General features: G+C 41.1%; 2 protein-coding genes across 2 annotated transcripts; one reads left to right on the top strand and one right to left on the bottom strand.

The window, feature by feature from the left end:
• The first annotated feature begins 1,251 nt into the window (after window positions 1-1,251).
• On the top strand, window positions 1,252-75,607 carry PICALM (phosphatidylinositol binding clathrin assembly protein). The gene is made up of 23 exons (XM_063305904.1): window positions 1,252-1,594; window positions 22,045-22,187; window positions 24,494-24,569; window positions 25,529-25,631; window positions 27,538-27,631; window positions 29,208-29,319; window positions 32,098-32,204; window positions 34,632-34,673; window positions 35,831-35,916; window positions 37,393-37,516; window positions 39,204-39,340; window positions 41,827-41,927; window positions 47,656-47,802; window positions 48,662-48,742; window positions 55,279-55,386; window positions 55,887-56,018; window positions 56,101-56,131; window positions 57,335-57,434; window positions 59,742-59,765; window positions 62,638-62,697; window positions 67,232-67,336; window positions 72,934-73,036; window positions 74,116-75,607. The coding sequence occupies exons 1-22, from the start codon at window positions 1,465-1,467 to the stop codon at window positions 73,024-73,026; spliced, it is 2,136 nt and encodes a 711-aa protein (XP_063161974.1). The 5' UTR covers window positions 1,252-1,464; the 3' UTR covers window positions 73,027-73,036; window positions 74,116-75,607.
• A 3,234-nt stretch (window positions 75,608-78,841) lies between these two features.
• On the bottom strand, window positions 78,842-102,329 carry CCDC83 (coiled-coil domain containing 83). Its single transcript, XM_063305895.1, has 10 exons — window positions 102,210-102,329; window positions 99,402-99,486; window positions 96,013-96,181; window positions 92,580-92,747; window positions 90,703-90,794; window positions 89,036-89,104; window positions 84,784-84,905; window positions 84,344-84,408; window positions 81,623-81,807; window positions 78,842-79,244 (listed from the first exon to the last, which is right to left on the bottom strand). The coding sequence occupies exons 1-10, from the start codon at window positions 102,308-102,310 to the stop codon at window positions 79,071-79,073; spliced, it is 1,230 nt and encodes a 409-aa protein (XP_063161965.1). The 5' UTR covers window positions 102,311-102,329; the 3' UTR covers window positions 78,842-79,070.
• Window positions 102,330-121,896: the final 19,567 nt, after the last annotated feature.

The following is a 121,896-nucleotide window of genomic DNA, read 5'->3' as shown; positions in this document are numbered from 1 at the left end:
GGTAAGACTCTTGAGTCAGCTCAATTCCATATACAGGTAGTCCTCGCTTAACAACCATAATTGGACTTGAATTTCAGTTGCTAAGCAAAGCGGTCATTAAGCGAATCCAACCCAATTTTATGACCTTTTTTGGCAGTCATTAAGCAAATCACCACAGGCATTAAATGAACCACGTAGCTGTTAAATGAATCACGTGGTTCCCCATTGATTTTGTTTGCCAGAAGCTGGCCAGGAAGGTCAGAACTGGTGATCAAGTGACCACAGGTCACTGTAACAGTCATAAATGCAAACTGGTTGCCAAGCACCCAAATCATGATCACATGACCAGAGGGACACCGTAACTGTCTAAGCGTGAGGACCAGTCATAAGTCAATTTTTCAAGCACCGTTGTAAGCCTGAACTGTCACTAAACGAATGGTTGTTAAATGAGACTACCTGTACCTCCACAGACATGTTCCTGGGTTTTCCTAGCAAGGCTAGAGAAGTGGTTTGCCATTACCTACTCTGGAAATGTTCTTACAATTTTAGTCTGCCTCCCTGGGATTTCCCAGTGGTCTCTCATCTAAGTATAAAGCAGGTTAGATCCTTCTAGAGATCAGCCAGCTTTGCGCTGGATGCCACAGGGGATGATTAAAAATGAATGGTGATTCTCTGAAGGAATGTTGTAGCCTGAACATCAAACCTAAATTTATCTGAGTAAACTCCCTTTGAGACAAACTTCCAGAAATTGCAGCAATTTGTGCAAAAGAGTGATGGGGGCCACGTGGCTGGTTTGTACTATGTGAACGACGTGCTCGTGTTAACACGCTCTAAATTCAGCCCAATTTAAAATAGTGGAAAAGACACCAAAGCATCCCACCGACGGGAACGGCCCACGCGAGACTTCCCTCCCGCTGCCCCCGCCCCAGGAATGCCGATGACGTCTGGGGGAAGAGACGGCGGAGGAAAAAAAACCCAGCAGAGCCCCTCGACTGATTGCGTCACCGCATTCCTCCTTGTGACGCACAACCCCGGGGCGCGGGGAGGAAGGGGCGGAGGGAGAACGAAAGGATGACGGAATATCACGTGCAGGGGCGTCGGGGGTGTGGCCCTGCAACCCCCCCAAGTGGAGTGCGTCACGTGGCTCAGAAGAAGAGGGCCGGGCGGAGGGGAGCTCCGTTTAAAGGGATGGTGACGGTCACGTGATCCCGGCGGCCCGGAAAGACCTCGGAGGCGGCGTCCTCGGCCGCCATTTCCCCGCGGCGGCTCCGCGTGTGGGAAGGAGACGCCCACCCTGGCGGGCGGGAGCGGAGGCGGCCTTCTCCCGGGTGACAGGCCCGGCCCTTCCGGAGGGCGGAGCGCGCAGCCGGGCGTCCAGGGCTGGGTGGCGGGGCTGGTCGGGGTTGCCCGCCCTCCTCTCCTCCTTCTCTCCCGTCCCCGCTTCCCCGCCAGGAGCAGCCGCGGCCGCGCTGGGAGCTGGGCACCATGTCCGGGCAGAGCCTGACCGACCGCATCACGGCGGCGCAGCACAGCGTGACGGGCTCCGCCGTCTCCAAGACCGTCTGCAAGGCCACCACGCACGAGGTGATGGGCCCCAAGAAGAAGCACCTCGACTGTGAGTCTCCGCCGGTCCCTCTCGGGGCTGCCCTTTCCAGCCGCCTTTCCGTCGGGCCGCCGCCCGCCCTCCGAGCTTCACGGCCTCGGGCTTCCAGAGCAGGAGAGCTCCGGTCCGGGAGGTGCCCGCTCCGGGGAAGCGGCGCAGCCACTGCCACTCCTTGGCATCCCCGCGGCCCTTTCCGGACGGTCTAGCCTCGGTCCCTCTTTTCCTCGGGCTCCTCCCGCGCCCTTGTCGTGGAGGGAGGCAAACTTTCTTGGACCCGTTGGCTGCTGTCCCCCTGTGGCCAGGCTCTGTCAAGCCCTTGCTTTCCTCCCTTTTTAAACTCTTGAGAGGTTTGACTAGGAAAATCACAGCATTCCTGTTAGGTTGACTCGCCGAAAGAAGAGAGGCCCGACGGTTTCGTCCTTCATTAGCCGTTATTTCAGAAAATCCTTAAAACAATCCATCATTAGTCTGATTAGTCCCTCTGATACCATACCGTTCACTGTGCTTTCTGCGTTTTTTGTTCGCTGTTTGACAGGCTGCATTTGCCCCCCACCCCCTCGTATTTTTGGCTTCTAAATGAATTTTTCGTATGTTTTTCCCCCCTAATGTCTTAAATCTGCATTTTCGTGGCAGCTTCTACAAGAACGTTTGTAACCTAAGCCTGTCACCATCTCTGTTTTACCTGATTAAGAAGTTTCTCCTCTTTCAACCTATCTGTTCTTTGATGATTTGTACATATTTGTGACAAGTTTAATTGTTCTTAGCCTCCCCAATTTTAGTTTGGTCTTGGCTGTTCATGAAAGTTGAGTAGATGAAACCACTCTTCTGGTTTTATTTTATTTATTTAGCAAATATATATGGCTGCCCATCTCACATGAAGTGACTCTGGGCAGCATACAACCATTAAAATAAAACAAATATATAAAAACAAATATTAAAAAACAGACACTATTAAAAACATACTTCAGCACAGTACGGATAACTTGGAATTGGGTGTCTCTTGCGTTACACCCATGTCATTGCAAAAGCAGTGTAAGTGATAAAGTTGAAATAAAAGTTTTTTAAATTAAGAGATTGAGCAGCTCTTTAGGAAGCCAACACTAGCAAGTCTTCACCTAGGAGCAAAGCTTTTGCTTTCCTCTGAGTTTAGGAATTGGGCATGTATATTTCACTGAAATATGAAGTAATGTTTTAATAAAGTCATGTGGAGGGATCGTATGATCTGCATATTGGGGATCCATTAATGTGCGGGCAGGGATTTTTTACTTTTGGCCTATCTTAATTTGATGATCCTTGCTGTTACCTGTATTGTCTCTAAAGATTTTTTTATGCAAAATGGTCTTTGTTTTCCTTTCCATGTCATTTCATAACATAAGCTTCATTGCAACATTAGGATACTTTCGTTTGCTACATTCTCAAATTAATGAGTGAAGCTAGTTAGCTTTAAGGGCTTCTGCCTGTTAATATGTGGGATCAGTATTCAACTAAATGGGCTACATATGACAGGGAAAGCTAGCATTCAGTAAAACCACATTTTATCAAGGGACTTTAAGCAGCACAGTGGACAGAGTGGCTTTTCTGGCTTAAAATCAGGACAATGTGTGTCACAAATTTGTATGAAATTGCCTCACGGTGTTATATAAAGTAGATTTTTGCATTCTGAGAACTTAGTTTTCATTCAGAACCCATCTCTCCAGCATGTTTTGCTCAACTTATAGTCCAGATCAAAACTTGGAGAAGGATTTCATGTGCTTAATTTTCCATGAATTCCATGTTTATAAAGCCTCCATTCTGCATTTATAGATCGTTGACACCAAACAATGTTATTAACTTCCACTTTCTTTTGATTCCTTATTCAGTGTCTGAAAATTGAGGGGAAGTAGTGCTTTTGGCAAATAAAATATTTTGATCTGTGCTTCAGTTTTTTTAATATTTATGTAGATGAGATTATAATTGCCAGTAAATGCTCCTAGGTTAGCTTAGAGAGTTCTTGAAAAGTCTTTTACTAATGTGTACTTTTGTGTTGGACTTAAGGATCTCTGTTTCATGCGCACCTGAACACTAAGGATGGGGGATGTGCTCTAACATTTTCTGTAGATAACTTCCCTTTCCATATAGGAAAAGTAAATACTGTTTTCGATACCTACATTGAACACTGTTCTTGAGTTCTAGTGAAAAAGAGACAGAGTTGTTTTTTTTTAACCTTCATTACTTTGAACCATAGTTTAGACCTTTTTGCATTGAGGAGAATCAATTGATTGCTCTCTTCAGGATTCATTGCTAGGGAACTGTATTGTTTTGTGTTTGACTAATCCACTAAGGTAGCAAAGAAGTAAATTTGTACCTCTAGGTAGGAATAATGAAAGCAATCACTTTAGCTATTATAAGCCATAATATTTACGGGGAGGGCTAGATTGTGTTAATGCATAGGGTCTTACAACCCTATCCAATGCCAGAAAGGAACTTGTAGCTAAGTCAGATTGGCAAGCAAATTAGTAGAACAGAGTTGTGCCTTTAGCATATGACGTGGCCTACTGAAGCATTGGAAGCTCTTTGTACTATTGACTCATGAATATGATGTAGTTGCATTTTTCTTCTGAATGTCGATTTGGATTGCTTGCCATAATCTGCCACGTGGTTCTGTTCTCCAGAAAGAGTTCAGAATACTTAGTCTCTTAATCCCCATTCAAACTGCCCCTCCCCTCACATCATCCATAACTATCAGGGATAATAAGGTTGTCTTGGTTACTTTATGTATTATATGAATGAAGGCCTAGATTCAAAATTTTCCCTGCTAATATCTTATTTAGGTTTATTTTTCAGGTTTATGTCTTACCACTTCCCAAGCTAATATGGTAGTTGAGGGATCATAGAGAAAGGTTGAGTTGTTCCTCAGTGAATCAGAAGTTTGCCTAATAGTTGTATTCTTCCATTAATTACAATGGGGAAAAACTTCAATTTTTTATCATTAGTCAAATTCCTACTGCATCTATGAGATTCAGGGAGAAACACCTGGAGTTTTTAACGTTGCAGCCTTTAAAAGCTTGATTGTATAGTCTCCTTCCTGTGATTTGTCTACTTGTTTTCTGTGAGCAGCATCTGTATACTAAATCCCTTAACTGACATTTATTTGATGCTAGGAATACTGCAGCTTTCCAGTAATGCCTTTACCATACGCTCTGCTATCTTTGGAATTCCAGGACAGAAAAATCCCGTTTATATTTTATAATTCCCAACACTCATTCTTGTTATGTAACTCAACCCATTATCATTAACAGAATAAAAATACTCTGTACGTGCTCAGTATACATTTACATTGTTGTAATCTCAGTTATAATTGCCTAGTGGATTGGAGTGGAATAAAATCTCAGTCTGGATAGGAGAATCCCTTATTAAGACAGGGCTCTGGCAAAGACAATTGCTTTGGCAGGATCATACTGTTTCTTTCACAGGGCTTTTTTTACAATTAGGACCAGATTTGAACGGTGTAATTTGGATGCAGCTGCTGAAGTCTAGCTGGATTGTATAACATGAGACCTCGCATACCTTGTAGTTTAAATTAGGGCATGCGGAGTGATTCTGAGGTTCTTAACATCTTCCTTTTAGTGGTTTTGATGCTTTCTAGAAGGCTTATAAAAACTGGTGTGCAGTTTTAAGTGGCTTTCAGAGTTTCATGATGGTTTTGTAGTTGAAGATACCAGCATGTACTTTGGTCAAAATGCAGTCTCATTGATGAGAGATGTCTTAATTATCCCTGCATCTATTAGAGATGCTGTCTGAAGTATGATTAATTTGTCCACAGTGCCAATATCATTTTTCAGGTCAAGAATAATCTAGGGATGTCCCAGTTGGTGTATCTTTCGCATGAAACTTGGTGCCTTGGATATCCTCAAAATTTCCATCTTCATCAGTTGCTTAAGGCACATCACCCAGTCCTTTGGATTTTCCAGATGTTTTTCTGTATTGCTTTTATATTTGCATTATTTTATACCTTTGTCTTAATTTTGTAAACCACCCTGTTTATTGATGAAGGATGGCATATAAATCTAATTAATAATGATAATAAGTGAATTATTTTCTTCTCACACTAGGATTACAGTTAATCAGTTTCTAACCTGTATTGCACAACCCAGTGCTTAGGTGCTGTATTAACATTTCCGTAAATGAGGTCATGTAAAAACCATTTGCAAGCTTGATTTTTTTGTTGACAATACAAGTGCCTTTCAAATGAGCTTGCTTTGGGGTTGAGCTCATTTGGAACAAAGCTGCTGAAGTGGAATCTCTTGTTTTAAAGAATTGTTTACATATCTGGGCTGGAATTTGTTTTAGAAATTCTGAAACAATTGTCCATTGCCTAGGAAAATTGTGCTTCATTGCTTTAATCCATGTCATCAGAGAAACCAACTTATTTCATGGGGCCAGATTTCAAGAAATATTTGGGCTGTTTATTGATGCTGGGCAAATAGCTGTCAACACTAGTTTCTCATCTGAAGTAGGAATAAAGATAGCCACCTGGTGTTTTTATGTGTGCCCTTATGGCATTGTGGAAATCACTTTGTAGATTAAATGTTCTGACTAAATGTTAAGTTCTGGTAACCAGACTGTTGTACGAACAGCTGTCTGTTGTATAATCATCCCACCTCACCCATATACATTATGTGTGGTGCTTCTTGTTATTTCTGACCTTAACACTAAAATTTTGCCTTACTTAAAACCTGTCTTTTAAGTAAGAGCCTGAGTGCTTGAGCCTGAGGATTGCCCAGTTTTATTGCTGTCATGCAAAAATCTTGAACAGAGACATTAGGTTTGGTATTGTTTTTATTACAGTGTGCATACTGAATAAAGAAATGTAATGGTTTTATAAAAAACCTAATCCTTCTTTGAACTTTAGGATGATAAATTGGCTTTCACTAGAATGTATAGAAGGTCCAGTTTGACAGTTATGAGGGAGAATTTGCATGATGCCAGTAGGAAGGATGAATTAGCTATTTATGCAAAAATTAAGTTGCTTGGTATCTCAATAATTTGCCTTGAGTTCCTGTTGATCAGTTTTAGACTTCTTTTGATTTTAAATAAACTAATTTCTATTTAGTTTTGAGACAATTTCCATCACAGTAATTGGCAGATTCTGTAATAAATACTGAGATTTCCTTTGATCTTTGTTGAAGTAGTTCAAGCTGTATTGATCAGATAATTTTTTTTTAATCTGTTCAGTCCTGTCTGATTCTCGAAGACTGCCTGGACAAGTCCCTGCAGTTTTCTTGGCAAGGTTTTTCAGAAATGGTTTGCCATTGCCTCCTTGGGGCTGAGAGAAAGTGACTGGCCCAAGGCCACGCAGCTGGCTTTGTGCCTAAAGCAGGACTAGAACTCATGGTCTCCCGGATTCTAGCCTGATGCCTTAACCAGTACACCAAACTTTCTCTCGATCAGATAATATATACAGATGAATCCCATTTATCTCAGTGTAAAAAAAATTCTCATAGTTAGAATTATGTACTGTAATATAATTTAACTTAGAGTCATGCTCCACTGAGTTATGTGATCTTGTGTTAAAGTATTTAACATAATAGAGAGGTGTGAATATTTCTCCTCATCTTTCCAGGTACAGTAATTCCAGGTCTACTATTTAGAATTGTTGATTAATATTTTCTTCCAGAATTTATTCATTTGTAATGAGTTTATTTTGCTCTCCTTTCTCACAAACTCTTCATTGAATATTGATAGAAATTTGAAATATAAATAAATAAAAATATTGCTTTTTCCTTTACTTCTAATGTGACATAAGTACTGAAGCTACAGAGTAAACATTGTGATACTTTCACATGATTGCTTAGTGCGTAATGTGTCTTTTAGTATCCTGTGATAAAATTTGCACTGTTTTTGTTCCTGCTAGGGCTACTAATCTGTTTCAAATTGAATTAATGGGTGCCAACTGGAAATATTTTGATACTTAATTTATATCTGCCTTTCTTTCATGATTTCCATATTTCAACTGCAATCCTTTTTTTTTTCTTGTTCAAGTGAAAAAAAATCCCACTTCTACCACCCAAAATAATCTATAGGCTCAGAATCAGTTTTTGCTCTATCCAATAAAATTGTGCAGCCTCATGCCAGTGTAAAAGATTAAACTCTTAACTTATTTTTCTGTGCTGAGTGCTAATCAGTTGTTTTCCTGATAATATAAAGTAGCTTTATTCCATTAACATAGCAGAATTGTGAAGGCTGAAAGATCTCTTATTGTACTCTGTGTGTTCAAAAAGAACTATGATAGATTTCACTTGCACATTTAATGATCTTTTAGATGCCATTAACTGTATGAATCAAACATAAATATGCTGAGGTTTTTGCATTCTATAAAGGCACTAAAATTAATACTTTATAGATTGCTTCCTGTTGCTGCTCCACCAGCTGGCTAACTTCTCTCCGAGTTGCCTTCATCTTAGCCTCCAACCTCATTTTCCGGAGGTGGGGGGAGGTATGTACTGCTGTTCTTCTTGATCGTATAGCCAAGCATCTCCAGGATTACAGCATCTGTAGCATATACCAGTTCATTGGTCTGAGTTATGGTGGTAGTAGAGGTTGTCGTGAGGGTTCTTTTGGTATCTTCTGATGGTACTTCTCCACGGAGCCTTGGTAATCAATCTCAAGGGTTGACTGTAGCTAGTTTATCCATGATCTTATGCCTCATATCAGCTGCTGTGCTCTGTAATGGAGAGGGTAGCAGCGACATTCCAGCTTCAGGTATTGGCTGCACCTGCAGTTGTTCTTCCAGGTCTTCTTGAGTCTGGGGTGTAATGTGTAGTTGGTCTATTTCAAGTTGTGAGAGCAGCTTCTTCACAGTGTTGAAGCGTTGGGTAACTAGCTGTTTCTCCATTAGGGTGGATGCGGGTCTTCTGTCCATCCATAGTTCCCTCATATGTTTCATATATCCCCTCTCATTAGATCTACTGATGTAGTAGCATTCCATCAGTTCCGGGTTCTCTTATCTCGCCCATGTATGGTTTGTTCCAGTAGCCCACTTAACGTCAGATTGTCCTGGTTCCCCAACATCTGGTGTGGACCTTGTTAATCCGTGCGACATCCAAGCTGGCCTGAATCTCTTAGTTCATTTCACTCTAATATTCAAAGTAGGCAGGTGAAGCGTTGGGGGTCTGTGCCCAGGGACCCCTACCAATAAGGTACCAGCCGGGATTCGAATCCCAGTCTTGTGCATCAAAGGCGGTGCTTAAACCACTTCGCTATCCAGCAGCTCCTCTATAACAGCACCAAAATTAATACTTTCTAAATAGCTTCCTGTTGCTGTTGCATTAATATATGGATTGATATAAATTGCAGTTATTAAGAGTCTTCTCTCGTATGTTCCACAGGTTATGGTTCCTTTATTTTAGGTCAAATTTGCTAAAATTTTAACATTAGAATATATAATGTGTGTGTGTGCGCTTCTGTATCTAAAATGAAATCAGAATTTGGCTGAGTGCTTTTAGTACTATTAAATAACACCACTGAGATCAGTTCAAAGCTTTAGTTATATCAAAAAATAGTGCTGTTGGCACCAGTTACTCTAACATTGCTAGACAAAGTCATTTAGTAATGCCAGATTGTACTATCTATGATACTGTTGACCATCTGGGCTAGGATACCTTCCAGAATTTTATTATCCAAACTTCATCCATTTGCATGCAAAATATAATCTTGTTACTCCAGAAGCTCATTCTGGATAATAATAGTAAGGGTTTTTTTTTTTACCATTATGATAGTTTAATAATTCAAGTGAAAATGGTCAGTCAGCAGTTTTTCTCTTTAATATTGTGAATGGCAATTGCCTGCTATCAATAAATGAGATTTTCAGATTGCCTGGAAATATACTTTCACTTAGTAATATTCTGCTTGGTATGTATAGCTGTTTATAAATATAATACACTAAGTCTTCAATTCTTTTGCTACAACTTTGGTTTTTCACCAGAGGAACTTTTTTCTGGCAGGAGTTGAGTTTCAATTACTTCTCCAACACCACGTCTATGTCATCTGGACAGTGTTGTTTCAATGAGAGCTCTAGACTTTTAAAGATGACTGCCTCAAGCATCTTCAGGCAGTTTAAAAGTCTGACTGTCCCTCACACAAACCTTAACTTTATTAGTCCTGCTCCTGTATATGACACAGGCTGGTCTGTCTTGCTTTCTGACCTTGGCAGCCCCAACCCGCAAAGCATTATCCATCTCTGTTCTGGTGAGGGTTAGTCATTGATAGCACTGACCTTGGATCGGCCATACAGACTCATTTCGGCTCTGCCTATTTTAAAAGAAAAAAGTTTTGTATCTTAAAAATCAATTAAGTAATGTATTACTTACCCTATTTTAACAAGCTAACATAAATGTATCCAAAGAGATGGTGTAACGTTGTATGGTAAACTTATTTCATGATAGTGAAGCAAGATCATGTATAGTATGCTATGAATCCACATGCATCTTTTATTTTATTTTATTTATTTATTTATCAAATTTTGCCACCGCCCATCTCCCCCTGAAGGAGGGACTCTGGGCAGTTTACAGAAACAATAAAAACGTTAAATATCATAAACGAATACCTATCTAATGCAATGTAACAATATAATATAAAACATAAATACAATATAAAATCCAGATGACAATAGTTGATATAAAACAGCTCGTGTATATGTAAAGGGCCATCTTCGGGCAGCAGCCATCTCCAAGAGTGATTTCCTCCCTCCCCCCAGGCAAGATGGCAGAACCAGGTTTTTAGTTCTTTTCGGAAAACCACCAGGGATGGAATCTGCCTTATCTCTGGGGGAAGGATGTTCCAGAGGGTGGGAGCCACTGCTGAGGAGGCCTGCTTCCTGGACCCCGCCAGATGGAATTCTCTAACTGATGGGGTCCGTAACATGCCCTCTCTGCATGATTGGGTGGGGTGGGCAGATGTAATGGGAAGATTACAAAAGAATGGTTGTTTCAGGCTAAGCACTGTTATGATCGCCACTTTGATATAATTCAGAAGCTGTTACAGAGCAAAGCAGGGTGTTTTTTTTTTAATTTAATATTTAATTTTTACTTGTAATGATGGTTTGATTTCATCTATACTTACAGTTTGGAGTTTTATTTGTTGGGTATTGTTCCAGCTGGTTAGTATTTCAGTAGTCCTCAGGCAAAAAAATTCTGCTTCAAAACGATACCAGGGGGGGAAATACGTGGATTTAAGCTGATGTGCTTACATGGCAGCCAGTTAAAGAAAACCTGCTGGTCTCATAAAAAACACATAGGCTGTAAAAAAAAACTAGTCTGTGGTACTATGCTGGTTACCTATAATTAGCTTTGAAATATGTCCATACCAACTGCAACATAGCAGAGACCTAATTTGCAGTAAGCTTAGTTGATACCCATGAATGTCTCTAAGGAGGTAGTAGGTTGTTATTTCTCAGAAGCTATCAACCCTGTTTTTGGACAGAATGTTGAGATAAACAACTTTGTGGTTTGCTAGTTTTTCTTTATGAGTATGTTCAGTCTGTGATAAAAGTTTCAGAAAGCTCAGATGAGGCTCAGATGACACATATTTGAGTCTGTCTGGAAATTCATTCACTTACAGCAGATGCATGGGTGAATGGCTGCATACAGTGGGTTAGTATTTATGTCTGTAGTTTTTTTTTTGTTTAATGCAGGTTGAGATTACTGATGAGATGCTGATTATCACTTGAAAAAAAGTTCAAAGCATGTTATTCTATTGATTATTTGTGATATACTCTGATGCAGAGTATAATATAGATAATATCAGTATAATTGATGCTTTCCCTGCTTCTTGTCAAACAGATCTTCTGAAATAAAGTGAACTTGCCTCTAGCATAAAGAACAGTTGGGAGAAACAAGGGACAGAAATTGTAATGTTTTAAGTTTAATTGTGGCCCATTTTAAGATGGCTGTTAAAATCCTTTTTTTGCTTTGATTGGGTTTGAGTGAGAACAAAATACAAATGACTTTAGTAGAGTGCATTGTTTTTAAAAATATTTTTCAACAATAAATAGTTGAACATTTTCCCACTTATTTTTCCTCCTCCTCAGAGAAGGTTATCATTAAAAGTTCTTGCAATCTGACATTCATGGACTGCTGTGCTTTTACCCTCATAATGAAACTGACAGCTGTACCCACCTACTCCTATGCTACGCTAATAATTATCTTTATAAAGCTGCTTAACACCTGATACCTTGCTGTTGTTTAGAAAACATCAATTCTAAAGTATTTGTATTCTTGAAATTCAGCTATGAAATACATAATTAGGTGTGCATTTCTGCTTTAAAAATAAAACTTCATAGACATAATACAGTGTGTATGATGGAATTGGTGTTATTATAAAAAGTGAATGATGCAATGAGCTAATCTTCCAAACTTTAGCAAACTGTTATGAAACCAAAACCATTCTTTCAAAGAAACTAACTTTGAATGATCGTGCATTTTATAAGTAAGCTGCAACCTGGAGACGGCCTATCTGTGTAGATGCTAAGAGTTGACACTGACTTGAGGACATATCCTCAAGTAAGTTGGATGGAAAGATGGAACCATAGCAATTAAAATTGCCTAGTTGGGGAAGGTCTATTAACTTCAAGGTGGGTTCCTGACTTATTTTTCAGTTACACAGATGCATATCCTTAGTGCTCCTGATTAAATTACATGGTTTTGCATCCTCCATGTATTTAGGTAATGCTGTTGGGTTCTGATACTGTTTTACAAACCTGTAAAATGGTTCTCTGAAAGCAAGCTAAATTGAGGTTGCCTTCTTTAGATGTCATGTTCATTCATGGTGGGCTACCTCCAATTTGAAAAGCAGGGAAGTACCTTTTGATGCTGATATTTGCATATAAAATGAAGAAGGATAAAACTAGCAGCTTTTAGCCTTGCTATTTCAATGCTTATAGTAAACAATTCACAGTGTGAAAGATTCCATGAGAACTAACAGCAGGGAACTGAGACGATGTCTCATTCCCTTTCAAAATTGTATTTAGATTCTGTACTAGAGAAGATGATTGCATGAGTATGGCAATCAGGAGGAGTAGTCATTGCAGATGTTGTGTTTTCACAACTTTGCTTGCAAGATTGGTGATGGAGTAGCCAAAAGTGTCATTCACTAGGACTTTCTTGTACATAACTCTGCATAAGACTGTAGAAAACATGAAATGATGAGTTGGTTGTCTTGATATTTCAATGCTGATTTATTAAGCTGTTCTTGTAAAAATAACATTTGAACCTAATGCAGGATATTGCATCAGTAAGAGGTCATTTCTCACATTTTTTTTTAGTTGTATTAAGTTCTTCAATGAGAGCTTGGCTAACTTTCTCCTATCACTGACCGTTGGCTCTACAGGATATTTAAAGAACAAATGGAATTTAAAAAAACAAATGGGATTTGTTTTTTTTCCAGAAAAGGACATGAATGTGAAGAACAGCAGTGGTAACGTCAGGAGAACTGAAACAGTAGCCTACACAATATACTGTTGTTACAGCTTAATTTTCTCACAGTTGCAGAGCTTCATAGTTGGTCTCTAGAGCAGCAGTTCCCAACCTTTTTGGCACCAGGGACTGTTTTCGTGGAAGACAGTTTTTCCACGGACCCAGGGGGGTGGTGGGATGGTTTGGGATGATTCAAGTGCTTCCTCTTTTTCCCGACCTTTTATTCTTTTTTCTTCGTGCTGTTTGGAGATAGCAGCCAATGGGCTTGCTTTCTCTGACAGGAGGTGGAGCTCAGGCGGTGATGCGAGCAATGGGGAGCAGCTGTAAATACTCAGGCTGTAAATTCACTTGCTCGCCCACCACTCACCTGCTGTGTGGCCTGGTACCGGTCCATGGACTGGGGGTTTGGGACCCCTGCTCTAGAGTAGTTCATCCTAGGAAACGTTATAGCCTGTCTATAAAATTGCACACTTAATTTGTCATTTGTTTCTTTTATGATACTGGATGCTATTTGAAGACAGAAAACAGTTCTTAGAGACTTGTATGCCTTAAATTCAGTTTATAGAGCATTTAAGTTATTTCATTCATGAGATAGTATCTATGCCTTGACAAAAGCTTAATATTTATTTGAGTAGAAGACCTGGCCATTTAGAATGCATTAATGCAATATTAAACACTTAGAGTAATGCATACCTGTGCAATGCCATCTTATTTATTTATTTATTATCCCACCTTTATTATTTTTATGAATTCCTAATCCGCACGGCTCTTTAATCATGTTTGGTGGCTCCTCTGTGAGTGTGTGTGCTGCATTAACTTGGATTGGCTGCCATTTCCAATTAACAATAACTGCAGCCTGAATAATCCACTAAGAAGGATGCCAACGTTTGTTATCAAGTGCCATTTCTAGATAGCCCTATGAGCTTCATTGCCTATAGAGGAGCCCTCAGTCATGTTTTGCAACAGAGATGGAAGAGATGACAAAACTCATGCATTGATGATGCCCTTCCAAAGAAGCTGAGCATGACATATTTATTTATTTATAATTCACAAAGCATGCCAGACTCCAGAATGACTCTGGGTGGCTTGCCAATTAAAAAGGCAAGAAACTGACAGTATCAGAAAAATAAGGAATGATCAAAGCCTCTTCCCAATGCAGTGCCCAGCTAAAAAGGGCCCAGCACCATTCTAGGATTAAGGCCAGGTTTCCAAGGCTTTCAAGTTGCTGTTCTAGAGGCAGGTGGGATGACAGAGAAGGCATGCTTCCTGGGTCCTGTGATATGAAGGCGGGCCTTCTCTGCAATAGCACCTGCCCTTTGGAATATCTTTCCCCCGGAAGTGAGATTGGCTCCCTCTCTCCTGGACTTTAGGAAACAGCTAAAGACCTGGTTCTGCAATTATGCCTGGGGCAGGAGGGAGAGTAGCCATTCTTGGGGATGGTTAGTTCCTTAGAAGGACCCAGTTCTGCCTGCAAATTATAAAGAACTTTCAGCCATTGAGATTTTTATTATATTTATGGTATCTGTATTATAGTGTTTTATAGTTTTATATTTTTATCTATGTTTTATTGTAAACGGCCCAGAGTGATAAATTTGATGAATGAATGAATGAATGAATGAATGAATGAATGACACTTTAATCGGTGGGACTTAGAGCACGCCAATTCTGTCTGATTATATAGGATGGGGAGAAACTATGGGAGACAAACTGTTCCTTGGATAAGTGGGCCGCATGCTATGAGGGCTTTATAGACAATAACTAGTTCCTTGAATTGCATCAGGAAACCTACTGCTAACCATGCAGCTTGCGGACCAGAGGTGTTACATGGGCATAACGAGACTTGCCCATAACTGCTTGTGCTATGGTATGAAATAGTGTCGGTTATTGCCTGCTTTGGATAAACCTCTGTCTGAAACCTTGGAAAACGCTGTACAGTATATTACCATTGAAAAGGGAATGGGGTAGTTTTTAACAGAGGCATTTGAGCTACATCAGATTTAGGGGTAATGACTCTATCAGTGATTTAATTGCAGTAGCTAAATGCAATCTCCTACATTCAGACATGGTGTACCTGGGAACAGTAAGTACAGTAAACAAATTAAAGTTGGCAACTGGATAGTTTGCAAAGGAAAATGGGGGTGTGGTGCTTGCTTTAATGCATCCACAGCATTTATAGTAGAGATGGGCAACTTTTTGTCAGTTGGGACACACTTTTAAATAACATTTTTGGACAGCTGAAGACCATGAGATGGCCACCCACAGTAATAAACCAGAGACAACTGCTTTCTGAATGGCTGAAATCAACAAAGTAACAATTCTCTATACTGCCTGTATTTTATTTCCCTGTAAATTCAAAGTTCATAACTTAGTGTTCCGCTTCCCACCTACCCCTTTCAGCTAAGTGCATGTATTTAAGAAAGTTCATGCCATAATAATTGCATTATTTAAGTTGCTTCAACATTTTGTTGCACTGCACTAAAATGGCTGGCAAGTCCTCTGAGTAAGGTATACATTTAGTTCTTTTAAAGCCCATTCTTCCTCCAAGAGGCTCTGATAATATCCTCCTGTTGCCCTCAGAACAGCTGAGTTTCATTGCTGTGATGGAATCTGAATCCAGGCTTGGCAGATCCTGGTATGATACAGTAACCGCCGTGCACTTAAGAGGGCCATTGGATGCCCCGTCCATGAGTCTCTGTCTCTTGGGCATGTACATATTTAAAGCAGAAATCAAACTAGATAGTTAATAAATTTAAGGAGATCAGAGGAAGCATTATTTGTGGGAGCTCCCCTCCTAGAAGTCGGTTTGTTGCCATCAAGCAAGAGTGGCTTCCACTTTTAGCTTTACAGTAGTTACTAAAAACATAGTTGTTTTCGAAGGCCTTTGGGTCTTGATTGATGGAAATCATTGGTGCTAGAAGTGTAGGTCTGCTTTAATATTTGTGTAAACAACACTACTGTACTTTATTTCTGCTTTGGTCCAGTCCATTGACCTTATTTTTTGAGCCCCACCTACAGTCTGTTTAAGACTGAGGCAGTTCAGAAATTTTAGCAATAAGAAATAAAAGCAAACATCAGATTTTGTGCTTGATACAGTGAAGACAGCATAACATATCTGCTGAGACTGTGCACGATGACAATTACTAAAAAGGTTATAATTACAACTAAGCCCTTTGTTCCCCCCTTTTTAATAACAGGAAGAAATTGTACCTTTGATCAGTTGCATGCTTTATCATCTTAAGCTTCTAGTATTTGCTTTTAGACCTTTTGATTTCAGGCTTGTATTGCCTCTGATGCTTCACCTGTAAGAATGTTTGTTTTTCTCATCTATAAGATTTACCTGAGCGTAATATCCGGTGACAAGTCTCTTTATAGGGAATGTGTATTGTTGTATCCCTGCAACATGCTGCTGAAAAACCAAACTGCCAAAATTCCTTTGTTTTTCCCTACGTATTTTTGTTTCGGGATTATTTCTCCTACTACTGGTCCTACTGAAGTACTGTGTGAAGGGATTGGAGTACAGTGACACAGCTCATAAGTAACATAAAGTCACAACTTAGTAGTATATTAATAACAGATCCATATTTAAGGCTGATTCACTTGGCGTTTTGTTATAATTGTACTTTAAGTGATAATTCCTGCTTCCTATCTAACAACAAATAGGAATCTACTCAAGAATACATTTTGTACATTTTAATTTGGGGGTGGGGAGGTGGGAAGATCACATGGCCCATTGCCATGTTATTTCTAAACAAAAACTAATAGAATTCTTACATATAGCACAACAAATCCAATGACTTTGAATAGATCCCACAGTATCTTTTGTTGAGTTGCCTTTGAGTTGCACAGTACTAAAAAGGCAGGTAAACTAAAGCTTCCTTTGAGTTGAGCTTGTTCTGGATGACTTAATGGACACGTGAATATAATTATCTTGGCAACAATATAGAAATAGCTATTGCCTTTTGCAGGGGGTCATTTTTCAATTTCCCAATTTGGCTTCCAGACCTGATTATTTCTGGTGGCCTGCAATTTAAAGTCCAATCCTACTTGTATTTTTCTATTATTTCTACTCTGAAAGTGACTGCTGTTCTTTATGGAATTTCTATTCTTGGGCAGTGTGCACGCATTTGTACTACTTCATGTAACTGTAAATATTAGATTATATTTTTTTTATGAGAAGCCAGTTATAATTACATTTGATGCACAATGTGCTATGTTTCTCCTTGTTAAAGCATCCCAATTTAGGATTATATGACATCTAATTAAACATTAGAAAAAAATTTTAAAGGATGTCACCCTCCATTACTACTTCCCAACTTGCATTGGTTCTCTTGTGGATAGTGGAAATTGAAGACTGAAAATTTGTGACTTTCTGCAGAATGATAGTTAAAATTCAAAATTAATTTATTGCTTGATTAAAAAAGAAAGAATTAAAGGGTGCAATACAGGGATTCAGGTTGATAGGACAATGCTATTACCCACGTTGTATGAACTTTGTACATTTCATCTTGCCCCCAACTCATTCTCCTGGATATCTGGCTTATTTACTTGAGTAAAATGTAGTGAATGCCTGCTCAGATTAAACTTTTATTGCTATGTTCTTCCCAGATAGACCCAGACTATTAGAAAATCAGTACTATTTCCTATAGATTGAAAATTCCCTTAGTTTAGTCTTGGTGTTTATCGGTAAGAACGTAAGGAAAAACCCTGCTGAATCAGACCGACTTTCGTCCAAATTCACAATTCTGATTTCTAGTCCCCAGTCAGAGATGGTTCCAAGAAATAGACAAGCATCTTGTGGAAGCAGCAGTCCGTCTCCCGCCTCCTCATAACTAGTATTCAGTGGCATATGGCTCCACAATAAGGAATATTTCATTCAGCTGTTGTAATAATGTTGATGGCAACTATATGGATGGAAGGATCAGCTCAAAGTCTAGCAAACATGACCTCTTAGAAAATGTGCAGTAAGATAACTTCTGTACATGTGAAAAAAGTATAATAATAGTAAAACTTAGGCAGAAGTTGGAAATCTATACAGTTTTGACCACTCTTGCAGTAACTCTGCCCTTTGAACAATTGGAATGTAAACTTGCAGTGTGTTGCCTGGCTAATGATTGCCCTCAGATATGATAAAATGCCCAGATAAAAATTAAAGGGTAAGCAAATTGATAGGGGCCATAAAGTTCAAAGGGCCAAATAGAAAGGCAACGGTAGACGGAAACAGGTCATCTCAGTTTCCATGCCTTGTTCCATTGTCCCTCTTTTGGGTCAAGAAAAATGAGTAGAATATTCCTTTCATGCTGAATGTTTCTGTATTCGTCTAATATTACTTTAATTGACATTAGGGATATTCAGAACATTTTGAATTTGAACTGTTTCAAATTTGAAGAGCTCCATTTTGAATTTGAAGCAGTTGTATTGCATCTGGAAGGGTGTGCTTTGGTTAATTTGGAAATGTCTCGAGTTATCATTTAATCATTCCAGTATCCTTTTTCATACTTCCTATAATATAACTCCACACACCTTGATGGCACAATATAACATTCTTTCCACTGTATTCAAAGCAGGGTTCACATCCTCTATGTCCACTTGTCTTCTACTGTTTTTTCTTACAGAACTCATACTTTCTCTTCAGTAATTCTTTCATTCTAGTTTTTATTTCCTTTTCCTCCATGGTTATTTTCCCCATAGAGGGACGCGGTGGCGCTGCGGGTTAAACCGCTGAACTGCCGATCGGAAGGTCGGCGGTTCGAAACCGCGCGGCGGGGTGAGCTCCCGTGGCTAGTCCCAGCTCCTGCTCACCTAGCAGTTCGAAAACATGCAAATGTGAGTAGATCAATAGGTACCGCTTCGGCGGGAAGGTAACGGCGTTCTGTTCAGTCATGCCGGCCACATGACCACGGAGGAAGTGTCTACGGACAACGCCGGCTCTAAGGCTTAGAAACGGAGATGAGCACCACCCCCTAGAGTCGGACACGACTGGACTTTACGTCAAGGGAAACCTTTTTATTTTCCCCATAGATTCACTTCTCTTGCTACCAAGAAATGGTCTATCCCACATTCTCATTATCACTGTATCCTTCACTAATTCAGATGTTTATAACAAATATTCAGGTTCTTCATCATAAACTTTTTACATTTATATTTACTCTATTTCTGTGTGTACACATGAATAATCCTAAATCAGATCATTGTTTTCACAGACCTTTTTCTAGCAAATACCAGGGCCCATTCATCTGTGGGTTTCAGAATGATCCAAACACTTCCTCTGTACTTCTGTTCCCATCCATTCATCCCCTTGCAGCACAATTTTTTGCCTGTATTTCATTTGTTCATAATGTCACACAGTTTCCTTCCCCCCAAACTCATTTCTGATTCTTCCCTTATCACCGTTCACTGGAATGTAAGATAAAACTATCAGCAGCCAATGGATTCTTACTTTTTATGTATCCTCAGCAACCTAGATTACATCATCACAATTAAATCTACATTTCCTTGCATATATTCATCAACTTCACTCCATATTGTTCGACCATTCAGATCTATTACCTTTTCTCTTTCATGGACACATAACATCTATTTTTCCTTCATTTCATTTTTCATTCATGTTGTTTACTATTTACTCCTCTTACATTCCAAATGACAATCTTTCTTATACTACAGTCTTTATTAAATGGGTTTGCATATACAGTATTGACCTTTGCCATCTCACATGGTTGCTCATTATAGCTTTGGTCAAATGAGGCTTTCACATAGTGCTTTTAAGTAATACAGAAAAGGTAGAGGCCAGATTCAAGGGTTAGCCATGCCTGTGTCATGTGCAGTATTCCCAGCTACTGGTAAGGATAATATCCATCAGTTCTGACACATTTTGGGCATTTTGCAGCAAGCACAACCAAAGCTTGGTTTTACTACAAGCATGCTCATGCTTTTCTAGCAGGCTAACATCTCTAATCTAGAGACTACCTTTAGGAGCCAACAGACTGTTGCTTATGAACATCCCATGAATTGGAACGTCCATGCCATGTCCTGACACAGAGTCAGAATGCATGCTGGGTTTGTGATGTTTGTTTTAGCTGTGAATGATTGTAAGCACTGTTATTGCTAACTAATGGATTTGATGAACTTCAGTTTGATTTAATTGAAATTATAAATTAACTTCATAATTGCTTTTCTTCAACGGGCCTAAGCTAGAGAAGATGAGAAACTGAAAGGCCAGGTCTAAATACCCTTTGGAAATTAACTGCATATTAAAGCATTTTTACTTAGGCAAGTCTTTGTGGAAGCAGTCATGAAGGCTAAAGTTGTGAGACATATCAGATGTTGCTTTTTATTCATTGTGTTGTAATATGTTTGTGTTTAATTGTGTTTAATAATAGAGTTCTATTGTTTAGTTAGCCCTTGAGCATGTTTGGAAAAAAAAGGCAGGATATAAATGCCATAAATGAACAAAGCCAGCCTTTTCAGTGCATTTGTGCATAGAACTAGATTAGCTGCAAGTTGTTGCGGTTGACCAGGACCCAAAGCTAGCGTTTTGTCATGAGAGCTGGAGGTAGGAAATTACTTGGGCTTGTTCAGGAAGTGGTGAAAATGTATACTTCCAATACTTTATTTCCAGAAAAAAAAATCCCCCACATAGAGAAATTTCATTCCAAATAACATATTAAGGATTAAAGTTTTCCTGTAAATAGTTGCCTATACATACTTCCTCCTTTTCCTACTGACCCTTCCTCCTCCTCCCTGTCTCTTTGGCATTAAAACCATTAAACTAAGCTTGGCAGTGCAGCTGTCTTAGATGGCTGTAATGCTGCTTTAACATTTTTAACCTGCTCAATCACTTAAGTGGATCTCTGGCTGTAAGTCTAACCTTGTTACAGCCTAAAGTGATTCTTCCTAATGGTCTTGGTGTAAACCAGCTTAATTACTCTTAATTGTCAAGGTCCATAACTGCTTGCTCTGTACTCATCCACTTCATGGAGGCAGATTCTAACAGAGCCTGAATGCCATAGATTGTGCTGAGCAATTTTGCACATTAGCAGTTACTAACATTTAGAACATTATTATTAGGCCAGTACAGTTATTAGGGTCTGAAGCAGAGAAGCATTTTGGAGAGGGTGTGGATGTGATTTGCTGCATCTGGCAGCACTTCCTTACAGTAGCCTGGACTTGCATGGGAACTATATGGTACCAGAAGGATACGTGTTTAAATTAAGGAGGTGGTGACAGACAGCCGCAAACTTGCTTTTTTAACTATCAAGTTGCTAACAAGGCCTTAAAAGGTGATTGCCTCATTAGGCCTACAGTTAGCCACTTGAAGACAGGTCCATAGGTGATCAAATACTCTGATTCTTCTAACTTTTTGTAATTGTAATTCTCTGCTTTCAACCATGAACTCCTCTAAGCAGCTGCCTGAGCTTTTGGAAATAAAGATAATTCACTTTTACAAGTGGTATCATGATAGATGTTACCATAATAGATGTTAGATGTCTAATGCTGTCTTTTGTTGGTATACATTTAAAATACTCTTTTAGGAAGGTGTTAAGAAATTATGTGAACTTTTTATTGGTTTTAAACCTGTTTTCCTGTGAATTTCACCAGAAGTTTAATTTACCTATGAAAATTAGCAAGAGTAATAACAGTTCATGATTTTACTTAATTTTTTTCTTCCTACTATTACCACTTTTCTAAACACGGCAATAAATTATTTATTTCTCGAATGTCTTGGTTCATTATTTTGCAGACTCCTTAGTTTGGGAAAATACAAACCAACTGCTTCTTCAAGCAGTCTTTTTTAGAGGAATTGTAGAGGATTCCTTCTGTGGAGGAATTTGAGGATTGTAGAGGGATTCTTTTGCGTGGGATCTACAGGGTATTCCATAGAAGAGGCATAGTTAGTTCCAGTTGTACCCTTCTTAGCAGCTCGTGGGATTCTAGAGCCATAAGAAGCTTTTCTTCATTGAATGGAACCTGGTAGCGCTTGCTTGAAATATCAATATGCGTTTCCTTCTTTTTCAGATTTAATACTGTGTACAAATGACATGAACGTAAATATCCCACAGTTGGCAGACAGCCTATTCGAAAGGACAACAAACAGTAGCTGGGTGGTAGTATTCAAATCTCTCATCACAACTCACCATCTAATGGTGTATGGAAATGAGGTAACACCTGCTTCTCTCATACTTCTTCAGTTGGTGCCCATGTAACACGCTAGACCCCATTTCCAATAATTATCAGTAATTGTGGCCAGCAGCTAGGCTGGGGAGAACTGTTTTAGAAACACGTGTGTGGAAGAAACTACGTTTTCTTCCTTCTCCCTGGTGGCTTTCTTTTCCATCAGGGAGAAGGAAGGTAGCTCCAAAACAACTGAAGATATAAAGGAAGACCTAGAAGATACAGGTTTGAGAGCAAAATACCAAAGTGCATCTCTAATTCCAATTTATATATAAAACAAGATTGGTATACTTTGGTGTAGCATTGTATTTGCACATTAGTTTAAAGGTGCTAAGTCCGCTAGTTTCAAAACAAAAAGCATTCTGAACTACATTGTATTTTAAATGATACTTGTTAATTATTTATTGTATTTTTTTTAATCCATTTAATCATGTCCGATTCTCGGAGACTGCCTGGACAAGTCCCTGCAGTTTTCTTGGCAAGGTTTTTCAGAGGTGTTTTGCCATTGCCTCCTTCCTAGGGCTGAGAGAAAATGACCCAAGGTCACCCAGCTGGCTTTGTGCCTAAAGCGGGACTGGAACTTGCGGTCTCCCAGTTTCTAGCCTGATGCCTTAACCGCTACACCACACTGGCTCTCTTTTGTATGATTAAACCATAGTTAAATAAAAGAGGGGACAGGAATCGGGGGGGAAAATGTAACTCTTAGAAATTGCTCATTCATAATTTCTAAAGACATATGGACGTAGGGACATCATATATAATAGAAAGGCAACCATACATGTTAATCATGTATATGATTATATACAAATTCAGCTGAGAAAAACATATTCCACCTCTTCTTGTACCTTTGTAAGTGAAGTAAATTCTCTAAACTTAATAAAATAAATCAGTTGACAGTTGACTTAAAAGTATTTCTGCAGGGTGTTTTTTCATGTGTGTGCGTGCACATGCAACTGTGGTTCTTGGTGAGCATTCCATTGTCTCTTTATCCTTGAAGGATATATTTATTTACGTATATCTTCATCCTTGAAAGCCAAACTGGTAAAACTTTATCAAGTGTGCTTGAAGTTAATTCCTACCTTCATTCAGTTTTCATGCTTGGTTCAGTCTTTATATGCTGTAAAAAAAAAAAAAAGTTAGGTGAGATGAGTTCTGAAATCTCTTTTTTAAATGCCAAAATAGAAATGTTCTACCTTCTGTGGTCACACCAATCAGAATCTCTTCTGAGCTGTAATATGAATTCTGCCTTTCCATTTGGCTTCCATTCTCCTAAAGAATAATGTTTTCTTAATATTATTAACCCCTTTTAACAAAAAACAATTTCCCTAGTGTTTCATAGTAGTACAACAATTAAAAGTAGAACAATGCTCCAGTGATAATACTCTTCTGTGAGCAGAAACAATGCTTTTTGGTTTGCCTATTTAATGTTGCCTGTACTAACTTGTGTCTCAGGTATATAATTTTCCTAGTGAAAGGGGTGGGACAACGAAGTATGTTTACAGAACAGTGATGCTACCGCATTGTGTGAAATATATTTGGGGTGTTAAAATAGTTCCTTACCTCATGTTTCAGTACTACAATAGTTTTATTTATACTTTGTAATTCATGCCTTTGGCATTAGTGAGGACTTTATCAGTAAAGGAACAGGAAGTTGTGGGCTAGTCGAGACTAAGAAATTAATGGGATAGATGTGAGTCATCTGAAATGTGCATCATTAACCACATGGTTAAATTGTGACTGATTAAATGACTAAAGTGGCTTGCCTTGAATGCATACAGTCCTCTGCATTGTTCTGAGTAGACCAGTGTGAAATGATCAAGTTTTTAAAGCAAATTGGCTGTCTCTCTTATTTTTAGAGAATGTTTTAGTTTCTCTGACAAGATTTGCAATTGGTATAACTTTTTATGGGATTACAGACTAGCAATTCTTCTCCTAATATTCATTTCTAGAGTCCTCTGTTGGCTCATCAGATTAGCTGTCATCTGAAGAACTTATGGATTCTCTTTTATATCAAGATGACTATAGCAACTGCTCTCCAGTTGTCCAAAGGGGGGGGGGAGGGAATAAGCATTTATTTCTCTAATTCCTCTATAGTTCATGCACAACTCAAAACTGAGGACACTTTCAACATTGGTATAGTGGTAGGAATTGCTTACGATAGTCTTCTCTAACCTGGTGTACAGGCTGCAGTTATATGCTGGATTATCAGAATATTAATCTCCGTTGACAATGAGGAATACATTGAGCTGTGTATAACTTCAGCTGAATAACTGAATCATTTTATTCCTTCCAGCGTTTTACCCAATATCTGGCTTCCAGAAACACACTGTTTAACTTGAGCAATTTCTTGGACAAAAGTGGATTGCAAGGTAAATTATTTGATCTATGTCAAATAATTCATAACTTTCTAAATGGTATTTTACAGTACTTGTTCTCAACCTTTTGTGTCTTATGTCCAATGAAACGCTCTAGCAGAGGAAGCTGAGTTGCACTATGGTAGAAACTAAAAGCCCCTTTCTTCAGGGAAGAACATTTACATGTTTACAGATATTTTTCACATTATTAGCTGCCTTGAGTGCTTGCTCAAATAGAAAAATAGAAAATAAATCAAAAATAATTCATAAAGCAGTTCAAAAATGAGCCTCCTTAAGTTTTTTTCATCCCTTTCCACTTTTAAGATTAATTTTATATCCCCTGTTCAAAAGGCCATACAGTAGTGCTGCTCCTTCAGAATACCAGAGACAGTCATTGAAAACCCCCAGTCTCAAAACCAGAAAATCAACAGTGAACAGCACGGAAAGCTTTTGCTTCATCACTCATCAGGTCTTACGTGTGGCTTCTTGCTTTCTAGCAGTTGCTCACGAAGTAGTAAAAAGACAGACAGATGCTGTGAGAGCTTGGAGGTTGAACAGAAAAAGAAAAGGATTGAGGGCAAGCACTCTACCCCTAGATAGAGGCGGCAGTGTAGAGAAGGAAAGCTGTTGTAACTACAAATCACCCATTATTTGCAAGACGCATGGAGGAGGGGAAAGGAAATGGGCAAGACTTTATATTCCAGTTTTATTCAAGCTAATCAATAAACCAATCCTACTGGTCCCACCTTTGACTTAGATAAGCAAAATGGGAGTGCGTGTGGGGGAACTCAAGGCATAATGTCTGAAGTGGTTCTTAATAAAACATACAAGCTGTTTAATTATCTCACTGAGTCAGATACATAACCTAAATTAAACAGTTGGTGATCCTTTGAATGCAGTAATGTACCCTTTTAATGATAATATGGTTTCATATAAAACAGGGAATTCACTTGCTTTCTGTTTGCTTTCTTTAGGATATGATATGTCCACATTTATTAGGAGATATAGCAGATATTTGAACGAGAAAGCAGTTTCCTACAGACAAGTAGCTTTTGACTTTACAAAAGTAAAAAGAGGGTGAGTATTTCACAGGGGGATGTCAGTCACTTGTTTGCAGCTTCTGCTTTAAGCATGCAGAATAATTTAGAATATAAAAATTCAGCTAGGATGAAGTAATTTTCAAAGCTTCAAGGATCTGATCCTTTCTGAAAATCAGTCTAGAAATTGGTTAAGCAAATAACATTAATACTACTGTCGCTAATACTGTTATACCATTCCCTGCTAAAAATCCACCATAATAGTATGCAACAGATCAAAAACTAAACAAGAATACCATACAAACAGTAAAAACCAGCAGCAAGATTAGCCTCCAAAGAGTGTATGATAAAATGGGCTAAGAATTTTAGACATAACATGTTGTTGGAACAGTGGGAAAATGTGTGGTTGAAAGGACTGAAGTTCACATTATGTTATAACCTAAAAGAGAATTTTTACAAAATGATGCAACATTGGTATATGACTCCAGAAAAATTGTCTAGAATGTATAAAAGTATCTTTATGATAAAAATGATAGAATTTTAAAGACTAAGATTCAACTGAAACCAGAACTTTAATTTGTTGGGCTTAATGGGCAGACAACTAGAAAAAAGGCATGGAAGGTTATTCTTATATATGATCACTATGCAACACAACTATAACTTTTTTTTTCTTTTCTTGATTGTATAGTTTTAGTAAATAACTTTACTACTTTATTACTGTTTATTTTCTGATGTTATGTAAATATATTGAGAACTTTTGCACCAAAGTCAAATTCCTTGTATGTCTAATCATACTTGGTCAATGAAGTATTCTATCTATCTATATGCTTAAAAATGGAAAGATTCTGAAATACCCACAATGGAGGAATGGTTGGTGAAGATGATGGAACTAGCAAAGATAGCAAAATTAATTTGTTTGCTTAGAGAAAGATCAACTACTACACTTATTAGTGACTGGAAACCCCTCATGGAGTTTTTGCTGAAAAAAGACAAAAATGCATTGATGATTTATGGATTTGCTGATTAGAAAGGGTAGATTATGGAAAGAAAGAAACTTAAATGTAACCATAGAGAGAGAGGGTAAAATATAAATGTACTTATAACTGCTGTTAAGAAGATTGGAAGCCACTGCTTTATTATTCTTTCTTATTATTTTTTTCTTTTCCTTTTTTTTCTATCTCTTTTTATTTCTTTTTCACTTTTCTATTACTTTTCTCTATTTCTCCTATCTTTAACATAAAATTTGTATTGTTTTTACTCTCTGGAAAAACTTTTTAAATAAAATTTATGTGTGTGTATATATATACAGTATATGTGTGTGTGTGTGTGTATATAAGCAAACAAAAATTAATATACAATGGACACAGTTTTAAAAAACTATGGTGTATTCTACTAAGCAATGACTTGGTTCTCAGGCATTTTCATTTTTCTTAGATGCTTTGTGTTTGTTTTAAGGAAAATAAATATTTGCTTCAGGGAAAGTAAAAAACCTTGATGATTAGGTTCATGAAGTACCACTCTGGGTAGTTGGCACAATTGGTCTGAAAATACATGGCATCAGGAAAACTTACATGTGCAAATTTTGGACGATAGCTATTTGAAGGCTGACAGCCAGAGCTTCTAACTGGATGGAAGTTGAAGCTGGGTGGTGGTGGTGATTCTTGAAAACATGCTAGCATATCTGGTTCTTAAAACCCCAAACTAGCCTCTGGTTTGTATATTTTAGAAATTTCAATCCAAACTATACAGCTAAGTAGTTTTATTGGGTAAAGACAGGGTGGTTTGGGGACTGAATACAGTCCCCTTGTCTTTCATATCACTACCCCTGTGTGCTTACATGAGGGGAAGGAAGAGAAAAGCAGACCAGTCTTGCTCCCCGGAGGCAGTAGTAGAAGGCATACCAAATCTGTTTCATTAGCTGATTATTTTATTTCCTTTTTTAATAGAGCTGACGGAGTCATGAGGACAATGAATACAGAAAAACTATTAAAAACTGTACCAATTATACAAAACCAGATGGATGCACTACTTGATTTCAATGTAAGTTATTTAGCTACTAATAAAGGAGTATTAGACAGGAGCTTTTAAATTATCAGAATTAACCATGTGGCTTCAGTTTTAGTTGACTGAATCTATCTGATCTAAGTTATTTCTCCTTAATGACATCTAAATGCCCTGTTAAATTTGTGTAAGGTAGTAAAAACCTGTGTTTGCCTTCAGATAGTATGTTGGCTTTTGTGTGTATGGAGTGATAGTTCTTCCAAAATACTATATAAATTAAGAAGGTACATACTGCATGGCATAAAAATATACATGTAGCTAAGTGTATTGGTGAAGTTCTTAAGATGCACTGTTGGGTTAGGGAAAATAGATTTCATATATCGGCAGTAGTTCAGAACTAGTAGCTGGGTTGAAATGTTTTATTCAAACATGGTTTGTGTTACCACTGTTTAGGAGCCACACCATGGTTTGAACTTCAAAATGTATGGGCAAAGTATTCTTACAGTTGCTTAAGCTTCTTTAAACATGGTTAACTTGATACCTGAATGGAGTAGAAATCCGGGAATGTTAGTAGGCCCAGGTACCAAGACCAAACTTGGTTGCAGTGGGTTCTTCTGTTAGTGAACTGTATGGATGAAAACCAATTCCACTGTGCAGTCAAAGCTGAGAAATGTAGTTGCTCTAGGCCAGTGATTTTCAAAGTTGGCAAATTTGAGATGTGTGAACTTCAACTTCCAGGAATTCTGGGAATTGAAGTCCACACATCTTAAAGTTGCCAAGTTTGAAAAACACTGTTCTAGGCATTGTAGGCCCTTTAGCAGGGGTTATCCCTACCTTTCACTCATATTAGAACCAGACTTGGAATTGGGGAATGAAAGTCCTGTTTAGTTTAGCACTGGAAAATTGAGGTGCTCAGAATGCCTCAATTTTATCTCAGCACAATAGCCATTTCTAACCTCTAACCCAGAAGAAATGCCATCATTAGTTGGTATGAGACAGCAGAATGCTGAGAGCGCCACACACATTTGAGGTGAAGGGACAGAATTTTTTTCCCATAGTGGCATTGTACATAGTTGCATTATTCTAGGTGGATAGCTGCACATCAGCCTCCCAACGTGGGGTAATACCTATGAAAGGATATATTTTTAGTGTGGTTTTTGCTTAATCGTGAAGCTTGGGATGGGCCGCAGGAGGGAATGGAAGTAGTTTGCCTTACAGCAAGCTTGTATTCCCATTTTCACCAGTAAAAGTGCCTAAAGTTAAGTATAAATCATCCTGTTGAAAATAAGCTCATTTGCTGCCAAATTCCTGTGGCATGAGTGCAGGGTGTTTCAGGAACTGTGGGATGCTGGGGGCCACCCTGCCTGAGAAGCTCAGTGCTGTGGGAGAACACCTTTGTCTCTGCAAAAATGCAAAGATGGAGAGAGAATGGGTGCTTCTCAATCTCTTCTCCAGCAGGTGATGGAAGACTTGCTAAGGCAAGTAGGATTGTGCATACCAGATATGAGCTAAAATACATAATGTCGAAGGAAGAAATCTGTGCCCTGAATATGAAGTAGAAGATAGCTGCGGATGTTTTTCCAGTTTGCTTAGCTTCTTTTCTTGTTTTTGACAGGTCAACAGCAATGAACTTACAAATGGTGTAATTAATGCTGCCTTCATGCTTCTTTTCAAAGATGCCATTAGACTTTTTGCAGCATATAATGAAGGGATTATTAATTTGCTGGGTAAGAACTTTCTCAGTCACTTACTCCTTGCTCTTAGCAAGATTGTGAATTTCATTTTTAATTTCCACAAGACAATTTCAGACCAGGTTTTAAGAGCGGATTTCTTTACATATAAACAGAAATATGCCTAAATACTAGTTCATTCAGAATAATTTTGGCATGAAGAGTCACTTCTTTAAATTATAATTTTATTTATGTCCAGTTACCACATAATGAAATGGAATTTTCTCTTTGCTCCTTATTTATAGAAGGTGGCAATTAATAATAATAAATTTGATCTTAACACTCTGACTCAAGGATTGTTGTTATAACTTTGGTTTGTCAGATTGATTAGGGATAGATGCCAAGTCCCAGAGTAGTGTAAGCAGGCTATACATGTCCGTTTAATAAGGAATATCCTACACACAATGTACTGAATTCAATCTTATATTCAATATTCAGTGTTCATACTCCCCTAGTCATTATGAATCAACTCCATGGAAAGAGGAAATGAAAGCTCAAAAACATGACAATCAATTTGCCCTTTGTCTCTTTCTGGAGAATTTGAATCTCTAATTTTTGCTTTTTGGACAACATGCAGAGCAACAATAGGAGAAAGAGAGTGTCTTCCTGCCTTGCTCTTAATATTCTCAGGATTACGTTCTTCACTTACTAATTTTCTGCAACAGGAAAGATCTGGGGTGTAATATGGCATAGCTTAGCACTGTAAACGTAACTTCAGTGGGGCTGCCTGCCAGCCAGCTACATACATACCCTTTGCTGCTGCAAAAACCCAAGTGCCCACTGTCTCATGTTGCCTGGGAATCAGGTAACATTAAAATGAAGACTGTTGGGTTAAACAGAGTAAATAATAACTGTGACTTCTTTAACAATTCTTAGTCACAGCATATGCTGTCCTTATGTGTGTGCAAGTATGCAGAGTGGGTATGGACAGCCCGAGAACTGCATGAGTTATCTCACCATCCTCATACTCCTTTTTTATGATCTCCAGAATCTCCCAAGATCATACTTAACAGCAGCGTAATTTTTCACAAGTAAGATCAGCTTCTTAAACCTCAGCTGTAGTAGTCCTGTTTTATTCTTTGAAAAAGGCAGGTGGTGTAGAAATTTGCCCAATTACCTCAGTGTATGAAGGCAGGAACCCACAAGTTGGTGATAGTTTTGTGTTGGTGAAGAATGAGTTTTGGGAAATCCTGCGTAACTTTTTAAATGAATACAATCAAAGGAAAAAATATTCCCTTAGGTGACCTAGATAAATGGTGGGAAGAAGATGAGAGAGGACAGAGAAAATGTTTGGGCCATTCTGAAATCCATGAATAAATGAGAAGAGTGTCTGGAGAGTAACTGCTTAGAAAAAGGTCTATTTGTATCAACAATCAGGTTGAGATGCAAGTGAGGGAATGCCGGAAGGTATATTTTAGAGATCTGCATTAGAATGATAATATTTTGAAGAGTAGAACCAAAACTTAGTATACTGAAATGATGAAAAGGAAGTCATAAATGTTGATAATGAGAATGTTGGAAAATGGTTGCAGGTATAATTGGTGTAACTGGAGAAATGTTAAATTATATTACTGTGGTTTGCCCATGGAGAAGTAGTGTGACGTGCTTAACATATGCATGAAGGCTGCACCTGGAGCCTTCTGATTACTGGAAGAATGCTGTTACTGTTTCCCTAAACCAAGAGGAAGGTAACAAGAGTGAATGCAAAACTACAGAGGAGTTAAATGGTTAAGCACACCTGGGAAGGTATTGGACAGAATTTTGAGTAAAAAGGTAGAAGAGGAGATAATGAACAGAATTTGAGAAGTGCAGTACCACTCCATACCAGGCAAGGGGTGTGCAGATCAGATTTTTGCTTTTCAGCAGGTCATTCAGAAATGTATGAATATGAAAGTATACAGTTTATTTAGTGAAAGCATATAATAAACTGAATAGGCTTGAATTATCGAATATTTGGCATTAATAGGGAATAGAATGTTAGTTATAGAATGCAGTAAGAGCAGTATATGATGGAAATAAAGCATGTTCAAAATTAAATTGAATGTTTAGCAAGCAATTCAACGTGGATAGGAAGCAAGACAAGAATGTGTGATGTCCCCTTGGTTATTTAATGTGTTTATGGATCTGTGTGCAAGAAACCTTTGTAAGTAATTATGTGAAATGTGAAGAAACAACTTACTTGAGTTGTGTTGGTTGGGGACGTGAATGCACTTTGGTATGAAGATAAAGTGGTAGTGTTGGCTAAGAACCTATGATTTGCTGCTAATGTTAGATTGTATGATACAATGAAGAATAGGGATCTAAAAAATGATGTTTTAAAGACCAGGGCAGTAGTTGTCCTTGACAGAGAAAATGGAGTGAACAATTACAAGTCACACATAAATGATATAAAAATTTTTATTCAAGGGTAACCTTGGTGAGGTTTTTAGAGCAACTTAAATATACATTTATGCTGTGGGATTTCATTTCGCTATTTGGTATAATCACAGGCTTTTTTAGAGTTCTAATTTTAAATAATTACCTGTTCGAATTTAATTCAATCTCACATCCCACTGTTACTTATTTTGGAACTGTTCTTTCTGTATCAGATCTCCCAAATACATAGACAGCCTGCAAGGAAATGTTTGTGAGGATTAAAATTTAATACAGTGAAGAGTTGTGAAACTGATGAAGATCCCTGACCTTTGTAACTGTGTAATATACAGACTTTTACATGCTGTAAACAGGAAGAAGATTATCACAATTGCGCTCATTCTTAAAAATTTCCTTCTACAGAAAAATACTTTGACATGAAAAAGAATCAATGCAAGGAAGCCCTTGACATATATAAGAAGTTTCTGACTAGAATGGCAAGAATTTCTGAGTTTCTCAAAGTTGCAGAGGTAAAAATTGCTTAGTCCGTAAAGAATATTGTTACTCATATTGATTGGATGCTATTGTCGAGAATTTATGGAGTGTTTAAAAACTTGATTGAAAGCTTAGATTAAACCACCCTTAAGAGAAGTCCAATGGAAAGATTGGAAAGATTAATACTGGTGCAGATTCAGGTTTTGTGAATGTTTCGCTCAAGGTGGCTGCTTTCCAACACTGTTGATAGAAATTGGTACGTGTTTTTACATAGTAGGAATTATTTTTAAAATTTATTATTGTATTACCATATTCTCTGGGCAGCGTGTAGACCAAAACATTATTAAAATACAATAAATTGCGGAATCTGTGGTTAAAAGCATAGAATCTTAAACTGAGGGTTCCAGTCTGGAAAGAAAAAAAAAAGTGTGGCTGGATGAACTAAAAGATGAATTAAGATGCTGAAAATACTGTCTATTGTATTTGTGTGCAAGGAAGGTGACAGTGAAATTAAAACAACCTGCCCCCACTCAAAATAAAAAATGCAGAAAAAATCCTGTGAAATGCCAATATGGGGTGCTAGTTCCAACTGAAACCAGTCCTAGAGATTTTTTTTTCTTGCCCATGAAATGTATATATGGGACATAGACACACTCTTGGCCAGAACGCTTGTCAAAAGCCATATTCAAATAATGGGCAAGGCTAGGCTTTATATATTTATACAGACACACACATGATTAAAATTGTCTTTGAAACTAGATACTTCATTTATAAAATTAAGTGAATCCCCATCATACTGCAGTGTAATACATTCTCCTCCCTCCCAGCCAAAACGGAGAAGAAGAAAAAAAATACAATGTGAAGTGGGGTTAAAGAGAGAGAGGAGTACATTCTGAGGAAAGCAAACAAATCAAATGGTCAAATCCTCCATGCTGATGCATCTGATCGTTTGACCTCTTGTCAATTGTTTTTTTTTTCCCCTCTCTCCCAACAGCTTATGTTCTTACAAGCAAAACATAAGCAGACCCCTCAAATCATAACTGCTGCAGTATCATTGTTCAGTCGTTATAGTCTTCTGATAGAGTTTCATTCACGGCCACTGTGTTAATTTTATGGAACAAAGGTAGGAGTGGGTGATAAGAATAGAATGCCTATCCTCTTACTGTTTTGATCTCTAGTGCCTTGTTCCCCAGGCTTTAAATTATTAGCTGTCAAACTTCGTACCTGTCTGCTGGTCTCCTTCCCCGATGGTGACCATTTTTGCAGAGAAGAAGCTTAAAATTCTTATTTAAAATTCTGTTCTTAAGTGATTGCATAGAAAGGCAGAGGAGGGGGCTACAAAAAACCTTTTGGTTTAATTTTTCTGAGCCTCTGTGCTAGAGGAAGGCTGTCTTTCTTCGTTCCTGGGGACTTGATTTAATTTGTCAGGATCAATTAATTAATCAGTTAAAAGATCTATGCTGCCAGTTTCCTTGCTGACCACTTTGCAAAGGTATAATAAGCACAACTATAAAAACATATGTCAAAACATTTAGATTTAAAAATGGATACATTTATTATTTATTTTGTAGTCACATTTCAGTACCGCCCCATTTCCGAGCAACTCGAGGCTGTTTACAAAGAAGATGTAAAACTGTCATAATAATGATATGATCAAACTCTTAACAATGTGGTCAACTCCATCATTCATGCTAAAAGTCCATTGGAACAATATGGTTCAGCCTCCTCCTCAACTTCAGCGAGGGGGCCTGCAAACTCCAACACACAATAAAGGCCACAGACCATAGGAAAAGCAGATTTTTCAATTAATGTTCAATGTACCTCGGTGGGATTTGCAGAACGTGTTTCATTGGGGATCTAAGAATTTGAAGCAGATTGTCGGGGAGCTAAGAATGTTTTTCCCGATTTTAACCACTATCTGGAAAAGAGGTTTGGCAAAGAAAAATGCTCTCTGCCCCATCTATTGCTTCTTCCCACAGTTCTTTTGTAGGTTATTGATCTCATAGCAGCAATCAAAAGAAATGTGCACATTTGCAATTCTGCCAGTATTGTAGTGTCAGGATACATCAGACCTTCATCTGAATGTGCCTGTTTGCCTAAAATAATCAATCTTACTCACAAAAAGTCCACCTTTTTGTGATTTTGATGAGTTAAGATATTTTGATGTTTACTGCGTATCTGTGTTAAAAAATGTGAAATGCAAAGGATGGCAGAGCTTTCCAGCCCACACCACATTTGTAGTTGTCAGCGTGCACACTACAATGGGTATTACAGATATGGGTCCTTCATCTGATTCACTGAAATAATTGTTCCCCCACTTCTCTTCAGTTTTTTTCCTTCTAACTGTATTCACTGTGTCAACCATCCTTCTTCCATGCTATTATCTCCAGTGAACTTCCTTCATTGTCTTTAGCCAAATGTGGCTGAGGCCTTTATCTCATTAAATCTCTTTGTTCTTGCAGCAAGTGGGGATAGACAGAGGAGACATACCAGATCTTTCTCAGGTAGATGATTAATTTTATTTTGATTGTGTATGCCCATCTTGTCATAATCCAAAGACTTTGGTGTAATTTCAAATATATTAATTGTCACCATATTCATAGGATGGAGAATTTTTTTAATAACAAAAGCAGAGGGGCTGAAACTGCAGTTTTATCCATGGTTAAACTTTTACATAGACTACTTTTACGTTCTTCATAGTTGATCCTTGATAAACTGGGGTGGGTTGATATTTTGAGTTTTTATTCTCGGCTGCCATTTTCCCCCCTTTGGTTTATATGTTGTGGATTTAAGTTATTGATATTTTTGTTTCGTTCTTAAACCCTTGTTGCCACGTAGAGTCGCTGTGGGGAGAGGGATGGGGATTTATTTATTTGTTTGTTTGTTTTCCTTAAAGTGCTGTGTTCTTGAATGTAAATCATCTTAATTTGAATTTTTGTAGCAAGCTAAAGAACCTCAGTATGTGATTGCCAAGCAGTAAGGATGACAAAGATTTATAGTAATTAATATGTTTATTTGGCTTAAAGTAGTAACTGCTTTTCAGTTGTATTCTTAGGAATGTGGAATAAATACCCACTCCTAAATGTACATTTTTCCCCTTTTTCTTAAATTTGCAATGGCTTTTTAATCCTTGCCTGACAATATAATGGAATCCTACATGCTATTTAATACTTTTTAGTCATGCTGCAGTTAAGAGCTGCTTATTGAATTTAGCTGCTGATCAGCTGATGATAATGATGATACCAATTTATATAGCTGCCCATCTTGCAATTGCAACTAGACAGCAAATATAAGGTTATAAAAGAAACAATAATTCTGCAGATTGTTTTTTATGGTTTTTAATGTTTTTATGGTTTTTGTTATGTTTTTGATTGTTTTTGTGTTTTTATTTTTGTACAACACCTGGAGTCACATATGTGAGATAGGCGGTTATATATATATTTACCAAATAAATAAATAAAATAATAGCATCCAAGGACAAACCCAACTCAAACCATAAAAAGGTACAGAATCACGCTGAGGGGCTTCCCAACCCCCAGACCCCATGCCCCAGGGAGTATCCAGATCTTCAAGGACTTACAAAATGTCTTCAGACTTGAGGCTGGGAAGGTTGGCATTAAATGTTTTGGATTTTCTAACAGATTGCTAAATTGCTTTGTAGGCACCAAGTAGCCTTCTGGATGCTTTGGAACAGCACTTGGCCTCCTTGGAAGGAAAGAAAATCAAAGATTCCACTGCTGCTAGCAGGCATGTTTCAGATGCTCTTTGTAGCCAACTGGGCATTGGGTAGCACACGAACTTCCTCAGATGTGCTTTGAATATTTTGATGACGCTTGTAGCCTGTTCCTTTGCCTGACAAAATTTGACACGAGCTGCTCTGCTTGTAACAGCAAATAGAAAATGATATGTGACATTCCCTTATGGAGAAAGACCAATCCGAGCCCTTGGGTTGAGCATATAAAGAGGTCTTGTGGACATCTTAGACATGAAACTCTGAAATGGTACAGTCTAGAAAAAGCTTGTGTACTTGAATCTGTAGAAGCTTCTCTATCTGTAGTGATCCTCCTCCTGGGCTTTAATATTTGATTCCCTACAAAAAGATGGCTGAACAAAGATGAAATTGCTAATGGCAAGCCAGCACTGGGTACTACTTCCCCTGTAAAACGGTATGGAATTCTGTATCTGCTTATTTCTGCAATGAGTAATTCTTCCTGAAGGGCAGATTCAGTGGAATTTTTAGGAAATAAGCTCTGGCTGATCCTATTCCTCAGTTATTGTCTTTGTTAAACAAACTTTTAGCATTTCTTTGCTTCTGTGATATGGGGTAATCACTGTTTCAGGGTCAAGATAGCTGATTATTTTACTGAACTCCTGATAGAAGCTTATACAAGACATCCATACTTTACAAACCAAACTTGGAGTGACATAGTTTTTATCTTGCTGATATGGGCTTTGGCACTGCAGGAGCCAAAATAATTAAAAATATTCCAAGGGGAAGGGGGGAGAGGAGGAGAAGGAAGGGGGGGGGAAGGTTAATAGTCTCTATTTACTCTAGGAGAAGGTGACTCACATGGGGATCACCATTTTATTCCCAACAGCAATAAATCTGTGGGATAGGTTTGGCGGAGAGCGATTGGCCTAAAGTCACCCAATGAATGTTCATGGCTCAGGGTGGACAAGAACCTGGTTCCCAGGCATACTCCAACACCTTAACAACTACGCCACACTGAATCTTCCATAATTTGTTGCATATAAGCCAAGCGAAACAAGATTAAATAAAGGCATTAAGATACCATATCAACCTCTCAAGGCTGAACTGGAGATTTTGCTCTGTTTAATCCCTCTGAAGCCTCATATTATCCCGAGAAGCTTAGTTAAAGTCATGCCTGTGGGGCAGGCTACAGTGGGACCGAACAAAGTCTAATAAATAGGCGGTGCATGAAACTAATATAAAATGTAATGAAACTTCAATACCTGCTTTGGGTTGAAGCAAATATTAATAAATGCATTGCTCGTTGCTTTTTTCATGGTCTTTAAAAAAAAAAGATCTCCAGGAGTATAAATCTCTTCTGGGATTCAGGCAGAGGAACCACTAATTTCTAGGCTGTGCTTGTCTGCTTACAAAAAGGAAGTTTCTATTTTAAATGCTGAATAAATGAAGTACAATAGAATCCCTTTTCCTGTCTATATAACAGTTGATATCCTACTGTCACATTTTCCCAGAGCTACCACACTCTCCAATGCAGTTTCTTCCCTTGCAAGTACTGGCCTGTCTCTCACCAAAGTTGATGAAAGGGAAAAACAAGCTGCCCTAGAGGAAGAACAGGCCCGTTTAAAATCTCTAAAGGTTGGTGTGATTTTCTTCTCTTAGACCAGTGTTCCTCAACCTTGGCAACTTTAAGATGTGTGGACTTCAATTCCCAGAATTCCCAGGCCAGCATGCTGAACTCCACACATCTTAAAGTTGCCAGGGTTGAAAAACACTGCTTTAGATCAATTTCCGTACATACAATGTCCCTTGGTTTGCAGGGATGTAAGATGAAAAATGGGCTGGATGGATACCTTTTCAAGCTGCAGAACCAATTAAAAAAAAAATTCCCAGGACACCTGATCAAGAGGCAAAACTCTACTGATAGAAAACTGGCTGCATTCTCCCCCTTAGTTTCTTATGAAACCCCATCAAGTACTCTGAAAAACCCTGCTCTCAATGATTGGGAGATCAATTTCCATCATCCCCAAATAGCATAGCAACAGCAAGGGAATATGTGAGAGGTAGTCCAAAATTCTTGTCTCCAGAACACAGAAGCCAATTTGTCACAAACAATAAATAGCTTACTGCAGATAGTAAAACTGTGTCTGTAAGTTTAGTAAACTGAGAAATGGAAAGCAGGGTTACCCCACCAGCAGTACTAAAGACCAGCTCTCTTTGGTTTTTTCCCCTCTCCCTATGCTGTATCCGTGCCAGCTAATCATTGTAGAGAATTTTTTAGTATTAGGAACTGATGTCTGAATTTGTTTTCTTCTTCTCTCCCCATCACTAGGGAGTGAAGAAGAGGAGGGAGAACAGGAGGGCAACTGGGGTTGCCAACTGACCAGCTGAGCAGTAATAAAGTTTCTTTATTAATTCCCCACACATCTCAGTGGGGTTTACTCATTGCAAGCAGTCCACGCAGGAGTTGGGTTGTGTGCATGTTGCATATGGGAAGACAGAAGAGGGGAGGGCAGCGAGTTCCAGCCTGCGTAGAACACTTGCTAATGCTGGTCTGGTGACGTAGTAAGTGGGATGGCAAGAGCAGTATTGAGGTGGGAGCAGATGGATGAGTGCATTCAAGGTTCTTCTCCCCCCCTCCCATTCTTTGTGGAGGATTTTTCCCCCATTAGCCCCTTGCAGAGAGGTGTTTGTTTTTCCCTTAGTCCCTTGCAGAAAGTTTTCCACCCCTCCCCCATTACTCCCTTGCAGAGAGATTTTTTTGTTTTTCTGTTAATTTTGTGGAACCCATTCAAGTTCCCAAGAACTCAACTTGAAAAACCCCATACCAGTGGGTGAGGTGGGTTATTGTCAGTGTTAAAAGTATTCAGGAACAGCTGTGTGAAATTGGGAAGAGACATATAAATACTGCAGTATTTATAATATCCAGTTCAGACCAATAGTTTGACACTAGCAATGTGCACAGTGTTTAGCATCAAACTTTCAAGTTTAAAAGTTCAGAAGGCTTTTGAAGTATATCAACCTCTGTTTTGAGCTTGAGAGAGCTTGTTTCCCACTGGAAAACATTTTGCACACTCCTGTTTGAAACCATAGAGTTGCAAGGGCAGGGTAATTATAAACCAGTGTAGAACAACAACAATGTATGCTTGAATAGTATTTTTGCTTGTCTCTTGGGGAGTTCTAACGGTTTTGTTTCTAGCGATCAAAGACAGTTATTTAGGCCTTTGCTTATTTCATGTATTGTTAAAGCCAAAAGTGACTTGTTCTTAGAAGTGGTGGAGAGCAAGTCACCTGATTTCTTAAGCTGGATTTAATCTTCCAATAGGAACAGCGTCTAAAAGAACTTGCAAAGAAACCCCATACATCTTTAACCACAGCCTCCTCCCCTGTGTCAAATACTGCAGGAAGCATAATGACCACACCAGCTATTGACATTTTTTCCACACCCAGTTCTTCAAACAGGTATTTATTTTCATTATCAGTTTCAAATACACTTGAACACCCAATATGAGAAGAGAAACCATACAATATGCAACATGAAAATACAATCCAGAATAAAATGAAAGAGCAAGAGAATTTAAGGAGGATAGTGCCTGCAGCGGGGAATAATAGCTATAAAGCAGAGAATAAAAGAATTTATAGTAGGTTGTATAAATGATTGAAAAGAGGTGTTTCACGAAGTGGTTAATTTGAGTGAAGTACCACTCTTGTGTCAAAGCAGCGGTGACCTTTACAAGGTCTCTATGGCTGCTTTGAAGGCATTGTCCAGTTCTTTGTACATGTGGGCAAATCCTTTGCTTCATTGGCAGTTTCTGTGTCATACATATTGAGACAACTAGAGAGAGCTTTCTGAGCAGCTGCTTTAAGTATTCTCTTTGAAATATTAAAATAGCTGCATCCTCGCAAGGCTGATGTTTCAAAGAGAAGTACTTAATTGCCACAACACAGCTCTAAGGAAAAGGTAAAAGTGGATGCCAGATGAACTTCTCTGTGGATGCCAACATTAAAATAAGCTCTTAATACGGTTAGGTAGAGATGTGCAAAACAAAACAGTTTCAGAACATTTATTTCTGAAAAACTGCCTGACTACCCCAGAATAGATAGTTTAGCATGGTCTGAAAGGAAAACAGAATATTCTGGTATAGATGGTCTCATCCAGGATATTCTGGTATAGATGGTCTCATCCAGGATATTCTGGTGTGGATGGTCCCATCCCCCAAATGATACATTTTGTGGAATGTATCTGTGGAATCACATGTGGGAGGAGTAGCAAGTATTTAGTAATCCAACATTAAATCATTCAAGGTTTTAAAATTACTTCAAATGTGGGCCCTCAAAAGGCTGGTGTTTTTTCTACTACAGTAGTTTGTAATATTTTACTATGCATCTGTTCCAGACATGCATAATTTATCTAGAAGGACATTCATTACTTCCTGATTGTAGGTACTCTCAATATAGTATATCAGAGCTACGCAGTACAATATAATATGTATTTATTGGACCAATTGGGAAGAGGGAGCGTCTGTTCTCAAATGTTCATTAAATCTGAAAGTATATAATTCTTGTCACATAAATGTTAAGTGCCTCATCAGAACTGCTTCAGATACAACAAGCTAGTCAGTTATTTCAGGATAGGGGATCATGGTAGAAATGTTGCCCTCTACATCTGAAGTCCACATATGGGGAGCGTTACTGATTGTATATACAAGCTACTCATCACACCTAGATATAAACATATAAATAACAGTTGTATGCAGTTAGGGACCTTGTTTTTAATTGTAGCATTGTAACTGTTAATTGCTAGCTGAATATTGACATGCAAAGCTACTTTTTTTCCAGAGCTTGTAAAACTGGAATTTAATATGATTGCAATTGCTTGAAGAAACATTTCACATCATTAAGTCATGAATACGCTTCTGTGAACATTTGGATTTGTACATACTTTATCCTTGTCTTTCTTTCTCAAACATGGCTGGGAGGTGAATAAACCAGAATGTAGTTTCACTCCAGATTCTAGGCCCTTTGTATTCAAATTAGGTGCCATAGCTTAAAATAAACTCTTTCTGAACAAACAAGCAAAACATTCCTGAGTTTATTGTTGGCTTATTTAGCAAACTGACCAATGTTTGTAACATCATGAACTGGGATTACACTACAAGACATAAGACCTCCCTTTCTTCATTCAACCTCTCTATATTGTTCAGGATACCATTATGAAAAACAAGAATTTAAGCTCCACAACCAGTTCTATGGGAACAAAAAAGAGGTCATAATGGTCCTGTTTCTGCAGCACATATAGGGACGCGGTGGCGCTGCGGGTTAAACCGCTGAGCTGCTGAGCTTGCCGATCAGAAGGTCGGCGGTTTGAATCCACGTGACGGGGTGAGCTCCCGTTGCCAGTCCCAGCTCCTGCCAACCTAGCAGTTCGAAAACATGCAAATATGAGTGGATTAATAGGTTCCGCTTTGGCGGGCAGGTAACAGCGTTCCGTGTAGTCATGCCGGCCACATGACCACGGAAGTGTCTACGGACAAACACCGGCTCTTCGGCTTTGAGATGGAGATGAGCACCGCCCCCTAGAGTCGGACACGGCTGGACTTAATGTCAAGGGAAACCTTTACCTTGACTACCTAATGATCCTGTTTCTCCAGCACCATCCCCACCTCTGCAGTACATTGCAGAAAGATGTTTTTCGCCCAGAGGGGATACTAAGACGCTTTGTACTATAGCCCTATGGGGCAGAGTCTCCTTTGGGCATACCAGCCTCCTTGAGTTTGCATGAACTGCCTCTTTAAGTTCTGATTTTGGTTTCCCAGGAGGTGAATTCTGTATCCATGCCCCGGTCTGGGTGTGTTTGTGGGGGCTGTTTTGAAGAGCTTTTTAAATGAAACAATGGCACTGTTGCTTAAATATTTATGATGCTCTTACATGTTTTATTGTTTCTGTAGTACATCAAAGCTTCCAAATGACTTGCTTGATTTACAGCCAGCTTTTCCTCCAGCTGTGCATCCAATATCCTCTGCACCACAAATGGGAGGGACCTGGGGAGGTAAGAGATTTCATTGTGATTATTACATAGCCACTCCTACTATCAGTAAAATTTCACAATCCCTGCTATATTTTGTTGATAAAGTACTTATTTTGATATTTCTAAATGTATGGGTCACATAATTGTTTAAACCTTAAAATTTCAAGGATCAGGGCAAGTTGTGGTTTGAATTTCTATCATAATTGTTGTATTACTATTTATTTTATTGTGCTGCTGTGTTGTATATTATGAATCTCGAATGATGTACATAATCAGCTGATTTGCCTCGGTTCTCTGAGCAATATTTGCAAAGCCAGATGTGATTTCAATAGCGGAGCAAAATGTATGGCTAATAAGAAAAGTGAAAACGAAGTAATGTCATGTCAGTTTATTTCCAGTCCTCCAAACTATGGGCTGTGGATTCAGTTGAACTGGTGCTTTGGGAAATGATAGATCTTATTAGCCAGGATTATTATTAGCCAGGAGACTGGATGGCCCACACTCAGGAATATGTATGTAGGTATTTAGATATCTAAATTTATAGATAAAAATTTGAGGGGGTGTCTATCAGACTCAAGTAAAACAATTTTAAAATAATTCAAGAGAAAGGTGTGTAAGATGCAAGTTATGTGTCATGGTTAAGGAAGATTTGTTTAGTGCATTACAATTCTACTCTGAGAGATAGAATTGGTATGGTATTTTCCTTCTCGCTTTCCCACTAATGATTATGTCAGTCACTTCTGCATCAAACCAGAGGGAGTTAGTTCAATGCATGAACTGTCAGGTTGACTTTAACAAGAGTAATAAGTAGGAATGCTGAATCTGGTTTCAGTCTATGGATAGAAAAAAGACTATTTTTAGAAACACTTTGAAGTACAAACAGGAAGCTTCCTTATACTATATAAGGGTGCGCGTAAACCAAAAAAACAGTTTTGTTCTGAACTTAGGAGAAAACAATCCCATTCAAATCACCCCTTCAGATCATTTTGATTGTTTTGACTAATAAAGCTTGCAATGTTAATATTGTGCCATAAGGATGAATAGGAACTTGAAGCAACCCTTGGTTGTATTTTGTGTTAAGGCCACAAATGTAACTGTGGTACTGGCAGTCAGTTCCAAGTGCAACCTCCCATCTGTCATATAAAATAATTTACCTTGAGGATGGTAATTTTATAAACATATTTTGCAATAAAGACTATTAAAAGCTTGCTGCTTAATTATTCACACTTTTACTTATTTTTTAAACAATCTCTTCAGCCACATTTTGTTTTAGACTGAAACATTCATTATTTTGTTCCAAACTTGAAAAGCTTAGAATAACTGATTTTGAGATCAGAATATTTTACATATCTCCAAAACCTAAGTCATACTGTTGGTCCAATTATATTGCATATATTCCACCTTTTCATGCATGATGTATATTTTCCCACTGAATAATAGTCCAGTCTAGGAGAAGATGGATAATGCACCAGAATTATCAGAAACTTAAATATAGAAGTTTAGTTGACTCCTAGATTTCAGACTTCCTTTTTTAGATGGTCTTTCAAGAACGATAATACCTCTTTGAGATCATTAACACCATCGAAGTATTCAGTCTTTTTATCTTAAAAGTTAGGGATAAAATTATATTTAAATGAATGGAAACATGTAGGTGGGAGACTTAGTTGTGAGAGAAGTTATAGAAGTGGCTGATCCTTTCAAAATCAAATATTAGGATAATTCTGGCAGGCTTTCTGTTGTCCATTAATTCATATGGAACATCTTCAGCCACACTTGGAGTTTTATGTTCATGAAACTATTTGATGTAGGCATATGATGTTCGTTGCATTTGCCTTTCCATCAGGAGCTCAAAGTGGCATTCATCGTAGTGCTTTCCAACTAATAAAGGAATTTGGTGTAGCTCTTCTACAATGCTTTTCCAGGAAAATGTTAAAAGCGTGCCTAATTAGATGTGCAGTGAACAGAATAAGCCACTGTAAAAAAGTAGGATTATCTGCAAGCATACAGCCTTGAACATGAACGTGATTATTGTTGCTGTAAACATCATGAGAGGACGCTTCCATTTTGTATGCTTTGCTCTTCGTCAAGGAAATGGTGGAAGGTAGAGACAATATTAAAAGCTGCTTTAACGTTAGGATTTCATTTCCTCTCTAATCTTTTAATACTATACCTATCTTCTTTTTTCCTAAATAATAATGCAGTTATTTATCCCGCTTGCTTTTTCTATCTGATCTGCCTTTTACATTCCAATGAGACTGTTAACGCGCTTTCTTTTAAGCCATAGTATATTATATTATATGGTGTGATTCAGAGTAAGCATGTTTCTGTGGTAGTTGTTCATCAGGAAGGGAGGGGCTGAAGCAGAGTCCCCCCCCCCACCTTTTCTTTTTTCTTTTTTTGGTTTTGGTAGTTTAAACAGCACGCTTTCTGAAATTGTTAAGTATATGGAAGAAAATCTATATGAAGGCCATAATTATTGTTCTGAGGGTTTTCCCAGAGAAGATGATAAGCCACATTAAGGTTTTTACTCAGCCTGTCATTTGATATACATGTTTGGCTTTAGCCTCTATCACCCTAATGCTTTCTAGATACATTACACTTCTACCCCACAGTCCTGTGCCAGAATGGACCTACAGTCAGGACCAGAAATATTGGAACAAGGATAACTGTTTTGGCATTTGGCCTCTGTACACCACCACATTGAAGTTGAAAGGAAACACACCCAGATGGGAGTGAAGTCAGGACTTTCAGCTGTAATTCAAGGGGTTTTACAAAAGTGGGGCACTAACCATTCATAACCATTCAAAAGTGGGGCACTAACCATTCATAACTTCAGTGTGGTGGTGTACAGAGGCCAAATGCCAAAACAGTTACCCTTGTTCTAATATTTCTGGTCCTGACTGTATGATTGTGCTAACTGAAGATTACGGAAGTCGAAGCCCAGCTCATCTGGAGAGCAAAAATTTTGGGAAAGCTGTGCAACCTTTTTGGGGAAAGCTGCTTTTGGCCTTGAAGTAGCATGTGGGAGAAGTGGAGAAGACCTGGACAAAAACAGATTTTATTTAAATTAATTTTAAATTAGTTAAATGCATTTAATGTGATTACTCCCCTTGTTTCCTTCTGTGCTGCTGAAAGTATAATGCAGCAGCAACTTCTGGTGGAGCTCTGGGTCGTTAGCGTCCCCACTTTGGGAGGGGCAAGGCAGCCTTGGAATGTTCATTTCTGCTCTGAGACTACAATTTGTCTTATTTTGAACTGAGCAAGAGTTTCGATGGTCTGCAGCATTGACTCCTGGAACTTGGGCAATACTCTGAAATTCTTTTCTCCCCAATGAGAGATGCAGGAGCCTTTCATAAAGTTCTCCTTCCTTGCTTAGCTTGGTGCACCCACTAACCTCAGAAATAAAAAAGGTGAGGTTAGAAATATTTGCTAGATGGCATTAGAGGGTCCCTGTTCACATTTTGCTTCATAGAAGAGAAAGCTAAAAAACAAAACCTTTCGCAACTTGAGACTTGGTTTTCTGTTACCTGCATTTAGTCTCCATATTGAACGGAGAAAACTGACCTCTGCCTTGGGATTTAAAAAGGCTACAAAGAGGCTTTTAATTTTTATGGACCCTTATCCTGCTTTGATGTGTTGTTTTTGTAAACCATCACAAGACTTTTGAAGCCAACAGTATAAAATATAATAGCAAATATTATACTATGAGACACTCAGAATGTTAGGAGATGGAGGCACATAAACCACTGAATGAATGAATGAATGAATGAATGAATGAATGAATGAATGAAGTCTGTGGGATTCAGATACAAAGCCCATAAGGATCAGAATGAGCTCATGATTTGCTTGCTCCTAATCTCAAATAGAATGTCAGGGTTCCCTGTTAGTTGCTGTGCAAGGTATTTGAAAGAGGTAATGCTGAAAACATGAATGGTGATGGCCTGTGATGGAGAAACTTGCAATTTCAACTGGGGGTCATGTGCCTGATAAAATGGGCCCCAACCTTCAAAGGTTCATGCTGTAATACATTTGTTAATCCTTAAGGAGATGCAAGATTCTGATCAGTGTTATATTTGAAAAGCTGGTTGTACAATAGACATTGTGAATGGCATCAGCACTGTTGTGTGGTTTCAGACAAAAGGTGCTTGTGTTGGGCATATCAGTTCAGTATCTAATATGTTGATGTGAGGGTAGACCAGAGGTCAATGCATGCACAGATGGTAAAATCCAAAGCACAAGTTGACTGTGGGGCTTCCCTCTCAATAGTGGTAGAGTAGATGTACCTCCTCCTTGACGTACTGCTATTTACTTTTCATTTATTGATTGACTGATAATGTCCCATCAAGTCAGTGTTGACTCCTAGAGACCCCCATAGATAGATTTCATTTCTTACTTTGTGTTAAATCATATTGGAAGCTTTTCAAAGTTTTCTTACATATTAGTAAATGTGTAGATTAAATATATAGATAAATTAAATATAGAGACAGTTTGGTGTAGTGGTTAAAGCAATGGGCTAGAAACCAGGAGACCGAGAGTTCTAGTCCAGCCTTAGGCATGAAAGCCGGCTGGGTGACCTTGGGCCAGTCACTCTCTCTCAGCCTAACTCACTTCACAGGGTTGTTGTTGTGGGGAAAATAGGAGGAAGGAGTATTAGGTATGTTCGCCACCTTGTTATTTATTGAAATAATAAAGGCAGGATAGAAAATAAACAAATAAATAAAGCTATATACTGTATAGCAGTGAAACAAAACGCTTGCAGTGTTCTAGCTCAGCTTGGAGATAACACCTAGCCAATCTTGATCAACCTTGAAAAGCTAAGCAGAGTCAGACCTGATTAGAACTTGAATGGGGAACTGGCAGGAAATCCCCGGGCTATAAGCTAGACTGGGAAATTGGGAAAAAAAACCCGTCCCAGAAAAGAGCAGTGCAAATCACTTCAGTATTGTCAAGAAAACCACAAAAATATATTCATGAAGTCATCAGGAGCTGAGCCTGAGGAGAGACCTATATATACACTGAAAGAATTAACTAGTTTAGCTTGATCATTATGGCTATGCAATACTTTGGATTTGAAGACAAAATACTTGATTCAGAGCACACAGGATTGTGAATATAGCATCTGTTTGCAACTCCTAAAATAGTTTGTTTTCCCAGAATTGCTCAGCAGCTATGGTGGCTAGTCATGCAATCTCCAGAAAAAACATAGCTGCTTATCTGTTTTGGGAAGTATCTATGGAATTGCAAACTAGAAAATGCCCTCCTTTTTTTTTTGGTTAAGGTGGTATTTCGTAAAGAAATCCTTTTTCTTAGTAGGCAGTGCATGCTTGTACAATGCATTAATCTCTGTGGTTGAGTAAATGAACGCATGTGTCGTCTCCTTAACTGTAGTTGGTAACTCTTTTGTAGCTAAGCATAGTATGCAAACCATTGAGTGGTCACCCTTTTCTGTTAACCAGAGTTTGAAACTCATAATCGTACTTTAACATTCCAGTAAACTAGAAATAACTATTCTGCAGATTATAGAAGAGTCACTGATTGTTATTCAGGCCATGGAGTAGAATGAGGATAAAGTGTTACTGCATGCATGAGCCAGAATAATTTAACCTATCAGACATGCCCCATGTATGATTTGGATGCAGACTGACAACTGGTAAGCAATTAATTATCTGCTTATGTTCTTCTTGAATACCAATACATAGCTAATTTGGTTCCCCTTCCTTTTCCTTCTTGTTCCACCTGGACTGTACAGATCCTTTCACGTCCACTCCTGATGCTGTTGATGATGCCATTCCAAACCTAAATCCTTTCCTCACAAAATCTAGTGATCACCTCTCTGTCTCCTCTGACGTACTCCCTTCTTTCACTTCTAGGACACCAACTCATGAGATGTTTGTTGGTAAAGTACTGGCTGGCTAACTGGCTTTTCTTTTCTCTGATGTGACTGGTCAATCTTAGACAAAACTGTGATCTCTCAGTAGGAGGGAAAAAAGAAAATTCCTGATACCTTGATATCTGCTAATGATTTAGTTTAAACCATGACCAAATTTTAAAGGTGAATAAATGATGCAGGAGGTGGGGGGGGGGGTTATATTAGATTCCTTTCCGTCCGTCCGTCTGTCTGCCTACCTATCATCTTTCTATTTGACTCAATATTAATTAGTTTTTCATTGATTTCCCCCTGGAAGTGGGTTAAGCTTTGCTTCAGCCAATCATTAATGCTACAGTGCCAGCACCTAAATAGTCCCATCACAGGAACCCTCCCAGTGGTCTGTATCAGTTCCTATCCTGCTCATATATGAGTTCTCATGGGTGCCATTAATCTTCTTGTGACTTTGGTTAGTAAGTTAAGGAAGGTGCAGTGCTATCTGATCTGAAATGTAACTCCCAAATCTTTTGTGTCAAACCTATGACTTTCAGTTTAACTTTTCTGGCTGTCTAGATGGCTTCAACCTATTTATTGAATCAGACCCCCTTGGGACACCAAAATAATTATTCACTATTCAGCTTTTCCACTTCACTCATTTGTGTTTTTCAGGGTATAAAATGTGGCATATAATGTACCTTCTTGTCTTTGGATAGAGTAAAACCTTTACTTTTAAGAAGTTCCTAGGTTGTCTCTCTGTGTGTATTAGAAATCATGTAGTTATAGTCTTAACTTAGTGTCTGAATGTTTGGTTAACCATATAATAGTGTGCACTGCTTTTTCTTTCCATAACATTCCTTCTTTGCTCTTCTGCTTCGTGTGCTTTTATCAGATTCTTTTTGTGGCCCACAAGCTTATCCTAATGCTTCCCATTTCTGCAGTGAGCCCTCAACTGTAGCTGGTCTATTCGGAGGTAGGTAAAAGATTTTTAGAGCATAGGAGTTTTGTTCCTTATGCAGGTGGAAGTATATAGCCATGTCAGTTTCAAAGTCCCTACATTCTTAAACCTTCAGGTGAATAGACTGTGAGTTCTCGTTGTGCCTTAGCCTTGAAGCCAGCTGGGTGCCCTTGGGCTAGTCACACTCTCTGGGAGAGCCCTGGGAAGCAGGCAATGGCAAACAGTTTCTGAAAAACCTTGCCAAGAAAACTGCAGGGACTAGTCTGGGCAGCCACAAGGAGTTAACAGTAACTCGAAGTCACCAAAAAAAAAAAAGGGAAAGGGAAAAAAAAAGGTTGATGTTCTTTAAACATCAAAGGGGTTTTTAATTTCTCTTACTATTTTTTTAAACAATACGTTCTTGCCCAAAATATTGTAAATACTGGTTTTGCATATTAGTTTCTGCTCTCACTTAATCATAGATCATAATCATATATCTTCAGTGATGGTCTTCCTAAGTAAGCCGACTGCCAATTTTATTTTCCCTGGAAAACGTGTATAAAAGGCATTCTGGTAGGTGCTTTCTTAAAAGGGATATGAAAACTTTGACATATAGTTGATGTCAGCCTTGGTCTTATGGCAGTTTCAAAATGGAGCATGTGGGAAACAGTCTGCATTATGTAAGTAACTCTGACCATGCTAGGGAATAGTCCGGTTTTTCTGGACTGGTGCTAGCTGTGTCGGAAGCTGCTTAGTACAATAGCAGTATCCCATTTGGAATGGGGTACATATAGTTAAGTTTTGAGCTGTTATCGGCACTGTGATAATGTAACACATGGATCACACAGTTCTGTGAAGAAGTATTCTTTTTAAAGGTTTTAAGGTGAATTTTATTGTAAACCGCCCAGAGTCCCCCTTCTGGGGGGAGATGGGCGGTGACAGAAATTTGAATAATAAATAGATAAATAAAATAAAATTCTCCCCCTTTGGATGTTTGGAACATTTGTAGACCTAAAGCTCATGAAAACATGACAGGCCCTAAAATGAGCAGTTCATGCTAGTCGACCCTAAACTAAGGATTTGAAACAGTTTGCTATGGAGGAATGGACCAGAGTTCTTACACAGCCCTGTCAGAGATTAATCACCCAACTACAGGAAGCGTTTGGTTGCAATTGTTATAGCTAGAGGCTGTGAATAGCTAGACTTGCTGAATCTAAGGGGATGATGACTTTTTCACACTGGCCCCTCACATGGTGAAGCAGCACCCAGCAATGATGTTGCGTGTTCTGTTGGATTCCCCTTATGTATTAGTAACACGAAGGTTAGTAACATGAAGCTAACGTTCTGTCGCAAAGATATGCAAAAATTCAGAAAATTCAAAAAGCGGCAAGTACTTTCCCTAGAACTGTATTAGGAACGTAAGAGCCACTTTTATCAAATTGGAGGTTCATCTTGTCATCCTAGATTTGTCGGAAACTCACTTCATTGTTTTGTGCGTAGAACCTTATAGTCAGCATCCTTTTACAGTTACTACTCTTCTCCTGTTCTGTTTCTGACCGATAGCGAGTAAATTGTGTCTTGGTAAAGACTGGGAGTATCAGTCAATCTTTATTATGGTCATAAACCAGCATATTGGGATGGGGTATAGTCACTAAAAATAAGCATAAAACTGTATGAGAGATATAAACAGTGAAAATCTGAAAGGAGTTATAAAATGCAAAAATGCATACAAGGTACAAAAGATACATAAATTAAAAGCTATATATATGGTATGAAAGACATTAAGTAAGAATCAAAAGAGGTGTGGGGACACTAGGTGGTTATAGGGGAGCCTAAAGAGTTAATATGGGGGAAACTATTAGGTAACGGCGTTCCGTTTAGTCATGCCGGCCACATGACCACGGAAGTGTCTACGGAAAAACGCCGGCTCTTCGGCTTTGAAATGGAGATGAGCACCGCCCCCTAGAGTTGGACACAACTGGACTTAATGTCAAGGGAAACCTTTACCTTTATCTATCTATTAGGTTACAAAGCACCGAAACATGACAAACTCGGTGCCCATTGAATTTAGTTTATAATGTTGAGCCCTGAGCACAAGCCAGAAGTCATCTGATGAATTCTGAGCAGTGCTGTACAAAATCTGGCAATGTTCTATGCTGCAGCAGGGTTAGCACTGGGAAGAAACAGGGTGGTGTAAAATTGTCCTCTGCACCCTGGGTACTTATATAGTAGCGGTAAGATGAAACTAGTGCAAATGTCTCTGTAGTACAGGCACTGGAGAAGCACATGTGTCCAGAATCACAGGCATTGTCTCTCCAAATAGGGAGCCTTCCTATATCAGCCTTCAAGGACAGCTGAAAGGAGGGCATGACATTGTGCCAAAATAAAGGCCCTTCTGTTTTAGGAATTTCCAGTTTAGTTGGGTACATCATGCCAAAGGCAGAGTACCTGTTGGATTCACTGGCAAGAATGGTCTAGTGGTCAAGGCAGCGGGCTAGAAACCAGGAGACTGTGAGTTCTAGTCCCGCCTCAGGCATGAAAGCCAGCTGGGTAACCTTGGGCCAGGCCTCCTCTCTCAGCCCAAGAGCCAATCAGGTGTGGTACGAGAGTTCTAGTCCCACCTTAGGTATGAAAGCCGGCTGGGTGACCTTGGGCCAGTCACTCCCTCTCAGCCCAACCCACCTCACAGGGTTGTTGTTGTGGGGAAAAGAGGAGGAGGAAGGAGTATTTGGTGTGTTCACCACCTTGAGGTATTTATAAAAATAATAAAGGTGGGATAGAAAATAAATAAATAAATGAAAAAGGAAAGAAAATTCAGGGCCCTGGCTAGGTCTGACTGGCACTCTGTATCTGCTACACACCGTTTAATGAGTGCTTTGGCCTGACCATACCCCTTATGGAGTAGAAGACCTGGAAGGAAGCCCAAGGATGAGATATAAATTGCCACTGCCTGTTTCCATGAGGATTGGAAGCCCTCTCTCATGGTTAGCGGGGCAAGGCCAAGGGAAAGAGGAGGAGTCTGAGCTAGTAGTTGAACATGATTGGCCACCCTCTTTATTTCATTAATTTTTATCCCGCCTTGTCTTTCATGAAGCCTGTCCCCAATTGCAAGGTGGCATAAGAAACCCAGTTAGGGACTTGAAGGGCTTCTGTGAGTGGTTTTTTTTTCCCCCAACCGAGGCAAACCTTTAGAAGTATTTGAAACTGATTAAGTTAATCAGTTAACTGAAATTCAGAAGTAAGTTTCTGATTTTTTTCTCTGAAAATAAGATTTCAGATAATTCATGAGAATTAGATTATAATTTTATCCTGTACAGAAGCGTATATGCAGATTGTGTCCCTCCTCCCCCCCCTGAAAATTAGTGCCTTTTGCACCTGTAACATAACGGAAGACGCAGTCCATTGCACCTTCCTTATACTACAAAGTTGCCTTTTTTTTCTCTTTTCAGTATTCACTTTTTTGCTCACCTGATTTTCCTAAAAATAAAGAGCTGCCACGTTTGAGTTTAGGAATTGTAGTTCCTTTTGCAATGAACATTAAAACATTTTAAAAGAAAATTCAGTCATAAATTCAAGATAATTCCTGAATAAACTGAACCTTTGGATTTTGTACAAACATACAGTATTTGTACAAATCGCATTGTTCCTATATGAAGCCTTGTTATCTTAGCTTTATAACATAACAAAACTTCCTATCTGGAAAGGATAATAAAGAATAAACAGTGCGGTTATTTCCCCCAGTATTTCTGGGTTTTTGTTTTACTTTATTCCTGTTGTTTCAAAAATTGCAGAAGTAAGATTATGATACAGAATCCATTTTTCTGAAGTTCTTGTTTCCTGAGTTTATTGGTATGCTTTCATTTGATGACTTCAGATTTCAGATCAAACCTTTACTTTTCAACATTTTGGCACTCTGTAGCATACTATTATGATTGTAAATAACTGTCTCATTTCCTAACCAGAACAGTTTCATCTTTTTCGGACTTCTTTTTCAGATGAAATATTCACTCTGTAATTATTTTAGTTTTCTTGTATGCCATTTCCAGTTCTAGAAAAATAATAATTTTCAGGGGCTAACCAGTTATGCATACGATGCACGCTGTAGGGAGCACATGTGTTACATGCTAGAATTTTATTTGCTTCTCTAGTTTTGGTCCCTTGCTTTGCTATTCTTATAATGCATTTATTGTTGTCACTGTTGCATTAGCCCAATCTAATTAGTGAATTTGCCTTGAGCTCTCTTTACATTTGCAGCTTTACCAGCATTGTGTTTTGCAACAAAAGGAAATAAGTTTAATTTATGGCATTGCATGTTTGTTTTCAGCATTCTCAGCGAACTGATGGCAGTTGTATTTCACATTATTATCCCCTCCTGATTTAGTTCTGATGCTGAAATATCAGTAGATTTGGCATACCACAGGTGGCATAGTTATTTCTTTAAAAATTGGTTCTTGCTCTCCACCCCCCCCTTTTTTTTTGTTGCAAGAGTTTTAATAAAAGGCAAATCATAAAATATGTGGAAAATATGGGAGATGTAACATGGCTGCCAAAGGGACGCGGTGGCGCTGCGGGCTAAACCGCTGAGCTGTCGATCGGAAGGTCGGCGGTTCGAAACCGCGCGGCGGGGTGAGCTCCCGTTGTTAATCCCAGCTCCTGCTCACCTAGCAGTTCGAAAACATGCAAATGTGAGTAGATTAATTGGTACCGCTTCGGCGGGAAGGTAACGGCGTTCCGTGTCGTCATGCTGGCCACATGACCCGGAAGTGTCCTATGGACAACGCCGGCTCCAAGGCTTTGAAACGGAGATGAGCACCGCCCCCTAGAGTCGGACATGACTGGACTTTACGTCAAGGGAAACCTTTACCTTTACCTTTACTAACATGGCTGCCAGATGGAAATGGAGTGTAAAACATTCTTGGCTCATGGCTGACATATGTTTATGGGAAATTAATTTAAAAACCCAGGATTAAGGTAGATATGATGTAGGTTCCAACTCTCATTTAAAAGCTTGTGTGTGATTCAGGTACAAGAATCTGTGGATTGATGGGTGGCAGAAAGAAGGAAGTCAGGAGCACTAGTGAGGGTAATTCTTGAAAAGTGTTCAAGTTATGAACTGAAATGGAAAATTAAGATGAAGCTACCTCAGTAGCGGTGCTAAAATAGAGTTACTCATTACCTCATGGCATCTTGTTTAGGGAATACGTGTCAAATAGGGTAGACTCTCAGTTAACTCAAGCAACTGGCAGAAAAATCGAAGAAATAATACTTTAAATCAAGCATGTTCAACCCATGGGCCGCATGCAGCCCTGAACAGCAATTTTTTTGAACCACCAATGCCTATTGTTGGAATTGCTGCTTCTGCCGCCACTGCCTGGGAGTGAGAGCCAAGCACGGCCCGAAAGTGGGAGAAAAAAAGAAAAGGGGGGTGGGGAGAGGGAAGGAAAAAGGGGCGGAAAGTGAAAACAGGAGGCAGAGAGAGGGGAGTGCTGAGCAGGCCGCTTCCGGGGGGGAGCAGGGGAGGGGAAGAAAAGCAGGCAACTGAGCTTTCCTCCCCCCCCACCAGCGGGGAGCTGCTGCTGCTCCTCCTCCTGCGCACACAAGGTACCACCAAGCAAGTGGAGGAGGGAAGAGGAAGGCGGGCACACAGGCAGGGGGCTGGCCTGGGCGCAGGGCAGGGATAGCACACGCCCTTCCTCCTTCCCTCCCCAGCCACCAGGAGGGAGGGAGCATGCACGGCTGTGGTGACGGCCCTTGAAGCCCACGCCTGCCATGCTGCATCGCCTCACCCCTTGTGCCCATCCTCAGAGAAAGGCAGCCTTCACCCGCTGCTTGGCTTTTGGGGTGCGCGGGAGGCTGCATCTGGACGGTGGGAGCTGCGGTCCCGTGCATCGGGAGGCAGGGACTCAAGTGTTTTTTGGGGATGCTGCTGGATTTGGCGGGGGAGGGGGGCAGGAGAAGGTGGGGGGTCTGGGGGTGGATTAAAAGGCACGGTCCCGGCTTTTATTCATTTTATTTTATCCCACCTATATTTTTGTGTGGCCCAAGACAATTCCTCTTCACTCAGTGTGGCCCAGGGAAGCCAAAATGTTGGACACCCATGGGGTATAGTATTAGTTAGGCCTATTTTTAATAGTAACTCTCAAGCAACCAGAAACTACATTTATCCGGCATCTCCCAATCCCCATGGGTGCCGGTTAACTGAGAGTCTACTCTAATAAGTGATGTATTCATGCTGTACATTTCTAGATATGAAAATGGCCTATGCAGTACTTCATTCACTTTTGCTGCCAAGCAGAAGCTGAATGGCCATCTGTTACGGGTAGTTTAATTTGTATTCCTGAAATGGGCAGAATGTTAGCTCAGTGGCCTATATGGTTGCTTCCAGTTCTGTGATTCTCTGAATATTTTACCGTTTGAATCATGGAACTTTCCTCCAGTTCCTGATTTACCTTCCAGCGTTTGAATTCTCACAATCCTCACAATAGTTTATGGTACTGTTTCTTTTCTGAAAATTGGGAGTTTATATATTACATATAAACAAGTTCTGTTTCTTTCCCCATTTTTGTTGGTAGGGTTTACACCGTCTTCTGTTGCTCCATCACAGCCATCAGCAGGCCTTAATGTTGACTTTGAGTCTGTGTTTGGAAACAAAAGCTCAAATGTACCAGTGGATTCTGGTGGTAAGTCTTTTAACTAGCCCTTATTTAATCCTGTTCAGAGAGTAAAGAAAAATGGCACGCAACTTCATGTAGGTCTCTGGGTATTCCTAAGAGGAGTCTTTTATATGCTGTGTCTTCCAAAGATAAACAGTTTCAGTTTTCTGAACAACTACGTTAGATGTATGAACCCTCACGCAGGAAGTTCACTGTGTGGAGTTATTTTTTTCAGTTCACAAAGGCTTACTGTAGAAGAGTCTTCCTTGTAAGATTAATTCTGCTATTGCTTCAGTTTGGACCCCAGAATTTGTGGAATTGCCAACCCTTATTTAAAGAAGAAAGATGACCGTATTTTAGTTAACTTTTTTTCTTTGAAGCATGGAAGCACAATTCCTACTCAAGTGTTTTTAGCTTTATTGTGCTAAGATTTTAAAATACAGAGTCGTTGATATCTGATATTATAATTGGAAAATGATACTACAATTCAAAAGTTTTGTTACATTTAATAATATGTGTTGTTTAAGGCTTTGATGAATTAGGTGGACTCCTAAAACCAACAGTGGCTTCTCAGAACCAGAGTCTTCCAGCTTCCAAAGCACCATCCCATAAGTTAGTATTAGATGACTTGGATTCATCTCTAGCCAACCTCGTAGGCAGTAAGTATTTGTACAGGATCTGTATAACATCAAAATTTAAAGGAAATAAATTCCTTCTAATGATCTTCTGGTTTTGTAACAGATCTGGGCATTGGAAATGGGACAGCTAAAAAGTGAGTATTTTTATATTTATTTTATTACTTTATTTATTTATTACTCAGATTTTGTTACCGCCCATCTCCCCCAAGAGGGACTCTGGGCGGTTTACAATAAAATTCAAACCACAACAATAAACATTAAAATCTGATAAAATAAACAATTTACCAATATAAAATACAATATAGATAAATACAAAATCCAAGTGGCTCTAAGATGCCAATCCGGTGGGAGGGGCTCTAACACGCAAGCCACCCCCAAGAATGGGTACTCACCTTCCCGCCCCAAGCGAGACAACAGAGCCAAGTCTTCAGGGCCTTCCGGAAGGTCAGGAGTGAAGGAGCCTGCCTCACCTCTGGGGGCAAGATGTTCCAGAGGGCGGGGGCCACTGCAGAGAAGGCCCATTTCCTGGACCCCGCCAGATGAAATTCTGTTACAAACGGGGTCCATAACATGCCCTCTCTGCATGATCAGGTGGGGCAGGCTGATGTTATGGGGAAGAGACGGTCCCTCAGGTAGCCTGGCCCCATGCCATGTAGGGCTTTAAAGGTGATAACCAACACCTTGAATCGGACCCGGAAGCAGACTGGCACCCAGTGCAGCTCGCGCAGCAAAGGTTAGATGCGCCGATCTAGGGGCGCCAAGAATAGCCCGCGCGGCTGCATTCTGGACCAGCTGAAGCTTCCGGATACTCTTCAAGGGTAGCCTCATGTACAGCGCATTACAGTAGTCTATATGGGAGATGACCAGGGCATGCGTGACTGTTCGGAGGGCTTATAGTTTTTATCTTCTAAATATATGTTCATAGCATATCAGATTGATTACTTTAACGCCCTGATAATGATAGTGCTGCCCTACTCTAGTAACAGCAAATGTCTCAGATTGGGAAAGTACACTAAATGAGGCAAACCGTGAATGACCAACTAATATTCAGAATTTTCCATCTGCCCAATAATACCATAATCAGCACACCACAAAATTCCAGCCTTTCGGACACTGAATGTTATCTAGGATTCCACACTAGGATTTCACATTTATCCTTTCCTGTGCATGGGATGACAGTGGTTGTCTAGCTGAACTGCAGGGTTTGACAGGTTTCTCCAAGATGCTGGGGACTGTAGAAATAGAGGATGAGATAGCTCCTCATACTTTTTTTTTTTTTTACATGAGTGCAAGGAAAACGTTTTGTGAGTTTTAATACACTGAACATTTATTTATAGTGATGTAAACTGGACCCAGCCAGGAGAAAAGAAACTAACAGGAGGTTCCAACTGGCAGCCCAAAGTTGCACCTACAACTGCATGGAATGCTCCAACCATGGTAAGCAGTTGTCATAGGTAGAATTCATATATCCAGCAGCTTAGATTGTACTGTAGAAATATAAGGGGTCATCAAGAATTCTGGTGTGTACTATAGAAAACCTGGATATCCAAATCCAAATTATGAATGTTCTCTTTTGGGTTAGATCGCATAGACTTTTCACAGTGGTGGATAAATACCCAATTTGAGGTTAAAATCAGCAGCAGTCTGATACAAACATTTGTATCAATTTGTTCACTCAGATTCCCTTTTTACATCAGTAAGATCCTAAATAAACTCCAATACATTCAGTGGCAAAGCTATGCAAAAATTCAGAACATCTGAAAGAGTAATGTTCATGAAATCATATTCCACTGCACCATGCTGGCTTTTCACCAAATGTCATTCTAATGGAGGAAACTCTACTTCATGTGTTCTTCAGTTCTAATTATCACAAAAAAGGGGGATCTTTGCCATGGCAGCTTCACCAGAGGCAGCATATGTTAGAGGTGCATTGTTTCTGAAATCTAAACAAACCATCAACTGATGAAATGCAGATGCAGTCATTGTGTGAACAGTGGGATAGCAAGAGACAAGCATTCCATATCTCAAGAGTTCTCCAGATGGCACTAGGGCATGATTTGTAATCTCCACTATGCTGTCCAGAGGCCATAAAGGAGAATTTGAAGCACTACTACTATGATAATGGTAATACGCAAAGGGAGAAGGACTTTTGGAGACTGGTTTCCTCTGTTGTAGAACACCCTTGAAAACTAGGAAAGAATGCCTTATAGGTATGATGCAGGGAATATTTATGGGTAATAAATGCCAGATTGGTCTATTCTTAGTAGACTTGAAAACAGTGATTCATAATCACTGACTGGATATTCCTCAGAGCTAAAATTCTGCTCTGATATTGCTGTTGCTTTAGCCTATTCAGGTAGTCCTCACTTAACGACGGTAATTAGAACTGGAATTTGTCACTAAGTGATGTCAAAGTGTGACATCACATGACTGTGCTGCGTAGTGATGGCAGTTCCAGCAGTCCCCAGTTACTGTCATCAAGCGAATCACCACACGTTGTTAAGCGAGGACCTCACATAACGGCAACTTCCAACTTCCTGCCAGCTTCCCCATTGACTTTTCTTTTTATAAATAACTTAAGGCGGCAAACATACCTAATACTCCTCCTCCTCCTATTTTCCCCCCAACAACAACCCTGCGAGGTGAGTTGGGCTGAGAGGGAGCAACTGGCCCAAAGTCACCCAGCCGGCTTTCATGCCTGAAACAGGACTAGAACTCACCGTCTCCTGGTTTCTAGCCTAGCATCTTAACCACTAGACCAAACTAGCCAAACCACTAGACCAAACTGGAAGTTTTTGTTCTAAGAATACAGCATGAACAGGAGAAGAGGAGGTACAAAAACGCCTCAGAGAATCGTAAAAGAACTCTGTCAGAGCATGCAGTTGTTACACTTTAAAATAGGAATGTGAAGGCTAAACTAAAAAGCTTCCCAGGCATGTTTTGCTAAAATGTGAGACTGAGATTTGGGGAAGCCCTCCCTCTTGAATCTACCTGTTCCTCTTGTCCTCCCCAGCTCTTGGTCAAGAAATATTTCTGGGCCATTTCAGGGGCACTTGAAAAGAAAATTGGTGTGGAAGCAGCCACGATGACCCCTTCCGCGTTCTCTGTGCCAGGGATCCGGTTCTTGTAGGACCAACGCGGCAGAGGAATCCTTGAGACTGTTGCAATTTCTAGCTCTGCCTTAACTTTTCATACCTGAAGACTGAGACTTCCAAATAAATTGTGCAATGATTTATTTTATTTAAATTTAAAAACCAGTCTTTTTTTCAAAAAATACTCCTGTGGGAATGGCAAGTTTGAAATAAGTTTGTAGGGAGTGTGGGTGTAATCTGGGGAAGTTTAGGCTTTGTGTCATGGCGTATGCACCGTTTTAAGTTTCTAAATCATTTTCATGATCTGTTGGGATAGGAAGAAGTAGTGTTTTGCTTTAATCTTCTGCTTTTAACACTATGTTGTCTGATTTCCTTGTCAGTGTTTTGTCTTAAATTAGTGAGTCCAGTATGTCTGAAATACATGTAGTGTGACGAACTTGCCCACAATAGATTATGTTACATGTTTTGTCACAGGCTTATCAACCCGGTTAATTTCCTTTTTGCCTAAAGTCTTACTGGGTTACAAGAACATGTCATCAGGGTTGTTAAGCACACTTGTAACCAAAATGCTTTGTGTATATTCTGTTGTGTAAGTACTCATTTCTAATCCAGTGTTATTGCATTGTGTAATTGTTCTTCCGGGGGAAAGCAGAATGGCATGCATTTTCCACAATACGTAAGTGAACAAAACCTGCAGCCTCCTTTTGCAATCAGATTGGCATGCTGATATTAACCACAACAGCAGGATCTCATAATCCTGCTACTCTGCACCACACTTCTGTTAAGATCTTTGGGCATGATGGAAATCTTGAGCAGCTTCTAACATATCCAGATCTTATGGGTGCCCTTTTGGAGCCAAGGATGGCATGGAGAAATATTCAGAATTATTTTCTTGCTTTAACTCTGCATTTGCTGCCAATTAGCTGGTGTGTTGCGTCTGCATTGCCTTTTTAAATGCATTTGAATTTGAATAAATTAAATGAAAAAGGCATTTGTGCATACAAATAACTGCATGAAATCTCACAAGCTTCTTTTCACTCTCCACTTATCATAGACTTGATTTCAAAGAGGGAAAGACCAATATGTTCCAAAATACTGAATAGAGTGAAATTTCCCACGTTTGGTCAGTTGATTCAAAAACTTCTGACCTGTCAATGCTATCTCATTCCACTAAAAAAATGAGCATTAATGAAAGTTAAAAGAAAGAAAATCAACAAATGGCCTAATTGTTAATACATGTTGGTAAGAGCTAAAGAATGAAGTCACTAATGGCTTTAATATTCTAAATACCTATTTAAGGTAAGTTTCTTAACTGATAGTGGGATATTTTTGTCTAGATCATCTTCTGGTTTACTCAGTCTGCTTTGTTTTATGTGACTATTGTGACTGAATTGCCATACATCAAAAATCGTGACTTTTTAAATTCTTCATCTTCTCCTTTTGGAATATCATACTTCAGCCCATTTGGTTTTGCTTTCCATATTATTGGTCTTTCCCTATGTTCTTTTCATGGAGAAGAAAATCCTAAACCAGCTTAAACAGTTAAAAACCGAGCAAACATATGGCCATCTGTATGTATATGCATATATGCAGTATTTTGCTTCTTCAGCTGTATTAATATTAATCACTGTCATTTCATTTATCATAGTAACCAATAGCAAATTGGATTCCATTGTCCTGTGTAATAGTATAGTCTATAGGAGAAATGGTGTGGGTTTTCTTTCATACACTTTTATCTTGGTGGAAAATCCTTCTCAGACAGTTGAGAATATAAAATTATGAGTATGATATGCACCTGTATTCCTCCTTTAGATTCAGAAAGCTTTGCATAGCAGAATTATCTAGTATATATAGTGCACCTGTGTTTTTCTGCATGCCATTTTTTTGGAGCAATTGGCCTCTTTCTAGGATTTTTGCAATAAAGTTCATCGAAGCCATTATTTCCAATAATTGACCAAAAAATTGCAGATCAAATTGTAAATGATTAGTTTGATTAATCAGGAGGAGGAGGAGGTGATGTATGTTGTTAAGTTACTCTTAAGCACAGTTGCATGCAGAGAGAAATACTGTATACGCAAGTGTCAAGGATTTGATTATGGAGAATTTTGTGGCATTTGGGATTTTGGTTTGAAAATGCTTCTCCTTTTGATGTATTATGAAACTGTGTTTTAATAAACTATTCAGGAGGAAGGGAATGTCCATTACTCCTGAATGTCAATTAAATATGAAAGCATGTTGCTGCAGCAGATGACATCAAGAGGCAAATATCATATAGATTGTAGCAGATGTCATAAAATAAATATAAAGTTTAACTGTCTTGTCCAGCCTACTTCAGATGCAATGGACTTACCCATTATTTCAGTCCATTAAATCAAGTTTCACTATAATTACACTTCTATATTTAATCAGCTGTTTGTAACCTTTCCTGTTGAAAGAATATTCCCAAAGTTAAAATATATTTATTTATTACTCAGGCTTACAAGACACTTGAGTAATATCCAACTTCAAACAGCATACACTCCATCCCCATAACTATGGCTAAAACAGTACAAATCAACCATTAATACCAATAATCAAAAATCCTGAGGGCCTGAGAAAACATTCTTCCAATATAAACAGTCACAGCCTGCAGGGGGGCCATCCCCACTTCAATCTCCAAGGACTTCCTGGGACAACCAGGCCTTGATGGACTCACTGTAATCACAGAAAGAATACTGTTCCGTAAGAGGGGGCCAACAATGGAAAAGGCTCAGTCCCGAGGTCCCTGATGGTAACACACTCCCAGACTATAAGGGGTCCTCCTTCCCGTCTTACTAGGTGGCAAATATTGTGGGAGCAGATGGTCACAAGGATACTCAGGTCTAAGCCATGTAGGTTAAAATGCTTAAAAAACATGAAGGCATATGTTTTACAAAACACCATGTCAATATTAACTGGCAGCAACATGGAGAAAAAACCTCAGAAATGTATGTGTGCAGGTGTGTAGTTGTTGAGCTTTATGCAATTACCTAGGACGCTCCTGATAATTCACCTTGTATTTGTCTAAAGTCCATGAAATTAGGGCTTCCTTTTCATGCAGTTTCAGGAATTAGTTGAGCAATTGTTAATGTTTTGGTGAGCCTCCTAGCTAAAACTGAATCATTTAAGATAGCAAGTTGGAATTGCCAGCTGTGTGGAGATCCCCCTCCTAGACCTGTGATCTCATGTATCTGCAACTGTGCTTTGGTGCTTAAAAAAAGTAGTAGTCCCAAACTGCTTATTCTAATCAGTTATTGATTATTCTAGTAAATTACTTAGTTGCCAGTTGGCAATCAACTGGTAACTGATATCGTACAAGATTAGTTGTCAGTTAAATAATTCATTGATTTGTTGATTAACAATGCTTTTATCTTGTCCCAGTTAAAAGACTTTGGGGACAGTAGTCTCCCCAAAGAAGTATCAGAACAACAGATAACAACAGAAACCAATATAAAATCAATTGTTTCTTTTGTCACAGCACAAAAGAATTGTTTCTTCTTTGGGATTTAATGCTGTACTTTTCCCATTAGGCACCACCTGTCATGGCCTACCCTGCTACAACACCAACAGGAATGATGGGATATGGAATGGTCAGTAAACATTTGTATTTTAAGTCCTTTGAGCAGCATTAATTTGTAGACAACCTGTAATGATTGCCTAAACCCAAATACTCAGTCTCACAACCTCGGGCTTAAAGATAACTGATTTATTAAAGGAATAGTATGCAAATACAAAGAAAGCTGAGAATGAGCAAAAGCGCGCCAAATACAAACTTAAAAGCCTTGCTTGTGGGCAGGTCCCGCCCCGTCGCCCGTCAGGACGCTCCCCCTCCCAGGTGCTGAATGCCGTTAGACGCGCCTGGGAAAGTAACCTTGAACAGGAGCGCAAACCCAAACATGCATTCCAAGCCCTCAAAACAAGGGAGGGCAACAGAATGGAAAAACCCCGGGTGAAGGGATAGGGAACAGAGAATGACATGTGAAACGTTACAATGTTAACCAGACATTAGAATGAGAACATGACATATTGCCCCCCCAAAAGAAATCAGGGAGCCGGTTTGTCAGGATAGGCAGAGTGAAAGTGGGCTACGAGACGAGGAGAATGCACGTCTGGAGCAGCAACCCATTCAGGATGAGGGAAATGTTTCCAGCGAACGAGGTATTGAAGAGTAGAGCGCTGGCGTCTGGAATCGAGAATAGATGCCACCTCGAAGTGCAGGGTCCATTTCAATGCCCTGAGCTGAAATTCGGTAGCCTAGGTAATCAATTTGCGACTGATGAAACGCACATTTTGACAGTTTTGCGTACAACTCTGCTTTTTTCAATTTAGTCAATACCTGACGCACCAAGTGGATATGTTCTGACATGGTTTCAGTATAAATCAATACATCATCCAAATATACCAGTACCCCCTTAAATAGGTGGTCATGCAAGACCTCATTGATTAACTGCATAAAAACCCCGGGTGCCCCAGATAAACCGAATGGTAAGACTTTATATTGGAAAGCCCCAAGAGGACAGTTGAACGCCGTTTTCCATTCATCCCCCTCTCTTATGCGAATGCGAAAGTAAGCTTCTCTCAAATCCAGTTTTGAGAAAATTTTGCCTCTGGCCAGATGTGATAACATATCTTTGATCAGGGGCAAAGGATATTTATTTAATATTGAGACCGCATTGAGCCCGCGGAAATCGGTACAAAGCCTTAATGACCCATCCTTTTTTGGCCTGAATAGGACAGGAGCTCCTACCGGGGAATTAGCCGGCTCAATGAAACCCCTAGCCAGATTTTTGTCAATGAACTCCCTTAGCGTGGTAAGCTCTTTGGGAGACATGGGGTATATTTTTGGGTGAGGCAATTTTACATTTGGTAAAAACTCAATGGCACAGTCCGTTTTTCGGTGGGGTGGCAAGCGATCTGCTTCCTTTTCCCCAAATACTTCAGCAAAATCTTGGTACTGATTGGGTAGCCCCTCAAGAGGTTGAAGCGTTTGCACAGTGGTATACGCTACCCCTCCACCCTCCATGTCCTCCAATAGGTCCTTTTCGGGTACTTTGTAAAATCCATCTGCAAACGTCACAGTTCTATGCAGCCAGTTGATGAAAGGGTTTTGTTGCACAAACCAAGGCATCCCCAAGATTACCAGAGGACCCCCCACTGGAGCTACCACAAATGGCAGCTTTTCCTGATGGGAGCCCATCTGCAAGGCGACCAGTCCCGTGGAAAGATTGACTGCTTTCCCTCCCGCCATAGTTCCATCCAACTGGGTGAAAATCATGGGTCTTGGCAAAGGGAACGTGGGCAGTTCTAGAGCCGCTACGACATCAGGGTGCATTAGGGAACGGGAGCAACCCGAGTCTAGCATGGCCCACACTTCCACCGTTTTGGTTTGTGAGCCCAGTTTAACTTTAACAGTCAGTGTGGGAAAGTTTCCACTCACCGAATCATGGTTACGCCCGGTTTCTTCCACCTGCCCTAGGGCGCCCTTCAGGGCAGGTGGTAGGCTTTTCCCGCCGGTTGCTCGAATTGCAACTCTTCCTCCTCTTCTCCGAAGGGTAGGTCTGGGGGGTCCAGTTCCGCGAGGGCTGCCTTCAGTTTTCGCGGTGGAGCAGGAGCAGGCGTCTTTATCGCGGGTTTCGTCTGTCGTTCCTCTGGACGGCGTCTCGGGCACGACGTGGCTCGATGCCCTTCTTTCCCACATCGGAGGCACTGACCCTTGGAGAAACGTTGCTCCCTCTCTTCTTCCCAGGGTTTCGGTTTGGGGCGGCTGGCAAGTCCAGATGTGCGCGCTCCTCTAGCGAGACGGGTTTGTCTAAGCTCTTTGGTATGGGCATAGGTTCGTAGGGCATTTTCTGCGCTTCCCGCCAACTGAATCCACCCATATAGCGTTTTGGGATCATCTCTGCCCAGAGCCCATCGAAGGATTTCGGGTTCAAGCCCCTGCTTGAACAATTCGATGATTGTTGGCTCAGACCAGTCTTCCACTTTTCCTGCCAAAGCTTTAAACTCCAACGCATATTTGGCAACTGAGAGGGACCCTTGGTAAAGTTTCCGCAGGTCATTTTTGGCCGTTTCTTGAGCTAGGGGGTCTTCGAAATGCTCTTTAAGTGCCCACAAGAATTCATCGAAGTCCTCTAACTCAGTGGCCTCAGCTTGGCATAGTTGCACATACCAATCCGCTGCCTTTCCTCTCAGCTTGTTGGCAATGAAATTGACCTTGCCATGTTCAGACCGAAAATTTCGACCCCAATCTTCTATGTAGTGCTTGGCATTAGTAATAAAGAAGGAGAGCGTGGTGGGATCCCCATCGAACTTCACTCCAAATGGTGGGAAGGATCTTGCCGGCTCAGCTGGCTGTGGCGGTGCCGCTAATGTCAGCGTGCGCCGAGCCCCCATGGGTGGTCGATCCCTAGGAGGTCTTGCCTCTCGCTCCCCCCCTTGACGGGCTGATCGAGTCTTGCTTCTCCCCCGGGTCACCATGGTACTATGCCTGGGGTACCGTGACGGCTCTTCCTCCCAATCCTCCAGGGTGGGCTCTGCCTCTTCGGGTAGATCCTCTTTGGGTAGATCCTTGAGGATTGTCACTATTAAATCCATTTTATCTTCTAATGCCCTCATACGGGCCGGAGTGACCGGCTCCTCCGAGGGTTGGTTGGTTACCACCACCTTCGGTGACAAGGGGACTTCGTGCTCCCAGGTCAATTGTGGAGACCCCCTCCCCTGTGCTCTTTCCATGACAGTTCTATGTTCACTCCTGAGACTCTCCTGCATGGATATCAGCAGCTCGTCCAATTGGATATCTCGCAACTGCCGACGGGCTGCTCTTTGCGCTCTCGAAGTTAGCACTGGCCGGCTTTTGACCGCCTCCCGCTCTTCTTCGCTTCCCTCACTCGCGCGAAGTTGAGGTTCTGTCATCGCTAGCGTTCCCTCTTATCCGATGATTGGATGGGGCTAGCGGAAAATGGATAAAATGTTTCTCAGCTTTATGTAATGATTGCCTAAACCCAAATACTCAGTCTCACAACCTCGGGCTTAAAGATAACTGATTTATTAAAGGAATAGTATGCAAATACAAAGAAAGCTGAGAATGAGCAAAAGCGCGCCAAATACAAACTTAAAAGCCTTGCTTGTGGGCAGGTCCCGCCCCGTCGCCCGTCAGGACGCTCCCCCTCCCAGGTGCTGAATGCCGTTAGACGCGCCTGGGAAAGTAACCTTGAACAGGAGCGCAAACCCAAACATGCATTCCAAGCCCTCAAAACAAGGGAGGGCAACAGAATGGAAAAACCCCGGGTGAAGGGATAGGGAACAGAGAATGACATGTGAAACGTTACAATGTTAACCAGACATTAGAATGAGAACATGACACAACCCTTCCCCCCAAAAAATTCAGTGCTTGCTTGTTTGTTTATGGCGGAAGACTAGTGTGATGAGATCACACATACCCATGGGCAAAATGAATCTGTTTCAGGTCTGTTTTTTCCTGGTTTGTGATCTCAGTTTGCTAGGAAAATCACTCATGGTAAACTACTTTGAGCACATTATGGTGGAAAAGTGGAAGACAAATTGTAACCCTGAAGAAATAATAGAATCTTCTGCTTTCACTCTTCTGATACTTTCCAGATGTATTCCCAAATTCATACAAATGTACTGTTAAAATTAGAGTTACCTTAAAACAGATGGGTAGTGTAAGAAACATTAGCCTTACATTTGAAACCAGGCTCAACTATTACAAGTGAATCTGAAATGGAAGAGGTGCTTTCTGAATAAGAATATCTGAAAATGAGGCTATAACAGATGTGGTGAAAGAATTTTGTATGTATCCTGTGAGCTGGAGCTCATTTTTTTGCCCCTGTCTGTTTGGAAACATGAAACAGACTCTCGCTAGCCATTCCTGAAATGTCAGGGAGGTTATATAGGGAAAGGCCTCTCTAACAAAAATGGCAGCAAAGTGTTTCCGGTCACTTCTTTCTGGTGGCTCTGATGGCTAACCCATTTTGGTATTTCATAAACATTCTTCTCGTTAATGGAAGATGACAGTTGAAAGTAGATTTGGGGGAGAGTATTTCATCATTTCAATTTATTTAATTACTTACATGACATTAATTCTGTGCTGTTCTGGATTTTTAGCCATCCCAAATGGGAGGAGTACCAGTAATGACGCAACCAACTTTAATATACAGCCAACCTGTCATGAGACCTCCAAATCCTTTTGGTCCTATATCAGGAGCCCAGGTGGGTTTTGATCTATACTCTAAAGCCCTTAAGGTACAAGCTGTTAAGGACAGAGTCAGTGAAATGTTTTTCATGGCCTGATTGTTAGTGGCCAGCAGACTTACCTGATTCAGATGTTAAGCTGGTTTCATGACGAAGCTTTCATTCTGAGCCAGATGGGTCTGAAGGAAGCTTATAATAAAACACCAGAAGACCCCAAGTGTCTGAGATGAGAGGAGTTCAAAAGAGGCCTTGTTGAAGCAAGTTTTGAGATGACAGTCAAATTATTGGGGAAGGTGTAGTGAACCTGGTGTAAGAAAGACATAATAAGTGCACAAATAGAAGCCAAATAGTTCATGAACAGTCGTAAAGAAAAATAGTGTTTCTCTTGTGTCAGAGAAATTGAAACTGAGGAGATACCAGCAGAGTTACTAAAATGAATAAAGATTGTATTTTTCAAAGGGATGTGTTAGAAGGAGAGCTCTAAAGAAATGTGTTTCCCTGTCCAGATGAAATATAAGGTTTGTACTTCTGAGGCTTAAAGTTATTAGCTGGCTTGGATGTTTATAGTGTGCTCCCACCATACTGATGTCCTCGCTCACTTTGTGCTTTTGTATTTCTAACAAATGCAAGGAAACGTTCCATTTTTGTTCCTCCCTTATATGACGGTGTGACATTTTCCCCTCGGGCGCAGTCTTAAATCAAGATAGCACTGAATTCTGTGGTGTCTCTGCATCCATAAACTTCCTTTCCTAAGCGTTCATAAAACCTTTCGAAGGTGCTGAAACCTGCAAATGACTTTGCAAGATCAAGATCCTGATGCACACTGGGAGGGCACGGGTGTATTTGGATCTTCAGAAGGAAGCAGTACTGTAAAGCTTTACAGTATCAAACCAAACCCAGACTGTCCTAGCCTATCCCAGAAAAGACTGAGGCCAGCAGTGTATTCATAGCTAGGACATCTTTGGAGGGTTCAGTAAGGAGCTGTTCCTTCCCCAGTGTTCCTAAACGGCATGGCGGCAAAAGGATTTGTAACGTGTGCCCTTTCTGAATGCCTTGATTGATCCTGGCTGCGTACCTAGAATGAGGAAATAAACTTCCTCCAGAAACCACTGTCGTTATTACAAGCACACCCTTAATGGAAGCATTCTCTGGGTTTGCCCTTGAATTAAACAGTTTGTCGTTCCTCATTGCTCTTGGCTTTGCTTTACTGCTGTCAGATTTATTAGAGCTTCTTGGTAAGGGAACAAAGGCTTGTTGTGGAGGCCTGTTCGCTGGCAGGGTTTCCCCTCTGCTTGGCCTTCCTTAGAGTTTTGAAGGACTCACTCCTTTTCGGTCACCTGTTGGTGCTGGCAAATCTTTTGTTAGTTAAGCTGCATGTGCAGAAGAACATTCTGTGTTATGTGAACTAAATATTTTAACCAGAGTAACTGGAGTGAGTGAGTCTTGACTTTCACCATTTGCCTTGAAACTGAAAGGGGCCATTCATGGCATGTCCCTATCTCTTCCTTCATTAAACATCCACATAGTTTACTCATTCTGTTCTCTGCCATATTCACCTGCTTCTCTCTAGACACACAATACTGTTCCTATCCTGTACAGTCCTGACCCTACAGACAAAGTTTGGCATTTCAGGGAGCTTGCAAGAGACTGTAAATGAGACTGGTTTTAGTAACTGCTACTGTCAGAGCTTCACCCAAGGCACAACAGGAAATCTCTCTCTAGAAATTCAACCATCGCTCGAGTGCTAACAGCAGAAAAGTCAAAACTCAGATAGATGCTTTAATCCAGATATAAGAAGCTCTTATAGCAAACAAGGTCAGATACTGCAAAATTAGGCACTCAAACCCTCTATTTAAAACATTCCCAGGGTTTAACTCTTATGACACTTTCTTCTGCCCCAACATGGTAACAGCCTTCTTGCCACTCATTTCTCAGTCTTGCACATGGACAACACCTGCATTGTGTTTTGATAAAGGTCTTGTCTGGTCTCAGTCACTTTGCTTCCAAGCCTTCCCAACATCAGCTCTCGCAGCTAGAGCCATTTGTGGATTGCTGTTTGCCTCCTAATGGCTAAAGGGTTCTCCCTTTCCTGTTCAGGCTAAGGAAACTTATATTAGGAGGAAGATGAATATAGTATGAACAGAACTGGAAGATTACTCTGGTAGCAAGTATTAGAATCTCAAGGTATTGCACTCACCTGGAACTTTTGGTTACGTGGTACCTTGAGCTTCTATCTAAACTCAGACATGTCCCTTGTTACCTTTTCCAAGTGAAGGATAGGTGAAGTTGCTTCTGGGCAGTGGTTACTCCACATGATAAATTCTTCCTCTTTGGAAAAGGGAAGGGATCAAATACATAAATGACAGGGAAGGTAACTGTGGCTCTATTTTGCTTTGCAGCCACTCCAGGTGGAAGTAGGTATATATCACATGTGTTTTATGATGTTTTAACTGTTGTTGGCTGCCCAGAGTGAATTTGAGAAGGACAACCATATAAATTGAAATGAACAAAATACACCAAGGCCTGTGAATGTCTTCAAAGCAGTTGTCTTGTCAACCTTAAGGAGGATGCAGCTACCATGCAGAGAAGAGTCTTTGAAGTTTATTTTCATTTTTTTTTAAACTTAGTGGTTTCTGGTTGTGAGTTCCATTTACATATATAAGTGCAACCTGAATTTGTAACTACAGTAAGTTACAGTTGCAGCCTGTGATTTTTCTGTTTCCTACAGAAAATAACTATATATGGGGGAACACAGTTTTGCTTCACTCTGAAGCATCACACACTGGAAAATCTTCTCTTCACCTTTGTGTTCCTCATTTTTCATTCAGACTTTCCTGCAGGCCATTCCTGCCACATAGATTGCTGTGTGGCGGTCTCAGCTGTGATTACATAAAACATGTAATGCAAAAGGACACAGCTAGAACTCCCTGGAATCCACAGGCGCACATTACTGACTGTGGCTTTCTAGAGAAAGTTTGGGACACCTCGTTTCAGTGGTCTGCTCTATTTTGTTAGCCACCTTGAGCACTTTTTAGCAAAAAGGTGAGTCATGTAATAATATCAGCCTTGAGGTAACTGCTGGTATGTGAGAAATAGACTGGCCTGTAGGAAGTGCACAAGGAAGTTGTGTCAATTACTGAACTCTAAGCAAGTGATTTGGATAATATAAGCTTGTTTATTCATTTATCAGATTTCTGAGGCTGCCCAACTCCATAAAGACTCTGGGTGGTGTAGAATATTAAAAACAGTCAAAAACATTCTAACCAGGAGTAAAGAACAATAGTAATAAAACTATTAACTTCAACACTACATTTTTGCAAATGGGTGTGCTGCATTCCCTAGCCCAGGACCACAACTGGGGGGGTGGGGGTGGCAAGTGGGGCATGTGCCCTGGGTGCCGCGCTGGGGGGGGCACCAAAACGAGCACAGAAGCCATGTTTGCCCCGGGTGACAAAGACCCTAGTTCCAGGCCTGCCCTAGCCCAGGGCAAAAGGGAAGAGCCAGGTTTTCATGGCTGGCTTAAACCAAGTTGAAGTACGTTGATGTGCATTCATTTCCTTTGAGCAGTTTCCTTTCCTAAGAGAGATGACTAGGTGAAAGCAACTTTGTGCAGGCATTAACACTACTAAAGACAAAGGAGCAGATGCACATTTAACTCTCCTGGTGAAGTTGGTATCCTGTGTTGGAACCAGAACAGTGAAGAAATTAAAGTCCTATGGGGACAGCAGAGTTGAGCTGGGAGTGTTACTTTAGGCATTTGTGAAGAGGTCCAGTAGAATTTGACCGAGTGATTTTAATAGTAGAATTTTGTTCTGTCTTCCCACAGTCAGCGTTACGGAACTGTTATGTATACGTGTGACTAAAACATTTCAGTTTAAAGAAATGCCAGTATGGGGCTGCTGTTGGAAGACAGTTTCCATGAGTATGAAGAATTAGTTAGGCTTTAGGTATCTTGGACTCGCTTGTAAATTAACGCCATATTCTAAACATTACTAATCTATTTTTAGCAGAAGGCAAATTCTGTCATGTCAGTTAACATGGGACAGATGGCCACTTTCACATTTAATGTTAATAGGAATATATGTTGACAGTATGGTTTTGAACAGAATTTAACTACAAGGGGAACTGTCTTAAAAGGGCTCCAGAACAGCAAAAGGGAGGAAAAATCCCCTCCCCTCCACCTAAATTGTGCAGCCAATCCAGGAACAGAGGTGATTTGAGAAATACAGAGGTTCCTTAGTCTCCAGTTACGTTGTCAGTGGTAGACTAACATTGGAACTGTCTCAGATGGAACATATCTGAATAAGCATGTAGGCTTAGGCATGTAGAAGTGCCAGATCTGGAAACATGGGTTTAATTTTAATTTAATTGCTTTAAGATTCAGAAACTGCAGTAAAACAAATTGGATTGCTTATCTATTAGCCCAGTATTGTCTACTCTTGAGTAAAAGTGTGTGGTCCCTGGGCTGTATGTGGTCTCTGACCTCCCTTTTTGTGATCTTTGTCAAACCCTTTTTGACAAAGATTATTCAGAACTGATGAAAGCTATAGTGTCAGCCCTAAAATAAGCCCTTTCCCACATGAGTAATGCAGCTTTTCCTAGTTTGCAAGCTTTGGTTCCTGAAAAAACCCTTTTTGGCAGTGAAAATGTTGTCCACCACAGTCCATTCTGTCTGGCAGCAGATCTCCAGGGCAGATCTGTTCCTTTTAATGTGATTTGCCAAAAGTTGAACCTGGAAACCATCTAAATGAAAAGGAGGCACTCTACCTCTGTGCTGTAATTTTTGCTCCATTCTTTTTTAAATCTACATCCTTCCTTTCAGAATTGGATACCCTACCCCCTTTTTATCTCTCCCCTCCCTGTACAAAACCACATGTAGGCCAAATAGTTTAGGCTACCAGGAGAGGTGGGAAGTGATTGTAAATGTGTTTTGCTGATACACTGCCTCTGCCCATAATTTAAGTAGAGAAAGTTACACATTGGGTGTGAAGAATTCTCAGTATGCTGTAAAACCCAAAAAAGAGCTGGAGTAGTTAAAAGACATTGTAACAGACAGTCATTTGATGACTGTTAGGAAAGTAAGGAATGTTCCATTTTTAACTCCACTGCATTCTTAATGTCCATCTTGGGTGGATTTGCTGTGGAGCACAGTAGATACCAATCCGTAGCCAGATTTGTATCAGCCCTCTTATTGTGATACAATTACCTGCTGCAGATTTTCCCTCTGTGTCTAAGTAGTGGTGTGAGGTCTGAATCTCAGAGGCTGTTTTGAAATCTAGCAGCACATTAGGCAACTGCTGAAAGACAGAAAGTGGATCTCTCATCTTGGCCTTATTGAGATAATTAGCCAGACCACTAACTGGCTGAGATGCCAAATTTTTCTACTACACATCCAAGTATTCCCTCTTTCTAGGGGAGTCTTTATTTTGGCATCTACCATATCATTAGAGCAGAGCTGAATTTTACATGTAGTCATTATTTTTTTTTTCCTTTTAGCCAGTTCACTTCAGCTGTAACTACCTTTCTCCTAACTACTTCCTCCATCATTCTGCCTTCCTAGTTCTGTCATTGAGGCCTTCTTTTTCTCTCTCCCTTTCTGCCATCTTCTCTCCCAGCTGTCTGCTGCATCCAGCCCATCCATTCAGAGTCCACACAGAGCTTCAGGAAAGGACCCCTTTGCAGAGGTCTCCCTCCAGGATTTCTTGTAGGACAATTTAGGTATTGCATGCTAACTTGTGGGGGGCATTGGCCGCTCGGATGCGGCCTCATAGGAGCAAACCCTTTGTCATGACAGAGGGCCCCTCCTTACCAATATCCATGATCACATTAAAATATTGATCACATTGGGGAGGTCTCTACAAAATTGCATGTTTGGGTTATGGGATCTGATGTAGAGCAGGAGTTGCAGCTTGGTAACTTTCCTGACTGTGTGAAAGGAAGCTTCCAGCATTTATCATTGCCAGTAAAACTCAAAACAATTTAATGTTAGTTGAAAAAGACATATATGTTGGATGTGGAGGGACATCTTAATCACATCAGCAGCAGGTATCCTGGGAGCCCCTTTTGCTATTTTCCCCTTGTGTAATAAGTGAGCCCCATATCCCACAGACCAGAATCTCTCCAGTCTCTTCTGTTGAGTATATTGAGTACATAATGAGTAGATCCACATAGAGATTGTAAATGGCTGAATTCATTCTAATTTACGAACACTGTCATTCTCCAAGGACTGATCTTTTTCTATCTTAATTGTGTTCCCAGAAGAACAGTTTTTTTGTTGTTCCATCACCCTTTTTGGTTTATTTTATTTTATTTATTTTTTGCATTAGGTTTTAGGTCTAAAAGCCCTCATTCATAGTCTTCGGAGAAAAAAAAAATACTTCAGTTTATTTTAGACATCCACAATTTGTTTTGTAGTTGCCATAATGCCGTTTTCTATACAGTTGACTCTGTTGTCCTCTCCAGTACTGTGATGAGTTCACCTGTTGTGCCCGTGAGTCCATTTCTCCATCCTCTGCTTCTCCCAGAGTTGCCACCTGTAGTTTTAATTCCTTGTTGGGCTAAAGGATGGCATAAATAAAGCAGCTGTCATGGCTATACCCCACCCTCCATGTCTGTTGAATGGGAACAAGTTGTACATTTGTGTGATGTTGACTTCATGGTAGAGAGATGTTGACTACATTAGAGGTGTGGAGGTTTCCTTTAAGTTTTAAATGTATGAATAGCAAAAGGATGTAGTAGAGGAATTGAGATGGGGTTGTGTGGAAAGAGGTAATACTGATTTCATCTTACTTTCTCAGATCCAGTTTATGTAATCATGCCAGATGGAGTGGAGTGGGAACAGTTCCAGGAAGACATGTGCTCGGTGACCAACCCTTCTTTGCAGCTCAGTCAAAACGGATGTGTCTCCAGCTCTCCAGTAGAACAGACTAAATCACGCAAAGCCCACAACAGTGGTGGGAATCTCCGCCAACCTAAGGAAGTCTCAGCACCCTGTGGTGTGGTATAAAGCCAAGAATTGCCACAAATTTGGTGTGGGATCTTTTTTCTATTTTTCCCCCTCTTGTGGTAACATAACATGTTAGTAACTCCCACCCCACCGTTTTATAACTGATTGGTAACCCACAAAAGAAGCCACCTATTCTGCTGTGGAGGGCAAACAGTATCCTTGGAACTGGTCTTTTGGAATGAAGAGCTGGGCATATTTTTCTCCTTAACTCCAGTGACTTTTCTCTAGAGGATCAAATCCTGATTCTTTAATTCTACAGCTTCCTCTCCTCATTCATTACAAATGTTAGACTCCATAATGAAAAGTTTAACTTAAAAGGAAAAAAAAATTATATATTCCGTTTGCATAGACATTCCTTTATGTATTATTGTTTGTATTTATTTATGATTATCAGTTTAAATAACAATGTATCACAAAGCCTCCTTTATGGAGAAATGAATGCGGATGTATACTATTGTTCTCCCATTAGAATTTGTTTTATTTTTATCCACAAGAACAATTCTAGAAATTCTCAGTACACACTCCACCATGCAGAACGTTGGATACGTCCCAAGGTCTGAAAAATGCCCATTGTTGAGCACCCCCAGGAATTAGCAAGATCAATATATGGAGCTGCCAGTTCTGCTAAAGATTTTGGGAAGGGGGGAACAGCTGACTGGTGGGAGCACAGTATTTTTCGACCAGGCGTCGGTGCTTCAAGAAAGCTTTTCCTTGCTTTGTGCTTGGCATGCCATTTATCTTACACTTGACATACAGCCTTTCCCAAATGAATGTGAGGAATTGCTTTCACTTTCAAAGACTTTCCTTCTCTGTATAAAAGAAAAAGCAACTGGACAATTCTGGTGTATTATGTGGGGGGAAAGAAAGCCTTGACTTCTTTTGCATTTGCATCATGTACTATGAAATAGAATAAAAATCTCAGAAGGGAAGTAGCATCTTTGCTACGGGCAACCCACCATGAAGTTCTCCAGTGGAAGCTCCATCAAATATGGGCTTGTTCGGGACTACTTCCTGGTGCCCTGGGTTCTCAGCACGCAGGAATCCTTTTTGTTTTCTGATGAATTCAAAACAGCACTGTGGATCGGTGCTTTGTGTAAATACATCCTATCAGTTTAGGTGGCATTTGGGGCCTTAAGAAGGATAGTCTAGGGCATGAAAGCAATTCTGTACATGAATTAAGCATATTTGCTGCATTGTCTCTGCAGATTCTATTTTTGTTTAAAATGTTAAGATGTATGTTAGCCAAAAAGGTGGATTTTCAAATAAAATGCAGCTTCCACAAATGTTGAGTTGTGGTATGAGTCTGTGGTGGTGTGGAATTTATTTCTGTAATGGTACTGGGCAAAAATATGCTCTAGCTACTGTGTACGTTCAGTAAGTAAGAGAATTGCTCACACCTGCTCCAGGTGTTTGGTTTTTGGACTGAGCCCTTCATAAATAGTCCTAAACTATTGTAGGTATTCATAGACAGCTAACCTTTTGAAGCATCCCCAAGTCGTCGGGTCCGAATAAAGGATGTGAATTTATTTAAGAAACAATTGAGTTGTACTAGGTTCAGAACTCTTTATGTTTGTGACATCTTTGCTTTTCAGGAGTGGGATCTGCAACCCCTCCAGATATCTGTGAGGTAAATTTCCCCGCAGCCTCAGTAAGCATGGCAGTGAGGAATGCTGGGAACTGTGGCTCAGAAAGTATGGATGGCCATAGATTTCTCTCCCCTCCCCCCCACTGAATTTTCACTGAGGTGGAAACTGAGTGTAGCATGTCCTGCTTCAGAATGTGTATCTAGGAGAATCCTAGGCTGGGTCCTGTTTCTGGATCTCTAACCTTCATAAACGAGGGCATCTTTTATGTAGAAGGAGCACTCAACTAGGTATAATCCTACTCTTCACCTCCACAAATTGCATTTCCTACATTCGTTTTTGTAGGGTTGTCTGAACTACCAACAGAGGCCTTCTTTATGGAAGGTTGGAATTCCAGATGTTACTGATCACCCTGCCACCAGTCATTTTATGCTGCTGCTCAGCTTGCACTGTATTTCTGGGGACACTCAGAGTTGCTCACAATGTGGAGCAACTTTGCAAATATTTTGAACTGCTTATAAGGTCTGCTGCTCCTGAGCTGCCTGTTTCAGTAAACTTGGATTAAGCAGTTTGTAGAATTACTTTGGGGGCAAGTTTCCCAGTGTCTAGCAAGAAAGAATGACAGGCCTGAATCTTTCTGTTTCAGGAGGCAGATGTTTTTTTAACTGGGGTGGGGAGCATCCAGAATACAGGAATCTAACGTAGAAGGCCAAACCAGCAGAATGTACTCCATGGACTACTTGTAGACTTTTTTTTTTTTTTAAGGAAATTCATACCGTAGCGTTCTGCTTCAAGTGAACTATAAATTGTGGCAAGTGTTGATCATTTTTCCAGTCCTGCATGTGCTGAAAGTTAAACCAAGAAGTGGGTAGAGTTGAATCTTTCTCAGGTGTTAGAACAGAACATAGAAGTCTATGTTGGTAAGCATCATCTTTGTATTTTCTTTTTTTAAAAAATTCTATACGCTTAAGTGGCTGTCTCATCATTATAGCTGAGTGAAGCTAAGTGGTGCTGCTTACAGTGAGATATGCCACGAAGCACAACCATTTTCAGGCTGATGGCCACCTCTGCCCTTTGAGACATGCATTGAGACACATTCCAAAAAGTCCCGGAGGCAGTGGGGCGGGGCTTCTAGGACTAGAAATACAGCCAGGACAAAAACAATGCAATTTGGAAGTGGTACTTCTAGGAACCTCAGGAACAACACCTCAAGTTGTTTCATTTCTAATACAGACGACATTGAAAAGTAGGTACTTCTTGTACACTGGTTCATTCAACTCATTTCTTGAACATTTGATCAAATGAAGATCTGGAAACAACTTTGGCCCTGGGGAACACTTTGCATAGGGTGTCAGTCTCCCTCAAACTGAACTAGTCTCTATCTACAAAGGTCCATGTTGATCTTGGTAACAACATGGAGTTGCTTTCCCACACCTCCTTTTGAGGTTCTACCTACCTACCTACCTACCTACCTACCTACCTACCTATCAAATTTATCACCGCCCATCTCCCCCACAGGGAGGGACTCTGGGTGGTTTACAATAAAAACACTTGACTACAAGGTAATATAAATACTATACAATAATATAAATAAGCAATAAAATGTAAGTATTAAAATATAATAGAATCCAGATGGTTAAAATTCTGTCTGTAAGTAGAACAGGGCAATTCTAAGGAGCTAGCCATCCCCTTTCGAGGATGCCTTCTTTTCACTTTCTGCATTCCTGAGATGTGCTTGTGGTCTCCCAAGAACCAACCAGGTCTGACCCTACCCTGCTTTCTCAAAATCAACCAAGGTTGACTACATACCATTAGAGGACCAGATCTTCTCTTTAGATGTTAACAGATGTTATTTTGCAGTACTGAACACTATTCTACTAACATTAACCATGAGATACTAGATTTCAGTTTACCTTTCTAAGCCTTAACTTACTCTGAAAAAACATTTGGCACTTAATATGTAGGTGCCAGACTCAAATCTGATTTATACTGGATGAGAGACCATCAGGAGGCACCAGAGCTACAGGCTAGACTGGGAAATCCAAAAATAACCTGGAAGAAGGCAATAGCAAACTATTAATGAAGTTACATGGATACATCCATGAAGTCTCTGGGAGCTGAACTCAAGTTAAAGGAGACTTTTCCCAATTAATAAAATTCTCACTTTGCTTTACAGTAAAACATTGATTTAATGGACCCCATTTAGTTTCAGAAAAACATCTGATGCAATGGATTAAATTTCTATTTGGACACCACTCTGAAATAACTGACAAATTCATTGCCTCTGAAATTGTCCTGATGAGGCGGTTCAATCCGTAGTACTATGATATCTGGGAGTGATTCACATCATTTGTGTTACATCGTTATAATGTCAATTTGCAAAATTTGTGTAATGTAAGCAAACAATGTAAGTTGAAGCAAATGTCCTTTCAGATTTAACAAACATTATATCCTGACCCTCCACTTAGTCTGTTCAGTTAAATTAATGTATATGAATGTTGTACTAGAGAAATACTCTTGGGAGTTGCAAATTCTGAGTCTAGTTGTTCATTTAATGGAGAACTTTAAAGAACTGTTCAAGTACTTCTAGTGATCCTGTTGAGTGAGCACCTATACCATTGCATCTATCAAATCAGATTAGGTCACTTCCTATTTTTATGAGGAAATCCTTTTCCATCAGAAAAGATTTAAAAATATATTACTTTCCTTTTCCAGAGAGTATTTATTTATGCAAGTATGTATGTCAACCATTGCTAGGACTGGTTATTCATTAATCAAAACTGCTAAAAATTAGGAACAAGTCTTTCTTACAAAGTGAGGCAGACTTGCAACTAGAAATCTTGCCCTTTATTTCAGCTTCTAGAAAAAGGCAGGCTTTTCTTAACATGTGGAAGCTAAGCAAGTTTATATCTATGAACAAATGACAGGAACTCAACAACATATACTCCTTCTATTGATGCATCCAATGCAAATCTGTTTAATTTGTAGGTCAGTTGCAAATGTCCCAGGAAAAGAGCCTCAACAAACAACAGCCTGTAGTTTTAAATCATCTTCCACTTTTTCATATATGCAAGTCAACTGCCCATAGTGCTTAAAGGTAATCCTAGATGCTCCACAGCCTATCTGAAGGAACATTCATCTTCTTTTAAGAACATCCTCTTTTTTAAGGAAACACTGATTTGATCATACGGTAGGTAATGTGCTGTGCAGAGCTCTTTGGGTCATTCTCATCCAAATGAGTTTTGTTGGGTATTTCTTTGATGTCTTCATGAATTGGCATCTTTTGGCCCACGGCACACATGAATTTCACATCCAAAGGACCCAGCTCCTTATAAACCTTGATTCAGAGCAAAAGAGGATGGAGTTATTTGATAGTAAATACATTGAAAAGCTCCAATTTCTCCTGCACCCACCCTTTATACTTACATGCATGCGCCCCATGCATGTAGATAACATGGATAATAAACAGCAACTTACACAGTGCTTAGCAGGCTGAATAAGGACTGGGGAAACATGATGCAAGTAACTAGACACCCAGGAAGGGTGCAGGATGAAGCTGAGCCAGGCATGGTCAACCTAAGTTGTCTTAAAGCATTCTTGTGAAGATAAAAGAGGAGGTAGATGACAGAAGCTCCTTGTAGGAGAGGGTAATCTTTTTTCTTGTTTGTCTTAACTCCACAATATGTGAGAAAATAAAGTTGTAGGCTTCTACAGGGGCAGAAGACATCCTACCTTGGCCAGGAAGGGAGATGCCCCTTGCCAACATTCTAGGTGTACATCTAACAGTTTTTTTCAAACTTGGCAACTTTAAGATGTGTGGATTTCAACTTAAGTTCAACTTAAAGGTGCCAAATTTGAAAAAAAAACTGATCTAATGCCAAATCCTCCAGTATTCCAGAGAATGCAGGAAGTCACCTTTCCAACCTGGTTGTCCTTTCAGATGTATATGCTTCAGTTCCCAGCATTGCCCAGCCATTGCTAAAAATCCTAACAGTTGAAGTCCACCACTCTGGAGAGGACCCGGCTTGGTCAAAAGCATGCTAGCTGGTTGAAAAGAAACTTCCAATCACATGCCAGCCAGCCACCCTAGCACTGAAAGATGACTGACTGAAGGAAGGCAAAGGAAGAGAGCAGTGGATGTTTGAGAAGAGAAAAGGAGGAAGCAAAAACAGCTCCTGACTGCTGAATCTGCTTCTATGCTGCAACCTGGGTTCAAGAGGGGTTTCCCTTTAGACTTGTATTAGATAGATAGATAGATAGATAGATAGATAGATAGATAGATAGATAGATAGATAGATAGATAGATAGATATAGAGATATATGATATGATATATATATGTATATGTGCATATATATATATATATAATTTTTATAGTGTGTGTGTGTGTGTATCGAAGCGAATATTTGAACTCTGGAGTTCCTGGTGCTCTCTGAGCCTTGTTTTTTTGCAGACGTTTCATTGCCAGACTAGGCAACATCTTCAGTGCGAAGAGGGAAACCCCACTCCCTCTTCGCACTGAAGATGTTGCCTAGTCTGGCAATGAAACGTCTGCAAGAAAACAACAAGGCTCAGAGAGCACCAAGGACTCCATATATATTTATATTTATATTTATATATTTATTTATATATATATTTATATGTACATTGTATTTTTTTAGTGATATGTTATTTTTATTATTTGTAAACCGCCCAGAGTCATTGTATACAAGTTGGGCGGTCGAGAAGTTCAATAAATAAATAAATAAATAAATTTGGCCACTGACTAGCCAATCCCATTTTATTCCAGCACTTCATGCCCATGTGGTTAGACTACAATTTTGTGTTTCATGAGAACCCAGAAATAGGGATAAATGGAATGAATTATGGGAGTTGTCATGTGAACTCATCCAAATGTGTCAAAATGTCAAGATCTATTACTAGGGCATCCCAAAGTATCTTCAGATACCATATATGTTGGAGGTTGACGTATTCAGCGGTGAGTGCCCCTGTGAGGAGCAATGTAACCTGAGCAAGGATCACTAAGGCAGGTTTTAAAACTAAAACTGAAAGTAGATTGATTTATAGGAACTGCAGAGAAAGGCAAAGCCTAGCATCATGTCCTTCGTTTGTCCGTGTACCTGGGAGGAGAGGCGGAAGGAGGTGACTTCAGATTAGCAATCTCTTGGACAAAGACCAGAGTGATAGACAGAGAATTCAGAGTAAACCTTTAATTCTCTATCTATCCTCTATGGCAGGGTTTCTCAACCAGGGTTCCATGGAACTCTAGGGTTCCCTGGGAGATCACAATTTACTTAAAAAAATTACTTCAAATTCAGGCAACTTCACATTAAAGAGGTAAGTTTCATTCTTTATTTTTAGTTTAAGAACCCTGTTAATGCATATAGACAGGCCTACCCATGAAACAAATATAATAATTTTGTAACTTCTGGCCTGTATTTGAGCCTGAATGTGCAGGGTTTCCCCAAGGCCTGAAAAACATTTCAAGGGTTCCTCCAGGGTCAAAAGGTTGAGAAAGGCTGCTCTATGGCCTCCTTATGGTCAGTAGGTTCTGAGATGCTGAAGAGTTGGCGCCACTGGATTTGCGCCTCCAACGATGTATGTATTGAGGTATTTGTAAATCCAGTGTCCACCAGTAGTGATAGACTTAACTTCCATAATTCTCAACCCATCTGATTCTTCCCCCCAAATCTTAGAGGAGGAAGATAAATCTTTACCTTGAAATCTTTTGTATCTTCGTTCAGAAGTGGGGGCAGAAACTCATTTGCTGACATTCCCCGCAAATAAACCACTTTGAAGTCATCTATCGACTTAATTTCTGCATGTTTGAAACCCCTTCTCTCATCACTTACTGGACGCTCCACAGAAATGACCATCTCCATTGCTGACATTTCAGGGACCTCTGATATAAAATAAATTATTTTGTTTTCTTTTTATTCTTTACACTCTGTTCTCTAGATAGAACCTGATAACACTAGATGGATCCTTCTGTTAAATTTTTTGAGACTGGCAAAAGTAAGGCAAGGTAAAAGAGCTAAAGAATGCTGGCTATCAATCAACTGGCCCTATTTGGAACCAATAAATGGAAACAAATTAAAAAAAAAATATATCGTGACGGCTTGGCTGAGACTAATAAACAAAGCTTTGTTTCCCCTGAGAAAGGAGTTGAAAACATCAAACAAGAAGGAAATGTAGGAGGCCAGAACGAAGTGTGAGAACTAACACTTATTGTGAGAACCAAGCCAGCTACCATGGCATCAAGGTATAAAAGGAAAACACTGGTGTTGAAAGCTGAGATTCCTTTCTGTTTCATCAGGACAAACACTGCTGGGAATCCCTTTTGTTTTCCTAACCAGGAGATAAGGAGATTTTTTTCTTCTTCTTTTCTTTCTTGGCAGGTACAAAGTATCCCTGTGTGTGCATTTTAGAGTATGTTCCAATCAAGTAGCTAAGAAATGCCTGATCCATGCTCTCGGATTGCTCCATGGCAGAGCTTCTCAATCTTGGCCACTTTAAGATGTGTAGCCTTCAACTCCCAGAATTCCATAATGGATAATCTCAACAAAACCAAATCCAAAGTGGTCAGGATCAACCAAGGCTTGATGAGACTATCCATTATTGTTGTGGTTGTTGTTATTATTATTATTCATAATTCCATTAGTTAAAATAGTATTTATTAAATTATTTTCATATAATAAATGTTTGGGGGTTGATGAACTGAAGAATTTGGGGACCCCTGAATTAGGGAGATGCATATTCTTACTTACAGTCTTTTTCTGGCAAACAAAAATGAATTTTTTGCAACTTGTGCACGTGACTAAATACGTGTGCTGTTTCTTACTTACTTTCCTTCTAAACATGGGAAAGGGTAAGAACTGTTTACAGAATCCGAAAGCCTGTCCTGATTTCTGTAACTGCAAATATAGCCCCTGGCCCCGGCTTAAGGACTGAAGGGTAAGACTTTTTTAGGAATTGTGACTTATGCAGAGACCTGCTTTCTGTGACGGAAGGTAAAATTGATCACACCCAGATCTGACCTCAACTGTACTTAGGAGCACAGTATGTTTTTTTGATGTATTAGGGAAATTAACTACAGGTAGTCCTCGATTAACGACCACTCGTTTGGAGACCGTTTGAAGTTATGATGGCACTGAACGTGTGGGGGTTATGATAGGTCCTTGAAGTTCTGGCCATCCCAGCAACCCTGCAGTCACATGACTGTGATCTGGGCACTTGGTAACCAGCTCACACTTACAACGGTCGCAGAGCCCCATGGTCACGTGGTCATGATTTGCAACGTTCCCTGCTGGCTTCCCACAAGCAAAGTCAATGGGGAAGCCAGCAGGGAAGGTCGCAAGTCGCTCAGGTAAGCCCCACCACCACCCGTGCACCTTTCCCCAGCCCCTCTGCACTCACGCTGTGTTTCACCAGCCTCCCACACACCCTTGCACATCCTGCCTGAGCCTTGCGGTGCTTGTGCCATGCCTCCCCCACCACCCGTGCACCCTCCCTGAGCCTTGCAGCATTTGCGGTGTGCCTCCCCCGCCACCTGCGCGCCCTTGCATGCCCTTCCCCACTTGGCAGCAGCCACCCCGAGCCCCACTGCACTTGCGCTCCACCTCCCCAGCCACCCACACACCCCTTGCTCCCTCTCCCACCTAGCAGCCAGCCTGCTTGCGAGCCGCCTGGGACTCGCAACTTCCTGCCGCCTTCCCCACTGACTTTGTTTTTTGGAAGCTGGCAGGAAGTTGCAAGGAGGTGCTCGCTTAATGACCCACATGGCCCTCGCTTTATGATGGCAACAGGGACTGCAAGGATTGCCATCACTAAGCGATGCGGTCCCATGACATTGTGCTTTATGACTGCATTGCTTAGCGATGGAAATTCCAGACCCAGTTGCCATTGTAACTCGGGGACTACCTGTATCACCTTGAGTTGTCCAAAAAGGAATTCCAAACTGGATGAAGTTCTGGGTGCCAGTTGTTACCCATCAGTATTCCCCGTTGTTGCAGGAAAGGCACAGGATTGTGATGAACTACTGTTATTCAGAAGCAGCTGTGTGTGCCAGACCTTTAGGATTTTATATGCATTGACAAGAATGCCACAGCGGAAACTGCTCAGAGCAGGGTTTCTCAGCCTTAGCAACTTTAAGACGTGTGGACTTCCACTCCCAGAATTGATACTGACCACTTTGGAAAACCATTTTCTTTGGAAAACCCCACCTTAATGTTAGGCTAAGAATGGGAATTCTGTAACTATCTGGAAAGTGTGGAATTCTAACACCCTTTGCCTCCAACCAACACAGTTTATGGCAGGGTGGCAGTTGGGCTCTCCAAATTCCCTACTGCTACTTCAAGTGCCTTTCTTTCTTACTTAATTCACAGCTACAAGACTTAGGCAGGTCAACTGGATTCAGACCAAAAAAAAGAGGTAACCACCTTCTTCTTGATCCATGCTTTCTTCTGGAATCTGCAAGCCCGCTCCTTGGGTAAGAAACAGCTTCCTAGAAAATGCAAAAAAATAGTAAAAGTAGCATCAAAATACACAATACACAGAAAACAATGGTAAGAGCCAGTTTGTGGTTAAGGCACCAGGCTAGAAACCGGGAGGCTGTGAATTCTAGTCCCGCCTTAGGCACAAAGCCAGCTGGGTGACCTTGGGCCAGTCACTCTCTCAGACAACCCACTTAACCTGGTTACTGAATTAACCAGGTTCTGCATTCTCACACTATGCTGAACAACTAAGTGGACTGGTTTGTCCAGCATGCTGAGCTACAAGGAAAAAAGAATAAATCAAAGTTAAAATTCATTGCACTCATGTGCTGACAATAACCTGGTTAGGCAAGCTAAAGGTTCGTCATATTCAGAGCCTTCTTTACCTGGGTATTCTGAGAAATTGCAATCTCCGCTCAAACAGTTTATCAATGAGATAGATATTTTCCTTCTCCAATTTATGGACAGATTCTTCTAAATCACTCACTTCTTTTCGATAAGCTGCAACCTGCCATAAAATAGGAAAACTAGTTCTGAAGTTCTAAGAAGTTACAAGCAGACTTACAAAAAGTTCCCCTTATCTATCTATCTATCTATCTATCTATCTATCTATCTATCTATCTATCTATCTATCTATCTATCTATCTATCTATCATCTATCTATCAAATTTTATCACTGCCCATCTCCCCCCAAAAGGGGGATTCTGGGTGGTTTTCTCTCTCCAGAAAGAGGAGGAAAGTCTATAAAACTGTAGACTTAACAGGATTTCCCTGATTTGAAACTGTATTTTGCAGCCTGCTGCTTAGTCTGGATGAAAGAGTGGGTTTTGCTGAGAAATAAGAGGATCTTAGAATTAGAAGGGCACGATCTGAGGTTCAGATGGCATGGCTTTCTATGGTACAGTAAAGTTGAGGTTAATGTAGTTTTTAAGAATCATTATACTGGAAGTGCCATATTGAGAATATGGAACAGATATAAACCCAGGCTGTGCCCGAAAATGCCTTTATGGGTTTCAGCACAAGAAGTATTTTACAGGAAAGAAACAGCAGGTAAAGAAAAATGGTTAATTTATCAGGAGTAGTTAGAACAGGAACATGGAGAACATAAGATGAAATCAAGAGAGCAACTGGCTGCAGAGGGATTTAGTTTTCAATGGTTTTCAGATGCACAGTTCAGAAATATTTAAGGTAGATAACTGGACATTTGGAATTGAGCAGCAGAAGACAGAATTTTAAGTTGAACTATGTACAAATGCATCTCAATTTCTTTCTAAGGTAGTCTTCTTCAACCTGATGCCCTCCAGAGGACAACTTCTGGTATTACCATCCAGTTTACAGTGTTTTTTTAATAAGAATTTTTAATAAGAATTTTATTAAGTTTCAAGCAAAGATGATAGCTACAGAAAAACAAAAAACTACAAAGAGAAAAAAGAGAGAAAACTTTAAAAGTGTAGAAACACAAGAGAAAAAGTTTCAAAATTACAAAAAGAGGTGTCCTAACAACCAGGAAACACACTGAGACATGGAACTGGTCTCTAATATTTATTGCTAGTACTTAACAGGAATCCTAACAAACTGAAGAAGCGTGGGGAAAACCCAGACATATAACCCCCAAGGGTTAAGGCGGTCCTGATCTGTGTCTCTTTGAATGGCTGAACAGTTCCTCAGTGCTACGCACGCGCTTGACAGTCTGGATGGGAGCCCCCTGCTCGCCATCCTTACTCATGTCAAGAGGTGACTTCCGACTTTTTAACAGCAAGGATATACAACAATTTTCCATAATCAATCCCTTAAAGGTAAAGGTTTCCCTTGACGTAAAGTCCAGTCGAATCCGACTCTAGGGGGCGGTGCTCATCTCCGTTTCTAAGCCTTGGAGCCGGCGTTGTCATAGACACTTCCGGGTCATGTGGCCAGCATGACGACTCGGAACGCCGTTACCTTCCCGCCGAAGCGGTACCTATTGATCTACTCACATTTGCATGTTTTCGAACTGCTAGGTGAGCAGGAGCTGGGATTAACAACGGGAGCTCACCCCGCCGCGCGGTTTCGAACCGCCGACCTTCCGATCGACAGCTCAGCGGTTTAACCCGCAGCGCCACCGCGTCCCTAATCAATCCCTTACTCTATATTAAAACAAAATCACATTATTTCTATAAACCATTCCATTGGCACATTATAAAAACACTAAATACATGTAGGAAAATGCTAATATCTTCAAATTTAGTATAAAAATAATAACAGGGAGACAATTATTTCCTCTCAATCCTCCTTAATATTTGGAGGGAAAACAAAGTCCAAAACTTAAAAAGAATTTTTTTTAAAAAATTGATTCCAAAAATAACAATAAGCATCAATAGAACCTGCTTCTCCTTGCTGTAGAAAGCCTCTCTGTAGGCACGTGTACTTAAAAGAAATATAAATTGGGTGACTTAGAAATGGGACACTAAAGGGTCTTAGTGTCCCTTTAAGGCTACAGCACGGCTTGGAAATGGAGACATCCCAGCCTCCCGGTTAGCTCTTACCAGTTGAACATGACCGCTGTTTGTGATCTTCTGGCTGCAAGCAGCCATCTGGAGGAAAATGGGGAGATTCCAGGTGTTTTCCTTTTTCTGAAAAAATACTCCTGGGCTTCAGAAAAACCTGCCTGAGCCTGAAAAAACTGCCGCATTGTCAGTTCTGACCGCTGAGCCTGTGGGCACAGCTGTTCAATCTGCCATGTCCCCACCGGAAGTCCCACTTTACAGTGTTAAACACATCCGGAAGGCCCATCAGGGAAGGGAAATAGTTTTATGGTTAGAATAATTGGAATAAATTAATTTCCCCAAACAAGGGGCCATCTGGGAATGTGTTGAACTGAATTCAGATTGAAAGGGTACAGGAGCAAAAATTGAGCAAAATTTGGCATGCAAAGTGTGGCTTAGTTCCAAGATGGGGATTTGCTGACAAGATTTTGCTCTTCAGTGGGTCACTGAGAAATATAAAAAATGCGAGAAAGCTTATTGTATGCCTGTATGATTTACGAAAAACATGATAAATTAAGTAGACTCAAATTGCAGACCGTTTTGTTCCGAGTATGGAGTTGAAGGTTGTTTGCTGAATGTGGAAAGAGCAGTATGAAACTAAGAAAACACATGAAAATAATTGGGATGCTTGCTGAATGCTTCAACACTGGAGTAAGACAAGAATGCATGTTGTTCTCATCAATGCTTAATTTTAGGACATGTAAATGCTTGTGGAAAGATAGTTGGTGGTATAAAATAAAGCTGGGATAAAAATCAAATCCATCCATCCATACAGATAAGGTCAAGAATGAATGGGTGCTGAATGAATGTGGAATGAATATGGAAGTGAGTAACCAGTACGAAAGAAGTTGAAATGGTTTTGATCTTAGGCAAAGAATGAGTGAGCTTCAAATCAAAACAAATATTTGAAAGAAGAGTGATGGGTTGAAAGGAATGGGAAGACCAAGAAAGCAGCAGCTGGATGTTCATGAGATCCTGAAAAAATACAGTAGTGAGAAATTTAAAGAACAAAAGACACTGTATTAAGTGGTACATATATGGACATAGCAGAAGCCAAAATGGCTTGGAAGAAGAGGAAGATAAAAACAGGTATAGGGAATGATGTTGAAGTAAACTAGATGTTAGTTTGCTAATTAGTCTTCTATTTCTTTGTCCACCTCCTGCCTTAATTGCTTTGGCTTCCTTCTTCTTACCCCCTTTCTGCACTCTGCATAATATGGCCTCCCCCATGATGGGAATGCATGTACAGTAAGTATGTCTGCCAAAGATTCTTTTAGCTGGAAATGCTGGGATCTTGGCCAGCCCTGCCATTAGTACGATGGATGTGGCTGCCTCAGGTGATGGATGCTGGGAAAAAGTGGAGGCAGCAGCCCTCCCTCCTCCTGTTTTACTCTCTGGAGCCAAAACCACAGCAGTGATTATGTTTACATGTTGCTAGACTGAATATCCAACAATCCAGTTCAGTGTTTCTCAACCATGGCAACTTTAAGATATGTGGACTTCAACTCCCAGAATTCCCCAGCCAGCATTAGCTGGCTAGGAATTCTGGGAGTTAAAGTCCACACTTAAAGTTGCCAAGGTTGAGAAACACTGATCCAGAAGAGCCCCTTACTGAAGCAATCAGGTGGGGCCAGGACCTACACATATGCTTCAAAGGTAAAGACTCCTTTGGGTCAATCTCTTGGTAACTACACGAACACACCCTTATAATTTTCTTGGAAGCCACAAGGAAGCCAGTTTCCATTTCCTTCCTCCTACCTTTTTTCAACCTTCCAATCTAACTGATAGCCCTGAGATTTCTCGATGGGCTTCCACTCAAGTACTCACAAGGTCCTGTCCTGCTTAGATGATTTTTCAAAATCAACCAGAACTGCACAAATGCATACCCAACTTCAAAAACCATTCTGAAGCACTATTGCCCAGAGCGCGACAGCATGTTTTCATGGTACTAACTTTGCCGCCCCCGGCTTCCATTTCTGCCTTGCAGAGCTTGCTAGTCAAAATATGTGCCCTGCTGCCCAGTTGACCCCTTAGCCTCTTTTTGCAACCATCCAACCTCCTGGCCACCAATGGATCTGCCTTCCATCTGTTTTCCACCATGCAGAAATCAACTCACTTCTTCTTTTAGCCACTCATATTCTTTAATCTCCCTGCGGCTGATCTTGTCAATGTGCTTAACAGCATTCTGGGGAAATAAGTGAAATACACTAAAACCAAAGTTGTAATCATTATGTTGAAGGAAACAAGAGACAAGAGTTTAGACAGGATGCCACAGATGCATACGATACATACACATAAACGTCACACAACTCCAAGTCATGTTTAAGTTTTTCTACTCCCATTATTTTTTCAGAAGATCCTCTCAGCATCTTATGACATGGCATATAAAAGCATTACTTTAAATAATGTGCCAGAATAAAATATTTATACTATTCACAGTGGATTAAACAACAGCTCCTACTAAAAAGCTTGAAGGAATCCAGTAGCGTCTTTTCCAGCTAACAAATTTTATTAAAAAACATAAGCTTTCATGAGTTTCATCCTTTTTATATGCCTATTAATAACATTCGTTAGTCAGAAATGGTAGTACTGGAATCCTCCTGATTTTTGCCACCATAGACAAATGCAGCTCTCCTCCTACCAAGTCTACTCAAGCAAAACACCATGTGTAAAATAAGAGGAGGAAAGAATCACCAAAATCTTGCCGAATTTGCGAATGTCACAACATTTTAGCAACATCACATATTGGATTTTGCACATTGGTGAGTTCTTCCAACATTTTGAAATTTTTATGCAACATTTCTTGAGATGCAATAATGCCCATACCCTGCAAAATTGAACGATCTTGTGCCATGTGGTTATTTTTTAAAACAATGTTTATTTAATTTTGGAGTTATACCAGTACCATCTTGAATTGTTGTAGACACCCTGAAGCCATTAGGCCCTATTGCTGATCCCTTGCTTAAAAATTTCAAGAGTGAGCAACTCTTCTGCATTATGCCAAGAGGCCCATGCAGATATGGGTTTGCTGAAGAAAGAAGTGGCAAGTGGGAAAAGGAGAAAGGGAATGAAATTAGAACAAAAAAAAAAAAAAAAGGGACAGGATCGAAATTTGTATTTATAATTAAACGCTTTAATAAAGGGAATCCATATTCTGCTTCCAACAATGACTCCCCAGAGATTCCCCAATGGTCTGAACGACAGACAGAAAAGTCTTCAGAGATAGAACAGCTCCCTGATATACACCCTTTAGCCATCCTTGTCCAATTTTTGCATAAAACTGAAAATAAGCATTTCTAAATCAGTATCTCAGTTCTTTGTGTTGATTTGCAGATGCCCAGGCAGGAGCATGCTGGTTTACACATCGTGCTGAGCCAAATGACAATATAAATATACTGTGCGGGAAAAACATTGAATATGATTAAAGATATAGACAAAATGTGTGAACTCGGTTATTGTCATTTGGCTCAGCACTGTGTGTAAACCAGCATGCTACAATTTATTAAACCATGGCTTAGCCTTGTGTATGGACCCAACAAACATCATCTCGTCTGGGAGTTAAGATGACTCGTAACCTCCATAAGCTTCTATTGTTCAAACACACCATCCTTTTCTACCTCATTTCTCCCACCTGTGTTGAGATTTCAAGTCCCAGAATTCCTCAGTGTGGCCAAATGCTTGCTGGGGCATTCTGGGAATTCTAGTGCATCAGGCAGCAGCTAACTTTGAAAAGGCTGAGGAGGAAATGCCCCTGAAAGTCTGGAATAGCAAAATCAAACATACCTCAGTGGCCCATTCTTTCTTTAGCTCCATTTTTCTCATAGTGTATTTGTCAATTTTTTCCTTCGTTTCTTCCAAAGAAATTCTAAAGAATTCTTGAATGGGGAATAGGGTGGTGAGGAGACAGAACATAAAGGAAAGAGATCTATAGTCAGGCCTTTTATGCTGCCATCAAGAATGTTAATTATTCTGGAATTTAAGACAGCACCTCTGGTTTCTCTCAAGTTTATGTCACTACATAATTCAATGTCACTTGAGCAATGATAGTGCAATCTCTCTGTAAAAATGAAGTGCAATTGTTTGCTCTTTTGGCTAATGCACAAAGCTTTCTTCAGCTAGTGCTTCCAGATGTTTTCTTTCTGCAGTTCCCAGAATTTCCCACCAGCGTGGCCAAAGGAATAGAGGATCCTGAAACATTTGGAAGATGCTATGCTGCTTCAGCTCTGTGGTTCCATCTGTCCTGAGTTTCTCCAACTTAAAATCTGGAGATAATCAGGAATGGGAACTTCTTGACTGCACACTTGACATTAGGTTGAGTTGGCCAGCTGGCAATATGGAGAGGATCAAGCTGGACTTGACAGCAGCAAATTCAGGCAAGAGAATTCTCCTGAATGACCCTTGTCTCGGCTTCTCAGACTTAACCAGCACTGGTGCTGAATTAAAAGGACTTGGGAGCCACACAGCTTCCTGAGGCTGTTAGTTGCGTAGCTGTCCCATGGAAAGTTGGAGGCTTTAAAGAAAGAATAAAAACAAGGGATAGGAAGATACCTAGGGGCATAATACCCAATCCAGAATTTCAGTACTGTACATGGATTTCTCATCACCTGCCACCCAAAAGCTGGCCACCTCTGATTTCCACCAATACGGTTCCTTAGCTGGATTGTTCCTTCTGACTGTATTTATTGAAAGATCACAGATAATTGGGCTGAATTCATCTTTTCCTCTATATTTATTTATCTTTTCATCTGTATTTATTGAATGACCATTGATCATTGGGCTGAATTCATCTTTTGTCCAGCAGCACTTGCTACACTGCAGCTTTCACTGAGCAAATTACTTCTGTCCTGAGATCCCTTCTGGCTCATGGCCACGTTGGTCCCAGAAGTTGGGATTTCTTTTCCTTGAATATGTTTGGACTTGTTTACGCTGAAATGTATCCACCCTTTTAAGGACTACTCGCTCCTTTTGGAGGCAGTGAAAGGATCCTGCTGATGCTTTTTACAACTTGCCTCAGTTTGAATCGGTTGAGGTCCTCCATAAATCTGGACGCCCACAGTTCATTCTCTCCTAACACTAATCTTGGGGGCTCTACCCTTTGTGCTTTGGCACTGAAAGAATATGAATGACAAACTCAAACAGCCAATCATCACTTTCTCTCATCCCCACCTACTCCACAGGATTGTTCTTGAGGGAGGAAAATTGAAGGTGTTTGATGAATGTATGCCATCTTTTGCTCCTGGAGAAAAAAGTGGGATATAAATTTAAAAATACAAAAACTCCCTTCCCAACTTCTGTGGTATATAAATTAGGTACCAAGGCTATAAAGTTTAACAAATTCTATTTGGAAGAGGTCCTTGGAATGAAAGGGAGGACAACCCCAGCAGCTGTTTGGACCTCCTAAAATCAGCCTCTTCTCTCCAGGGTCAAATGGCAGCTGTGAGGAAGCTTTGCACAGCCATGTTGGGTACAATATAGTGCAAGTGTGAGTCCCCATCCAATGCCGACCTCAAAAACTGGATATGTAATTAGGTTTGGGATGAAGGTTGTAACCAGCTATGCCTACAGTTCACTTCTGTCTGGAATTAAAGAGGATCAAAAGAAATTGAGTGATGGGGGTGGTTTGAAACAAACTTCTTAGTAGGCCTCTAACAGACACTTACCTGTCATTTCTTCAAGATCTACCTTCAATTTTTCAATATCCTGTTCCAAGAACTGAATCTGATTTGCATGTTCAGTACATCCCACATTTTTATAGGCCATCCAGTAGTCTATTTCAGCTTGTTTCTGGAGAAGTTTCTGTTCAACATAATGTATCTGGTAACGCATATCTAGAGCAAGGCAACAAGGCATTGTTTTCCATAAAATTACATTATTAGTAACAGCTGTTGTTCCACAAAAAATATTGATAAATACAGAGACACCTATATTTATACTGGACCTCAATGTACCAACTTTCCAAACCAGTTAACATCATTTGCATCATGATGTCCTTCACAAATGATGCAGTTTTATTTTTATTTTATTTTCACTTTTACATTTATATCCTGCTCCAGGAGCTTAAGGCAGCATGCACAGCACTCCTTCTCACAGCAAGAGCTGTGAGATAAATTGAGTTGAGAAGAATGACTAGCCCAAAGTCATCCAGTGAATTTGTGTAGCTGATGGTGGACGTAAACCTGAAGATCCGACTCTTAGCCACTTCACCGTATCAGCTGCCTTAGTTCTTAGATTTATACCTTGTCCTTCATTCAGGAGCTCAGGATGGAGTCGGTATGTCCCTCCCCATTTTCCCCCACAGCAGCATCAATCCTGTGAGATACTTGGGAGTGACTGGCCCAAAGTCACCCAGGGAGCTTCTGTGGCTGGAGGGGAACTAGAACCTGGGACTCCCCAGTCTTAGTCCAATGCTCAAGCACTGCACCAGATGAGCTCTCATTCTTCTCATAACTTTTTCACACAAATGCTGCAAACTGATTCCATCAGCATCATCTGTCAGCCTCTGGTAGACAGAAATGACTGATGCCACCAAAGCAGTCTCTCAGAGCTCAAAATTTATTAAGCTCAGTCAAGAAGACTACAGTGACAACACAAGCATTCTAGCAAATACTCTACTTTGTAAAAAAGAAACTAAGCATAAGCAAATTAGAGTGGGACCAGGCTGGTTCTTTTTCTCAAGCTCTTTCAATGTCAAAGGTGATGGAGTTTTTAAAAGTTAATAAAAGAACTCCAAGCAGCTAACGGCAGTCTTGCAGAGTAGAAGCGTGAACCAAAAGAGAACTTGCACATTAAGCTTAATTACGTTCAGAAATAAATTCAGTCTTCACACTGTAGTTAGATGAAGAAAAATAGAGATAGCTTACTTTTATTCAGTAGATCTGGATACAGGTAGGTTCATAGTAGAAAGCACCTAATCATCACTGGTTCTTGGTCTTTCTATGTGGAATAGAAAGTCTGTGTGCGAGCAAGATAGTAAGGGAGGAGCTGCAAACCTGCAGCCCTCCTGCATGCATGTCTGCTCATGAGGTAATGGAGACTGTGAATCCCCCAGACTCAAGGAGGAGGAAGAGGAAATCAGGTGACCCACATGACATCTCACAAGCACAACAGAGACACACCTACCAGATAAACCCCCTTACTATGCTTGTGAGACAATGCTGAGTTGACCCCTGATAATTCCAACAAAAGGAAGGACCTTTGTTTCTATTTTTAAGGAGCACAGATGGCACCTGTTGAAATTACGGAAATGGCCCACAGACTTCTGGTCAATGTGAAATCCAGCTCTTAACTAATTTGCATACGGGTGTTATTATGCATAATAATATTATGTAAACGGCACAATTTGCCACTGCTACCCTCTGATTTTATAGATGTTTGTGAATAACGAACTAAACCCTCCACCCAGCAGGTCTATAACAATTAGATTTCACTGCATGTTATATACAGTGTGATTTCAGTGCAAGAAAAAATGTCTGAATATGTAAGGAGCTGGGAGAATAACCTCGGGAAACAGAAGCAAGAGCCGCAGCCAGGGCAATGGTCAGACAAGAGATGTCTCAGCCCACAGAAGGAATAGGGGTAGGGAAAGCGTCTTGGAAGGGACCCTCCCTAGTTCTTTGGCAAGTAAAGGCAAGGGAGGGAAGAAGGGCTTTCAGACTTGCAAGGTTCTGTTACTGTAACCCTACGATAGAGGTAGCATTAGTACTCATGGTTTGGTTTCCTGTCTGGACTACCTCGAAGGGCTGGCAGAAAGCTCACAACAGTCTGTTTACACCAGCCTTTCTCAACTTTTTGACCCTGGAGGAACCCTTAAAATATTTTTCAGGCCTCGGGGAACCCCTGCACATTCAGGCTCGAACAGAGGCCAGAGGTTACAAAATTATTATATTTGTTTCATGGGTAGGCCTGTAGATATGCACTAACAGTGTTCAGTGTTCTGAAACTAAAAATAAACAGTGAAACTTACCTCTTTAAAGTTGCCCAAATTTGAAATATTTTTTTTAATAAATTGTGATGTCCCAGGGAACCCCTAGTGATCGCTCGTGGAACCCTAGAGTTGCACGGAACTTTGGCTAAGAAACCCTGTTTACACGTTGTTCACACAGGCTAAGTTCCTGCATGTTATTTAACCTGGTTGTGGAATCAGCCCATTTTGGGGAGTTTCTGCAGTACGCTGAACCATAAGCGAACCAAATTAATACAGGGTCAAAGCAGTTGCTAGGTCTGATCTGGTCCCGTATGTGACAGCCACGGAATCATTGAAACAGAGAAAGAATGCTGTATCAATTCAGCTTCTGATTTAAAAAAAAATAAAACTTGCTGTAATATAAGCAAGCTGAATCTTGGATGTTCCGCACTGGTTTAGCAACATTTGGAAGGCCACAAGTTTTCCACTTCTGGACAGGGATATTCTCACATAAGTAGCTGAAATTTCAAATAGTCTGTAGCCCAGCCCCACCTATCATTTAAGGGTTTACCGGAATAAGAGCAATGACACCTCATTCAACAGACTAATTGGGAGGAAAGTCTTCCATTATTAATGAATACCTATTTCACCATAGAGTATTTACCAGCCTTGATTAGTGTGTCATTTGCTGTAATTTATATCGTTGGCGGTAATGGGGTCATTGCTCAAATGACTCTCGCCAGTGCAGAAAATTGGCCAATTTTGCCTATTGCCACACAAAGACTTTGCATTGCATTCCAGTCAATCAAGGTTTCACTGTGCAACGGCTGACAAACCAGCCAGCATGGGTGTGACGTGAAAGGATGTGTCTGCTGCATCTTCCCGACACAACTGCTTCTCTCAAGGAAAAGATTTGTGCAGCCCATTGTTCTTAGAACTGCACTCTTAACGTGCGTGGAGAGATCCCAGGAACATCCTGTGAAAAGGATTCCTTAAATGCCTCCAAAAATGATCTCCATTCCCTATCCCAGTGTTTCTCAACCTCAGTAACTTCAAGATGTATGGACTTCAACCTCCAGAATTCCTCAGCCAGCACTGCTGGCTAGGGAATTCTGGGAGTTGAAGTCCACGCATCTTAAAGTTGTCTAGGTTGAAAAACACTGCCCTATCCAATGAGAACAACAGCTCACCTTTAATATGTTTCTCCTGATCCTTGATGTACTGCCATTTGTCCATCATCGCTTTCTCAACATCATCCCGGGTAACAATTTCTATTTTTTCAAGCTGCTTCTCCTGTACTTTCAGGTTAGTGAGCAGGGCCCGGATGTGTCCAATCTGTTCATGCTTGAGTTGCTGATTCTGGGAGAGGGATGGCAGGATAGAGAATGTGTGTGCTTGATTGTTTTGGAAGGTAAGGGTTATATAACTGATTCCAAGCAGTTCAAAATCCAAAGCTATTTAGAACAATGTTCACTATCCTCTGGTGATGCTGGTGGAAGGAATGGATCCCCTTCTTCTGTATTATAGCATCCCACCCTTACTTGTAAAAATACTTGGGCACAGAGGCAATGTAGTCAAAGAGGGGCTGCTGCTTATCTCCAGCCTTACACCAAATGGCATGTGATCCCCCTCGTTACTTCTGTACACAGGATGAACACCATGATTATTTATTTATTTAGCATACAGGTAGTCCTCACTTAACAAACATTTGTTTAGTGACGGTTCAGACTTACGACAGGGCTGAAAAAACTGACTTGTGACCGATTCTCACACTTACAACCATTGCACCTTCCCCATGGTCACGTGATCACAATTTGGGCACTTGGCAACTGGTTCGCATTTATGACCATTGCAGTGTCCCATGGTCAGGTGATCACCATTTTCGACCTTCCCAGCCAGCTTCTGACAAGCAAAATCAATGGGGAAGCGCATGATTTGTTTAACGACCATGTGATTTGCTTAATGCCTGCGGTGATTCACTTAACAACTGCCGCAAAAAAGGTCATAAAATCGGGTCACATTTCCTTAATGACCACTCCGCTTAGCAATCAAAATTCCAGTCCCAATTGTGGTCGTTAAACGAGGATTATCTGTATTTATATAACCGTCCATCTCAGAAACATGTGACTCTGGGTGGCATACAACCCAACAACAGTTAAAAAATCCATAATAATTAAAAAACAATAAAAAATAAATAAAATAAACAGATAAAGTAAACAGATAAAATAAGCAGATATAACCCAAGAAAGCGGAAGAAAAAACATCACTTAAACTCATACAACCACCTTGCAGGCTCTGCCTGGAATCCCCAAGGCTGGTGAAAAAAACATGTTTTAAGGGCCTTCTGGAAGGCTAACAGAAATGGGGCTAACCTCACCTCGGGAGCTTATGCATGGAAGATACATGGCATCATCTCCTTGGATCCTGAAACCCAAAACCTGAGCTGAGGTTGTGTTATCCAAGAAGTTGTTGAGCCACCAGAAAAATCCTGTCCTTGCTCATGATCCCTAACCTGCCAAAGACGCGATGCTGGGAAATTGTGCTATCTCAGTTATGTTGGACAGGGTAACTTAAGGACAGGGGTTGGGTGGATTCTTGGCAGCCCTCCCCTCCCAGCAAATGTCACCATCTGGCAGGAAAACATCTGCCAATCACTCTGCTTCATGTGGGCAGGCACTGGGGGAGGAGATTTGACAAATAGCTAGATTAGCAGGTTGAGCTATCTGTCAACATTTGCTCCCATTTTGTCCAACTGGTTTTGTATAGATGCGTTCAGAGGAAGTCCAGATTTCAGCTGAGAACTGAGCTCTTTTCAGATATGGAATTAGCACTTTTTTGGAGCTTGTCTAGTAGAAGCCTGACCATGAGGTGTTGGGAAAGCCTGCTTATTTATTTATTGATTGATTCATTCATTCAATTTATATTGCTGCCCATCTCAAACTAGGGACTCTGGGTGGCTAAGATGCACCATGAAACCACAGAACAAGAGCTGGGTCTCTAGCACCCATCTCATTACGTTGACTGCTAGCTGCTATTCAGGCTGATCCAGCTGCTAGCGAGACTCTTCCATCTGCATAAAGTAGGATGGCCCCAGAAAGGGGTGCCTGCGATCAGAAGAGAGGAAGGGTGCCTGCAGTAGCCTAGAGCGGGGAAAACATTAATTTAGTATCAGAAAAGCTAAGGTTGATTTAATGCTGCCCTAGATAAAGAATAGGAATGAAATGAGGGCAGCCTTATGAAGATATAGCAGAATGAAGAAGTTGCTGGGGCATTTTTGTGTCATGCTAGAAGGCAAGTGGGGAAAGTCCCTTAGTCACTACAGAGTAGTAACAAAATAATATAAAATACTGAAGGTTATATAGTCCATGTACTTTTCCTGGCAACAATACTGTAGTGCAGTGCTTCTTAACCTTATCTCTTTTAAGATGCATGAACTTCAACTCCCAGAATTCCCTATCCAGTATGCTGGCTGGGGAGTTCTGGGGGTTGAAGTCCACACATCTTAAAATGGCCAAAGTTAAGTGGTTTGCCATTGACTTCTCTTGGGATTTTTTTAAAACTCCCATTTGAGCCACCATTCCTGAAATTCCCATGTGCTCCCCTATCCAACGTGGACCGATCCTGTCTAGCTTCCAAGATTAGCAAAGTGGTCACTGCTCCTTTCTTCTAAATATGCTTATCCTCAATCTACCAATCTCCATTATATTGGAAATGCACCTCTCAGAATTCCCAGGGATTCTGAAAGTTGTAGATCCAATGCCCCTGAGGACACCATCTGGTGTGGGGAACCTAGGAGGAGGGAAAATTATGTACACTACCTTGAGTGGCACAAAATTAAGGTGGGTTATAAATCTAATAAATAAAAGGATAAGTAAAGCAGGAGCAAGTATAAGGAAATGGAGTGGCCTCCTCACATTTGCCTGGGTCTCTCTTTGGAGAGCTGCATGAATTATGCTGAAGGATAAAGAGCTCCTTAATTAATGGCCATTGGGGACACTTCCTGGGCTTTGAAGAAGCAGTATAGAAAGAATATTGATGCTTTTGAACTTTGGAGTTGGAGAAGACTCCTGAGGATATTGTGGACAGCCAAGAAAACAAACCAATGGATCATCAAACAAATCATCCCAGTTTTCACTCGAGCCACAAACGACCAGGCTCAAATTATCCTATTTCAGACACATTATGTGGACATCCAGCTCTCTGAAAAAGGCTCTAATGCTGGGAAAGGTGGAAGAAAGGAAAATAGAGCAAGGTGGATAAACTCAGTTACAGTGGCAATGGCAGCACCATTAGAATACCTGAAAGACCAGGTTAGGGACAGTCATGGAGAAATCTATCTATGCGGTTACTAAGAGTTGACACTGGCTTGATGGCACATAATCAAACAACTAATCAATCAGTCAAGGGCCCTTCCATTCTCCCTAACCTCAGAAGCCACTGCTGCTTCTCAGAAGCAATTACCAGACTTTTTAAAAGCAGGTATGTGAGGGACTGATCCTCAATGATTCTACATTACAAACAGGTGCTTTGTAATTTAGGGTCCCTCCTGAACCTCGAGGAGGATCATTTGCTTGCTTACTCTTCCTTTGCTTCTTTCATTCTCTGATTCCAGTTGCCTGATTTCACCGAGAAGCTCATCAACGGCCTCTTCCTTAATCTGAATTCTGAAGGGAATTGAAAGACAAAAATAAGCTGTCATGCTTTCAAGGGCAGAGGTCACAAGCTCTCTTTACAAGGAAACACAGAATACAAATATAAGAAATAGGTTAAACATTTGAAGATTCTTTGCTTCAGATTGTATTTAAAAGAATACAGTGAAATCTTGATTCAATGGAAATTGATACAACAGGGAAACATTCCAGTTTTTTGGTCATTTTACAATAATTTGCATCCTTTGCCTAATACAAATGAAAAATGGGGTCATTTGCATTGCCACAGATGACATACTCTTCGATTAAACGGACAATTGAGGGTAACGGATGCCCCGTCTTCCCAACTGGTCTATTAAGACAGATTTTATGGTGATTAAAGCTAGGCAGTCAGAAACATGGGAAATACAATCTCATTTGCAAACCACTATCTCCACCAATTGATTAATCTCTGTGAGCTGGCAGCACACATTCAGTTATGATTTAATCAAGCATTTAGCAACTATTTTAACAATCCTTCCCATTACTGTATCCCAAGGAAGCTGAAGATTAGCAGTCCCTACCCATTTCTTGGCAGTTTTACTTCCCCTGCTGAATAGAAATAAATAAATAAATCTGCAATGGCCCCCAAAGTGGACATAATTGTGGGCGGGAACTGTTTTGTGCCCCTTTTTCACTCCCCTGTGTACTACGGAGGAATGAAAAATGAAATGGCAACCGAGATGTCATTCCTAGCAGGATCCTATTTTGTGCGCGCCATCTAGGACTTAGTGTGATCATGGAAGGGAAAGGATTAGTTAACCCAATGTTCAACTGGGGAGTTAATTTAACCAGTCAAGACTGGGGCTAAATCTAACCAGGTTAATAGGTTGGATCTTTGACTCTGCTTTTCTGTCTACAGGACACACACACTGTCAGGTCTCTTGGCCAGCAAAGCAAAATACTGTAGAAGAGTTTTCAAACTTTTTCAGGCTGTGGAAACAATTAGTTAGGAAAAAAAATTCACAGAATCCCTGACCAAGAGGCAGAGCTCTAGAGAAAATGGGCTGTGTTTGACTGAATTTTTTTTTTCTCTCTCTTAAGTCTCTTGGGGAATTCTATCAAGTTCTTGTGACACCTGTGGGTTTCCTGCTCTAGAATATATTTCCCAGAACATGGAGGCTCAGATAGGATTTATCTGTAACAAGACTATGAGGTCATTATGAAAAAATGCCAATGACTGCTGTGTATGAAGTGGAAGCTCTATTTATAACTAACAGTGTTTAAATTTTGTGCATTTTTTTTCTCCTGCCTGCTCTATGTAAAGGCTAGAAGCAATTTGGGATAGGAGATACAATTTCCAACTGTTCCATCACTGCATGTGAACTACATTTCATAATACCCCTTGCATGACCCTGTTAAGTGTTGCATACACATTGGCTCTCTAAATTAAAATATTTACAGTAACTTCAAAGCACTTTATTATCTTCATGTATATTCTGCTAATTTACAATTTGGCTTCTTTACAGCTAGATATCCCTTCTGTTCTACTGGTTGGAAAAACAGCCTCAGACAAAACTTTGCATAACAAACATGCTTTTGAATTGTCATTCTTATTTTTTTCTTGTTTGGCAGCTCACTTTGAACCACTCCTGCTATTCATACCTCTTGATCTCTTGGAGAAAAAGTGGGATATAAATCTAACAGATAAATCAGGGTTTCTCAACCAGGGTTCCATGGCACCCTCGGGTTCCGCAAGAGTTCACTAGGGGTTCCCTGGGACATCACGATTTATTTAAAAAATTATTTCAAATTCAGGCAACTTCACATTAAAGAGGTAAGTTTCACTCTTTATTTTTAGTTTCAGAACACTGTTAATGCATATATACAGACCTACACATGAAACAAATATAATGATTTTGTAACTTCTGGCCTATTTTTGAGCCTGAATGTGCAGGGGTTCCCCGAGGCCTGAAGAATATTTCAAGGGTTCCTCCAGGGTGAAAAGGTTGAGAAAGGCTGAGATAAATGTAAATAAGATAAATAATGTAAATACATCAATAAACAAACAGGGGCAGTCTCTCCAACAGCTCAAGGAAAGCTTAGCATGATCACTGGACACAGAAATCTAATTGACTATGAATGTTAGCAGATTGCTAGGAAAGCCTTTGGCCCAGGAGAGATCAGAAAAGTCACACACCAGGCATTTCTATAAAAATAATTTTATTTACAGAAAACAAACATATTTAAAGGCTGTTTGCTGAGAGGAGAGATTTCTCTCAGCTGCATATTCTCTGCAAGCCTACACAGAAGGGAAAAAGAAACTAAAACAAGTCTAGGCAAGTTCCTCCCTTAGGCAATGCAATCATTAACACGTGAAAAGGGGACAATTAAATTCAACCTCTTCACTCAGCCAAAATGATTGGTTACCATAGTAACCTTAATCTGTAGTAGAAAAACATATTAACAATGAAAAGGTAAAATAACCCTGAAAATGGTAGAGGGGAGAAGACAAAATGGAAGGGAACGCTCTGCAAGAGGGCATGGACAAACAGCAAGAACCATGAACTGGAACATGTTGTTACAACTCTCATCCTAATAACCAATCACTTTAAAAAGTACAGATATTTTCCTGCTATTCTATAATAAGTTCAATGGGATAGAGGAGAACAGTCTTACTATTGGCCCCCCCACCAAATTTGTCAGTCCACTAAACAGACCTAGAGTAGGATTGTGAATTTTCTGCAACCTATACATACTGATATGCCAGTAGGGCTTCTGGAAAATAGGTTCTAGGCTCCTTGGACACTTGTGAGTTTCCCTTCTTCTTCTTCTTCTTCTCCTTCTTTTCCTTTGCCATGGTTTATGCCTTTATGAAGTCAAACAGATCCAGAGGGAAAGATAACAAATTAAGACTGCACAGAAGCGGTGAGCCGATAGTTCCCACCTAGTCCTACAGAGGTTTCTGAGAAATATGTTCCCCTAGGTTCATTAAGACTGATTCCTGGGGATGTGGGTATAGGACTGCAGCCTAAATCATAATTTATTTATTTAGCTTTCCCAGTTATCTTTACATCAGCTCTAGGAGAAAGAAAGATGTCTTTATAAATCTGAAAGCTAGGTTTTGGAAAACAAATCTTTAACAGGTGCCAAATTTAATTATTACAGCTTTAGTTGAATAAACATTTGTGAGCCATTTTAATCAGTGGGGTTGGGTGAAAGACACATTTGTCAATTTGGTTCTGGCATGCTAATATCGATAAGGAATGAAAAAAAATTATATAGTTTACACTGTTTTAATGTAAAACAGGTTTATATATAATTTGAAGTTATATAACCCATATTTCCCCCCCACTAATGCATTCCTTCCATACTAACTAAAATCAAAGAAGATGACTATTTAAACTTTTATTCTGTCAAGCTTTTTAAGATATAAAATGGTTGAAGTCTGGGATAAAAAATAGAAAATCAGTTCATTATTCTGGTTTGTTGTATATGTGAGAAAAGCTGCATCTTTCAAAATCTCTCTGCCTTTTCCCCCCCAACCCTTAAGAAGTCAATTTAATGATTTTAGAATGCTGTGGCTTTCCAAATCAGACAACACATAACTTGGCTATAGTTCCCTGTTCTTTATTTGTGCTAAAGAACAGACCAAAACTGAAACACAAACCCTGTTTCTGTAATTGAGATACCCTCCCCTTTAAAAATATTTTTTTCCAATTAAAAATGATCATGTTCTGTGTCAGAAGCAGTAATGATTATTCCAGATGACAGTTAAAATAAGGGAATGGGATGTCCTCCAAATACCTTTACTCACCCCAAATACCACACTTAGGAATCCAGAGTTTGTTCTCCAAGTGAGCTTGGCCCCTGAAGAATTCCAAAATATGGAACACACAGTAACACGTTAATAAAATAATGTATTACAAGGATTAACCCATGAACAGTATTATATTAGAAGACACTGTAATGTATTAAATGCATTTATTTCCTGTAGATATAAACTGTCTTTTATTAGGGAAGTTGCTTTATTGGGAACATCCAGACTTGGTCAGTCATACCTAAGTCCCTCGAAAATTAAAGGACTTTAGCTATACATTATAATTAATTATCTCATTGTGTTCAGGGCAGTATCTCACAAATAACTTAGCCTGCATGTTGCTATTCCAAGAAACAACCACAAGAAGTTTTAAATATAGCAGAAAATGAAAAGAACCAAGTTGAGAACAAGAAATTCTTGCTTTAAACAGGAATCAGGTTACTTTCAAGTTTTGCACGTAGTGCATCCCTCAGAAAGAAAGAAAGAGGAAGGAGGGTGAGGGGGAAAGGCAGAAGGGAGGGAGAGAGAGGTAAAAGAAGGAAGAGAACGGAGGGAAGGAAGGAAAGAAGGAAGGAAGGGGAAGGAGAAAGGCAAAGGGAAGCAAGGTGAAAGAAGGAAGAGAGGAAGGAAGAAGGGAAGGAGGGAAAGAAGGAAGTGTAAGGTATAGAAAAATACAATTTGTAAATAAGGAAGATCTATATATAACCATATAAAGCAATATCATATAGATCTTGGTTGGGGGAGATTTTTAGGTGCAAATACTAATACTAGTTAATAGCAAGGGGGGGAAGCAATATATGTAAAAAGTTTAAACTAGTGAGCAACACAATGTTACACATTTAAACTAACAACAAGTCAGGAAGAGATAGTGGGAAACTCATCAAATGATAATAGCTAACCCAATTAAAGCTTTCAATGTGTGAAGGCCTTGGAATGTCCGGGATGTCTCAAGATAAGAATGTCTATTAACACATGTAAAATAAGGGTGAGGGTCCAGGGGATGAGGCGGTCGGAAGATTGTGCGTCTGAGACCCCCAATCAATGGGAGATCAGGCTAGGGAAAAGGTGACGGGCAAAGGGATGACCTATAGATTGTGAACCCACCTATCTCGGGGCAGGAAAGAGCAACCAAAGAATGTATATAAGGGTCCGAACAAAGGAAAAGGGTGTGGCATCTCTCCTTTCGATCAGACTCTGCGTAGCCTGGTCGAGGTGCCCACCGCGCTTTGCAAACCGCTCAATAAAGTAAGTTCCTTTTCAGAACTCTCTGGTCCAGTTTTCGTGATTTTTATATCCAACAGAAGGAAGGAAGGAAGGAAGGAAGGAAGGAAGGAAGGAAGGAAGGAAGGAAGGAAGGAAGGAAGGAAGGAAGGAAGGAAGGAAGAAGGAAGGAAGAAGGAAGGAAGGAAGGGGAAGGAGAAAGAGAGAAGGGAGAAGGGAGAAGGGAGGGAGAGAGGAAAGAAGGAAGAGAGAGGAAGGGAGGAAGGATGGATGGATGGAAAGAAGGAAGGAAGGGAGAGGAAGGAGAAAGGCGAAGGGAAGGAAGGTGAAAGAAAGAAAAGAGGAAGGAAGGAAGGAGAAACACAGAACAGAGGGGGAGAGAGAGGAAAGAAGGATGGATGGATGGATGGAAGGAAGGAAGGAAGAGAGAGGAAGGAAAAAGGCAAAGGGAAGGAAGGAAGGTGAAAGAAGGAAGAGAGGAAGGAAGGGAAAAAGTAAGTAAGGGGAAGGAGAAAGGCAGACGGGAGGGAGAGAGAGAGGAAAGAAGGAAGAGAGAGGAAGGGAGGAAGGAAAGAAGGAAGAAAGGGAGGGAGGGAAGGAGGGGGAAGGGGAAGGCAAGAAGGAAGGACTAGCATAGCAGGACTAGCAATCAATTCTGGCATCATGGCAACCCCCCCCCCCCCCCGCCGCGAATGCCACTTCAGGCGCCGCCAATCACGTGGCCAATGCAGGCGCGCCCACACCAAAATAACCCTCCTGCTGCGCCGCCTTACCCGCTTTCTCCTTCTGGGAGGAAGATGGGGGTGGCTGGGGGAGGAATTCTACTTCGAGCTGCTGCCGTTTGATTGGCTGCCGCTGTAAACTTTGCAAGTTGCCGGGGTAACCATCCGAAGAGCGCCTTCTACGAGATCATCCGGCCGGCCTCCCCGCGTGGATTCCTTCTTCTTTTTAACGGGAGAACGGCTCCCTCTTGTGTCTCCGTTTGGGAACTGCAGAAAGGCACGGGCTGATAAAAACTACTCTGTAATTTGCTGTTTAAAAATAGTTATTCCTTTTTTTCTCTCTATATATATTACAGTGACCATACTTTCTGGGGAAAAATAAAGGACAAACCTGAAAAAGGGGCAAATTTAAAAGAGGTTCATAAGGATAAAAAAAATCAATTTGTTATGTTGATAACTTTGCTTTACAAAGGAAAATTCAAGATCAAAACCAAGGAAGTAATTACATTAAATATATCTAAAGGACAGCATTCTGAAATAAAGGACTGTCCTATGTCATAAAGGACATATAGTCATTGATCTCTGTATATGTATTCTAATATTGTTGATTCGTTTAGTCGCTTCCAACTCTTTGTGACTTCATGGACCAGCCCACGCCAGAGCTTCCTGTCGCTCATCAACACCCACAGCTCCCCCAGGGACGAGTCCGTCACCTCTAGAATATCATCCATCCACCTTGCCCTCGGTCGGCCCCTCTTCCTTTTGCCCTCCACTCTCCCTGGCATCAGCATCTTCTCCAGGGTGTCCTGTCTTCTCATTGTGTGGCCAAAGTATTTCAGTTTTGCCTTTAATATCATTCCCTCAAGTGAGCAGTCTGGCTTGATTTCCTGGAGGATGGACTGGTTTGATCTTCTTGCAGTCCAAGGCACTCTCAGAATTTTCCTCCAACACCACAGTTCAAAAGCATCGATCTTCCTTCTCTCAGCCTTCCTTATGGTCCAGCTCTCACAGCCATATGTTACTACTGGGAATACCATTGCTTTAACGATGCGGACCTTTGTTGTCAGTGTGATGTCTCTGCTCTTAACTATTTTATCGAGATTTGTCATTGCTCTTCTCCCAAGGATTAAGCATCTTCTGATTTCCTGACTGCAGTCAGCATCTGCAGTCATCTTCGCACCTAGAAATACAAAGTCTTTCACTGCTTCTACATTTTCTCCCTCTATGTGCCAGTTATCAATCAAGCCGGTTGCCATAATCTTGGTTTTTTTGAGGTTTAGCTGCAAGCCAGCTTTTGCACTTTCTTTTTTCACCTTCTTCATAAGGCTGCTCAGTTCCTCTTCGCTTTCAGCCATCAAAGTGGTATCATCTGCATATCTGAGATTGTTAATGTTTCTTCCAGCGATTTTAACTCCAGCCTTGGATTCCTCAAGCCCAGCTTGTCGCATGATGTGTTCTGCGTACAAGTTGAATAGGTAGGGTGAGAGTATACAGCCCTGCCGTACTCCTTTCCCAATCTTAAACCAGTCAGTTGTTCCAATATGCCTATTGCCATGAGCACCGTTGAGCTGAATGCATCAGCACAACGGCACACATAACAATACCATGGAAACAAGAGCAAGGGATTAAAAGATAAGCAAAGCGACGCACAACAGACACAGACCCCGAGGAGAAGGGAACGACCCTGGCCAGAAAATCCAGTCAAGAGAACACAAAGGGGGAAGAAAGAGCGACAAAGACAGGGCGGATCACGAGGCACGCCTGGAGCTGTCAGCAGGAACGCAAAGGATATCGCCCAGCTGAAAGCAATCACCGGCCGGAGGAAGAAGACGATTACGAGAGAAGCCCGGGGCACCAGCAGGGGCCCCGCGACCCCTCACCTACCGGCAACGAAGCATACAGGACTTGGGGGGATGACACAACCCAAGGTGGGGGGGGGCGCTGACCAACGCGGGCTATTTAAACCCCGTACCGGCGCGCTCCCTTCACTCTCAGCTTTTTCTAGCTATGCACTATGCTGAAATAAACCAGAACCTGATCTTCCCTAAATTAGTGTCTGTGTTTTACTCAGTAGTAGGCAGCGCATGACATAAAGCTGTGAGTCCTAAACTCAGCCTCGCCAAGCCCCACCGGACAAAAACAAGCCGTGGGAGGAACAGACGGCGAGAAGAACACAAGCAGAGAGCGATGGAGCCGACGCATCGCAGCCAGGACAGGCAAGTCGTACGGCGAGAGGTGGAGGAGAACCGACAGAGGCCAGAGGCAACGCGGACCCCAGGAGCCACGGACACCCTCCCGGCCCATCCCGAGCCTCAGCCCCACCCCCGGAGGGAGGCGGAGGCGACCCGACCACGGGAGGGAGCAACATACCTCCCGAGACCCGCGGAGACCTCCCCGCCCCACATCGCACCCCAGCCACAGGCGTGGAGCTTCAGCCCAACTGCAAGAAACGCGGTGGAGGACGGAGGGACGAACCAGCCGATTCGCTCCCAAGCCAAGGGAGCTGACCAGTGGACGGAAACGCCTGACCCCCACCGGTGGCCCAACTACGCGGAGACGCCGACCGGTCCGATCACAGCTGCGGCGCGGACCTTGGACCGAGAAACGCAAGCCAGACTCACGGCCATGGAAGCCCAACTAAGGGACCTCGGGACCATGCTGCAGTCGTTGATGTCCTCCATGCCTCACATGACCATACCCGCGCAGGTACACACCGTTATTCAAACCCCGAGCGGGTCTTGGCACCCCCATAGGCCAAATGCTAACAGGCAAGCTTCCCCGGCAGAAGAAGCCATGGGATGGGACGCGAGGAGAGGGGATCCACCGAACACCAGGGCCCCAAAGGACTTCCCCATTTCCTTCGATGGGAACCCCACGAAGCTGTCGTTTTTCATCACGAAAGCCAGGGAGTTCATGGGGCGGCACGGACACTCCTTTGACTCCGAAGCGGACAAAATCGCAGTTATGGCGATCAAGTTGCAAGACAGGGTGGCGGACTGGTACGTCCAAACGTACGAGTCCAATTCCCCAGCCCTCTCTGACTTCCATGCCTTCATCACAGAGATGAAGCACTATTTTGAGGACCCGCTAGCCAAGGAGAGGGTTAAAAGTGCGCTTCAAGCCCTCAAACAGGACGCACGAACTGTTGCGGACTACGCCCTCGAATTTAAAGCCCTCGCAGGGAAGATTAACGACTGGTCCGAGACTACCCTGATAGAGATGTTCAAAAGGGGCCTCAGCCACGAGGTACTCCAATGGGCACTCTACCGGGATGACCCGGAGACACTGCAAGGCTGGATCTACCTAGCGGGGAGAGCGGAACACGCTCATCGCACTTTCTTAATGACGACGGCAGAGGACAAAACAAGCAACAGCCCAAAGGTACCCGCGCCACACTTGGGGCCGGCCGGTCCCACATACCAAAAGAAGAAGTTTGCTCGCGGACCCTGCGCGAAGTGCGGGAAAATGGGGCACAAAGCGGCAGACTGCTTCTCCAACAGAATGCCAACTAGCGCTCCCAAACCCGCACTGAAAACGACGTTCAAACCAACTAACCCACTGCCGCCGCCCCACCGCTGGATGACCGGAGCCACAGCAACACCGGACGAAGACTTGGATGCTTACTTGGCGGGGGAGGATGTCGAAGTCCCAGACTGGCTGGCGGGAAACGCTCCCCACCTGCCTTAAAATGCGCCACGAGGCAGGCGGTGGGACAGGGGCGCGAAACACATAGACAGAGCGATGAAAGCTCCGTAATAATGGGGACAATCAGGCTTTCCTTCGGCACCAGAGCCACCACGGCTGCGGCGCTAGTGGACTCGGGGTGCTCCAAGAACCTGATCCACCCCGACATCGTTGCCAAGCTCGACCTGCCTTGCCTCCCCCTCCCCACACCGCTGGCTTTCCACCAACTGGACGGCTCAACAGCGGGAGGGAAACCAGCCACGACGCAGACCGAGCCTGTCACCCTGCAAATGGGCACCCACACCGAGCGAACATCTTTTGTGGTAACCCACATATGGCGACCCATCATAGTACTAGGAATACCGTGGCTCGCGACCAACAACCCGCGCATTAGCTGGAAGACCCGCACCTTCCAATTCGACGACGGCGCGTACCAGGCGCCAGTTCCGGCGGGCAGGATCAACCCCACAGTGGGATGGGCAGAGGCAGTAGCCCAGGACAACACAGCATCCCCAGAAGAACTACCTGAACAATATGCTGATTTCTCAGAGGTCTTCGGGGAAGAGGAGGCGGACCAACTACCCCCCCACCGCAAGACGGACTGTAGAATTGAGCTGCTTCCCGATGTCCCCTTACCCAGGCCGAAGATTTACTCGATGATCCCGAAGGAGATGACAACCCTCCGGGAGTTCATCGATAAAAACCTGGCTAGGAGTTTCATAGAGCCAGCATGCTCACCGGTCGGAGCACCCGTCCTCTTCCGAGAGAAAAAAGACGGCACCTTATGGCTCTGCACCGACTACCGGGGCCTCAATGTGGCGTCCCTATCCAATAAATACCCCCTACCCCTCGTGAAAGACATGCTCGCCCACCTGTCCACGGGAAGAGTATTCTCCAAACTGGACCTCCACGAGGCATATTACAGGATCCGAATCAGGGAGGGGGACGAGTGGAAAACAGCATTCAACTGCTCCCTAGGCGCCTTTCAGTACAAGGTACTGCCATTCGGATTAGCGGGGGCCCCGGGAGTGTTCATGCAGCTCATCAATGAGGTACTGCATGAACACCTGTTCAAAGGGGTACTAGTTTACATAGATTACATCCTCATCTACACCCAGATGCATGAAGAACACGTAACCCTACTCAGGCAAGTCCTCGAAAAGCTAAGAAGGGCGAAGCTCTATGCCAAACTATCTAAGTGCGAATTCCATAAAGCACACCTAGACTACCTGGGGAACCGAATCTCCGGCGAGGGCATAGAAATGGACCCTGCAAAAGTCGAGGCAGTGGTGAATTGGGAACGCCCACATAACAGGCGCCAACTTCAAAGCTTCCTCAGCTTCGCGAACTTCTACAGGTCATTCGCACGGGGGTTCGCGGAGATAGCCCTCCCCCTAACAGACCTCCTCAAAACTAAAGGGGTTGGGGACACACGGTGAGCCAAGAACCCAGGGACAGTACTAAACTGGACTCCCGCGTGTCAGACAGCGTTCAACAGACTGAAAGCGCTGTTCACAACGGAGCCAATCCTCGCACATCCGGACCCAGAACAGCCATTCGTGGTCCAAGCCGACGCCTCAGACTTCTCCCTGGGGGCCATACTGCTCCAAAAGGACCCTGCAGGAACCCTGAAACCATGCGCCTACCTGTCAAGGAAATTCTCGGAGATGGAAAGGCGCTGGCACGTATGGGAGAAGGAGGTGTTCGTGGTAAAATGGGCGCTAGAAACATGGAGGCATCTACTGGAAGGAGCCACCCAACCTTTCGAGGTCTGGACAGACCACCGGAACCTCGAGGCCCTCCAGACTCCCAGACGCCTCAGCCCGAAACAGGACAGATGGGCCCAATTCTTCAGCTGCTTTAACTTTCAACTGAAGTTCATACCGGGCAAAAAGAGCTTCCTGGCTGATGCCCTCTCCCGACTGCCCCAAGACGAAGAGCCCGTCCCAGATATGATTGGGACGGTCCTATCCGCCTCCCAGCTGGGAATGGCAGTGACCACCCGAAGCAGCGCTCAGAAACAGCTCAACCCCACGTCTCAACTGATGGCAAGCCAACCAGCGACCAGACGGCGCCACCTGCGACTGCCAGGAGGGATACGCACGGACCTCACCGCCGCCCTCAAAACCGACCCCTGGCTACTAGCAAACCCCGACAAGGTGACAATGGAACAGGACTTAGCATGGGGGGAAGGCAGAATATATGTCCCGGATTCGCAGCACCAGGCAATCCTGCGCAGTTCACACGACAGCAAACAAGCGGGACACTTTGGGTTTCTAAAGACCCTGCACCTAACACGATGACAGTTCTGGTGGCCCGCATTGAGACGGGACGTTAAGGCCTACGTAGCATCCTGCCTGATATGCGCAATGGCCAAACGGGCACTGGGAAAACCTCCGGGACTACTACAAACGGTGGCGGAGCCCTCCCGACCATGGGAGGAAATCTCCATGGATTTTATAGTAGATCTACCACCCAGCCAGAAGAAAACAACCATTTGGGTGGTGAAAGACTACTTTTCTAAACAGGCACACTTCATCCCCTGCTCATCAGTCCCATTCGCCCAGCAGCTGGCTAAACTTTTCCTCGTACACGTGTACAGGTTACACGGATGCCCCGTACGCGTGGTGACCGACAGGGGCACACAATTCACCTCAAAATTCTGGCGGGCTTTTCTAAAACTGATTGGGACCCAACAAGCCCTATCCACAGCCTGGCATCCCCAGACGGACGGAGCCACGGAGATCCTCAATGCCACACTAGAACAATTCCTACGCTCATATACCAATTACCACCAAGACGACTGGGTCGACCTGCTTCCGTTTGCAGAAGTCGCCTACAATAACGCCATTCACACGAGTACAGGGAAAACCCCGTTCGAAGTAGTCTCTGGGCATGAGTTCGTACCCATACCGGAGCTACCGCAACCCCCGGGACCCCAAGTGGGCACAGGCGACTGGGGACGGAAGATAGCGGAATCATGGCCAGTAATCACGGCAGCGCTGAAGGAAGCACAGTCCGCCTATAAAGAACAGGCCGACAAGCACCGGCGCCAGCAACCGACATTCCAGGTAGGGGATATGGTCTACCTTTCCACCAAATTCATGAAATCACCTCAACCCTCGAAGAAACTGGGGCCTAAGTATATCGGGCCGCTTCGAGTAACACAAATAGTGAACCCGGTGGCAGTACGCCTGGACCTGCCGCACAATCTAAGGAGACTCCACCCGGTATTCCACAGCAGCCTCCTGAAACCAGCAACCACCTCCCGATGGCACCCAAGCACGCCTCTGCCCTCCCCAGTGATGATCGACGGCCAACAACATTTCGAGGTAAAAGAAATACTCGATTCCCGCCGTCAACGGGGCACACTATACTATTTAGTAAAATGGAAACACTTCCCCCACCCAGAATGGGTGGCGGCTCAACACGTTAAGGCACCGGACCTGACCTGAGCATTCCACACGACGTACCCCGACAAACCAAAGGGGCGCCCAGCCGAACCGGCCCCTTAGGACACACTTCCCCCCTCGGGCCTCCCCCCCCCACGTCGCCCCCAGGGGAAGGGACCCCCCAAGCCTGCGACTTGAGTAGACCTCCTCCCCCCTGAGACTCACCCTCCCCCCACCCTCTCCGGGCCCATTGGGGAGGGAAGTTTGGTCATAGGTGCATCGCCAGAGGGCAAATGGCCAGGATGCACACATGACAACACGACGAACATCAAAACAAAACAATCAACAAAACAAAAAGATAAGGATCCTACCTGGAGTTGAAACAGCACCAGACCAGCCACGCCTCCTCTCACGACGAACTGAGTAAGAACGAGCAGGGTGTGGTCAAGGCATGCGCACTCGCAGGGTGTGGTTGAGGCATGCGCACTCGGAACACACCCAAAAGATGGAAACGCGGTAGAGGGCGGAGCAAGGGGAGGGGTGAAAGCACTCCAGCGGGAAATACAAAAAAAAAAAAAATTTTTTGACAGCTCTCCCGGAAAAACCGGAATGCCGGGGGGGGCTACCATTCGAAAGGGGGGCAGTATGTCATGAGCACCGTTGAGCTGAATGCATCAGCACAACGGCACACATAACAATACCACGGAAACAAGAGCAAGGGATTAAAAGATAAGCAAAGCGACGCACAACAGACACAGACCCCGAGGAGAAGGGAACGACCCCGGCCGGAAAATCCAGTCAAGAGAACACAAAGGGGGAAGAAAGAGCGACAAAGACAGGGCGGAACACGAGGCACGCCTGAAGCTGTCAGCAGGAACGCAAAGGATATCGCCCAGCTGAAAGCAATCACCGGCCAGAGGAAGAAAACGATTACGAGAGAAGCCCGGGGCACCAGCAGGGGCCCCGCGACCCCTCACCTACCGGCAACGAAGCATACAGGACTTGGGGGGATGACACAACCCAAGGTGTGGGGGGGGGCGCTGACCGGCACGGGCTATTTAAACCCCGTACCGGTGCACTCCCTTCACTCTCAGCTTTTTCTAGCTATGCACTATGCTGAAATAAACCAGAACCTGATCTTCCCTGAATCAGTGTCTGTGTTTTACTCAGTAGTAGGCAGCGCATGACACCTATATAATTCCAATATTCCAATATGCCTATATAATTATCTTTTTTCTCTCTTTTATACAGCTTTTATTGGATCATTATTGTTATGTTTTAGTGCCTTTTCATTTCTTTTTTATTTACTAAATTGTTTTTTTTTTTTTAAAACAGCCTTAGAAACACTCCAAGGACTCTTAAATCCAGAAGAGATAAGGATGACTCTCTACCAACCACCTGAACAATTTTAATTTATATTCTGTATGTATGTACATGTGTATATATATACACACACACACTGTATATATACACACTGTGTGTGTGTATATATATATATATATATATATATATATATATATATATGAATGACTTTATTAAAGTTTCAAAGTACAGATAAAATACAAAATATAGAAAAGATTGAGGAAAAGACTAAAAGAAAAAAGACTAAAAAGTGCAGAAGTCAATAGAAATACAAAAATAATGACTTCTGACCTTCTCCAGCACAGATACAAATACATAATACATTAATCTCTTACTCTATTTCAAGCCACAATAAACATTATTTCTATGGGTTATAACAAAAACAATTTAAATGTTTTAATCAACTGCCTTTTACTCATTTGCTACTTTAATTCCTCCTTCAACAATTTAGAGGTTTTGGGGTTTTTTTCCCTACTATTTTGTGGATGCTACTTTGATTATATACATGCTTTATAAATTCCCCTGGAAATAAGTTGTGAGGGCAATATCTACATTTGCCAGATTATTTATTTACTTACTTACTTACTTACTTACTTACTTACTTACAGGACTTATATGGCTGCTTGTCTCATACAATGACTCTAGGTCGCTCACAACAATCCATAAAACATTGTTAAAAACATACCCAGCCAGGTCTTCACAGCCCTCCAGCAGCCTAAAAGGGGTCCCTCTGATCTCTGATAATAAAGCAAAATGGATCATTTGCTTGGATACAAGTGTTTTATTTATTTTGGTGAAGGATAACAAGCAAAATGCAATCAGCAGAAGGGAAAAAAATAATACAACAGTGATTATACAGTAAACAAAACTTAACACATAACAGTGATTACAGTGAACTAAAGCAGAGGAAGAAAGAAAAATCGATCCATAATAATATTGAAATAGAATTAGCTGAAATCTGTTAATGTACAGTTAGTCCTCACTTAACGATGGCAGTTTGGACTGGAATTTCTGTCGCTAAGCAATGCAGTTGTAAAGCATGACATCACCTGACCCCACCGCTTAGCAATGGCAGTTCCAGCAGTCCCTGGTTACCATTGTTAAGCGAATCACTGTAGGTTGTTAAGCGAGGACCTCACATGATTGGGACCTCCGACTTCCTGCCAGCTTCTCTATTGACTTTGCTTGTGGGAAGCCAGCAGGGAAGGTCAACGTGATCACGGGATGCTGTGATGGCCAGAAATCCGGGCTGGTTGCCGAGTGCTCAGATCACAATCATATGACCGTGGGGGCACTGTGATGGCCAGAACTTTGAGGACAAGTCATAAGTATCACTCGTTCAGCATCATTGCAAGTTCAAACAGTTGCTGAATGAGTGGTCGTTAAATGAGGACCACCTGTATTGATAAATCTCTCCCATATAGGAAAAAAATGCTCCATTGTGTCATTTTTACACTATAAAGACATTTTGTCATTTCAAAAGACAACTGCCCTTTTGATGCTTACTTGGATATGCAAAATAATAGATGTATCTGTCAAAAAGGTTAAGATGGCAGCCACAACTGTGCCATCAAAGCCCCACCTCCTTTTTATGTGCATTGTGGTATGAGTCTATTGTCTACCTCCTTCAGATCTGAGCTGCTGAATTTTTCCCCCATAGCGTTATTAGCATTTAATACTTCTCATTTAATACTTCTCAACTCATTCATGGGTGTTGTTTTGTGCAAGAGCAACAACCTCCCCTTTTTGCTAGATTCATCCATTGCCAAGCAAAAGAGATTTAAGTGCCAAATTTCACAGCAAAACGAAAGATCACAGTACAGTGAATTGGCACAGAACTCTTCTCCATTCCTGAACAGTACAATTTTCTTATCAAGTAAAAACATGTTTAAATATTTATTTAGCAGGAGGAGGTGGCTCATTCTTGTCAGCTGGTTCATGACCTCAATTCCTTTGGGTGGATTCCTCTTCCACAAAGGCTGAGTTGGCACATGCTTGGACTAGGCTAAAATGGGAATTGGTGGCTTGTGGTCAGCTCTGTAGAGGAATAAAAGACAGTAATTTGCGTGTGTTTCTAAAGCTGGGACTCTAATCTACTCCCACAGCTTTGATTGATCAAACCCTTTCATCCAATTAAAAATGGGTTTTTAGAAAGACAGAAACTGGAACATAAGGAAAACGTAATTGCCTTGGCAGGGGGCCAAATTAGTCACACCATTAGGCCGTGAGACATTTTTAAATGTAATGGTCATGGATGCACAGAGCTCTAAAGCCCCACAACAAATAATACATGTCCACACAGCATCTTAATCTCCTTCTCCAGTTTTGTTCAAGTATGTCACCAAGGACTAAGGCTCTCTGTGTCATCCAAATCTGCTAGCCATAATTTTGGGTTCACGGAAGACAGAATTTGTAGCTTGTAAGTTATGTTTTTAATATGCTGTATATATAAGCACTAAATGGCAGCCACTTCAGGCTCAGATGACTTAATGAGCCTCAAAGCCTGGTGAAGATCAAGGATGGGGGAGAATTAAGATGGGGGTGCACATGCTAATTAGGCTCATAAGTTTAGTATGCCACACCAATACAGTCTAGAAATAGCAGCTTTGGAGAGATGAAATACGGGGTATTTATGGGATACATTTATTCTATTGTCCTAATATTCTTGATCCAACCTTGTTTCCACTTTTCAACCTTGGAGGAAAGTTTCCATTGCACCAACAGAATAAGTTAAATACCAAGTGGTAGGTCAAGAGGAAAAGAATCAGGTGCTATAAAAATATATTCTTAATGCCCTGCGTGGTTCAGATACAAATCCTTCCTCAGCTATCTGAAATTATGTAAAGCATGATGTTTTGTCTTTTTTTCTATATACATAAACTATACGAAGGATTGGGTTCCACAATAGGTCTACAGTAGTTGGATATTTTCACCTCTTCCTGTTCTTCCCCTTCTTCCTCCTCCTCTCTTTCTCCTCTTTCTCCTCTTTCTCCTCCTTCATTTGATTCTATCAACTTCCTCATGTGGAATTAAGCTTCTAACCCCACAGCCTAATATGGGGTAAGATCACCTGCCCTGCTGCTGTAGAAATCCCCTAATACAAATGGCTCATCAGCTATTTCTGCATCTCCCAGACTGAATGTGAAGACCGTCCAACAGGTCTGTTCCTTCTAGACTCCATCCTGAGTAGAGTGAAGCTATGCCCCAACTCCACCCTTGCTTCAGCCTGAGTAGAGTGAAGCTATGCCCCAACTCCACCCTTGCTTCAGCCTGAGTAGAGTGAAGCTATGCCCCACCCTTGCTTCAGCCTGAGTAGAGTGAAGCTATGCCCCAACTCCACCCTTGCTTCAGCCTGAGTAGAGTGAAGCTATGCCCCAACTCCACCCTTGCTTCAGCCTGAGTAGTGAAGCTATGCCCCAACTCCACCCTTGCTTCAGCCTGAGTAGAGTGAAGCTATGCCCCAACTCCACCCTTGCTTCAGCCTGAGTAGAGTGAAGCTATGCCCCAACTCCACCCTTGCTTCAGCCTGAGTAGAGTGAAGCTATGCCCCAACTCCACCCTTGCTTCAGCCTGAGTAGAGTGAAGCTATGCCCCAACTCCACCCTTGCTTCAGCCTGAGTAGAGTGAAGCTATGCCCCAACTCCACCCTTGCTTCAGCCTGAGTAGAGTGAAGCTATGCCCCAGGGCAGGCAGACTTTGATAGCTACAATGGATGGTGGTCCAGATTAAGGAAACAGCTAGAAACTATGAAGAATAAATCAAGGTTAAACCAGAGGACTCATATTTATGTATCCCAAAGCAGTCAAATCTGAAAGGAATTCCATTCAGTAAGCTATGGAAACATGCTTTTCTGTTGGGTAAAAAGCACTCAATATTCTAGATGGCCTTGTCTGAGTCATTTATTAAACTATCTGTTTTTTACAAGATCTGACTTGCGGCTTGACCGGTGCTACCACATTCTCTGCAAGGAGATCTCCTCCTTCAACATCAATATTTGCCAAAGGTTATTTATCTTTTTTACTTTGCCAGTGTAATGAACTGTTGTTCACAGGGGCTTTCTGCTGCAAATTGCTCACTTTCCAATCATACCTGGTTATGTGAAGACAATAACAGTTTGTCTTTAAACTAGGTTCCATTGTGATTTTCTTCAGCTATTTTTGGCTTTGTTTATCATATATTGTGGAGTTTGAACTGAGATCTATGGGTCTCAGAAGATTTCTTTAATAACTATGTTTTGGAAGAAGGAGATGGGCTCTACATTTATGTGGAACATCAGTGAAATTCTACAATCTGCATAAATGTAATAAACTTAATTCATACAGCACAATTAACCTGAGTTAATGAATTAACTCATTTTCTAACTTCATACAATGCACTGAACCATAAATGACCAAATAGGATGTGTTTACACAGTATGCTAAGCTATTTAAAAAAATCAGGGTTAATTCTAATCAAGCATACAGTAGTATATTGTGTGAAAGCAGCTGTTAGGACTTTCATTGACCTGAGTTAAGATTATTGCATGAAGATAACCAGGAGATGTTCTTGAAGACTGCTCATAAACATTTGCGATGCACAGGATTTCTCAGCAGATGGGTCAAACCGGGCAAAAATTGGCCACTGCCGCAGAAATGGGAATTACAAGAAAAAAAAAACTAGTGGCTGATGTGTCATTGTCATACTGGTTGATTTAAATGGATTTATATGGATTAAGAGTGCAAACAGGTGACTCCGAACAAGCTAGTTCAAGACACTTGATTATAACATATGTTGATAACCATAATGTGCAGTTCACTGTGAATAGCAAGAACTAAAAACTGCAGACTTGGAGGCATGCAATAGAGTACGCACCCTATAAACTTTGCCAGTACCATCCCAACCAATCTTACAAGTTTGAGCCAAGGTAGAAACACAGCTGATTTTTTCTCCTATTGTGAAATGTCAGCTTTCTCTGCATTGTGGCCCATTTTGTATTACTTGAGATCTTCCAAGCATATCTTCAGATAGGTCCAACCAGCTTCCATCATTCCCATGCAGAGGGCAACAGGCTGTACCATAACAATATTTTTGAGTGTTAAAGCATATCTTCAATATTATTGTTCTATTAATGCAAACGGGAATGACTTACTCAAGAACAAGCTTCTCACAAAATCTCAGCTTCTTTGCCAATTAAGCAGGATTTGTTGTTGTTTATTCATTCAGTCGCTTCCGACTCTTCGTGACTTCATGGACCAGCCCACGTCAGAGCTTCCTGTCGGTCATCAACACCCCCAGCTCCCCCAGGGACGAGTCCGTCACCTCTAGAATATCATCCATCCACCTTGCCCTTGGTCAGCCCCTCTTCCTTTTGCCCTCCACTCTCCCTAGCATCAGCACCTTCTCCAGGGTGTCCTGTCTTCTCATTATGTGGCCAAAGTATTTCAGTTTTGCCTTTAATATCATTCCCTCAAGTGAGCAGTCTGCCTTGATTTCCTGGAGGATGGACTGGTTTGATCTTCTTGCAGTCCAAGGCACTCTCAGAATTTTCCTCCAACACCACAGTTCAAAAGCATCGATCTTCCTTCGCTCAGCCTTCCTTATGGTCCAGCTCTCGCAGCCATATGTTACTACAGGGAACACCATTGCTTTAACGATGCGGACCTTTGTTGTCAGTGTGATGTCTCTGCTCTTAACTATTTTATCGAGATTTGTCATTGCTCTTCTCCCAAGGATTAAACGTCTTCTGATTTCCTGACTGCAGTCAGCATCTGCAGTAATCTTTGCACCTAGAAATACAAAGTCTTTCACTGCTTGTACATGTTCTCCCTCTATTTGCCAGTTATCAATCAAGCTGGTTGCCATCATCTTGGTTTTTTTGAGGTTTAGCTGCAAGCCAGCTTTTGCACTTTCTTCTTTCACCTTCATCATAAGGCTCCTCAGTTCCTCTTGGCTTTCAGCCATCAAAGTGGTATCATCTGCATATCTGAGATTGTTAATGTTTCTTCCAGCGATTTTAACTCCAGCCTTGGATTCCTCAAGGCCAGCTTGTCGCATGATCTGTTCTGCGTCCAAGTTGAATAGGTAGGGTGAGAGTATACAGCCCTGCCGTACTCCTTTCCCAATCTTAAACCAGTCCGTTGTTCCGTGGTCTGTTCTTACTGTTGCTACTTGGTCGTTATACGGATTCTTCAGGAGGCAGACAAGATGACTTGGTATCCCCATACCACTAAGAACTTGCCACAATTTGTTATGGTCCACACAGTCAAAGGCTTTAGAATAGTCAATAAAACAGAAATAGATATTTTTCTGAAACTCCCTGGCTTTTTCCATTATCCAGCGGATATTGGCAATTTGGTCCCTAGTTCCTCTGCCTTTTCTAAACCCAGCTTGTACATCTGGCAATTCTTGCTCCATGAATTGCTCCATGAATTGCTGAAGTCTACCTTGCAGGATCTTGAGCATTACCTTACTGGCATGTGAAATGGGATACTCTAAAAAGGGGAGAGCTATTGTTTTATATAATAAAAGGATCTTGAGCTTTTTTAAGCTGCAAGAGGGCTTCTACAGCAGTCTCCCCTATCCGAGAGGATTTCCCAGAATTCCAGAAATCCAAGAATTCCTAGACTGCTTGGTTAATGACCAGGAATTATGGGAGCTGGAATGACACCACTTTGGAGAAGGCAGGATTCAATAGTGTTTCCTGTCTTCCTCTCATAGACAGTTTGCCTATGATCTGACATTACCAGCTTGGAGATTTATAATTATTGCAAAGGCCACTTAGCTATTCCCTTAGAAACTGCTAGAGTGCTCATCAGAGTAACAAATGTGATTGATGGCTAGGTTGCACAGCTGAATGACATCTTGCAGAACAGTGTTTCTCAACCTTGGCAACTTTAAGACGTCTGGACTTCAACTCCCAGAATTCCCCAGCCAGCAAGCTGGGGAATTCTGGGAGTTGAAGTCCAGACGTCTTAAAGTTGAATTCTGGGAGTTGAAGTCCAGACATCTTAAAGTTGCCAAGGTTGAGAAACACTGTTGTAGAGAAAGGCCCTTGTCTGGGCTCATTCCTGAGTGCACGGTTTTTGTTAAATTACTTCATTATTTTTTTAATGCAAGGAGAAGAATCTGTTCTTCTGTCCTGAAGTTAGAGCTGTTGATTTTGTCATCTTAAAACTGGGCCACATATTAGAACGAACCGTAATGTAGTTTACTGCAAAACCAGAGAATTCTGCTTCATTTAGTAGCACAGTCTATGGATGCAACCAGTAACACTTCATTCTCTCAAACGTGTGGACCAGACTCATTCGCTGGGGAAGCATTTAAAATATTTCCAAACAATGAAGGGGAAAGTTTACTTTCTTGCTGTCACACAGCCAGTTCTTATCATTGGGTTGAAAATATTTTAACCTGAAAACCCTTCTCCACCCCAGTTTTTCCATTCCCAATACCGGCATAACCACATTCCAGTTTCAAACTGGAGAAATAAATGTAATGACTCTGTTCTTAAAACAAATGCACATCAGCTTAACCTTCTTATTCTAAAGCAAAGCTCCGGCCACATGTGTTATAAACACTAATTTCCTTTTAGCACAATAATGTTTCCGCATGAGGGGCATCAAAGATTGGAAATTGAAGTCTCAGCGGAACTGGTGTCATGCGCTACGTATGAAATGTCAGGTCTAGGGAAGGAAGTCCAGCCTCACCAAGACATACTTGGTGGAATAATTCTGCTTTCGAAATAGGGGGCAAAATGTTTTATTGGAAATTCTGGGTGGAATCGGGAAAGTGTGCTTTAAATCAATTGCTCTGCAATTATCATTTTAAGGATATTTCTTGACTTCAAATGGAATTTTGCCTTCCCAATTCATGACAGCGGCAATATAATCAACTCAAGCATATGCTGAAGCTCAGTCGTGGACCAGACGCTTTGGTTGCTTCTAGGAATCGTGAAGTGCTTTCATTTTTGACAGAGTTGATGTCTGAAACTAAATCCACACCATATTTGTATCAAAAACTAAGTAACATTTTAAAACTTTGTATTAAGGATGTTTATTGCTCATGGATTAAAGAAGTCAAACACCCAGTAATATAACATCAATGGCTGCAGGTCTTAACAAATGTCAAAGTTGTTTCAGTGGATTTAAGATTAAAATTGATTCATTGAAACAGCTGATTTCACATTTACTGATCATCCCAATAATATATTTCAAAATATGGATGTCGGATTTTTTTTTGTTGGAGAAGTAAAAAAAAGAGGTGTCATGTG

The sequence above is a fragment of the Candoia aspera genome, chromosome 5 (assembly GCF_035149785.1).
Source record: "Candoia aspera isolate rCanAsp1 chromosome 5, rCanAsp1.hap2, whole genome shotgun sequence".
Lineage (NCBI taxonomy): Eukaryota > Metazoa > Chordata > Lepidosauria > Squamata > Boidae > Candoia > Candoia aspera.
Note: the sequence above shows the minus strand (reverse complement) of the source record. Positions and strands in the feature narration are given on the sequence as shown.

Excerpts from the sequence above, each read along its gene's own strand:
- PICALM (XM_063305904.1), top strand. The coding sequence starts at position 1,465 with ATGTCCGGGCAGAGCCTGACCGACCGCATCACGGCGGCGCAGCACAGC. Across the intron at positions 56,019-56,100 it reads TCTAGCCAACCTCGTAGGCA|ATCTGGGCATTGGAAATGGG; the intron begins GTAAGTATTTGT and ends GTTTTGTAACAG. Across the intron at positions 62,698-67,231 it reads GAATGATGGGATATGGAATG|CCATCCCAAATGGGAGGAGT; the intron begins GTCAGTAAACAT and ends CTGGATTTTTAG.
- CCDC83 (XM_063305895.1), bottom strand. The coding sequence starts at position 102,310 with ATGGCAAAGGAAAAGAAGGAGAAGAAGAAGAAGAAGAAGGGAAACTCA. Across the intron at positions 89,105-90,702 it reads AGAAAGAATGGGCCACTGAG|AATGCTGTTAAGCACATTGA; the intron begins GTATGTTTGATT and ends TTATTTCCCCAG. Across the intron at positions 79,245-81,622 it reads AAGATACAAAAGATTTCAAG|GTTTATAAGGAGCTGGGTCC; the intron begins GTAAAGATTTAT and ends CTCTGAATCAAG.